Source organism: Dermacentor albipictus, chromosome 6 (genome assembly GCF_038994185.2).
Source record: "Dermacentor albipictus isolate Rhodes 1998 colony chromosome 6, USDA_Dalb.pri_finalv2, whole genome shotgun sequence".
Taxonomy (NCBI): Eukaryota; Metazoa; Arthropoda; class Arachnida; order Ixodida; family Ixodidae; genus Dermacentor; species Dermacentor albipictus.
Window position 1 is genome coordinate 92432809 of NC_091826.1, and position 132618 is coordinate 92565426.

The 132618-nt window shown below is 47.4% G+C and overlaps 2 protein-coding genes and 2 non-coding genes across 5 annotated transcripts in view; all 4 read right to left on the bottom strand.

The window, feature by feature from the left end:
• The window catches only part of LOC139046976 (uncharacterized), a 40504-nt gene extending 28185 nt beyond the window's left edge, over nucleotides 1–12319 (bottom strand). Inside the window, exon 1 of the mRNA XM_070520893.1 lies at nucleotides 12048–12319. Within this exon, the coding sequence (XP_070376994.1) occupies nucleotides 12048–12117 (70 nt within the window). The 5' untranslated portion in view covers nucleotides 12118–12319. The remainder of the gene's footprint in view (nucleotides 1–12047) is intronic.
• Nucleotides 12320–24923: 12604 nt separating this feature from the next.
• Nucleotides 24924–82720, bottom strand: LOC139061292 (uncharacterized). 2 transcript variants are annotated; one of them, XM_070541059.1, is made up of 9 exons: nucleotides 82470–82720; nucleotides 78533–78662; nucleotides 76406–76551; nucleotides 47896–48004; nucleotides 43638–43831; nucleotides 34555–34690; nucleotides 31521–31666; nucleotides 28980–29088; nucleotides 24924–25226 (listed from the first exon to the last, which is right to left on the bottom strand). In XM_070541059.1, exons 1-9 carry the CDS (start codon nucleotides 82537–82539, stop codon nucleotides 25010–25012), a joined length of 1257 nt encoding a protein of 418 aa, XP_070397160.1. In that variant the 5' UTR covers nucleotides 82540–82720; the 3' UTR covers nucleotides 24924–25009. The 2 variants fall into 2 exon arrangements, with proteins under 2 accessions (XP_070397160.1, XP_070397159.1); XM_070541058.1 differs by lacking the exons at nucleotides 76406–76551; nucleotides 78533–78662; nucleotides 82470–82720 and adding exons at nucleotides 49644–49789; nucleotides 51752–51887; nucleotides 55687–55899.
• TRNAC-GCA (transfer RNA cysteine (anticodon GCA)) lies at nucleotides 46115–46189 on the bottom strand. The gene has a single exon. It is a non-coding gene; the product is annotated as a tRNA-Cys (tRNA).
• Nucleotides 71447–71521, bottom strand: TRNAS-GGA (transfer RNA serine (anticodon GGA)). The gene has a single exon. It is a non-coding gene; the product is annotated as a tRNA-Ser (tRNA).
• Nucleotides 82721–132618: the final 49898 nt, after the last annotated feature.

Sequence of the window (132618 nt, forward strand, 5' to 3'; positions counted from 1 at the left end):
AGCTTCTACACATGTGGAAAGCCAAACAGTCTCTTCTCAAACGGTGGAAGAGGCAATGGTTCAACCGAAAACTATGACTCAGAATTGCAAAATTAGACCTCCAGATCCAGGAGTACGCCCCACAACTGGCCTGCCAGCAGTGGGGCCAGGTATGGGAAAGCACGCATGACAAGCTCGACAACAGACGTTCATGACAACTCTTGCCACACTTATTAGACCCTACCACATCGCGCACACACCACAACCATAGCATAAATAAACTGCTACATGCGCAGAAAAACAATCTCAACGGATTCTTCGACGACCTCCACCATAAACATCTGCCTCCCGCTCAGAAGTATGACTTGCCAAAGTATACTGGCGAACCCAACGAGCTACTTAGCGCCGCAAGCACGGAAGCAGAAGTTCGCCATGCCCTCGCCACCCTGCGCACAATGTCAGTACCAGGCCCCGACCTTATTAATAATAAAATACTCCGCAGTCTAGACGACAACTCTGTTACAGCCTCAGGGCGTACTTCAATCACTGCTTTGACACTGGCACCCTCCCTAGTTCGTAGAAAGATACCAGGGCAATTTTTTTACCACTCGAACACGTCATCCTCAACCGACTCAGTAAATACATGGAGGACAACAATCTTTATCCATCAGAAATGGTAGGTTTTCGAAAATCTCTCTCATACCAAGATATCATGCTTCGAAGGAAGCATGACATCATTACACCCAATAGCAGTCTGGATACGCAAGCAATTCTCAGTCTGGACCTCCACGGAGCCTTCAATAACGTTTCGCATTCCACCATCCTCGGATAGCTTAATCTCATTGGGGTTTGCGGAAAGACATATGGCTACATATGTACCATCTTATCCAACCGTACCGCAACGATACGCATAGGCACAGAGGCACAATCTCTTTCACATAGGCACAATCTCTTTCATACGCTTTTGGTATCCGCAGCATGCCCCAAGACTCAGTGCTGTCCACTTTTCTTTTTAATCTTTCTATGATGTCGATGGCGCAAGCATTGCGGTCTATTCCCGATCTCAAGTTTTCACTCTACGCCAATGACATCACTCTTTGGACGACTGGCGGTTCCGATGGAGAGATTCAAGACACTCTACAGGCCGCAGCAGACGCCGTCGTGGCTCAAGCCGGGGCTATGAATCTCACATGCTCCCCTCAAAAATCTCAGCTTCTTCTTCTGCCATCCCACCGTGGGGCCGGAAAACACATGTCTAGTATAGAGGTCATCCTCAACCACATCCCCCTTACTAGAGTGGACAGGCTCCGGGTGCTCGGTTTACACATTGAAAGCAACCGGCTCGACACATATACCCTACATAGACTCCACACCACCGTCGATCACACCCTGCGCCTTCTAGGGCGAGTCTCCAATAAACATGGCGGACTAAAGGCCGCCGAACTTCTCCGCTTGAGTCAGGCCTTCGTTTTCAGTAAGATTACATTCGCAACACCATATCTACTTTTTCTTAAGTGAGAATCAGATAAGATAGACACTCTTCTAACGCAAAATATATAAATTCGCTCTGGGGGTTCCCATACGTACCTTCACTGAAAGGCTAATGCTTACTGGAACTTTCAACACACTTACTGAACTCAAAGGAGCCCACCTCACATCCCAATATAGCAGACTTTTCAACACCGCAACAGGTCGGCACATTCTACAAACTCTTTCTATCACTCCGGCACCCATCATCAAGACTAAATACACCATTCCACATCACATATACGAGAACCTCTGCATCCCCCCACTTCCTAAAAACATGCACCCTGTGCATCAGAAACAGCGCAGGAGGCAGCGAGCAAAGGCTCTCCAAAAACAATTCTCCACCTCTGAAGACGTGCTCTATGTTGATGCCACCGAATATGGGAGCAGAATTCATTACGCAATATCAGTCATTAACTCTCACGGCCAGGTCGCTGTGGCCGCCTCCATTCCTGGCTCTTCCACGTAGAAGGCGGAGGAAGCGGTCATAGCCCTGGCCCCCATAATTCCAAATTCATCAGTGATCGTTAGCGACTCCAAAGCAGCCATACATAACTTCGGAGCGGGTAGGATCTCTAAGCCAGCCCTTTCTCTCCTCTTGGCCCATCCTTTGCATCAAACTGTGGCATTAATCTGGACTCCCGCGCATGCGGGCCTTGCCGGAAACGAGGCGGCTCATGCCAGTGCCCGATGATTTACAGTCCGGGCTCAGGGATCAGATGTGTCGGACCTCGCCACGGAGGAGGCGCCGTTTACAGCGCGGGATCGACTTATTGCTTACCACGACATCTGCACACACTACCGATTAGACTGCTTAACCTTTCCGCCACTCATGGGCAAATCACCGCGTAGGTGAGAAGTTCTGCGGCGACAGCTGCAGACTCGCACCTTTCCGTCCCCTTACCTCCTCCACCACATTCATCCAGCCATTTACCTTTCTCCCTCTTGTAAATTCTGTGTCTCTCCCAAAGCAGGCTTAAACCACATCATGTGGGGGTGTTTTAAGCACCCCCTTCACCCTTTTCTCAAGCAATTATTATCTAGTGAGGAGCAGTGGGAGGCTGCCTGCGCAGCTCCAGGCTCGATCTTCAGGAGGCCATCGTGGAGTGGGCTGAGAGGATAAAGGAGGTCTACTTCAAGTAGTTCCTCCCCCCACCCTCTATTCCATTGCCCTCTTCCCTTTAAAGAGGGATAAAAAAGTTTTTAATCGTCACCATCATCATCATCAAGTACCGTACGGCTCTTCTTGTAATGCAGTCATCTGCAAATAACTCTACCGACACTGATGATGAAATGTCCTCTGTTAAGTCATTAATATAAATTTAAAACAGCAAAGGCGCCCGTACACTGCCTTGTGATACACCAGATTTAAGAGGATTCATTAGAGAAGGGCAACCATTAATATCAACTAACTGGTCTATGTTTTTCAAGGCAAATGCAATTCAATGAATGAGGAAATCTGGAAGTATTATTAGTTCAAATTTATGCAAAAGTTTGCAATGTGACAGTTTATCTCATCATCATCATCATCAGCCTGGTTACGCCCACTGCAGGGCAAAGGCCTCTCCCATACTTCTCCAACAACCCCGGTCATGTACTAATTGTGGCCATGTCGTCCCTGCAAACTTAACCTCATCCGCCCACCTAACTTTCTGCAGCCCCCTGCTACGCTTCCCTTCTCTTAGAATCCACTCCGTAACCCTTAATGACCATCGATTATCTTCCATCGTCATTACATGTCCTGCCCATGCCCATTTCTTTTTCTTGATTTCAACTAAGATGTCATTAATCGCGTTTGTTCCCTCACCCAATCTGCCCTTTTCTTATCCCTTAACGTTACACCCATTATTCTTCTTTCCATAGCTCGTTGCGTCGTCCTCAATTTGAGTAGAACCCCTTTCGTAAGCCTCCAGGTTTCTGCCCCGTAGGTGAGTACTGGTAAGACACAGCTATTACACACTTTTCTCTTGAGGGATAACGGTAACCTGCTGTTCATGATCTGAGAATGCCGGCCAAACGCACCCCAGCCCATTCTTATTCTTCTGATTATTTCCGTCTCATGATCCGGATCTGCCTTCACTACCTGCCCTAAGTAGATGTATTCCCTTACCACTTCCGGTGCCTCGCTACCTATTGTAAATTGCTGTTCTCTTCCGAGATTGTTAAACATTACTTTAGTTTTCTGCAGTTTAATTTTTAGACCCACTCTTCTGCTTTGCCTCTCCAGGTCAGTGAGCATGCATAACAATTGGTCCCCTGAGTTACTAAGCAAGGCAATGTCATCAGCGAATCGCAAGTTACTAAGGTATTCTCCATTAACTATTATACCCAATTCTTCCCAATCCAGGTCTCTGAATACCTCCTGTAAACACGCTGTGAATAGCATTGGAGAGATCGTATCTCCCTGCCTGACGCCTTTCTTTATTGGGATTTTGTTGCTTTCTTTATGGAGGACTACGGTGGCTGTGGAGCCGCTATAGATATCTTTCAGTATTTTTACATACGGCTCGTAAACACCCTGATTACGTAATGCCTCCATGATTGATGCGGTTTCGACAGAATCAAACGCTTCCTCGTAATCAATGAAAGCTATATATAAGGGTTGGTTATATTCCGCACATTTCTCTATCACCTGATTAATATTGTGAATATGGTCTATTGTTGAGCACCCTTTACGGAATCCCGCCTGGTCCTTTGCTTGACAGAAGACTAAGGTGTTCATGATTCTATTTGCGATTACCTTAGTAAATAGTTTGTAGGCAACTGACAGTAAGCTGATCCATCTATAATTTTTCAAGTCTTTGGCGTCCCCTTTCTTATGGATTAGCATTATGTTAGCGTTATCTAAAGCCTTACAAAAGTCAAGAACTAGCATATCAACCTGCCCACTCGAATCAAGAATCTATAAAATTTCGTGCAGGGTTGTTACTAATTGGGTTACTGTAGACATGCCTTCGTGGAACCCATGCTGGTAAGTTGGCCTAACGTTCTAAGTTATGTTCTAATTTCTCTCGCGTCCATATGCTCCAACAATTTACAAGGTGAAGTAATAGAAGCAGGCCTCTAATTTGAAACTACTAGCTTATTCCCCTTTTTTTTGTAAACTGGGACAACTCTCGCTTGATTCCAAGCGGTTGGCACTTCTTCGGAATTAAACAAAAAAAGACTTGAAATTATGGCTCCAGAAACACACCCAGCTGAACAGCAAAACGCTTTAGAACGGCATTCGGTAGTCCGTCGGGGCCAGGGCTTTTTTCTATCGCTGCTTTCGTAGCATCGACAAAACACCATCCGCAACAACCAGGGACACATTACCATTAACTATAACACGTTTGGGTCCCGCATGCGTGGAATTAATATTAAAAACACTTTAAAAAAGTCGTTGAAACTATTTGCGATTTTTGGGGGCTCCGTAACACTATTGTTATCTACCATGATTTCTTCTATGTTATCTGTAGTTTTATCAAGATATCTACAAAATATATGAGTGTCGTTTTTAATGAATTCTGTCAAAGTGACATTATGATAATATGTGTTAGCTTAATAAGTTTCCCCGCTAAACGCTTTTTTAAGTCATTCTATGGTTGCCGGGACATGTGTCTATGTTTGCGTAGACGTTTTAGTCTACGCTTTAAATGCATAACCGGTCTAGTAACCCACGGATTTTAGCGAAAATTCTCGCTTTGTGTGTGTTTGTTAAAGAAAAAAAACATAATACTGCCAAATGTTATCTATTGACCAATAAGGCACACCTACGATCTGGCTGCGAATTAAGTCCGAAATCAGAGGAGTCCTACGCGTGAAAACTTCAGCGCAGCTTCCTTGTGAGACCGTTCTATAGCTTTTCTTTACCATGGCTGCTGGTTTAGGCAGTCTTGCTGGAAAGCTCATACACTGAAAAGAAGGAATTGCGTGTCAGAAATCGGGAACGAGCCTGACTTGCCCAGCAACTAGGTGCTCAATTATTTTGTTTTCACGAATTTCATTTTTTCACTGTGTTCTTTTATTTTATGCGTTATCATTCTTAGGGTGCTTCTCACATTTCCCGGCGGCTATCCATCTATATATATATGTTTCTATATATGTATCTATGTCTGTTTGCAGCTAACCGTTTTCCCACCTCCATGCGTCACTGAGTAGTCAGTGGTTCATGCAGTTCTACTGAGCAAATAGGGTTCGGAACCACGAACCTCTTTCACGCGGACATGGATCACTGTAGACGTGGCGCAGGGTAGGTACCGCTATTCGTAAAAACTATTCGACGCCACCTTGGAGTAGTAGGTAAGTGCTACTACGTGTGTGCTTGTATCAAATGGATCTCTTCGATGCCAACTTCGGTTACTGGGTGGGTGATAGCACGTGTGTGCCGCTTTTTAATGAACGTCTTCGATGCCAACTTGGGTAACTGGGCACTTGCCACTCTACAATGACCAATCAGATTCTTTACGTTTATCCGATGCTCAGCGGAATCGAAGCAACGTCACGAGAGTTCCTCAAAGACAGCGACCAGACAACTTAGCAGGCTTCGCGGCAGAAATGGACAAGGTGTGCGCCACTTTGTAATGGACTCCTTTCCTGCCAACGCTTTAGCAAGTTGCACTTTGAATGCACGAGTTATGAGCAGTTCTTCAATGAACCTCTCGCCAAATTGGGTTACCGAGTATGTGTACGGAGTGTGCGGCAAGTGAAGGAACAATTCTTAGTGTTTGCGCGTAGGCCATGCGCGGACTTCGCGGTAGTGCCACTAGATGGCGCAACGTGTCCAGACAGGAAAGCGAGAGAGGAGCCTAATAGCCACGGGACGCGTTTCTCAGGTTCTATGCATTGCGGAGGCCACGCACATGATGGATGGATGGATGGATGGATGGATGGATGGATGGATGGATGGATGGATGGATGGATGGATGGATGGATGGATGGATGGATGGATGGATGGATGCTATGAGCGTCCCCTTTGGAACGGGGTGGTGAGTTGCGCCACCAGGCTCTTGCTATTAAGAATAAAATTCAAACAGGACCAGAATGAGGAGGAGACAAACACGGCGCTGAACTTACAACTGATTTATTTGAAGTAAGAAGTCAACATTTATACGTACAAAACTGGGCACGCATGCGCCTGGTCATACATCGATGATCAGATACAAACTCCGGACAGCCAACATTCGCACGCGTTGTACCTGCCTTGCAATCTACCCTTTATGCAGCAATGCCATTTCTTTCGCCGACAAGATTAAAGATGTTTTGCTAACGCAACTATTAGATTTTCTGATGATATTGTCACAGTCGGTAATGGGGAAAGAAGACGACGCTGATGGTGGTCTTAGAGACGACGAAGAAGTGTTTATCAGTATCGATGCTCTGCGCTGGCTGGCTCCGCCATTAAAAGCCACTTGTAAATAGACGAACGCTTCTTCCTTCCCGTAACATCATTGGTGGACGTGCGGGGTAATCACTTTAGCAAGACATTGGCGCTGAACAACGACGCGATAGTCGTTACACCCAATTATCGAACGCCTGCTCTCTGATCCAGCTGACCCATCCCTTCACATGTTCGTGCTACAAAATGGCATCCTGTATCGCCGCAACATGCACCCCGACGGGCCCGAACTCCTGACCGTCATTCCGTCTCATCTGCGACAGACTGTACTGCAGCAGCTGCACGATGTTCCCACCGCTGGACACCTTGGCGTTACGCGGACTTGTGACCGAATTCGGCGACGGTTCTTTTGTCCCCGTCTCAACCGCTCCGTTCGCCGCTATGTTGCCGCGTGTGAGTCGTGTCAACGCCGGAAAAGACCAGCTGTGCCTCCTGCCGGACTGCTGCAGCCTTTGGATATACCGGCCGACCCTTTTTTTCGCATTGGCGTTGATCTTCTCGGACCATTCCCTATGTCGAATGACGGAAATAGGTGGATTGCCGTCGCTACGGACTATACAACTCGCTATGCCATTACTAGAGCCCTACCGACCAGCTGCGCTACAGACGCCGCTGATTTCTTGCTTCACGGCGTTATCTTGCACCACGGTGCCCCTCGTCAACTTCTCACCGATCGCAGCAGATACTTTCTTTCCAAAGTCATAGACGAGCTACTTCGATCATGTGCTACTAAACACAAACTTACTACCGCTTACCATCCTCAAACTAACGGTCTTACCGAACGCCTGAACCGCACATTAACTGACATGCTCGCAATGTATGTTTCCTCCGATCATCGCGACTGGGACATTGCTCTACCATTTGTCAAGTTCGCCTACATTTCCTCGCGCCACGACCCAGCTGGCTATTCCCCCTTCTGTCTCCTCTTCGGCCGTGAGCCAACTTTGCCTTTCGAGACACTCCTCTCGACCACGTTCGCTTCGCCGACAGAGTACACTCGGGATGTCATAACCACAGCGACCCAAGCACGCCAGATTGCCCGCATTCGTCTTTCTGCTTCACAGACACGCCAGAAGTGCCGTTACGACCAGTGCCATCATGATGTGCATTATGAACCAGGTTCTCTTGTGCTAGTCTGGTATCCAACTCGGCATGTTGGTCTTTCGGAGAAATTCCTCTCGCGATACTATGGCCCTTACCGCATCCTTCGCCAGGTGACCCCTGTCACGTATGAAGTGTCTCCGCTAGATGCCACGGTGCCTTCACCTCTCTCTGATGTCATCCACGTCAGCCGTCTCAAACCTTACCTTTCTCGGACAGATGAGCCGCACCAATCAGGTGCTTTTTCCGACGGGGGTGATGTCACAGTCGGTAATGTGGAAAGAAGACGACGCTGATGGGGGTCTTAGAGACGACGAAGAAGTGTTTAAGAGTATCGATGCTCTACGCTGGTTGGCGCAGCCATTAAAAGCCACTTGTAAATAGACGAACGCTTCTTCCTTCCCGTAACAATATGAAATGCTTCAGCGACTTCTCTGGTAGTCTTGTCACTATGAAAAAATAACAATTTTGTATCGTCAAAGAAATGTACGCATTTACAAATACTGCAATGCTTTGCGAGGTTAGTGTCTTTTTTGTCTAATGACTTGGCATGCTCCATTAATCTAATATTGATGCAACGGCCTGTCTGGCCTATGTAAGTTTGGCCGCAAGATAAAGGAATTTGGTAGACAGCACCCTTCTTGCAACTGATGTACTTATTGACATGATTTACCTTGCAAGCAGCATTCCGTTTAACGCCTTCCTGATTCCTCTGAACTGCTGCCCCTAACTTACCCAGCTTCATCGGAGCAGAAAAAACGGCCCTAACACCACACTTGGCCGCTACTCTCTTAAAACGATTGCCGATTGCCGTAACTGATTGCCGCCAATATCGAAGTAAACGTGCTAAAGGACGAAGGTCCCGACACGCGGCGGTCAGAGTGAAGAACCCCAATATTTCGGCGCTGCGTCGGTGGTGCGCTATCTTGGTTCCTGAATGTAAGGAGCGAGAATGTAGCCGCAACACACTCGAAGCCTTAACTGATATGAAATACAGGGGGCTGACCCTTCAGATCGTAAGAGAGGAGAAAACAACTCAAGCTTCTAGATTTTATTAGCGAGTTGGCAGAATGCTTGCCAGGAGCCTTGTGTAGTGAGTTATCATAATTAGAGAGTAATTAAATATTTATTTATTGTTTCATCAGTCATGCTGCAATTGAATCGGGGGCTGTAAGTTTAACGTGTAACGCCACTTATTTATTGGGTACATGGATTCCGAGAGAAGAAAAGCTATCATTCAACATCGCTACCTGAACGTGACCGTAGGGAAGTCCCGTAACACATACCGTAGTGCCTTCAGCAATGTGATCGTCTGTCGCAGCACGCAACACGTTGAAATTAAAGGGAGACGCACTTAGAATGCAAGCGGTTTAATTCACCCGAAACTCGATTTTCGTTCCCTTTTCTTTGCGACCACTCAATAGAACCGGTCAACGCGTGTCGCGTTCGCAAATGTGGACACTGTGCCTCAATGTGGGAATTGTTATGGCTTTGGCTAAATGTGCATCCGGCGTCCCACGCCAACTTTTGTGAAAGTGTCACATGATTCATTGAGCAAAAAGTCGGCGGTGTCTGTAGCAGCGAAACAGCACCTAGATTCCCATTGGCTGCGACGCCAGGCCTCGAGCGGACACACTGGCTCACACCGGCTGCCTCAGGTAGCACGTACTGCTATATAGAATCGGAACCATCTACATCGTTAGCTGCCGCAACCTCGACCACAGCGAAGCGTGGCCGTCCGCGCTAGTACACGGCAGATAAAGTGAGGGAGCGGAAGAATGCAACAAAAACGAGCGATGACGCAGGCAACGAAATCCCCCATCGTCTTCAACTCTCCCTATACACGGTCGGACGGAACGAGCATTAACGCAAACATTACTCGCAACGCAAAACTCGAAGGACCGCTCAGGGGCGTTCGACTGAATATTGGTGCTTTCGCATTCATAACGCGCAAGAAGTGCTTAGGTGTCCTCATATATTTTTTTAGAGGTACGTTAGACGGATGCGCAAGTGTTTTTGTGAAAGCACGGTGCGACGTTTCTCGTTAGTTTTTCACTGTTTCGTCAGCATAAGCACGCTGAGAAGCCAAATGGCCGCTTCCATCGCGTAGGCGCTCATTCTCTGTGGGTTGTGAAGCGTGCCTCTTTCGGCACAGCACGCGCAGATTGCCCTGATCGTTAGTGCGGTAACAACTACCCCATCTGGTTCCACAGCGTTAATACGGGCTTTCGCAGCAAGAGAAACGCCTTCCACTCGGTGACCCTGAACGCGATACACGCACAGTGCGTGCGACCCTTGTGTAGAGCGCAGTAATGCCGGCAGCCAAGGCTCTCCGGGGCCAACAAGCGACATGTAATAGTAGTCGCTAGGCTCGAGATGCGTCTGTACCGAGGAGGTTAAAGGAACGTTTTCTTTAGATTCCTTAGTCTGGACACGTTTGGCCACACTTGCAGACAAGCTTTGCTCTTTCATCGCCCCGCGGAAGTGGACGATTAGCTAAGCGTAAGATAAAAACTTTTTTTTTAGCTAACCACGGTCTCGACTCGCGTTGCCGCTCTCAGTGCGAAGGCGACACTGCCGCAGAAGCAAGTATAGCAGTTTTAAAACGAAGGCGCTGTGTAAGCGTCTGCTCGCGCGGGCGGTCAAAGAGCGAGGCTTGTCTGTACGCGTGGAGAAACGTGTCTAGACACATCTTATCCCTGACGGCTACGGTTACGCGTCGCTCGCTGTTTTGGTAGAGCACCGGCGACTGCCGGCGACGTTCGCGCGCTTTACGCAAGTGTGACGCGCGCTCTACACACACGGTAACTACGACGGTAATCGATGACAACGCGGCTGAGGGCTCCCTTTTTTAACGAAACGTGCAGTGGCTGTTTGTGCTCAATACTTTATAGGTAGCGAACGTAAAGCGCACAATAATTGGTTTTTTGAAACGCCGATAAGTGGCAGAAATGTAGAGTTTCCAGCCAGTGGTTAATATTGCAGGTACAAAAGCTATTGAAAGTAGGCTGTCAGCGTTGAAGAAAAATTTCCTATGGCTAAGCTGAAATACCCGATTTGGATACAAATTCACAGAATTTATTGTTTTTTTTTACTTTTTTTCCTGCTGCAGTGTGCCTCACGTGGAGAAAAGGCTTTCGCCACTTACATCTCGCAAGGCAAGACGGCACAAACAGTGCGTCATCGTAGCTGCCGGACTGCCACATGCATAGGATCATCGGGACAGTTGTTTACGTAAGCTCCTCGCGCGGTCTTACAGAGCACGTATAAAAACAGCGGAATAAACGGTACATTAGATCTGGATGTCGAGCGGCCGTAAAGACTTGTTGCTTGCTGTCATATGCCATTTTACAAATCTAAGTGGTGAAAGGGGTTTAGCCACATCTCAGCCACTGCTCGAAAAGAAGTAAAGAAAGAAAATAAGAACAAAAGGAAGCCATGTAAGAAGTAATTTCCGAAGGAGAGTCGAACAATCGACAGCAGTAGCGCAGGCAGAGACGTTACCGCATCGCCACCGCTGAAGCTTACTAAGTGGATTTTTCAGTTGTTATAATAACCACTGCCCAGAAATTGTTAAAGTCATTGTCGCATTATTTTTGTTCAGTTCCGCTTTTCGACGGCCGCCATTCTTCTGCGTTTCACGTACGTTCTACTCTAACCACTTACCCTATGACGCATGTAACGCCTAGAGCAGCTTATCAACGCAGCTTTTGTTAGGATAGTCAGAATTTAGCCGCGCTAGCATGAATCGCCGTCGAAACGCTCTACGGCCCGCACTCGTTCTTCTCATTTGCGCAGGTATGTAGATCTTGTAGGGACAACGAGAAGCTAAGCATGTATGAAAAGCATCACTGTACGTAATTTAACCACTGTATTGTGAGGGTAGAGCGAAGCTCCGCGGAATGCGAAGCTGCCTTTATCCCGCGTCCATCCAACATAGCTTTAAGCACTATCAATTATGATAAGTAAATAAATGAATCAATTAAAACAACTTATCACACTGGCAAAGTGCACTTGATAAAATGAAAAGAACGGCAGTACGTTCCGGGAAAGGCAGTCTCACCTTGGCCTACGACGAGCGGCGCGAAAAGCACAAGGGCCCCTGCGAGCATCGACAACAATTTCGTAGCCATTTTCTGAAGGAACCGCTGTTTCAAAATGTCCACAGATCGGGCGAGGGGTGAGACCTGAAATACTTCGCCTCACAGTAATACTGAACGAGTGACACTGTTCCTCTGTTAGTTGGCGAAGCGTTCCACGAGACACGCCTGCCGTTATCAACTTTTCGCAAAACGTCCCGTCGCACACGAGTTTCTCCTCTCTATCAGGGGACGTGGAGGAGTCACAGATTAAACCGTTGGGCGCAGTTTGCATCCTGACGCGGGCAACGCTACGACGTGGAAACTTGCCTTTATCGGTTGGTGCAGCGCGCCCGAGTGCTCGGCAGGCGTGTCATCCCCTTCCGCCCCTCCATATGTGCTCTGGCTCGCGCAATCTCAACCTCCGTGATGAGGGAGCATACGTCGATGTGAGTTGCGAAGGGCAGCTCTGTGAGCTCTATGACAACAGCAGCATAAATATCAGACCGGTGTTTCGATTTGTGACATCACCCCAGATATCAAAGGTCTCTCTAAGGACCACGCACAGTAATGCATTCTAACTGTGGCCGTGCCCTTGTAACAATTGCTCTGCTAAAATGCATGTGTTTATTGCGATATCGAAACAACTCATCGCGCTAAACCACTACTCGAGCTAAGGGTTGGCGGTGGGAACGTTCATGCCGACACGGACGTGTGGCCATGCCATCGTGTAAGCTTTGCGCTTGCTGCGAGATGCTTCAGCGCGCAATATCGGAGTGTTCCCCCTTACATCCCTCAGCAGAATTCGCTAGTGCGGGATTATCACCTTCCTGGCCTGCAATGCACGACACTCGATCAGTGTTTATACCCCAGTGGTTGTGCGTCTCGACGCAATCAGACGCATAGCACTCTCCTTACTCTTCTAAAAGAAACTTACCTAGATTCACGTTTGTAACCTATCTCTGTTTACGGGTGACGGGACCTATAACAACATTTCTTCTATTTCGACATTCTTTATGGGCGTGACCTGCAATCACCGGGCCTACTGTGTGTTACCTGTACTCGCTGCGTTCTGCTCACTTCTTCGAGATGTGCCTTCGTGTTATTTCTTTCCTCTTTCTTCCCCTCCTTCTTAGCTTCTATTTCTATGTTTGTGCCACCTCCTTTCTGAAGAGTAGACCGGCGCTGTGCCCCTTCCGGTGGCACCAGTTGCCAGCCTACTCATCTCTTTCCATTTCCTGTCTAGTGTATACATGTTTTCGAAGCAAATACTACTACTACTACTACTACTACTACTACTACTACTACTACTACTACTACTACTACTACTACTACTACTAATAATAATAATAATAATAATATTGTAATGACTATCAGACAGGCTGGAAGATGATTATAAGATCTTACCTTTGTTCACGTGTGTCTGGTGAAACAAATAATGTTTTTAAAGCATGATGTTCGCACTAAACTTTTATTTTCTCTGTTTTTGTCTGTATATCTGAGGACACCAATATTTTGTAGTGGTGCAACATTCCGCGGCTTCACAAATGTTTACTTAATCCTCGGATAAACGTCTTACTCTCGCAACGAAACAAGTAGTTGTTTAAAAGCGTCTTCGCTTTTTCATCTCAACGCCGGGAGCAACGAAAAAGAAGCGCTGCTCAGCAATCCACATTGGCTGAGCTTCCTACTGGGCCCGTTGGTGCGGTTCTCAGGTTTGTTTGCGGGTTCCTCAGGCACATAGTAGGGGGTTGCAGAGCGGCACCATTAAATCTTGCGAACCCTTACCCCACTAACGAGCTTTGGGAGAGAGCCTTGGCCAGCTCCGACATCGAGGATCAGCAACGGCTGATTGCGAGGGCCCAGGACGCGGCCCGAGCTGAAGGCATTCTGGAATGAGGACGCCTCTCCAAAGCTGCATTCACCCAATAAAAATGTTTGTTCTCTCTCTGTTCCTACTGCCCGCGTGCTACACTTCCTCGTTGTATCCCCGTTACCGGGACAGGCGATATTTGTCTCCCATGAACTTTGCTACCGAGTCTGTATCTCATTCTCCTGATCAGTGCCATCGAGTTCGTGAGATCAGAGAGAGAGAGATAGAGACTAAAACTTTATTGAATATAAATGAAATACGGCACGATGGTTGGAGCCCCTGTTCCGGGGCCCCGATGGCACGAGCGGCTCGCTGGGCTTGGTCCAGAAGAGCGAACTGGCTCTCCCGACCCTCGTCCGCAAGCAATGCCTCCCACTGCCTATTCCTCATTAGTGGATGGTGGTGTAATATGGGACTGTCTATGTGCGGAGGCCTCCTGGGGCACTCCCATGTGATGTGTTTTAGTGTGGGTGTGTCTGTGCATCACGGGCACTCGTCAGTGAACCTCGTGGGGTGTATTCTGTGTAGGTTGGTGCACGTTGCGGTATGTATTCGTCTGAATCCGGCGCCAGTCTCACTCCTGTTGGCTGCTTAAATGGGAGTGAGGATGTCCAAAACGTCTCCGCTCCTGCCTTTGCTGTGGGAGGATGTCAAGAAAATTTGGTGAAAGGTCGTCGCTAGGCCATGCCGTTGCTCGGACGTTTAATCCTCGAGCAATACAGTCTGCCCTCACGTTTCTTACCAGCCGCTCGTGTGCCGGACACCATACGATAGTGTGATGCCCCTCTAGTTGAGTGCCTAAAATTGTGATTCTTGATTTGGGTGCCGTTCCATGTAGAAACAGGCGGCAAGCAGCTTTTGAGTCGGATAATAGTGACACGTGTACTTATCTTTATCGGGCGACATGTTTTGCCGTCTAGCAAATGTTATCGCACAGCGCGGGACGCGCCTGCATTTATCCGAAGTTTCTGGAAAGTTGTCGATGCTTCTATCCGCTGTCTGTTGTCACCGAACCTTGTGTTATCTGATATCATCGCTTGACGCGAATGATGTAGAACTTTGTAGAAGGCATGCGGATCCCAACGATTAGTCTGGAACATTCGACGACTGCTGTATAAAAGCAGACGCGCTTGACCCGCTGATCAGATTTACGACGATCGCCGACTGTGTTCGCCGCTCTCGTTGTGCTTTAAGTGTAGCGTGTTTTGTGGGCACAGGTTCGCCCAATAAAAGCTAGTTTTTGTCTTTCACAGTATTGCTACTGTGTTTTTTGACGTCACGACCACGTGACATCTGGTGGAGGTGCTTTTCGTTCATGTACCGGACGGCCCCGCCAAGCCGTTATCCAAGCCCGGACCGCAAAGAGAACACCAACGTAGTCCCGGAGCATCGAGCAAGCCGCCGTCTTCAACAGCTGCCCCCGGAGCACGGACTTTTACCTGAGAAGACCAAGAAGATTGTGGCCAAGGCAACCCCAATGGCAGCCCCAGCGTCCTCCATCGTGCTGCAGCAGCCCAGGGAACCTCCGACGTTCCGCGGATCAACAATCGAGGACCCGGAAACCTGGCTTGAGACGTATGAGAGGGTCGCTACGTTTAACAGTTGGGACAGCGACGACAAGCTGCGGCATGTCTATTTCGCACTGGAAGACGCCGCCAGGACCTGGTTCGAGAATCGGGAAGCCACCTTAACGACGTGGGACCTGTTCCGAAGCGGCTTCTTGCAAACGTTTACAAGCGTCGTACGAAAAGAGCGAGCCCAAGCACTACTAGAAACCAGAGTGCAGCTGCCAAACGAGACGATCGGGATCTTCACGGAGGAGATGGCCCGTCTTTTCCGGCACGCCGACCCAGAAATGCCAGAGGAGAAAAACGTCCGCTTCCTGATGCGGGGTGTCAAGCAAGAACTTTTCGCAGGACTTATCCGTAACCCGCCGAAGACCGTAGCTGAGTTTTCTGCAGAGGCATCGACGATCGAGAAAACTCTGGAGATGCGCACCCGGCAATATAACCGCCAGAGGCTCACGCCGCAGTACGCCATCCAAGGACTGGATTCCGACAACCTTCAGGAGACCATCAGGGCCATTGTGCGCGAAGAACTGCGTAAGGTCCTGCCTTCGTCGCAGCCCCAAGTGGCTTCGATCGCCGACATCGTGAAAGAAGAGGTGCACCGATCACTTGGAGTTCCCGAGCTGCAACCACAATTACCGCATCCCCAGTCAGAAGCGATGACATACGCCGCCGTCGCACGCCGCCGTCGGCACGCCGTCGATGACGTCGCACGCCGTCGGGATCCGACAGCGCGCCCACCCGTCGCCCATCGGAGCTACCCGAGGAAGACGGACATGTGGCGAGCCCCCGACCACCTCCCGCCCTGCTATCACTGCGGAGAAGCCGGCCATGTGTACCGCCGATGCCCATAGCGCGACTTGGGACTGCGAGGTTTCGCCGTCAACGCTCCGCGCCCGCAGCAAGGTGAACGCCCTCGTGATATCGCTGACTACCTCGCGGCTACTCAGTGGAGCTCTCGACGACCGTCGCGTTCACCATCACCAGGCCGCTACCTGTCGCCGCAGCGCCGACCATACACTGGCCCAGCTCGGGGCCGGTCGGCGAGCCCATATCCGGAAAACTAAAAGCAGCAACCGATGGAGGTGCGGTTGCTGTTCGTCGAACTGACGAAGATCCTCCGCCGCCCACGAAGACGCCGAAGAAAGTACCCCGACGACATAACGACAAGCCGCCGTCCCGACGAAGTCTGGAAGGAAAGAATGCGACGACGAAAGACGACCTGAAGACGTCACATACCAGCCACAGGTCAACGCGACGCAGTCGTGATCCGACGCCAAGACCGAACTGTAATGCAAGACAAAGAGCCACCGACCTCGACGTGCTTCTCGACGGCCACGCAGTCACCGCCTTAGTCGACACAGGGGCTGATTACTCCGTCATGAGTGGACACATCGCCGCCCAGTTGAAGAAAGTTAAGACTACGTGGGAAGGCCCTCAAATTCGTACCGCCGGAGGACACCTCATAACGCCGACTGGAATGTGCACGGCAAGAATTACCATTCACGACCGGACTTACCCTGTCACCTTCGTTATCCTCCAGCAGTGTTCACGAGACGTCATTCTCGGCATGGACTTCCTCAACCAACACGGCGCAGTCATCGACCTGAAGTCGAAGTCAATAACTCTGTCGGAAGACCATGCGATACCGTCGGAAAACCCTCGTAGTTACCACGCCTTGAGTGTGCTCGAAGATCAAGTGAGCATCCCGCCTCGCTCCAGCATTGTTATTTCGGTCTGCACCGAAACACCCGCTGACGTAGAAGGTGTCATCGAAGGCGGCCAACGTCTACTGCTAGACCGTGAAATTTGCGTCGCAAGAGGGATCGATCGACTGCACGGAGGCAACACGCAAGTGTTGCTGACAAACTTCAGCCAGGAGTTCAAGCATATCAACAAGGGCACGACGATCGCATACATCGAGGAAATTCTGGACAACAGCAATGCACTTGTCCTCTCGGTTTCCGCCGCATCTACCCTGACGACCATGGTCGCCGAACTAGACTACGACATTAATCGAAGTCTCCCCGTGATTAAGCAACAGCAGCTCAGAAGTCTGCTCCGGCGATACAAAAGCTGCTTTTCGACGTCATCGAGAATTCGACAAACACCAGTCGCCAAGCATCGCATAATCACCGAGGAGTACGCTCGACCACTTCGCCAGAGCCCTTACCGGGTTTCGCCGCGAGAACGTGAAGCTATAAGAGAGCAAGTCGACGAAATGCTGCGCGACGACATCATCCAGCCGTCGAAAAGCCCGTGGGCATCCCCTGTTGTCCTGGTGAAGAAAAAGGACGGAACCCTTTGTTTCTGCGTCGATTATCGTCGTCTGAACAGGATCACGAAGAAGGACGTATACCCTCTCCCACGGATAGACGACGCATTGGATCGGCTCTGCAACGCTAAATACTTCTCCTCGATGGACCTCAAGTCTGGCTATTGGCAAATAGAAGTCGACGAAAGAGATCGTGAAAAGACCGCCTTCATCACCCCAGACGGCCTCTACGAGTTCAAGGTTATGCCATTTGGAATGTGCTCGGCGCCTGCAACGTTCCAGCGCGTGATGGACACGGTTTTAGCAGGCTTGAAGTGGCAGACCTGTCTCGTTTACTTGGATGACGTCGTTGTATTCGCCGAAAGTTTTGACGATCACCTTAGGCGGCTTGCCACAGTACTAGAGGCCATCAAGTCATCAGGGCTCACTCTGAAGCCAGAAAAGTGCCGCTTCGCTTACGATGAGCTTCTATTCCTAGGCCACGTCATCAGCAAATCCGGAGTACGCCCCGACCCGCAGAAAACAGCTGCCATCGCAAAGTTCCCGCAGCCCACCGACAAGAAGGCAGTGCGTAGATTTCTTGGCATGTGTGCCTACTACAGGCGATTTGTCAAGGACTTTTCACGCATCGCTGAGCCGCTGACACAGCTAACTAAATGTAACGTCGAGTTCAAGTGGGGAAACGCCACAGGCCGACGCATTTCAAGAACTCAAACGACGCATGCAGTCGCCGCCCGTACTTGCGCACTTCGACGAGCACGCCGATACCGAAATACACACTGACGCCAGTAGCCTAGGCCTCGGTGCCGTCCTAATCCAGAGAAAACATGGACATGAACACGTGATAGTTTACGATAGCCGCTCATTGTCAAAAGCAGAAGGCAATTATTCTACAACCGAAAAGGAATGCCTCGGCATCGTTTGGGCCACAGCGAAATTTCGCCCTTACCTATATGGCAGGCCATTCAAGGTGGTCAGCGATCATCACGCGTTGTGTTGGCTAGCTAACCTAAAAGACACGGCACGGTGGAGCCTCAGGCTACAAGAATACGACATCACTGTAACCTACAAGTCCGGACGAAAACACTCAGATGCCGATTGCCTATCCCGCGCCCCCATTGACCCGCCGCAGCAAGATGACGAGGATGACGACGCCTTCCGTGGAATAATGAGCGCGGAAGACTTTGCCGAACAGCAACGAGGAGACTCGGAGCTAAAAGCCCTAGTCGAGTATTTGGAAGGGCACACCGACGTTGTCCCAAGGGCATTTAAGCGTGGATCATCTTCGTTCACGCTTGAAAACAACCTACTCGTGAAGAAGAACTTCTCACCAGTCCGCGCCAACTACCTTCTTGTAGTTCCGTCGGCGCTACGTCCAGAAGTGCTGCACACCCTACATGACGATCCAACCGCTGGGCACCTCGGTTTCTCCCGAACGCTATCGAGGATACAAGAAAGGTATTACTGGCCGCACCTAACCACCGATGTCGACCGTTACGTCAAGACATGCCGCGACTGTCAGCGACGCAAGACACCGCCGACAAGACCAGCGGTATTACTACAGCCGATCCAGCCTCCTTACCGACCTTTTCAGCAGATCGGGATAGACTTGTTGGGACCGTTTCCGACATCAGCTTCCGGAAATAAGTGGATTGTCGTGGCGACGGACTATCTCACGCGCTTCGCTAAAACTAAAGCTCTACCAAAAGGCAGCGCAGCCGAAGTGGCTAAATTTTTCGTCGAGAACATCCTGTTGCGACATGGTGCTCCAGAAGTCCTCATCACCGACAGAGGAACGGCTTTTACAGCAGAGCTCACCCAAGCCATTCTGCAATACAGCCAGACAAGCCACAGGAGGACAACTGCCTACCACCCGCAGACGAATGGTCTCACAGAGCGCCTCAACAAGACCCTCGCCGACATGCTAGCAATGTACTTCGACGTCGAGCACAAGACGTGGGACGCGGTCCTGCCGTACGTGACCTTTGCATACAACACGGTTTTGCAAAAAACAACACAGATAACGCCATTTAAGCTGGTTTACGGCAGGAACCCGACGACGACGCTCGACGCCATGCTGCCGCACGTAACTGACGAAGACAATGTTGACGTCGCTAGCTATCTCCAGCGTGCCGAAGAAGCCCGACAGCTCGCCCGCCTGCGGATCAAGAGCCAGCAGAGGACCGACAGCCGACACTACAACCTCCGACGACGCTTCGTCGAGTACCAGCCTGGCGACCGTGTTTGGGTATGGACCCCGATACGCCGACGAGGACTCAGTGAGAAACTACTCCGACGCTATTTCGGACCCTACAAGGTCATCCGACGTATTGGTGCTCTGGACTATGAGGTCGTGCCAGACGGCATTTCGCATTCACAGCGGCGCCGCGCACGATCTGAAGTGGTCCACGTGGTGCGCCTTAAACCGTTTTACGGACGCTGACGAACTTCGTCATTTTTGTTCTTTTCTTTGCTACGAGTGCTTTTGTTTATTACTTTTGTTTGTTTGCAGCATCGGGTCGATGCTTTTAAGAGGGGGGTAATGACACCTGTACTTATCTTTATCGGGCGACACGTTTTGCCGCCTAGCAAATGTTATAGCACAGCGCGGGACGCGCCTGCATTTATCCGAAGTTTCTGGAAAGTTGTCGATGCTTCTATCCGCTGTCTGTTGTCACCGAACTTTGTGTTATCTGATATCATCGCTTGACGCGAATGATGTAGAACTTTGTAGAAGGCATGCGGATCCCAACGATTAGTCTGGAACATTCGACGACTGCTGTATAAAAGCAGACGCGCTTGACCCGCTGATAAGATTTACGATGATCGCTGACTGTGTTCGCCGCTCTCGTTGTGCTTTAAGTGTAGCGTGTTTTGTGGGCACAGGTTCGCCCAATAAAAGCTAGTTTTTGTCTTTCAAAGTATTGCCAAGGTAAATATACCTGGTAGCGAAGCTTCCATAGGAGCCCATACGTTCAAAACATGGCGGTCGATCGCCGGTTCATGGGGCTTAGCGCCATCTGTATGTGGTGGGAACACTTCCGGCGGAAGAAAAAATAACGTGACGCCATGTCCGTTAAAAGCAGAAGTGACGTCATTTTGTTTTCGAAAGCGCGAAATTTGTTTTGTTGTTCTTCCTTTGGAGCTATATATTCAAATGCCCCGCCATTCGACTTGATGGGCGTTTCGAGCTTTCAGCGTGGAAAGCGATGCAGGAAAAGGTCAGCCGTACGGTTGTAGAAATCGCATCCCTGCACAGAACGTACTTTCTTTGGAGGTCGACGAAAGCTTTAGGTATAGAGTGCTGATCCTATTGTCGGATGCCAAGCTCGTCGGCCAGCGCAGTCGCACGAAAACAACCACACAATTATCTGGCGGTCGTAACTCACTACTTTTGACTGAATAGATGAAGAAGCATCGAAGCTACCCGCGTCACCAAATTCAGACAAACTTCGACAAGCAAGAAAGCACAAATTGTGAGGGGGGGCGTATTTCAACAGGTGATATGAGTGCGCCTTTCTGCCCATTTCAAGACGTGCATTGCACTGCGAGTGATAGGGGCGTCAACGCCCCCTGCAGCGATGGGCGCTGAAAAGAAATGCATTTATTAATAAGAATAAAATAAACGTATTTTCTTAAGTCATCACGAGTATATAAAATTGACTAGGAATTTGATTTTCGTTGAATGAATCTAACTGTGTCTCGTTTGAATTAAAAAACGCGTTTTTCTTTCCCAATGTTTGTTCCCTCCAAACATAGTCGCGTTTCAATCGCTGCTCCCATAACCCCCCATGCTGATGTCGGTGACTATCTGTACTGAACCGCTTTTCGCCCGAAGCTGCGCGACCTATTTGAATCGACCTTGGTATTGCTACTGTGTTCTTTGACGTCACGACCACGTGACAATAGGAAAGCCGAATTAGTTTGGCGCTCGGCGCCCTGAATTGCCAAGGCGATGGCTGCAGCCTCTGCCACGCATGCCGAGGTGGTTTCGAAGGATGCCGTTGTTATGTTGTTGTTGCATGTAGAGACTATGGTGAAAGTGTCTGAGCTGCCTCGACTGGCATCCCTATAATACACCCCTGGTCCCATGCCAAAACGTATGTGAAGTGTCTTTGCCTTTGCTCTGTGTTGTCCGGGATGGTACTTGGGGTGCATGCTTTTGGGTGCGATGTGCGATTGAACGTTGCGGTCTATCTGTGCCATTGCCGGAAAGCCTATCCTCGCCAATACTTCCCTGCCCTGAGTTGAAGAACAAAGTCGTTCTTTCTGAGCATATAACATCGCGACTGCGTACTCGTCAAAAGTGATGTGCAGGCCCAGTCCTTCGAATCTCTCTGTGCTAGCGCATTCGGGAAGACAAGGGCGGCTTTGAAGGCTTTTCTTATTATAGTGTTTGCCTGTATAATATCTTGGCTTGCCAAGGCCTGATATTGAGGAGCGTATGTGATTCCGCTAATTACGAATGCGTGAACCAGGCTTATGGTCTCTCCCTCAGTTAGTCTGCTTCTTTCAACTCGCCGTATTATTCTGGCCACGTTTCCTGTGACCTCTTTCAGTTTTTGGAGCGTGTGGGATGTTCCAGCGTTCTGCTGTATCCACATCCCCAATATTCTCAATGTCTCCACTTCACGAATTGGCGCCCCGTCGAGAGTAAGAGTGAGTGGCACCCACTCCTTCTTGCGCATTTCGCACGCACCCGAATGAATTACAATTCTGCAGGTGCGCATGCCATGTCCGCCGCCCTCGCGTATTCCACCACTGCTTCTATGGCCTCTTGAATAGTTTCTTGCTTGTCCCCATAGGACCCCTGGTGAGCCCAGAACATGATGTCATCGGCATATATCGCACAGCCGAGTTTCGGGTGTTTATCTAGCTCCAGGGCTAGCTTTCTCATCCCTACATTAAATAGCAGTGGAGTATAGCTCCCTCATGGGTATTTCTGTCGGGAGAGTTGAAGGTGTCGGACCTCGTGGAGCCTAATCCAATTGTGGCCTTGCGGTCACTGAGGAACGAGTGCACGTAGTGGTAAATTTGCGTTCCGCAGTTCACCGCTTCCAGTCCCTCCAGAATAGTGTGGTGGGAGACGCTGTCGAAGGCCTTTTTGATGTCCAATGCCAGTACAAATTTAGCGTCCGACCCTCTGTTGAGGCGCAGCACTTCGTGCTTTAGTAGTAGAAGAACGTCCTGTGCCGACACGTGGGGTCGGAAACCGAACATGTTGGAGGGGAACATATTGTTTAGCTCTATGTGGTTCGAGAGCCGCACGTGCACAACCTTTTCAAAGAGCTTCCCCACGCACGACGTTACGACGCACGATGTTACGGAGATGGGTCGAAGGTTGTTGATGTTACGAGGCTTACCTGGTTTAGGAATGAGAATAATTTTTGCTTCCTTCCAGTCTTTTGGAAGGACGCTGTCCTCTGTCCAGACCGTGTCGTTAAATGATTTGGTCAAACGCTTTATCGTGTCGTCACTTAGATTCCGAATCACTGCGTTCCTGACCTGAGAGAGCCTTTCTATAATTCCTCCATGTAACCATACGCGTTGTTTGCCAGAATGGTGCTTTTTTCCACCGGGGTACAATTTTAATGATGAAGAAGCTGCGCTCAGCCAGGTCGAAGGTTGTTGATGTTACGAGGCTTACCTGGTTTAGGAACGAGAATAATTTTTGCTTCCTTCCATTCTTTTGGAAGGACGCTGTCCTCTGTCCAGACCGTGTCGTTAAATAATTTGGTCAAACGCTTTAGCTTGTCGTCACTTAGATTGCGAATCACTGCGTTCCTGACCTGAGAGAGCCTTTCTATAATTCCTCCATGTACCCATACGCGTTGTTTGCCAGGATGGTACTTTTTTCCACCGGGGTACAATTTTAATGAAGAAGATGCAGCGCTCAGCCAGGTCAATCAACCGCGTTTCGAGTTGGGCCTGTTTACACTGCTCGCAGGGTTGATCATGAGGATGAAAAACTTTATTTATCCCTCATTAAAGGGAAGGGGGCAACGGAATAGAGTGTGGGGGGAGGAACCACTTGAAGTAGGCCTTCTCTATCCTCTAAGCCCACTCCAGGATGGCGTCCTGAAGGTCGGGTAAACTACCAAGACACGCACCAGCTCTCCCGCCTCTACTTATAACTTAAATAAAGACATTACAATTGAAAGCTTTCTCTTTAAGCACCAGTGTTAAGTTAGCTTTGGCAGGCCTTTGAGTGTGCAGTCGAAGGTACTTGTTTTGCAAATTGAACCGGGGGCCTTTAACAGAGTTCACTTCGACGTCACACTCAGGTGTGGCCAGTTCAATGCTTTTCAAAAAATGGATTATTGAAAGCCACGCAAAAAGCGAAAGGAAAATATAAATAACACTAGGAAATGAAACTGCCTCACAATAAACCTTACAGCACACGCAGAGGCACACGTGCGCCTCTAAAAAAGAAAGACAGATTATAAGCTGATCCCGCATGGGTTTCTTGTTAGCCCGCCCCATAAACAAATAGCAAACCCTATGCATTAGCAAAAGAAAGTATAGGGCTTGTCAACACTATGAACAAGATATGTTACTACAAATTTAAGGCCATTGTTGTCTTATGATTGGCGTACTTGCACCAACACGTTTCAAATTTTTGCCGTAGAAGACTATTGAGGCGGACTGCGCATCTACATGATTTTTCTGTATAGGAGCTTCACACTGATTTCCTGGCCTTTGGATATTAGTTCATCCAACGTTGCTAAACAGGCTTCATACATCCCAACGTCGCTTCTTCCGATAGCCTTACACGAAGAAAAAGTAGATCCCTCTAACTTTTTATTACGACGCGCCATCTGTCATCGACATCTTTTTCACAAAATTTGGCGCAGTGTTACAAGTATAAAAATAACCGGTATATTACGCTTAGTTATATATTGCCTATGCTCGACGACGAGATATGTACAGAGCGAGACATTACAAAACACACAAGACAGATATACGAACACGTTTCGAATACACGTTTCGCGCTGTTACTATTTTCAGTATCGATTACCGCCGTACCCAACGTGCCGCCCTTTGGAGCCGTCTTTTCGAGTGGAGTAAAAACCTAAAATATGGTTTTTAGCTAACAGGAGTGCCACTTGAGTTGACGAATATCGCAAGTATGGACACGAACACGTTTGTCATGTAGAAAGTTTAATGGCTGAGAACAATAAACAGGGCACGTGGTCGATGACTGTGGGATGGCGTCGCTCACGAGAGCTGTTAATAGAAGTTGCGAACTATCCAGCTCAGCAGGGATACTGCAACGACTGCCGCAGCGGCCTTAGTTGTGTGAGCACCGTTTGGTTTATCAAATGTCGAGGTGAAATCCACAATGGCGTCAGCAATCTTTTGTAAATGCGCTATAGCAGCTGAGTTATTCTTGGCATCGCAGGGTTCAATCGCCTTCTCGATGCAGACCTTCAAACTTCGTGCCCCCCTGCAGGAACAGACATAAAAAAAAACATCAGACACAATTTCCTATTAGAAGCCAAAATAATCTTATGCATAAAGTATATTTTAAGCTCAATAAATGTTGAATATCTCCTGCCTCAGGTAGGGAATCTGAGTAACATTGTTTATTCGATAGATCCTAAGGGGTATTTGTGATAGTATCAAAATGAAACAATCTAGGTATGTGGCGCCACGGCGGAAAGAAAACGCGCAAATGCAAAAAGCATGGCTAATTAGCAGTAACCCATGTCCATGAAATTCATGCTTTCATATATTTCACCTGGCTTAAATTTTGCCGTCAAACTGACACAGTTCGGTCACACAGTGTGCAAGGAAAGCCTCCAGGCAATGTAAACGACGAAAAGCCGATGTTTTGGCACCAAAGTATTGAGTGTGACGAAGCGATATCAGCTCAAGCAATACATCGGCGTACACACGTTCAGATTAAGGCTCAGTATATATATTGTTATAGGGAGTATAAACAGCTGGCGCTTGGCTAGTCAAGACTCCACAGGGCACACAGGTTTTAGCAGGTCTTTTAGTCAGACAGGAGGCACTCTGACCCTGCACCACTACAACGTCTGTGTCTTCGACACTGTTCGTGACATTATCCCCGGCCGGTGAAGCAGCGTACCGGGGCTGGTTGTGGTTCAAATGGGTTATCTCATTTGTAACGTTTGAGGGGGGAAACATGAACGATGTAACTTCGTGGTGTGGCCGCTGGTGATGAGGATGCAATGGGGGTTACCTCATTGGTGACAGGAGTAACCTGGCGCTGCACGTGGCAGAATGACTGAAACGACGTTTATTCCACATAATAATGTCCCGAGAGCACTGCCGTGGAAAGGGTATTATGGAAAGGTATTATTGCAAAAAGGGAAGGGTGATGCTGTCTCCGTTTCTTTAACGAAGGTCCAGGAGGCAGCTAAGTGACGCCCGCATGACCCTTGTGGCTGTCGCGGAGCCGATCACCGACCGACGGTGCCGCAGGGTCCTGGTACGCGGTAGAGCCCGACCTACCGCGACATTAACTTTTCACAGAGGCCAACGCGACGAGATGGAAGCCTGAGAAGGACGAGAGAGCCCGGTGAAAAAGCAATATCCTCGTGTCGACGATCGTAGATGCATTTTTGTGCGGCCTGCGATGGCGAGAGCCGAGGGCGGGCTACTGTGCGTGCAACGAGCGCATAGGAAGTCGTGGACGTGGTCGCCGTATCAGAAGGGAGCAAGGTGTTAAGCGTAATATGGGACGGCGGCCAAAACGAAGGTAGAAGGGTAAGTAGCTGGCAGTGTCAAGACGCGATGAGTTGTATGCAAATGTGGCGGACGGGAGGGCAACCTCCCAATCGTGGTGATAATCAGAAACGTACATGGAAAGTATGTCGCTAAGTGTACAGTTGAGGTATTCGGCGAGTGTACTCGTTTGAAGGTGATATGAGGTGGTAAAGTTGTGGTTAGTAGCACATGATGGAAGTAAATCGTCAACCACACGAGACAGGAAGCAGCGACCGCGATCTCTGAGTAGGTGACGTGGAGCACCACGTTGGAGGATGACATCGTACAATAGGAAGTCGGCTACGTCCGTTGCCGAGCTGGCTGGCAACACTCGAGTAAGTGCATATCTCGTGGTATAATCTGTAGCCACTGCAAACTATTTGTTGCCTTTCGTAGAAATTGGAAAGAGGCCGAGCAAGTGCGGGCCCACTCGATAAAACGGCTGGGTTGGAACGTCAGTTGGCTGAAGGAGACCAACAGGTTGAGTGGCAGGTTTCTTGCGCCAGTGATACAGGTCAGAAGGTGTTACGGAGCGAAGAACGGAACAAAAAAGGCCCTTTCAGAAGAAAACTGTGTGCCCTGTGCAATCTTGATTATTGAAGCACTAGACGTTTGCTGTTGAGTAAATACTCCCCGTAACATCTTTTTGTGGAGGTTGCGGGCTCTATTCGTCCCGGCCCTGGATCTTCGGAACGGACGCCGCGTTTCTCCTGCCTCCATGGGCGAAGACAGTACGCCGTCATTGCAGCCCGCACCCCCAGCTCCGGCAAAGGTGGTCCTTTCGCATCCCTTCAACCGGAGCACATTTTGGGCTACGGACAACGAAGACGTGGACGATTTGCTCCTATTGTACGAGCGCGTGAGCATGCACCACACGCGGAATGAGACGCTTATGCTAGCCGAGATAGTTTTCTGCCTACAAGGCGGACAGGTTTTAGAAGGTTTTTTAGTCCAACACAGACTCTGACCCAGCCTCACTACAACGTCTTTGTCTTAGCCAGTGCTCGTGACAATACGTATATATATATATATATATATATATATATATATATATATATATATATATATATATATATATATATATATATATATATATATATGCACGAAGAAGGTATTTCCCCCAAGAACAGATATTTTTGGAGGATACCTGCTGTTGTTACGCTCTACGCTCCCTGTTTCTAGCGCTATGACATGAAGACATTGAGGCAGGTGCAAACCTCCAAAAATATATTTTCTTGAGTGAAATACTTTCTTTGAAAGTGCCAATAAGCCTTGGCAAGTAGCCTCGTGATGCCCTCAGGCTTCGTAACACTTTCAGGACATTCCATCGCGTTTTTTTTATTTCGCGTCTTGTGCCTCGCCGAAGGTCCCTTTGTACAAATTAAGCTTCTGGGTACCTTAGAAATGACACGCAATACACGAAACACGGTAAATAGGAATGATTTATCGGGTTTACCATCCTAAACACAACACGTGTTACGAACGACGCCTTAAGTGCTCCGCCAAGTTTTTTTTTCTGCGCGAAGATGAAGGCAATATTAAGGATGACAACCGCGCATTCGCGTTTGTGTACCGGAATATGAGCGTACAGAATGTGCTGTTTCCTTTCATCCACCCTATCACGCTGCTTCCGAAGTGAGGGATCGAACCTGCCCCTTGCTCAGCAGTGCTCAAAATGTCATCCAACAATCCTGAGCATCTGGCGTCTGTGCTTAATATAACGCGTTCGAAACCAAATGTCACACAAACTTGGGTAAGTGGACATGTGACCCTTGGGTATTTTCCACTCTTCAGCGGACCTCGTTCAGCCATCTTGATTCACTAGGTATGTACCGCTTCAATGACAAAGCAATCATTCAAAGTTTTCGTGTTCGGCAGAACCAAACGCGCATCATACACATGCAGGCAATCTTATGTTAATGCATACTCGTACACGAGCAGCGCAGTGGAATACGCGGTGGCGCCCCTAGCTGGCGCAGCCAGTCCAGAGATCAGCGCGAGAGAGGAACCAGGCATTGGCTGTACATGGCTCATACATGGAAAACACGGGCGATGCTGGAGATAGAAATTGAAGACGATGAGCGAAACTGCGAACAAAGAAAAGCAGGAGCCAACGTTTCGACAAGTCCACTTGTCGAAATGTTGGCTCCTGCTTTCACGTCATTCTCGTTTTGCTTATGCTTCACGCATGACGCTTTTTTGTGGCGGCAATGTGGTGTGCCGCTTAAATGCTGGTCGCATTAAATTTTACAGTCACCCTGAGATAATTTGAGCTGGATTTTTTTTTCAGTTTCAGCTACATGAGATCCCTATGGTTATCCTCACTCGCCTCGCCAACGTGGGAACACCACCAACGCCTTGCATATTTCAGGAATCTCGGGGCTGACGCTGACATGACGTGTCACCTAAATTGAATATTAGTGCGTCATTGGCTTCTCGCAAATACCTTAGTTTTGTCGCTTACCTCTCTTTTGCTTCCGCCTGAGCCTCGAAGGTTCCACCTTCAGAATTTGGAATGGTATCACAGGAGCTTATGGCAGTCAGGTTCATGCATTCACGAAGTTGCTGAACAGCTGAGTGACAAAGGCGCAAAAGGAAACCGTTATTCATGTGAGAAAAAAAAACAATTTGGTCAATTAATAACTGTCTGACTGACACGCTAAGATGCTTGCGGAAAATGCAATTGTGCGTGTGTGTGTGTGCGTGCGTGTGTGCGTGCGTATGTGCGTGCGTGTGTGTGTGCGTGCATGTGTGTGTGTGCATGTGTGCGTGTGTGTGTGTGTTTTGCTAATCGAGGTTCCACTTGAAGTGCGAAGCGTTGACACCAACAGGCGTACTATTCGCCGTTCTGGGGAAGCACTGAGGCGCAGTTTCTGTAATCAACTCTTCTTTTAGTTCTTAATGACGAGCTAACTCGAGGCATGATAAGCGCTGGCTCCACTTATTATGTATGTATGTATGTATGTATGTATGTATGTATGTATGTATGTATGTATGTATGTATGTATGTATGTATGGATGTATGGATGTATGTATGTATGTATGTATGTATGTATGTATGTATGTATGTATGTATGTATGTATGTATGTATGTATGTATGTATGTATGTATGTATGTATGTATGTATGTATGTATGTATGTATGTATGTATGGTGAGTGTACGGGGAGTATTTTCTATTTGACGATTTTTATTCCGAGTCATCGGCACAGGTTAAATTTATTTTTTCCCGTTACAAAGCTGATCCTTTCCTTTCCTGAAATTCCCGACAACTATTCTTTTTGACTGGCTAGCTAGGGCAGCCTGCAAGTGCAATTTTCGGTGGAAGAACGAATCTTATAGAAATTCGCGCTTCCCTTGCCATATTTGTCGTTCACGCTAACACTGATAAAACAATCTGTGTTCTCACATTAGGCAACACAAATTGTTGGTCGTAGAATCGCCTGGTTGTTGTAAAATGAGGGCGACGTAGTTACGTCGTTGTACGGCAAATACCTCGTTAACCCCAACAGAGTGATCGGGTTTCCTAGATGTCTAGCCGTGCCCTAACCAATGTGACCTATCTGCTTCTTCGAGTGCTGGCGAGTGCAGGCAGCTTACGATGTGGGAAAAGGACGGTGGCAGCGCTGGTTGCGCAATGCCTGCAGCCCTGTATGTGGCCCTTAATTTTATTTCCAAATGTAGCCAGGCTTCCACTATCTTTGCTGGGCAAAACTGGGTGTGCTGTCAAGACCACTTGCCGAAAATTTTCGTGTATTTTATTCAGGCTGTGGAGATGCTTATAAGTGCATCGTGATGTGACTGTGTCATCGTCAGATTACGAAGGGTTTTAAAACATAACTATAAAAGAGTAAGTTCTTGAATGTTTCATTCTTCTGACAAGGCGCACACAAAAGCAAATGTCACTAATGAGTCGGCTGACGTAGGCTAATACCCCTGTCATACGGACGCGGCTAAAGTCCTATTAACTCCCTTCAACCAAGGACGTCTTTATCTCGAGGGAGATGCGCGCCGTGTCGCACGGCAGTCCTTTAGCAAAGGAAGTTTAAGGAAGTTCCTAGCCAAAGGAGATGGAAGATCTCCCTTGCAGACTGAAGGGAGTACTCTTGTTCCCAGCGTGCTTGAATTTCGAGTCAAGAAATCGCCCTCACTTTTATTAATTTCACTTTTATAGTAATTATAACTGCAATTATAACTGTTTTTATTGCATATAATACAGTATTTGAGCATTGACAAAGATATTTGAGTTGAGCAGCTACACTCGACTTTCGAACCGGAATGGCTGCTGCGTTTGCTCTGACTGCGCCATTTTGTTTTCTTTTGGTCAATGCGATCGCACGTCTCGCGCATGCGGAATGAGTGATTCACGTCTTTCCCAAGACTTTTTAGCAATATATAACGTGTTTTTTTCATGACTGCGTACGAGGTGAGCAGCGCCTAATGGGCCTCCAGTGGCAGCTTTCAAAAGCTCCCTTATAGGCCGTGTGACAAGGAGCTAACTCCTTTGAGGTGAAACTCCCTTGCGGTCCTTTAAGGGAAGGAAGTTTGAAGGAGATCCGAGTTGCCCGTGTGACACGGGTATAAGACCGACCCGTGAGTCTGAGTCCGAGTGAGCCCGGCTGAGTAGAATTCTTTCAAGCTTGAGTAGGAGTGAGCGCAGCTATCTAGAATTTTGGTTAGTCTAAGTACGGGCTAGGCCCTAAACAGAAAATACAATTTTTGAGTTAGTCTACATGAGGACCATTTAAATAAGCTGTGCAAAGTCAGAGCTTTTTTTTTAATACTTTCTCACATAGCGTTTAAAACTCACTCGTGCTCATTGCTATCTGCGCAGTGTCTTAAGTGAGCTTGTACTGGTATATTGTCGTTCATTCTTATCTGGTAAGTTCTGGTGATAACTTCCGATTCCCCAGCACATCGTTAAAGCTTTTATCTCCTTTTCTCTCTCAGTTCTGATATCACTACTCCGTGTCTGGAGGAAAAACAAGTGTGTGGTGGAAACTTACACTGGCAGCTTCCTGCAGACGTGATTTCTCCACGAAGGACAGCGTAGCCGCGCTCCATGCTAGCGAACTTCTTTTTTTCGGCGTCTGTGCAGCTGGCGTAAAAACGTTGCTTGCAAGGTATGATCTCGGGAAAATCGAGCGGATCGCTGTCGGTGGAGAAATAACAAGACTTTTACGTTAAGTTTCTTAAAATGGTAATTTTCTAGCCTCATTTTGGACCCTAAACATAACATATTCCAATATGTTTTTACTCCAATCTTCTGACGTCAAATTTGCGTAACCACCGATGCAAGCACAGCGTGGTGACTCGCAAGGTCTTCTAAACTGTCCAATGTAACGCTCTCCTCTTTTATAGGAGGACACTTTTGTTTACTTTAAAAACCGAATTGTTTACACTGAGCAGCTTCTCCTATCTAATTGGCTGATGAGAGGCGAGGAGAGCGCTTAATTGTAGAAGGATTTGTTCGGGCCGAGCCAGTGCACTAAAATCGACAACCTGATGTAGAGGGTGGTGGTGCCGGCGTCTGCGACTGGTCCGTTTTCCCTTATTTAGATTGCGGTGACTGGTCGAAAATAGCGGCGCCTTGGAACGGAAGCTTAATAGCGCCGCTAAAAAAGATCCTCAGCAAAGAAAAGTTGGCTGAGCGACGTCATAAACGTGCCAAAAGTGCTCGAAAACCTAACGCAGCCACGCAAAGTTTTATAGTACGGAAATAAACCTATGCTCTCTGGCAGGTGCGAGTAGACAGTGCCTGAGCGATCGGTGGCAGCCATCTTTTATTACTTTTGGAATGGGGCAGCCTGCGGCTACTTACAGAAAAATTCAGTTTTGTTCGGCATAATATATTATCTTTAACGCGTGCAAGTGCTCATGTCGCAAGAAACAAAGTTGATCGGAATAAGCATACTATCTTAGAAATTGGCCGCATTAATGCACTTCAGAGACGTGTTCCCAAAGCGGGAGTCAGAAGGTGTGTGTTCGTCTCCCTCTGCGGAGATTTTCACAAGGGGCATTCCACAGGTGGTGAGTGAGATGTCCCGAAGTCAGCTGTGGCCATGTGTACAGGGGCTTCGACTTCGTTTCGTAATTTAGGAAAACCAAACTACGATCGAATTAACCGACTTTTGCTCACCGAGCGGAGTTTATTGTCAGGAAGCCTTCGAAGTCGGTTTTGCTTCTCAGAATAGAAGAAATTAGGTGGTACTACTCAACACATATGTATGCCTAACGCCAGATGGCATTGCTGTAAGTATACGTGATGTTTACCTTCAAAGAGGGGAGAAAAACTGTACTTTGATTGTTTGTGCAGCACAGCTGTTTTCATCTTTATACCTGCTCACCGGTTGAGAGCACGCAAGCTTTGTCTGTTTTCCGAGTGAACGTGAAACTTCTGAACACCTCTCCAAGCAAAATGGACAGGTGCCTTTCTAACGTGCAACTCACGGCACTCTCGCCAGTCACAGACTGTTCCGCATCATTGTCGTAGAGCCGCGAAAATACCCTGACACACGGCTAGCATTACGCACTTTACTGATCTCTCCACGTTGTATGAAACTTCGCATTTTTTATACACTTAACTTAGGATGAAGAACATGTCACAGCACAGAGAAGCTCACATGAAAACACCAAGACACCCGCCACGGTGGCTCAGTGGCTATGCGGTTGCGCTGCTAATGACGAGGTCGCGGGATCAAAACCAGGCCGGGGCGGTTGCATTTTGGTGGGGGTGAAATGCAAAAACGACCACTGGGAGGGAGTTAAAGATCCCCTTGTGGTCAAAATTAATTTGGAGTCCCCCGCTAAGGCGTGCCTCATAAGCAAATGGTGGTTTTGTCACGTAAATCCGGGGGATTCAATTATAATATGCCAATAGCAACGCCGACTACGAACACCGTGGCCCTTGCATCAGCGAAATGAGATCCAGCAGCAACTGAACAGCAGCAATGATTGCGCGATCGAGTTCAGTCCGTGGCGGTATGAGCGAATTATTCAACGAAGAGAACAAAGGCCATTGCAGCAATGCCTTGTTTTTTACACTCTCGTTTTAAGCGAATGCTTTTTAACTTGACCGCTCCTTGGCCAACACTCTCTGACGACATAGCATGCGGCAATTATCAAAGCCTGTGAATGTGACAAACAAGCAAACATTTGTTGAGTGATTAAATATATTTAGAGGCATCGTGCTGGTGCTGCTACTTATTTGTACAGCAATTAAAGAAGGTTTGAAAACTATGTCTTAGGCATCCGTCTGAACTCGGACAGGCTGCAACAAATGGGCACGGTGAAGGTGTTCAAGTTTATAGCGCCTGTTGAGGTCTTTCTGAATGTAAAATTTGTAACACGCAGCTTCGCACTAAAGCTATATTAATTATTCTGTTTCGTTCTTGCATAAGGCAACTACGGCCAACGATTGCTTTTCCGAATGACCACAAACTAAGCTTTCTTTACCTAGAACATCATTTATCTAACGGGAGTGTGTGCCGGCATTACGCCCCCGTTCAGAGAAGAACCTCTTACCCTGCAGCTCAGTGAATTCATACTTGATAAAGTTATGCTGAGGAACGGCTATGTCGCGGTCTTGCCTTCACACTGTGCGCAGCAGCTTGGATTCACCGGCGCCCATTTTGTGAATGCCAGGTTCGGCAGACACTTTGCTATATAACAATGCTCGATGGACTTATGCATACTTGCAACAAAGAAAATTTGACAAGAGCAATCAAAACAGCTTTTGCAGTAATGTGTCACTGTCGTTCCTTGTTTGTGACTGGAAGTGAATGAAAGTGAATGGAAGTGACAGTGGGACTATGCAAGTGTCGGTAAGAAACATAACAAAATAACTATTGGCTGCCACAATGCATGCGAAATCCCTTTTCGTCGTTTCTACATCGGCCAACTGCCTCAGTGGTGTGTCAGAGACTACCTCAGAGAACATGACTTTCCTCGACAGGCACAAAAATCAATAAACGGATCAACACTGCAATGAATCAATTTCTGGTTGTTGCAGCTAGGCGAAAGAAACAACATATGTCTCACCCGCTGCATAACTTTTCCAGATATTTATCTTTTTGTTCAGCACTTCTTACAAGTGGAGCCATCCCATAGTCCTCGGCAAATCTCCAATAGCACGCTGATATGCCGTGCTTGTCGCAATGTTGTTGACCACCGCCACCTTCAAAGCAAGCAGAAGTAAAGGTTAAGGTGCAGGTTGCAGATAATAGCCATGGAGATTGAAAAATACACTAATTTGTGTTTTTATTTTAACATGGAAAAAATATCCGATGGCACCTAAGCACTTATGAATAATAAATGCGAAAGCAATATTTTCTGACTGGGCGCCGCTGAGATATGCATCGAGTTATGAGGGCCTCGCGGAGAAGCGAGCGCGTTGAGACTATTCGCGCGTTTTGATGATGATGATGATGATGATGGTGATGATGATGATAGTGATCTAAAGAAAGGAAAGAGGTTTTGATTAGGCCTTACCGAGGCGCAGTTTAGACCACGGGAGAGAGCTTACGCCGAGAAGGAACGCGCGTATAGGCCTCGTGCACCGCCTATAGAGGCGCCACTGATAGCCACCTAGCGGGCGCTTCCAACAATACGCGCGGGAGCAGTAGCAGACGACAACGCTTTGCAGCAAGGGTGACTGAAGTACGCGGCTGCGATTTGTCCTTTGTTCGGGCGCCAGACTGCTTCTTCTGCGGTGACAGCTGTAGGGAAGACGCAGACCTCTGTAGGAGCGGGTATGAACAGGATGTTACCGGTGTTTGGGCCAACATGGTCCACATACGCGCCAGGTCCGTCCCGCAGACAAACGCCATGAAGACCATTTACATGAAGTGGAGCTCATGTAAACTAGCCGACAAATTTTTTTGACTAATGCGATGCCTCGACCGTGTTTTTTTTTAAATTCTACCCTTGCCGTAATGCTGCTTCTGTACCTCAATAATAAGCACCCGTCGTTAGTGCAGACTTAGATAACAAATCCGCACGGTGCGATGTCTGCATATGCCGTTGTGATTTTTCTGCCGATGAATACATTTGACGCCGCCGAATAAGTGTAGTGAAAGTCGCCTGAAGAAGAATAATTGCGAATTTATTGATAGAAACGCGTACACTATGGTCAACGAAGCCACCAAACGTACGGGTTAACAAAAGCGCGCGTTAGCGCTGTACCGCCGATGAACTGCCGTTCGCGCTGCAGTTTTTGCAATTTTAGATTCCCTAAGGGAGCTGCTTGGAAACGTACAAAGCTATAGTCTGACTTACTTTGCAGTACTTTTTTAAATGTTACTAGAGAGAAGTGCCACATGATATATTTATAGGCAGTGCAGCGCCAGTCAAATTAGATCCAGCGCTGGCGGCAAGGCCGGGTTTAGTCCTATGCGGCATAAGCATAATAAGAAATAATTCAGTTGAGTACAAAATTCACTTGCAAGCACTTGCAAGAAGCGACTGCGTTGTGAAACAAACAAATCACTCGGCGTGTTAAGTTTGCTCAGACAGCATCAAGGTGTGATAACTTACCAAACGTGACGCGAACAATTCCCGAAAAATGGAACAAAAATACCATATGCAGCAACTATTAGCAATTCTCGCCCTGAGCTACCTATTTTCAAAACACATTTCCCCAAAAAAACACAATATCTAAGATGCCCTTGGGCGAAATGAATAAAGCTGTTAAAGAAGCACATGCTTGGTGTCATTCTGATAAGACACAGCATGCTTTATACCCTTTACAAACGAGGCAGGGTGAAAACCTCGCAGCTCAAAAGAATCAAGAGATATGCATGAAGCCACTAGCAACAGTTAAACATGTGCGAAACCACACATAAAATAGATGTAAAAACATGAAGTGCACGACAGCTGGTGCGAGGATTTACCGGGCCACATAAAACTAACAATTTCAGTTCTTGCAAACTTCTTTAGCTTTAGCATACAACACAATGCGCTCATGCAGTCGTGCAGCCTAGCTAGCCCAACGCGATAAAGAAGCGGAAAACAATATAAGCGGCAAACGGCATTCTGAACTTTAGCGAAGTGCCATTGAACCGCATGTTGCACTGCAGACGAAATTCGTCGCTTACGCGTCTAACTACGATCGATGAAAAAAAAACACTGAAGCGACAAAGGAAAGGATGAGAACAAGAAATTTCGCGCCGAAGCGACGATCCATCACCACCGTTGCTCCCGCTGATGAGGCTTTGCGGGGAATAATTAGAACCATAACGCCGGCACGTTCTCGCCGGTATTTGAGCCCCCCACCCTGAACAATTCTTCTTCGACATTCCTTGAAGCTTTGGCCATCCCACACATGCGAATGGTGTTGCCTATTTTGCTCTGAAAACACAAATAAGACGGAGAAGCACTATCAGCTACGCAACAAACTACGGCGTGCTACGGCGCGCGGCTCGCTCCTCTCCCGTGCGTTCTTCGCAAGGCCGCCACCAGTGGCGCGGCCATCGGCGTGCACGCCGCGTATAGACAAGATCATTGAGGGTTCCGCCGTGTTGCGATTGCAGCGCCGTCTATCGTGCGGTGCCATGCTGGCATGTGCGATCTCGCTGGACTATGCACGGTTGACGGGCTTTTCACGATGAGCGGCAAGTCTTCTCTCTTTCCAGAGGTTTCAAGAAGCTGTTTGGATTGGAGAACTTCTTAGCGTGTCGTCACTAAGCTCTTGATAAACTTTATTAAAGATTCAGCCGTATCTTAAGCTATTCTTGTGTTGGCCCTTGGTCTCGTGAAGTGGCCAGCAGTCGGTGAAGTCCGACGACTTCCCAAGCCCAGCCCACAAGCTGCTTTTGGACAGCTGGGTCGGAGCTGGACACCGCGACCTCCCACCGCTCGAGGTCAGTGAGTTGCCATTCTGATGGCGGCTGGAACTCATAGCATATGTACAATGTTGAATATTATGCTCCGAAAAAGAAGAGAAGAAGACGAAGTGAGAAACGAGCGTGGAGCCGAGTGCGCGCCTGCATTTTTGGAGTTGTTTTTGCAAGCGTCCAATGAAGAAGACGTTCTCTACTTCGGCTCCGCTTCCTGGTTTTCAACATATGGTGCCGTGACCAGGATATCAGACCTACAGTTGAAGACCAATAACGATGAAGCGAGCTACCTGAAGAGGACGACCGACCGACGCGATCAACGCGACGACGCTGCGACAGAATCGAAGAACGATCCACGTCATCACGAGGCCTACCATTCCCGACGTGACGACATGGAAAGACTACGACGGAAGCGTGCTACCGTTCGAACGGCGGTCACCAGGATCATCAACGAGATGACAACTCTTATGCAGACGGAACCAACGCCATATGGTGAGCTGACCGACCATCTTAACCTATTGAAGATAAAGGAAACTATGCTTACGGACCTTGATAACCAAGTAGAAGAGCATGTTACGGATGATAACCTTGAGGATAACCTTGAAGCGTCGGACAGTATCAAGAATCGTCCTCGCGAAATCCCGCGCTGAACGCATTTTATCCGATCAGCAAACAACGACAACGCACGAATCTCACGATGACTTTCGTCAAGCACGCGCACTCGTTAAGCTACCGAAGCTCGATGTGCCGAAGTTTCATGGTGACCCCATTAAATGGCCGGAATTTTGGGATCAATTTGAGTCTACTATTCACCAGAACCGATATATTACCGACGTAGACAAATTGAAATATCTTCGGAGCTACTTGATGGGTAAAGCGGAAGGTGTCATCAGCGGCCTGTCGACAACTAACGAGAGCTATAGTACAGCTATTGAACTTCTCAAGGAAAGATTCGGTCAGAAGTCACTGATTGTTAACGACCACATGCGTCGCCTTCTAAACCTACGTAAAGTTCGTTCTTGCGAAGATTTCGAAGGGCTTCAAAGGTTGCATGAAGAAGTGCAGACTCGCGTGAGATCCCTGCATAACCTTGGCGTCGAAGCAAAAGAATATGGAGTGCTTCTGAAAACTGCTATAATACAAAATCTTCCGCAAGAACTGGTGCTCCGTTATAATCAGCTCATCTTGTCTTCGACAAATACAGGCGTTACTAGTGACAGGGTAACTGAAATGTCTGTTCTTCGAGACTTCTTGAGCCTTGAAGTAAGAAGCCGGGAACAGACTATGATGATGACTTCTGACAAGAGAGAACAAGCCTCAACCGCAAAACGACAATCTAATGAGCATTTCCAAGATTCTGCATCTATGCTAACCGTGAAACTGATTCCAGAGAATTGTATATTATGCGGAGACAAAGATCACTCGGTGGATGTCTGCTCAACGGAACTAACAATAGTCGAGAAAACAGAGAAACTACGCAAATTAGGACGTTGTTTCGGCTGCACTAGACAATTTCACGAAGCTAAAGAATGCCGAAACTGGAAGAGACTAAGCTGTGCGAAATGCAAGGGGCGACATATCACTACGATGTGTGATCCAAAATGGAAACAGAAGAATACGGAAACGCGGACAACTGTTTCCAGCTCGTCAACAGATTCGCCAAAGTGCACAGTTCTTCTGCAGACCGCCCAAGTTTGGGCACTGGGTAATGGAAGCAAATGCTTTGTAAGAATGTTGATTGATGGGGGTAGTCAACGCAGCTTCATCACGGAAGAATTGTCTAGGAAGTTGAAAGCTACTGTGTTAGCCGAAGAGCAGCTCACCATCTCGGGATTTGGAAACGTTCCAGCACCGCGGAAACATTATCGGAGAGTACGAGTCACGCTGCATAGCCAGTACAACTCAAACTCACTTGAAGTAGAAGCTATAGAAGTTCCCGAAATATCCAATGACTTGTCAGCATTAACAGAGACAAATGTACTTGGAAAGTTGAAAAGCAAGAACTTACGTTTGGCTGACGTCAACGCAGTTCAAGTCCCGCCTGAGCCTGGCATAAGCGTCCTTATAGGTGCAGACTATTACTGGCAGCTCGTCAGCGGAAGAATTCATCGACTGGATGACTCCTTGACCGCCATCGAAACTATCATAGGATGGACAGTTCATGGAGATACGAGAAGTCCCCCTAAGTTCTACAAGCGGGAAACTATAAGGAACTTCAATATATGCCTAACGGAAGCCAACGTTTCCCAGCAACTGAGGTCTTCCTGGGAAGTAGAACATCTGGGACTGACTAACGAAGACAGACTTTCGAAAGATGACGAGCACGTCCTGGAGAACTTCGTGGAAACAACTGTGAGAAACAATGGTCGCAATCAAGTTGAACTGCCATGGCGCAGCAATTGTTCCCAGCTTAAAAATAACCGGGATGTCGCCTTAAAGAGGCTGGAGTCCTTGCTGAGAACACTACATCGAGAACCAGAGTTTCAGAAGGAATATTACACTGCCATTAGGAGCTACTATAACAAAGACTACGCTGAGAAGGTCCCAATGGACAGTACGAGTGAACATATCACGTACTATATGCCACACCGAGCAGTAGTGCGATGCGACAGAACTACGACAGAAGTACGGGTGGTATCCGACGCCTCTTCTCATGCTCCGGAGTCACCTTCACTCAACGATGTCTTGTGGACAGGACCGAATTTGAACCCCAATATCATCGACTTACGGCTGAAGTTTCACAGCTTCAAGATTATAATTTCCGCCGATATCGAAAAAGCGTTTCTTCAAATATCGCTGGCTGAACAAGACCGAGACGCGTTTCGTTACTTCTGGTTTGAAGAAGGATCTTCCAATATTAACGAACTGCGCATCACAAGGGTTTCTTTTGGTGCCTGCAGCAGTCCCTTTCTCCTTGCTGCAACTCTGCGACACCGCTTCCAACTAGTAAAAGACAAATACCCTTCTACAGCCAAACTATTGAAAGATCTTCACAGACTGGAGGCCACCAATAGTGTGCCGGCTACTCAAGGACAGTCATGGAATTCTTGGACCGAAACTATCTGCCTCAAGAGTCCAGAAAACGAAGAAGCCGATACAGAGGCAGAGACAGCGAAAAGAGAAAGCGATGCCATGAAATTAAGAAAAGTGGATACGGCACTTTTCGGATTTTGTCTAGCGTGGGATGATTTCTATTTAGTTGTGTGTGAAATATGTAACCAAGTCACAAAACCACACGCTCTGCGAAATCACTTGGAGCGGCGGCATGGGAGCACCAACACCTTTGGTAGGGGTGACAACACTGCTGAGACGTCCGTGCTCCAACCGGTGGGTGGAGGGAAGTCGTTGGGGCACAGCTCCTTGTCATCGTCGTCCTCATCGTCGTCTTCAACGTTATCGTCTTCCGCCCTGCGACACTCGAGCGGGCCTACCGGGCGCCCGTCGTCAACAGCAAAGGCTTCATCTTGGTCCGCACTGTCAGGGAGGCACAGCAGTGGGGTGAAAAGACTAAAACGCAGCAACCACACGCTGGCCCCCGTTGTCCAGGTGGAGCGAATGCCACTTCCACGACAGCCTCAAGCCATGGCCGCCCGCAACAGCTCGCCAGGCCTTGAAAAGGAATTACCTTCACCCCAACAGCCACCACCTTTAACCCCTAGAGGGCTAGGAATGCTGTCTGGGCCGGGGCCAGGGCAGGCCAGTTACATAACACCCGACGCATGCACCAGCAGCACGTCAGCAATGGTGGCTGCGACGACTTCCACTGCGGCACCTACGCCCATCAGGAAGACATGCCAGCAATGGTTCCACCACGAACACAAAGTGCTCATGGTGCCGACGGCTTTGCCGACGGCAAAGTTCGCTCATGCAAAGTGCGCACTTCTAGTGGCAACACGTTGCGGAGACCGGCACAGATGCGGTACCACCTAGAATCTGCTGGACAAGCTCCGTCTTGAAAAGAAACAAGCATACGCAAATTGTTCGGCCGGGAGCTGTTGAATATTATGCTCCGAAAAAGAAGAGAAGAAGACGAAGTGAAAAACGAGCGTGGAGCCGAGCGCGCGCCTGCATTTTTGGAGTTGTTTTTGCAAGCGTCCAATAAAGAAGACGTTCTCTACTTCGGCTCCGCTTCCTGGTTTTCAACATACAGTATGTGATGGAAAGCAGCTCTTAGGGCTCTACATAAGGTACACTCTGGAGAGAACAGCCCAGGGGGCATTAGTGCTAGAAGGGCGGGGGAGAGAAAAGTGCGAGATTGTAGCTGGCGCCACGTCACCTGCTCTAATTTAGTGAGTGATTTGTGAGGCGGAGGATAGTGGAGTCGTTGCTGTCTGTAGTGGAGTGAAATTTCGTGGTATGTGACCATTCGGTCACGGGCGCTTCCTGGCTCGGCGGCTTGCCCTGCTCGGTTGGCGTACGCTCGAGTAGTGTCATGGGCAGCTTCGTGCGCCGCCCGCGTGCGCAGGGACCCATATGAGTTGAATGGGCCTAGTGGGGGGCTGAGAGGAGTTCAGAATTTTATGGGCGACGGCATGTGTCCGTCCTTTCGCAAAGTTTCTGATCGCGGTTCTTGAGTCACTGAATACGAGTATGGCAGTGGTTGAGCAGATCACAAGGGCAATTGCAGCTTCTTCGGCTTCTAGTGAGGTTGGCGTTAGGACCGATACAGCTGCTAGAGGAGAAAGATTCTTACCGATTGCGCCAATGGCAAAGGCTGGCTGAGTGGTGTATGCCGCGGCAACTACGTAGACAGCCTCCGTGTGCTGGTTGTAACGTTTGTGTAGTGCCTGGGCTCTTGCTGCGCGTCGAGCTTGGTGGTGGACTGGGTGCATGTTTTTTGAGAGTGGATGCACAGTTAGAAGCTACTGGGTGGCCCCGGGGGTAGGGTATGTAGGTCGGAGAGTGTTGGTTGGGTTAAGACCTAGGTTCTTAATAATGCTGCGGCCTGTAGGGGTGGAGGAGAGACGTTCAAGTTGTGCTGTCCGGTGAGCTTTGGTAAGCTCGGCTAGTGTGTTATGTATGCCCATGAGTAAAAGTCGTTCGTTGGAGGTGTGTCGAGGGAGGTTGAGGGCGGTCTTGTATGCCTGGCGAATCAGGGCGTTGATTTTCTCTTCTTCTGCTCTCGTGAGGAAGAGATATAGGAGAAAGTATACTATGCGGCTGACGACGAATGCTTGAACTAGGCGACGGAGGTCATGTTCTCTCATGCCCCTGTGTCGGTTGGCAATTCGTCATATGAGCCGCATTGTCTGATGGACGGTGTTTGTGAGTTTGGTTATCGTGGCGGTGTTCTTGCCGTTGCTCTGGAGTAGGATGCCTAGGGTTCGGACCTTTTCCACTTCTGGGATGGGGGTGCCGTCCAACGTGAGACCATGAACAACGGAGGCATAAAAACTGTTTATTTTTATTTATTTATTTAATCAATTTAACATACTGCTAGCCAACGTGGCCCAAGCAAGATGGGCAGATAAGTAATGATAAAGACTATGATAGATATGTACATACAATCGTACAATTATCAAGTATTAGACGACATTGCGCTTTAAATACAATACATTATGGATTGAACAAAAGCTACAGTGAATGCGTAATAGTTAATAAGGTGCTATCATATATTTAGTCAAACAGAACATCAGCCGGAAAAGAAAGCCTAAATTCTAACATACGATGTGTTCTTCCCGAGAATTAACGCAATTTGTCGACATTATTGCTAAATATAGAAGTCTATTCCAGTCCACTATAGTTGTTGGGAAAAATATGCTTTAGTTTTCGGACAATAGGTTGCAAAAAACGAGCTCTTATGCGTCTTTTTTGTCTTGTTGCTAGAGGGCGACGGTAGGAAGATCAGTTATCTTCGTGTAGCCAGACAATATATTATGAAAAAATTGTATTATATTGATTTCCATCTAGAATGCAAGGAAAAAGTGCTTTCATGAGTTCACATGAGAAATGCAATCTTTTGTATTTATTAAATATATATCTGGTGGCGTTACGTTGAATCCTTTCGAGCTGATTAACATCACTTATTGTACGTGGGTCCCAAATTTTGGACGCGTATTCTAATTTAGACCGTACACAGCGAACAAGCGCACATGAGAAGGAGCATGACAAAGCGTTCTGCGTGAGAAGCACAACTTCTTAAATGCCTTCAAATGTATGCCAGATGTACGTTTAGCCCAGATTAATTTGCTAGTAAAATTAACTCCACGATACTCATAACTGTGAACGGTCTGGATGGAAATGTTGCAGGAGCAGACTTAATACTCTCGGGGTCTTGTTTCTACTTACCCTTAGCAAAACTGTTTTCTGATACGGCCGTAGCGGCCTCCGTTGTGTGAGCACCGTTTGGTTTATCAGATGTCGAGGTGAGATCCACAATGGCGTTAACAATCTTTTGCAAATGCGCTATGGCGGCTGCGCTCTTCGTGGCATTGCAGAGTTTAATCGCCTTCTCGATGCAGGCCTTCAAAATTTGTGCCCCCCTGCCGGAACAGACATAAAACAAAACATCAGACACAATGTCTTATTAGAATCCAAACTAATCTTATGCATTCAGTACAGTTTAAAGCTGAATAAATATTGAATATCACCTGCCTCAGGTAGGGAATCTGGGTAACATGATTTATTCGATAGATCGTAAGGGATATTTGTGTGCATATCAAAATTCAGGAATCTAGGTATGTGGCCCCATGGCTGAAAGAAAGCGGGCAAATACGGGAAGCATGGCTAATTAGCAGTAACCATGATCATGAAATTAATGTTTTCAGATATTTTACCTGGCTTAAATTTTGCCGTCAAACTTACACAGTTCGGTCACACAATGTGCAAGGAAAACCTCGAGGAAATGTAAACGACGAAAAGCCGATGTTTTGGCACCAAGGTGTTTAGTGAGACGAAGCGATATTAGCTCAAGCGGTACATCAGCGTATACACGTTCATGTTAAGGCTCGGTAGATATACTGTTAAACGGAGAGAGAGAGAGAAAGAAGTTTAATGACACGAAATGCCGAGAGGTCGGCCTGAGGTATATTCCTCTAGCCAGCTACTCGGCATTGGGGGAAGGGGAAGAGGGAAAGAAAGAGGGAAGGAAGAGGTGCATGATGGGTGACGATGACGATAGAAGGAAGATGTAGAACATATGGCAAGCAGTTTGGCATGCTCAAAGTCTGAGGCCCGTAATTTTTAAAAAGTTCAAGAATGCCTTGATGGCCTTGAAACTAGACTGAGCGTCTGGCCAAGAGCCTAAAATAACATCCTCCGACAACGGTGCGCTGTCGCGACCCGTAAGGTCCTTGACCAACCTATCATGCTCTTCCACAAACTTAGGGCAGTCACAAAGCACATGACCTATATTTACTCTATAGTAAACAGCTGGCACTTGGCTAGTCAAGACTGCACAGGGCGCACAGGTTTCATCAGATCTTTCAGCCCCATTAAAACGTCTTTGTCTTCAACGCAGTGCGTGGCATTATCCCCGGCCGGTGAAGCAGCGTACCGGTGCTGGTTGTGGCCAAATGGATTATCTCATTTGTAACGTTTGAGGCGGGAAACATGAACGACGTCACTTCGTGGTGTGGCCGTTGAAGTAGATGCAATGGGAGTTATCTCATAGGTGACAGGAGTAAGCTGATGCTGCACGTGGTAGAATGATTAAAACGACGTTTATTCCACATGACAATGTGCCGAGAGCGCTGCAGTGGAAAGGGTATTATGGAAAGGTATTATTGCAAAAAGGGAAGGGTGAGGCTGCCTCCGATTTGGTAACGAAGGTCCTGGAGGCCCGCATTACTGTTGTGGCAGTCGCGGAGCCGATCGCGGACCGGTGGTGCCGCAGGGTCCAGGCACGTGGTAGAGCCCGACGTACCGCTACATTAACTTTTCACAGAGGCCCACACGACAAGATGGGCGCCAAAGAAGGATGAGAGAGCCCGGTGAAAAAGCAATATCCTCGTGTCGACGACCGTAGATGCACTTTTGTGCGGTCTGCGATGGCGAGAGCCGAGGGCGGGCTGCTGTGCGCGCGACGAGTGCGTACGTGATGGAATCTTACGCATAGGAAGTCGTGGGCGTCGACGCAGGATCAGAAGGGAGCAAGGTGTCAAACGGTAATATGGGACGGCGGCCAAAACAAGATAGAAGGGTAAGTAGCTGGCAGTTTGAAGACGCGATGAGCTGTATGCAAATGTGACGGTCGGGAGGGCAACGTCCTAATCGTGGTGATCATCAGAAACGTACATGGAAAGTATGTCGGTCAGTGTACAGTTGAGGTATTCGGCGAGTCTATTGGCTTGAGGGTGATATGAGGTGGTATAGTTGTGGTTAGTGGCACATGATCAAAGTAAATCGTCAACCACACGAGACAAAAAGTAGCGACCGCGATCTCTGAGTAGGTGACGTGGAGCACCACGTTGGAGGATGACATCGTACTGTCATCCACTGCAAACCATTTGTTGCCTTTCATGGAAATTGGAAAGAGGACGAGCTAGTCCAGGCCCACTCTATAAAAACGCTGAGTTGGAACGTCAACTGGCTGAAGGAGACCAACAGATTGAGTCGCAGGTTTCAGGTGGATCGCAGAACGGGTGGATGTCTGATTTTCCCTTCATTCACTATATATATATATATATATATATATATATATATATGTATATATATATATATAGTGAATGAAAGGAAAATCACACATCCACCCGTTCGTAGCAATTGCTACAAAGGAAACCCATACGGGTTCCTCGAAAGAAAAGCCTCATAGTTGAAGAAAAATTCGTCCTGGTCCGGGACTCGAACCCGGGACCACCGCCTTTGCGGGGCAGCCGCTCTACCATCTGAGCTAACCAGGCGGCTAGCAGATGGCAGGGCGAAGTCGAATTTGTCGACAACACGAAGCGGAGGCAAGAGTTTGGCGTAGTAGTTCTGCGGAAACCCACAAGGTGGAGAGAAGTAATGAATGAAGGGAAAATTGCTACAATTGCTACAAAGGAACCCGTATGGGTTTCCTTTGTAGCAATTGCTACGAACGGGAGGATGTCTGATTTCCCCCTATATATGTAGTATAAGAAAAGATATTTGTGGAGGATTGTACCTTACCTGTGTCAATCTCTTCACCTCATAGCCCTAGAAACAGGGAGCGCTGGGAGAAGCAGTAGCATGTATCTCACTTTCGATATATATATATATATATATGCATATATATATATATATACATATATATATATATATATATATATATATATATATATATATATATATATATATATATATATATATATATATATATATATATATATATATATATCGAGAGTGAGATGAGATCCTCCAACAAATATCTCTTCTTGCGTGAAATACCCTCTTTGAAAGTGGCAATAAACTTTGGCAAGTAGCCTCGTGATACCTTCAGGCTTGGTGACACTTTCAGGACATTGAACAACGTTTGTTCATTTCGTTTCTTATGCATCGTTGAAGGACACCTAGTAAAAATTAAGCTTCTGGGTACCTTAAAAATAACACGCGATACACGAAACATAGTAAATGGGAATGATTGATCGGGTTTACTATCCTAAACACCACACGTGTTATGAACGACGGTTTAAGTGCTAGTCAAATTTTTTTTCTGGGCAAAGATGAACAAAATATTAAGGATAACAACCGCGCATTCGGGTTCGTGTATCGGAATCTGAGCGTACAGAATGTACTGTTTCCTTTCATCCACGATATCACGCTGCTTCCGAAGTGAGGAATCAAACCTACCCCTTGCTCAGCAGTCCTCAAAATCTTGTCCAACAATCCTGAGCATCTGGCGTCTGTGCTTAGGACATCGGGTCAAACAGCCTTGGGTCAGTGGTCATGTGACCCTTGCTATTTTCCACTCTTCAGTGGACCTCGTTCACCCATCTTGAGTTACTAAGTATGTGGCGCTTCAATGACAAAGCAATCGTTTATAGTTTCCGTGCTCAGCAGAATCAAACGCGCATCATACACATCCAGGCAATCTTATGTTAATGCATACTCGCACACGAGCAGCGCAGTGGAATTCGCGGTGGCGCCCCTAGCTGGCGCTGCCTGTCCAGAGATAAGCGCAAGAGAGGAACCAGGCAGTGGCTGTACATGACTCATACATGGAAAACACGGGGAATGCGGGAGATGGAAATTGAAGACGATGAGCGAAACTACGAACAAAGAAAAGCAGGAGCCAACGTTTCGACAAGTCTACTTGTCGAAATGTTGGCGCCTGCTTTCACGTTGTTCTCGTTTTGCTTATGCTTCACACATGACGCTCTTTTGCGGCGGCAATGCGTTGTGCCGCCTAAATGCTGATCGCATGAAATTGTGCAGTCATCCAGAGACAAGTTTAGCTGGATTTTTTTTTGTTCTGTTTAGCCACATGAGATCCCAATGGTTATCCTCACTCGTCTCGCCCACGTGGGAAGACCACCAACGCCTTGCATATTTCAGGAATCTCGAGGCTGACGCTGACATGACGTGTCACTTTAGATTGAACATTAGTGTGTCGCTGGCGTCTCGCAAATACTTTACTTTTGTCGCTTACCTCTCTTTTGCTTCCGCCTGAGCCTCGAAGGTTCCACCCTGAAAATCTGGATTGGCATCACAGGAGCTTATGGCACTCAGGTCCATGCATTCATGAAGTTGCTGGACAGCTGAGCGACCAAGGTGCAAAACGAAACAGTTATTCATGAGAGAAAAAGAACCAGATTGGTCAATCATTAACTTGCTGACTGACACGCTAAGATTCTTGCGAAAAATACAATAGTGTGTGTGTGTGTGTGTGTGCTTTTTTTTTTGCTAATGGAGGTTCCGCTTGAAGTGCGAAGCGTTGACAAGAACAGGCGTACTATGCGCCGTCTTGGGGAAGCACTGAGGCGCAGTTTCTGTAATCACCTCTTTTAGTTCTTAATGACGAGCTAACTCGAGGCATGATAAGCGCTGGATCCACTTAGTATGTATGTATGTATGTATGTATGTATGTATGTATGTATGTATGTATGTATGTATGTATGTATGTATGTATGTATGTATGTATGTATGTATGTATGTATGTATGTATGTATGTTTGTTTGCTTGTTTGTATGTATGTATGTATGTATGTATGTATGTATAGTTAGTGTACGTGGCATATTTTCTATCTGAAGCTTTTTATTCCGAGTCATCGGCGCAGGTTAAATTTATTTTTTCCTGTTTCGAAGCTGATCCTTTTCTTTCATGAAATTCCCGACCACTACTCTTTTTGACTGGCTAGCTAGAACAGTCTGCAATGGAATGTTCTGTAGAAGAACAAATCTTATAGAAATTCGCGTGCCCCTTGCCATATTTGTCACTCACGCTAACACTGACAAAACAATAAGTGTTGTCGTATTAGACAACACAGATTGTTGGTCGTAGAATCGCGTGGTTGTTGTAAAATGAGGGCGACGTAGTTACATTGTTGTTCGGAAAATTCCGCGTTAAACCCAACAGAGTGATCGGGTTTCCTAGATGTCTAGCCGTGCCCTAACCAATGTGACCTATCTCCTTCTTCCAGTGCTGGCGAATGCAGGCAGCTTACCATGTGAGAGAAGGAGGGTGGCAACGCTGGTTGCGCAATGCCTGCATCCCTGTATGTCTCGCTTTATTTTATTTCCAAATGTAGCCAGGCTTCCACTATATTGGCTGGGCAAAACTGGATGTGTTCTCAACACCAGTATTTCCCGAAAATTTTCATGTATTTTATTCTATCTGTGGAGATGCTTGTAAGTGCATCGTGATGTGACTGTGTCGTCGTCAAATTACGAAGGGTTTTAGAACATAACTAGAAAATGGTAAGTTTTTGAATGTGTAATTATTCTGACAATCCGCACACAGCAGCAAAGGTAACTCAAGGACCAACCCGTGACTCTGAGTCCGAGTGAGCCTGGCTGAGTAGAATTCTTTCAAGCTTTAGTAGGACTGAGCGCAGCTATCTAGAATATTGGCTAGTCTCAGTCCGGGTTAGGCCTTAAACAGAAAATAACATTTTTGAGTTAGTCTACAAGAGGACCAATTAAATGAGCTGTGCAAATACAGAGCTTTTTTTATTAGTTTCTCACACAGCCTTTAAAACTCACTCGTGCTCATTGCTATCTACTCACTGCCGTAACTGAACTAGTACTAGTACATTGTCATTCATTCTTATCGGGTAAGTTCTGCTGATAACTTCCGATTCCCCAGCACATCGGTAAAACTTGTATCTCTTTCTCTCTCTCAATTTTGATATCACTACTTCATGTCTGGAGTAAAAACAAGTGTATGGTGAAAACTTACACTGGCAGCTTTCTTGAGACGTGATTTCTCCACGAAGCACAGTGTAGCCGCGCTCCATGCGTGCGAACTTCTTTTTTTCGTCTTCTGTACAGCTGCCGTAAAAATTTTGCTTGCAACGGTTGTTTTCGGGTAAACCGTGTGGATTGCTGTAGGTGGAGAAATAAAGAAACGTTTACGCTAAGCTTCTTCATATTGTCATTTTCGAGCCTCATTTGGGACCCTAAACATAAAATATTGGAATATGTTTTTATTCCAATTCTCTGACGTCAACATTGCGTAACCACCGACGCAAGCATAAGGCGAGGACTAGCAGGGTCGCCTAACAGACCAGTGTAACACTCTCCTCCTTTATAGGAGGACACTTTTGTTTCCTTTAAAAACGAATTGCTTACACTGAGCAGCTTGTCTTATATAATTGACTGATAAGAGGCGAGGAGAGCGCCATGAAGTGTAGAGGTATTTGTTGGGGCTGAGCCAGGGAACAAAAATCGACAACCGGATCTAGAGTGTGGTGCCGGCGTCTGCCAGTCACAGACTGTTCCGCATCATTGTCGTAGAGCCTTATAAATAACCTGACACACGGCTACCATTACGCACTTAACTGATCTCTCCATGTTGTATGAAACTTCGCATTTCTTAGACATTTAACTTTAGGATGAAGAACATGTCACCGCACAGAGAAGCTCACATGAAAACACCAAGACACCCGCCACGGCGGCTTAGTGGCTATGCGGTTGCGCTGCTAATGACGAGGTCAGGGGATCAAAACCAGGCCGGGGCAGCCGCATTTAGGTGAAGGTAAAATGCAAAAACGACTATTTGGAGGGAGTTAAAGATCCCCTTGAGGTCAAAATTATTCTGGAGTCCCCCGCTAAGGCGTGCGTCATAATCAAATGGTGGTTTTGTCACGTAAATCCCGAGAATTCAGTTATAATATGCCAATAGCAACGCCGACTACGAATACCATGGACCTTGCATCAGCGAAAGGAGATCCACCAACAACTGAACAGCAGCAATGATTGTGCGCTCGAGTTCAGTCCATGGCGGTATGAGCGAATTATTCACCGAAGAGAAGAAAGGCCATTGCAGCAATGCCTTATTTTTTTCACTCTCGCTTTAAGCGAATGCTTTTAACCTTAACCGCCCCTTTGCCAACAGTCTGCTACGACATTGCGTGCGGCAATTATCAAAGCCTGTGAATGTGACAAACAAGCAAACATTTGTTGAGTGCTTAAATATATTTAAAGGCATCGTGCTGTTACTGCTACATATTTGTACAGCAATACAAAAAGGTTTCAAAACTATGTCTGAGGCATCTGTCTGAACTTGGACAGGCTGCAACGAAGGGGCACTGTAAAGGTGTTCAGGTTGATAGTGCCTTTTGAGGTTTTTCTAAATGTAAGATTTGTAACAGGCAGCTTTGCACTAAACATATATTAATAAATCTGTTTCGTTCTTGCATAAGGAAACTACGGCTAGCGATTGCTTTTCCGAATGACAACAAACTAAGCTTTCTTTACCTAGAACATCATTTATCTAACGGCCGTGTGTGCCGGCATTAAGCCCCCGTTCAGAGAAGAGCCTCTTACCCTACAGCTCAGTGCATTCATACTTAATAAAGTTATGTTGAGGAACGGCTATGTCGCGATCTTGCCTTCACACTGTGCGCAGCAGATTGGACTCACCGGCGCCCATTTTGCGAATGCCAGGTTCGGCAGACACTTTGCTATGTAACAATGCTCGATGGATTTTAGCATACTTTCAACAAAGAAAATTTGGCAAGAGCAATCAAAACAGCTTTTGCAGTAATGTGTCACTGTCGTTCCTTGTTTGTGACTGGAAGTGAATGAAAGTGAATGCAACTGACAGTGGGACTATGCAAGTGTCGGTAAGAAACATAACAAAATAACTATTGGCGGCTGCCACAATACATGCGAAATCCCCTTTCGTCCTTGCTACATCGGCAAACTGAGTCAGTGGTGTGTCAAGGACTAGCTCAGAGAACATGACTTGCCTCGCGTGGCGCGAAAATCAATAAACGGATCAACACTGCAATGAATCGATTTCTGGGTGTTGGAGCGAGGCGAAAGAAACAACACATATCTTACCCGTTGCATAACCTTTCCAGATAACTATCTTTTTGGTCAGCACTTCTTAAAAGTGGTTCCTTCCCATATTCGTCGGCAATACCCCAATGGCAAGCTGTGATGCCCTGCTTGTCGCACGATTGTTGACCACCGCCACCTTCAAAGCAAGCACATGTAAAGGTTAAGGTGCAGGATGCAGATAAGAGACATGGACATTGACAAGTACACTAATTTGCGTTTTTATTTTAACATAGAAAAAATATCTGAGGGCATGCACTTAAGCACTTATTAATTTTGAATGCGAAAGCAATATTTTCCGACTGGACGCCGCTGAGATATGTATCGAGTTATGAGCGTCTCGCGGGGAAGCGAGCGCGTTGAGACGATTGGCGCGCTTTGATGATGATGATGTTGATGATGTTGTTGTTGTTGATGATGATGATGATAGTGATCAAAAGAAAGGAAAGATGCTTTGATTTGGCTTTACCGAGGCGCAGTTTAGAGCCCGGGAGAGAGCTTACGCTGACAAGGAGCGCGCGTATAGAGAGTTTTATTGAGGGTGCCGCCATATTGCGATTGCTGCGCCGTCCATCGTGCGGCGCCATGCTGGTATGTGGGATCTCGCTGGAGTATGCACGGTTGACGTACTTCTGACAATAAGTGGCAAGCTTTCTCTCTTTCCAGAGGCTTTAACAAGCTGTTTGGATTGCAGAACTTCTTAGCGTGTCGTCACTAAGCTCTTGCCATCGATATAGCCGGAAGATCGAAGCGCGATCGGCCTAGAGGCGCTCCCGCAGCTTTCCCCAAGACCGAAATGTCGTAGCCGCGTTCGTAGCTCTACGGTTTGCTTCTTCAGCAGCGGTTCGTACTTTAATTGCGAGGAGGTGCCATAACGTGTACCGATCAGTGAACACAGTTATCCAGACTACGCGGCGCACATGTCACATCCCTTGGCCTGTGGCACCATACGACGTTGTTGATGATGACGCTGATCATTTATTTGCATCCCCTTTGAAAGAACCTCTTCTCGGTGACAAATAGTCACCTTGCCTGCCTGAGTTAACCAGGTCCAGCTACACGTTCCATGCAATTGCTACATCCAACTGCTACATGTCCGGACACCTGGTGGAATACAACACAACTGCCCTGCAAAGTTCGCAGCTATCGACGCTATGCGGCGCGCATGTCACATCGCGTGACGCAATGTTAATAATGATGATGCTGATTTATTGGCATTCCCTTTGAAACAGGACGCGGACAAGCGGTCCCTTAGACTGCCTGATTTGTTCACGAATGCTATGCATGTTTCTCATTCTCAAATTTTTTGTAGACCTCCTTAATCTTACGTTTTTTCCTCAAGCCTTCTCTATTTACCTTTTACCACTACCTGTGCAACTGCTACCTGGCGTGCCACCTGGTATAAAAATATGCAACAGCAATACAATGTGTGCGCGTATCGACTCTACGGGGTGCACCTCTCACATCATGTGATAACTGGCACGATGTCACGGAAAAAGCAAAAACGTTAGGAGGGAGCGTCTCGCAAGGCGATTAAAGCAATATGCATCGACTGGCTGATATCTGTGGACAAGAAGTGGAAAATTTAGGAATGAGATTTAGTTTTAAAGAATCAGAATTTATGGTATTCAATGAAAAAAGTAATTACACAGTGTTAATGCAGGGCCAGGAAATACCTCCAATAATAGAACACGTCCGTCCTACTGTGTATGTGTGTGTTTGCAAAAACAAGCAAATCATACTGCCGAGTTTTATATATTGACCAATAGGGACCATCTTCGATCTTGCTGTGAAATAAGTCCGATGGCAGAACAGCCCTAAGTGCGAAAACTTAAGTGCAGTTTTTTTACCAGACCGTTCTGTAGCCTTTGCTGACCATCGCTGCCGGATGAGGCGGCCTTGCTGCAAAGCTCACACACAGGAAAGAAAAGAAGGAATTGCGCGTCCGAAATGGGGAATGAGACTCAGTTGCCCAGCAACGCAGCCCTACACTCTAAATATTAGGTCACAATTTTCTTTTCATGGATTCGGTTCATTGTTTGCCTTTTATTTGATGCCCCCCGTTAGCATTCTTAGGCTGCGTCTCGTACTTTCCGGGTGCTATCTATAGATCTATTTATGTTTCTATCTATGTATCTAACCGTTTTTCCGCCTACTTGGGTCACTGAGTAGTCAGAGATGGAATGGGTATCAGATCGTGCAGCTGTGCTGAGGTCAGTGCATGGCAGCATCGAACAAACGTGTACCTTACATACTATCTTAAATATTCTTTCGGTATCTTGTATCTGTATCACGATACCTCTGGCAGGACGTGTATCAGTATCGGTATTTCCGATGCATAAAATAATGTATCATGTATGTTGAGATACAAGATATTGCTATCGCAACTTCACCATGCGAAATTATAAACTTTGGCTGAACTTTGGCTCACGGTGGCTGGCTCAGGCAGCCCGCGACGCTATGGAGCCTGAACAATCTACACCGTTGACGACCGCAACTTCGGCAGTAGCGAAACGTGGCCGTTTGCGCTAGTACAGGTACCGCAGATTTTGTAAGGGAGCGCAAGGACGCAGGAAAACGAGCGAAGAAGCACGCAGCCAAATCCACCATCGTACCCTCTGCAAACACAGGGCGCGTGGAGCGACCATTAACGCAAACATTACTCGCAGTGCAAAAGTCGAAGAACCACTCAGCGGCTTCCAAAGTGGACATTACTGCTTTCGTATTCTCAGCTCACAAGAAGTGTTTAGGTGTCCTCGGATTTTTTAAGAGGTACATTGGATGGATGCGGCAGTTTTTATGGAAGCACATCCGATTTTGTACACCCCAACCTTTATATAACCCCAAAAGGGGTCTTCAAGGAAAAGACAGTGATGGGATGTGATGTTTCAGTTGGTTTTTCCCTGTATTTTGTTAGGATTGTCGGCATAAGCACGCTGAACAGCTAAACACATGCTTCCTTCGCGTAAGCGCTCCTTCTATGTCTGTCGCATTCCTTTTTCGGCACAGCCTGCGGAGATTGGCCCGCTAATCAATCCCGTAAGAACTGCCTCGTCTGCTTCCATAGCGCTGATGCGGGCTTTCACAGCAAGAGAAACGCATTCTATTGGGTGCCCTCAAACGCGATACACGTAGAATGCGCGTCACCCGTGTGTAGAAAGTCCGCACCGCACACGCAGGGGCGCGCCATAGCTAGCCAGCGACGTGTAACGGTACTCACTGGGCCCGAAATAAACGAGGCTTGTCTGTCACTGAGACCAAGCATGTCCAGACTAGACGACGCAGGCTGGCTGCGTACCGCTGCTCGGCATTTACTCATAGTCACCTCATCACCACTACTGAAGGTTAGAAGTCGCTTTTTCAGTTGCTGTAGTAACTACTGCCTAAAAATCATTAGACAAATGGCCGCATTACTTTTGTTGAGTTGGGCTTTTCGACGGCACCCATTTTCCTACGCTTCACGTACATTCAACTCTAAACCCTTATTCTCTGAGGCGTGTAATGCATAGAGCCGCTTCCACACACCGATTTCACCACGATGACCGGCTTTGAGCCGGGCTAGTACGGATACTGTCGAAACGCGCTACGGCACGTATGCGTCCTTTCCATTTGCCCAGGTTCCCAGCTCTTGCAGTGGACGACAAGAAGGTACGCCTTTATGAAAAGCATCGCTGTATCTATTTTAACCACTGTATTGTGAGGGTAGTGTGAAGCTTCACGGAACGCCGTTGCGAAAGGGCGTTGTCCTAGCGGATTCGCTTTCCCGACACGTGTTTAGGGCGACAAGCTGAATCCTTCCCGCGTGCGCCCAACGTAGCTTTAGACATTCCGAATTATTTTAAGCAAATAAACAAATCGACCAAAACGTGTCCCACGGGTAAAGTGCACTTCAGAAAATGAAAAAAATGCAACTATTTTCGGGGAAAGGCGTGTCTTACCTAGGGCGACAACGAGCGGCGCGAAAAGCACAAGGGCCCCTGGGAGCATCGACAACAGTTTCGCCGTCATTCTCTGAAGCGAACCGCTGCGTCAAAACGTCCAGAGGGATGTGGTCGCGCGGTGAGACCTCAAGTACTACGCCACACGGTATTGCTAAACGAGTGATACCGTTCCTCCGCTAGCTGCGGAAGCATTGTACGAGACAGGCCCGCCGTTATCAACTTGTGAATTGCGTGACCTTTTCGCAAAACGTTTCGTCGCACACGAATGCCTCCTCTCTATCAGGGGACGTGGAGGACTCACAGATTAGACCGTAGGGCGCCGCTTGCACCCTGACGTGGGCAACGCTACGACATGCAAACTTACCTTTATCGGTAGGCGCAGCGCACGCGAGGGCTCGGCAGGCGTGTTCCCCTCCTCGCCTTCCGCCCCTCCATATGTGCTCTGGGCCACGCACTCTCAAGCTCCGTGATAAGGGGGCATGCGTGGATGCGCGTCGCGAGAGGCAGCTTTGAGAGCTCTATGACCACGGCGGCATAAATATCAGACCGCCGTTTCGATTTGTGGCATCACCCCAAATATCAAAGGTCTCTCCTAGGGGCACGTACAGTAATGCACTCGAACTGTCACAGTGCCCTTCCATAATAACGATTGCTCTGCTTAAATGCACGTGTTGATTGCGATATCGAAACAACTCATCGCACTAAACCACGACTACTCAAGCTGAGAGTTGGCTGTGGGAACGTTCATACCGACAAGGACGTGTTGGCAGGCCATCGTGTACGCTTTGCGGTTGCTGCGAGATGCTTCAGCGCGCAATATGGGAGTGTTCCCCCTTACAACCCTCAGCAGAATTCGCTAGTGCGGGATTATCACCTTCCTGGCCTGCAGTGCACGACACTTGATCAATGTTTATACCCCAGTGGTTGTGCGTCTCGGCGCAATCAGGCGCATAGCACCCTCCTTACTCTTCTAAAAGAAACCATCCTAGGTTCACGTATGTAACGTATTTCTATTTACGGGTGACGGGACCTCCAACAATATTTCTTGTATTTCGACATTCTTTAGTGGCATGACCAGCAGTCACCGGCCCTACTGGGTGTTTCCTGTACTCACTGCGTTCTTCTTAATTCTTCGAGTTTCGCCATCTTGTTCTTGCTTTCCTCTTTCTTCTCCTCCTTCCTAGCTTCCATTTGTATGTTTCTATCTCCTTCTTTTTGAAGAGTAGGCAGGCTTTGTGCCCCTTCCGGTGGCAGCATTTGCCAGCCTGCTCCTCGCTTTCCCTGTCCTGTCTCGTGCATTGATGTTCTCAAAGCAAATACTACTACTACTACAACAACAACGACTACTGCTAGTACTACTACTACTACTACTACTACTAATAATAATGATAATAATAGTAATAATAAAAATGATAATGTTACTAATAATAATATTGTTGTGCGGATGTTGGGAGTATATATTGTCACGTGGTAGTGACGGTGAAGAAAGAACACAGTAGCAGTACTGTGAAAGACAAAACTAGCTTTTATTGGGCGAACCAGTGCCAACTAAACAGGATACACTTAAAGCACAACGATAGCGGCGAACACAGTCGGCTATCGTCGAAAATCTGATCAGCGGGTCAAGTGCGTCGGCTTTTATAGAGCAGTCGTGGAATGTTCCAGACTAATCGTTCGGACCCGTGTGCCTTCCACAAAGTTCTACACCATTCGCGTAACGCGATGAAATCAGATAACACAAGGTTCGGCGACAACAGACAGCCAGGTAGAAGCATCGATAACTTTCCAGAAACATCGGATACATTCAGGCGCGTCCCTCGCTGTGCGATTACAGTTGTTAAGCGGCGAAACGTGGTCGCCCGATAAAGATAAGTACACGTGTCAATACTCCCCTCTTAAAAAGCATCGACCCGATGCTACATACAAGCGAAATAAAAACACCCGTAGCAAAGAAAACAACAACAAAAAATAAGGAATTTCGTCAGCGTCCGTAAAAGAGTTTAAGGCACACCACGTGGACCACTTCAGATCGCGCGCGGCGCCGCTGTGAATGCGAAATGCCGTCTGGCACGACCTCATAGTCCAGAGCGCCAATACGTCGGATGACCTTGTAGGGTCCGAAATAGCGTCGGAGTAGTTTCTCACTGAGTCCTCGTCGGCGTATCGGTGTCCAAACCCAAACACGGTCGCCGGGCTGGTACTCAACAAAGCGTCGTCGGAGGTTGTAGTGTCGGCTGTCGGTCCTCTGTTGGTTCTTGATCCGTAGGCGGGCGAGCTGTCGGGCTTCTTCGGCGCGCTGGAGATAGCTAGCGACGTCAACATTCTCTTCGTCAGTGACGTGGGGCAGCATGGCGTCGAGCGTCGTCGTCGGGTTCCTGCCGTAAACCAGCTTAAACGGCGTGATCTGTGTTGTTTCTTGCACCGCCGTGTTGTAAGCAAATGTTACGTACGGCAGGACGGCATCCCAGGTCTTGTGTTCGACGTCGACGTACATCGCTAGCATGTCGGCGAGGGTCTTATTCAGCCGCTCCGTAAGGCCATTCGTCTGCAGGTGGTAGGCCGTGGTCCTCCTGTGCCTTGTCTGACTGTCTTTCAGAATGGCTTGGGTGAGCTCCGCTGTAAAGGCCGTTCCTCTGTCGGTGATGAGGACTTCTGGGGCGCCATGTCTAAGCAGGATGTTTTCGACAAAAAATTTCGCCACTTCGGCTGCGCTACCTTTCGGCAGTGCTTTAGTTTCAGCGAAGCGGGTGAGGTAGTCTGTCGCCACGAATTTCCACTTATTTCCGGTTGTTGACGTCGGAAAGGGTCCCAGCAAGTCCATCCCGATCTGCTGGAATGGTCGGCAAGGAGGCTCGATTGGCTGTAGTAATCCGGCTGGCCTTGTCGGCGGTGTCTTACGTCGCTGACAGTCTCGGCATGTTCTGACATAATGGGCGACGTCGGCGGTCAGGCGCGGCCAATAATACTTTTGTTGTATCCTCGAGAGTGTCCGGGAAAAACCGAGGTGTCTAGCGGTCGGATCGTCATGTAGGGCGTGCAATACTTCTGGACTAAGTCCTGACGGGACAACAAGAAGGTAGTTGGCGCGGACTGGTGAAAAGTTCTTCTTCACGAGGAGATTGTTTTGAAGCGTGAAGGAAGATAGTCCGCGCTTAAATGCCCTGGGGACAACGTCGGTGTGCCCTTCCAAATATTGCACCAGGCCTTTTAGCTCCGGGTCTGCCCGTTGCTGCTCAGCGAAGTCTTCTGCGCTTATCATGCCAAGCAAGGCGTCGTCATCTTCGTCATCTTGCGGCGGCGGGTCAATGGGGGCACGTGATAGGCAATCGGCATCGGAGTGTTTTCGTCCGGACTTGTAGGTTACAGTGATGTCGTATTCTTGTAGTTTGAGGCTCCACCGCACCAGTCGTCCTGAAGGATCCTTTATACTCGCTAGCCAACACAAAGCGTGATGGTCACTGACGACTTTGAATGGCCTGCCATAAAGATCAGGGCGAAATTTAGCTGTAGCCCAAACGATGGCGAGGCATTCCTTTTTGGTCGTAGAATAGTTGCCTTCCGCTTTTGACAGCGACCGGCTAGCGTAAGATATCACCTGTTCGACTCCGTTTTTCCTCTGGAGTAGAACGGCACCGAGGCCTAGGCTACTGGCGTCAGTATGGATTTCTGTATCGGCGTACTCGTGGAAGTGCGCAAGTACCGGTGGCGACTGCATGCGTCGTTTGAGTTCTTGAAATGCGTCGGGCTGCGGCGTTTCCCACTTGAACTCAACATCACATTTAGTTAGACGTGTCAACGGCTCGGCGATGCGTGAAAAGTCCTTGACAAAGCGCCTGTAGTAGGCACACATGCCAAGGAATCTACGCACTGCCTTCTTGTCGGTAGGCTGCGGGAACTTTGCGATGGCAGCTGTTTTCTGGGGGTCGGGGCGTACTCCAGATTTACTGATGACGTGGCCTAGCAACAGAAGCTCGTCGTAAGCGAAGCGGCATTTTTCTGGCTTCAGAGTGAGCCCTGATGACTTGATGGCCTCTAGTACTGTGTCAAGCCGCCTAAGGTGATCGTCGAAATTTCCGGCGAATACAACGATGTCATCCAAGTAAACGAGACAGGTCTGCCAATTCAATCCCACTAAAACCGTGTCCATCACGCGCTGGAACGTTGCAGGCGCCGAGCACAGTCCAAATGGCATAACCTTGAACTCGTAGAGGCAGTCTGGGGTGATGAAGGCGGTCTTTTCGCGATCTTTTTCGTCGACTTCTATTCGCCGATAGCTAGACTTGAGGTCCATCGAGGAGAAGTACTTAGCGTTGCAAAGCCGATCCAATGCGTCGTCTATCCGTGGAAGGGGGTATACGTCCTTCTTCGTGATCTTGTTCAGACGACGATAATCGACGCAGAAACGTAGGGTTCCGTCCTTTTTCTTCACCAGGACAACAGGGGATGCCCACGGGCTTTTCGACGGCTGGATGATGTCGTCGCGCAGCATTTCGTCGACTTGTTCTCTTATAGCTTCGCGTTCTCGCGGCGAAACTCGGTAAGGGCTTTGGCGGAGTGGTCGAGCGCACTCTTCGGTTATTATGCGATGCTTTGCGACTGCGGTTTGTCGAATCCTCGATGACGTCGAAAAGCAGTCTTTGTATCGTCGAAGGAGACTTCTGAGCTGTTGCTTCTTAATCACGGGGAGACTTGGATTTATGTCGAAGTCTGGCTCGGGAACTACGGTCGTCGGGGTAGATGCAACAGAATCCGAGAGGACAAACGCATCGCTGGTTTCCTGAAATTCCTCGATGTATGCGATCGTCGTGCCCTTGTTGATGTGCTTGAACTCCGGGCTGAAGTTTGTCAGCAACACTTCAGTTTTCCCTCCATGCAGTCGAGCGATCCCTCTTGCGACGCAAATTTCACGGTCTAGCAGGAGGCGTTGGTCGCCTTCGATGACACCTTCTACGTCAGCGGGTATTTCGGTGCCGACCGAAATAACAATACTGGAGTGGGGCGGGATGCTCACTTGGTCTTCGAGCACACTCAAGGCGTGGTGACTACGAGGGCTCTCCGGCGGTATCGCTTTATCTTCCGACAGCGTTATTGACTTCGACTTCAGGTCGATGACTGCGCCGTGTTGGTTCAGGAAGTCCATACCGAGAATGACGTCTCGAGAACACTGTTGGAGGATAACGAAGGTGGCAGGGTAAGTCCGGTCATGAATGGTTATCCTTGCCGTGCAGATTCCAGTCGGCGTAATCAGACGTCCTCCAGCGGTGCGAATTTGAGGGCCTTCCCATGCAGTCTTAACCTTCTTCAACTGGGCGGCGATGTGTCCACTCATGACGGAGTAATCAGCACCGGTGTCCACTAAGGCAGTAACTGCGTGGCCGTCGAGAAGCACGTCGAGGTCGGTGGTTCTTTGTCTGGCGTTGCAGTTAGGTCTTGGCGTCGGATCACGGCTGCGTCGTGTTGAAGTGAAACTGGAACGTCGCGTCGTCAAGTCGTCTTTCGTCGGTGTAGTCTTGGCTTGCTGACTTCGTCGGGACGGCGGCGTGTCGTCATTAGGTCGTCGAGATGGTTTCTTCATCGACTTCGTCGGCGGCGGAGGATCTTCGTCAGTTCGACGAACAGCAACCGCACCTCCATCGGTTGCTGCTTTTAGTTTTCCGGATATGGGCTCGCAGAGCGGCCCCGAGCTGGACCAGTGTACGGTCGGCGCTGCGGTGACAGGTAGCGGCCTGGTGACGGTGAACGGGATGGTCGTCGAGAGTTCCGCTGAGTGGCGGCTAGGTAATCGGCGATTTCACGTGGGCGCTCGCCAAGCTGTGGACGCGGCGCGTTGACGGCGAACCCTCTCAGTCCCAGGTCACGGTATGGGCATCGGCGGTGCACATGGCCGGCTTCTCCGCAGTGAGAGCAGAGCGGGCGGTGGTCGGGGGCTCGCCAAATGTCCGTCTTCCTCGCGTAGGTGCGCTGGGCGACGTATTGGCGTGCTGGCTGCGGCGGTGGCGGCGGACGACGGAATTGCGGCGTTGCAGGACCCTGGCGCGGTCGCGCAGGGGGGCCTTGACGGCGGGCGACGGCGGCGGCGTAGGTCATTGCCTCCGGCTGCGGTGATTCTGGTTCCACCTCAGGAACTCCATGTGATCGGTGCACCTCTTCTTTCACGATGTCGGCGATCGAGGCCACTTGAGGCTGCGACGAAGGCAAGACCTTGCGCAGTTCTTCGCGCACAATGGCCCTGATGGTCTCGCGCAGATCGTCAGTGGCCAGTGATTGAATTCCTGCGTATTGGGTAGAGCTCGTACGGTGGTTGAATTGCCGGTTCCGCATTTCGAGTGTCTTCTCAATGCTGGTTGCCTCGCGAAGGAACTCTTCTACGGTCTTTGGTGGGCTTCGTACCATTGCGCCGAAAAGTTCTTCCTTCACACCACGCATGAGAAGGCGCACTTTCTTCTCTTCGGGCATATCCGGGTCGGCGTGGCGGAAGAGACGTTTCATTTCTTCCGTGAATGTAGCAACGTTCTCGTTCGGTAGCTGCACTCGGGCGTCCAGCATGGCTTCGGCCCTTTCCTTGCGCACGACGCTCGTAAAGGTGCGCAGGAAGCCGCTACGGAAGAGGTCCCATGTCGTTAAGGTCGACTCCCGGTTCTCAAATCACGGTCTGGCGGCGTCTTCTAAGGAGAAGTAGACATGCCGCAGCTTGTCGACGGAGTCCCAGTAGTTGAATGTCGCGATTCGCTCGTAGGTCTCCAGCCAGGATTCCGGGTCTTCAGTTGCTGCTCCATGGAAGATCGGTGAGTCCCGGGGTTGTTGTAAAATAACGGGGGATGCTGGGGCAGCCATTGAGGTTGTCTTGACCACGATCTTCTTTGTCGCCTCAGGTAGAAGTCCGTGCTCTGGGGGCAGTCCTTGCAGTCTGCGGCTAGCACGCTGGTCTTGGGCGGTGTCGGTTTTGTCCTCGTGCTTCGGGCTTGGATCGTGGCCTTGCGGGGGCGTTCGGTACATGAACGCACTAGCACCTCCACCAGATGTCACGTGGTAGTGACGGTGAAGAAAGAACACAGTAGCAGTACTGTGAAAGACAAAACTAGCTTTTATTGGGCGAACCTGTGCCCACAAAACAGGATACACTTAAAGCACAACGATAGCGGCGAACACAGTCGGCGATCGTCGAAAATCGGATCAGCGGGTCAAGTGCGTCGGCTTTTATAGAGCAGTCGTCGAATGTTCCAGACTAATCGTTCGGACCCGTGTGCCTTCCACAAAGTTCTACACCATTAGCGTTACGCGATGAAATCAGATAACACAAGGTTCGGCGACAACAGATAGCCAGGTAGAAGCATCGATAACTTTCCAGAAACATCGGATATAATTCAGGCGCGTCCCTCGCTGTGCGATTGCAGTTGTTAAGCGGCGAAACGTGGTCGCCCGATAAATATAAGTACACGTGTCAATATAGATGATTATATTTACAATATATATGCAAAATGAGTTTGGGTAATGATGGCTGACCACCAACAACACGGAGCAGCCAGCGACTCGCGATCTTGGTCGTTCATTCTTCCGTGATAATAATAATAATAATAATAATAATAATAATAATAATAATAATAATAATAATAATAATAATAATAATAATAATAATAATAATAATAATAACATAACTATCAGACAGAGCAGAAGATCATACTATCTTACATTTGTTCATGTTTATCTGGCTAAACAAACAAGGTTTTTAAAGCGCAAAGTTGTGCACTAAACTTTTATTTTCTGTTTTTTTCCTGTACGTCTTGAGAGCCCAAGCTTCTATAGTGATGCGTCATTCCGCGGCGTCGCAAATGTTTACTTAATCCTGTGATAAACATCTTACTCTTGCAAAAACTAATGTAGTTGTTGTAAAAGCTACTTCGCTTTTAACTCTTAACGCCTGGTGTAACAAAAAAGATGCGTCGCTGAGCTAGCCTCATTGCCTGGGCTATGTACTGGGCCAGTTCGCACTATTGTCAGGTTTGTGCCCCAACTGGTCGCTTGGAATATTTTCTTCGTGCATCTCCCTTACAGACTCAGGAGATATTTTTCTCATGTGAACTCTGCTACCGAGCATGTGCCTCAGCCTTCTAATCGCTGCCACTGTGGTCGTGAGATTGTGCACGTACATCGGCTCCAGCCTTTCGATGATCCCGCCATTTAGCCATGCGCGTAGTTTGTCAGGATGGCGTCTTTCCCGTCAGGGTTCAATTTTAATGAAGAAGAAGCTGCGGAAAGCAAGGGCCAGCATACCGTAAAGCTATTTTGTTCTGTTCCTGTTCCAAAATTGCCGACACCGCTCGCTCATCTGTCGAATTTTTTGAGGCCGCGCCCATTTTTCCTCCCCGTCAAGCGACGTCAGGAGTGCTCAAAAACCGCCAAGGCAAAGTGACGTTTACGCACTCATTATGCTAACTTATGCCGAACGAACCCGTCGAATTCGTGGAATAACCGGTGAGTGCCCCGTTCCGTTTGGAATAGAAAATGGCGGCCTTCTTGATTGCGTTGGCGGCTGCGGCGGCTCGTCAGCCTGGGCGCGGGAGGAGGGAGCCCGAGGATGCGTTTGACATGCCAGGGCATCTGTTTCGGCGGCACTTTCGCCTGAAGAAACAAACTGTGCGGTGGCTGTGCGATGAAGTAGCGGAGGAACTCGGAGGCGTGAGAACTTCAGCGCTGTCGGTGAAGCGACAAGTGTTGTGCGCGCTGCAGTTCTTCGCAACGGGCAGCTTTCAAGCCTCGGTAGGGAGTGAGGAGACGATCGGCGTGACCCAGCCTGCGGTCAGCAAGTGTGTGCGACGCGTGGCGAAGGCAATCGTCCAAGCCGGGGCCCGCAACAAGTGGATCCATTTCCCGAGGACGTCGGAGGAGAAGGCGGCTGTGAAGGAAGCGTTCCTTCGACACGGCTCCATGCCCGGCGTCATCGGATGCGTGGAAGGCAGCCTTATAGCCATCATCGCACCGAAGGGAGAGCAGAAGTCGGCATTCATGTGCCGCAAAGGCTACTACGTCCTCAACACAATGTTCGTAAGTACCTTAATTTTTGTCTGATTTGCCCATCATGGCGACGCGTGGCTTATGCTGTGCGCGCTCTCGTCAGATCTGGGACGCAGGCATGCAGATCCTCGCCGTCGACTCTCTGCGACCGGGGTCACACAACGACGCCAACGTCTGGAGAACTACGTGGTTGCGTCGTCGTTTCCAGGAGGGGCATATTGCCAAGGCCGGCGAACACCTCCTCGGTGAGCAGCGGTGAAATTTTGTAGAATTCTGGCCGCATGCAGCAAAGCGGGCTCGCGCCTCAAGAGAATATTGAAGCCCGAATGGTATCTGCACGAAACAAAGTGACAGCACACGTGCGCTGTAATTTAAACTAATTTTTAATATGAGTGTACAGTGCACGTGTTGTCACATTCTTTTTTACACTGATAGTCATTTATGAATGAAGACTACACAAAGAGCTGCCTTGCGGCAAATAGGGATGCTACTATGTCCCAGCTAGTGTTATCTGTAATCACATCTGCGTCAGGTGCTCAGCCTGTATATTTCTTTATTGCAGCCTTTCTGTAGTAGGTGCATTTTGCATGACCCATGCTTCACCTGCTAAACTTTGTGCAGATTTTGTTCCGTCCTGCATAGATTATGCAGGACGGAACAAAATTTTTTTATCCTCTTTACTGGTTTTATGTTTAAGGACCATCAGCTCGGCAGCAGCCCCGCAGGCCACCCCGCCAACAGCCACTGAAGGATGCGGCCTGCAAGGCAGCCGCCGAGTATGCGCGGCAGGGGCAGCTGGCTGAGGAAGTGAATGCGGAGGCCGCTAGTTTCAACCAGCTGCGCCTGCAGCAAAATAGGCAGGTGCATACAACTTGGCAAGGTCATTTTTTATAGAGGTGATTAGTGCGCATGGTAATGTACATTACAACCATATTACACATGAGAGGCATTTGAAGTCATTCGGCTCATTGACTCATGCACGTTTACATATCTCCTTTGAGGTGTTCTTTAACACATACCAACCTACAAAACATTTCCGTGGTTCCACGTGTCACCACACCATGATCACTGGTTCACTATCAGGTGGAAGCCCAGAAAATTAATTCCAGCAGCAGACCGTTCACATATTGAACAGTAAATTTGCATGAACAAAAAGGCACTACACTATTACAAGATACTTCACTGATAGTACTTTCAGCTTGTACGCTACACAAGCTGCGTTACAAATGGTGGTAACAGTCAAAGAGAATATTGTTCCATTTTGCAGTGACATTTAGGCCGGGACTTTTTCTTTGCCATGTAAATAATATAAATACACAGTTTCTGTTTAAAAGGTCTTAACAGATACTGCTTTGCTGCTTTGAGTAATGTGTTCGTATTGCAATAGCTGCTGAAGTGCTTCACGTGCAGTGCCACTTGTGCCCGGCTGGGTTCCGATGGACACGTGGGCAGCTGCTGGTAGGGCAGGGGGCACTGGAACATGCTCCTCCTCACTGGAGGTGTCCTGCTGGAACAATAAAATACAGGTGATAATGTGATTAGGTTACATCAACTGGTTGCAATGTCTATACCACTTAGTTTTTAACTAAAAAAATTCTTAATCCAGCTTGTGACATACTAGGGACTTAGAGCTACTCGTTCCTAATGCTTTACGGATTAACCAGCCATGAAATTTACCACAAGGTGTTTCTTAACAGCATTGCTTTAGCAGCAGTGGGGCAGCATTTCCATTCTTGCAAAGTACGTATGTCATGTGCTGGCATGTGTGCTGAATTGTAAGAAAACACACACAAGCCCACAACGGCAAAATATTCACCCCGGCGTAACTGCCCGACATCGGTACACATAGCAACGAACATTGCTACGCACCTCGGTGTCGTCGGCGATGAAGTCCACCGGAGCGGACGCTGGGCCGGTTCGGCCAAGCACGTGGAGCATGCGGCCCTCCAGGCCGCCCAGCTTCCCGCCTCCCGTATTCCTGAGAATGCGTGAACATTGTGAGCTTATACGTTCCGAAGATGTTGCTAGCCGCGGGCTCACCTCTTCTCGGCGCCCACCTGCGCCGCGATCCTCCGGCAGTCATAGCATAGCTGGGCCCAATGCCGGCGCCAACGCCGGGCTGCTTTGACTGCCGGACCGATCGCGTTCAGCGCCGCGGCAACCTCGTCCCACAGCGCTTTTTTCTGAGCAGCACTCATACTTGGCGAGAGGCTTGTGGCGCCTCTCGTTTAGTATGGATGCTGCTCAATGAACTCAATTAACATGGTGGCCTGCGCTGCCGAAACCCGCGCGCTTTTTGGAGCATCCGCCATTTCTCCTCCTTGCTCTCAATTTTCGCCGGACCGCAGCGAATTAATACCAGCAAATAGTGCCGTTTCGGATATCCCTATGCCGGTAAAAGATAACGGTTACGTGCATGTAATGTGTTGTTATTTTATCAGGGCATAGGTGTTACGTTAAATTTAACACAATTGAATAACAAAAAAAATCTTTTCTCGTGCAAGTTATATCCAGCAGAAGTATCTGTACCGCCCGCACGGGGGAATGTATTATTGCACAGCAGTGTGTGGCAGCGAAAAAAAAATGAGCCTCTCTTCCAGACCACCTTCGATTTAAATCAGGACCTACCTTCCGAGATAGTTGCGATCGGTTATAGAAAACGTTTACTTACCAGCTATCTGTTGAGATGCCTTCCAACCTTCGTCGATTCTTCCGCATTCTATGCCAATAAAAGCAAAAGTGAACACCATGCGATCACCGCAGATGTTCAGATGCCACTGCTCAGTCATTAAGCACAAGAAAGAATGATGTGTTTACTCACCGAGCACTACGCTTTCACAGTCTTCAAGATGTTCACAGCTTCCAAAATTCTTCTCGGGCGAAAGTACATCTCGTACGCCGCGATTTAATCTAATGAGGCAGCGTTACGGGTAAAAATACACCAACTGTGGCCCACAAAACCGATCAGCTGTTTTCACGTAGCCGCCATCTTACGTGTGCGTATCGAAATGGATTGGATATGGAATTGACACATGTGTGGCTATGACTCAAAAAATTAAAATATTTGTGTTTACATTCAAGCGCACTTCAACTTATCTTGCGTCGAAAGATCACAAAACAATTTTACTTTCAGCGACATACAATTGTTCTCTTATTAGGCATTAATATCTAAATGTTAGTTGCTATAGGGTCCCTTTGCAAGTAAGAAACAAGCAAAACATGCTTCCGGCAACGATGGAAGCAGATGATTGGACAGATTGAAAAACGTCGCAGCTTCCCGCCCCCGTACGCAGAAACAGTCACGTCATTTTGACGTCCGGAGTTTGGAACACTTTTCGTTTGGAATAGAGTTACTTTATCGCACCCCACGCCAATAGTCCGCGCTTCGTATTGGGCCTGCTTACACCGCTCGCGGGGTTAAATTACCAATTCACGTGTGATCTCCCCCACCTTCGCTTACAGCGTAAATAGAGACATTAACAATGAAAGCGTATTCTTTAAGGATCAGCATTAGGGTAGTTTCGGAAGGTACTTGAGAGTGCCGTCGAAGGTACTTGTTTTGTAAATTGAAGCGGAGACGTTTAACAGAGTTCACTCTCATGTCACGCTATGGTGTGACTCGTATGACGCTTTTCAAAAAAGAAATAATAGTCGCCCAAAAAGCGAAAGGAAAATGAAAATAGCACAAGGAAAATGAAACTGCACGAGGATAACCCTTTCAGTACATGCGCAGACACACATGCGCCTCAAAAGAAAGAAACAGATTATATATTGGTTTCATGTGCGTTTCTTGCTAGCGTGCCCAACAAATGGCAAACCGTATGTACTAGCAAAAGAAAGTATAGGACTGATCAACAATATAAACAAGGAATCTGCTTACAAAATTGCAATCTGCAAACATGTTGGTGCAAACTTGCAGCAACATGTTTCAAACTTTAGTCGTAGAAGACTATTGAGGTGGACTGCGCATCTACATGATTCTTCTGTATAGGAGGTTGACAGTGATTTCCTGGCCTTTCGAAATTAGTTCATCCAAAGTTGCTAAACAGGCGTCATGCATCCCAACGTCGCTTCTTCCGATAGCCTAACACGAAGAAAAATTAGATCCCTCTAACTTTTTATTACGACGCGCCCTCTGTCATCGATATCTTTTCCACAAAATTTCGCGCAGTGTTACAAGTATAAAAATTAACCGGTATATTACGCTTAGTTATATATTGCCTAGGCTCGACGACCCTTTCAAGTGAAGATATGTACAGAGCGAGACATTACAAACCACATAAGAAAGATACACGACCACGTTTCGAATACATGTTTCGCGATGTTACTAGTTTCAGTATGGATTACCAACGTACCCAACGTGCCGCCCTTTGGAGCCGTCTTTTTGAGTGGAGTAAAAACCTAAAATACGGTTTTTAGCTAACAGGAGTGCCACTTGAGTTGACGAATATCGCAAGTACGGGTACGAACACGCATGTCATGTATAAAGTTTAATGGCTGATAATAATAAACAAGGCACGCGGTTGATGACAGTGGGATGGCGTCGCTCACGAGAGCTGTTAATAGAAGTTGCGAACTATCCAGCTCAGCAGGGATACTGCAACGACTGCCGTAGCGGCCTTCGTTGTGTGAGCACCGTTTGGTTTATCAGATGTCGAGGTGAGATCCACAATGGCGTCAGCAATCTTTTGCAGATGCGCTATGGCGGCTGCGTTCTCCTTGGCATCGCAGGTTTTAATCGCCTTCTCGATGCAGGCCTTCAAATTCTGTGCCCCCCTGCAGCAACAGACATAAAAAAAAACATCATACACAATGTCTTATTAGAAGCCAAAATAATCTTGTGCACTCAGTACAGTTTAAAGCTCAATAGATATTCAATATCACCTGCCTCAGGTAGGGAATCTGGGTAACATGATTTATTCGATAGATCGTAAGCGGTATTTGTCTGAATATAAAAATTCAAGAATCTAGGTATGTGCCCCATGGCTGAAAGAAAACGGGCAAATACGGGAAGCATGGCTAATTAGCAGCAACCCATGATGATGAAATTAGTGTTTTCAGATATTTTACCTGGCCCAAATTTTGCCGTCAAACTGACACAGTTCGGTCACACAATGTGCAATGAAAGCCTCGAGGAAATGTAAACGACGAAATGCCGATGTTTTGGCACCAAGGTATCTAGTGAGACGATGCGATATTAGCTAAAGCGGTACATCAGCGTATACACGTTCATATTAAGGCTCGGTATATATATATTGTTAAAGGGAGTATTTACTCTACTGTCAACAGCTGGCACTTGGCTAGTCAAGACTGCACAGGGCACACAGGTTTCAGCAGATCTTTCAGCCCCATTACAACGTCTTTGTCTTCAACACAGTGAATGCCATTGTCCCCGGCCGGTGAAGCAGCGTACCGGTGCTGGTGGTGGTCAAAATGCATTATCTCATTTGTAACGTTTGAGGCGGGAAACATGAACGACGTCACTTCGTGGTGTGGCCGTTGATGAAGTGCATGGAATGGGAGTTATCTCATAGGGGACAGGAGTAAGCTGATGCTGCACGTGGTAGAATGACTAAAACGACGTTTATTCAACATGATAATGTGCCGAGAGCGCTGCAGTGGAAAGGGTATTATGGAAAGGTATTATTGCAAAAAGGGAAGGGTGAGGCTGCCTCCGTTGTGGTAACGAAGGTCCTGGAGGCAGCTGAGTGAGGCCAGCATTAATGTTGTGGCTGTCGCGGAGCCGATCGCCGAGCGGTGGTGCGGCAGGGTCCAGGTACGTGGTAGAGCCCGACGTACCGCGACATTAACTTTTCACAGAGGCCCACACGACAAGATGGCACCCAAAGAAGGACGAGAGAACCCGGTGAAAAAGCAATATCCTCGTGTCGACGACCGTAGATGCACTTTTGTGCGATCTGCGATGGCGAGAGCCGAGGGCGGGCTACTGTGCGCGCGACGAGCGCATATGTGATGGAATCTTACGCATAGGAAGCCGTGGACGTCGACGCAGGATAAGAAGGGAGCAAGGTGTCAAACGGTAATATGGGACTGCGGCCAAAAAGAAGATAGAAGGGTAAGTAGCCGGAAGTTTCAAGACGCGATGAGCTGTATGCAAATGTGACGGTCGGGAGGGCAACCTCCCAATCGTGGTGATCATCAGAAACGTACATGGAAAGTATGTCGGTCAGTGTACAGTTGAGGTATTCGGCGAGTCTATCGGTTTGAGGGTGATATGAGGTGGTATATTTGTGGTTAGTGGCACATGATCAAAGTAAATCGTCAACCACACGAGACAGGAAGTAGCGACCGCGATCTCTGAGTAGGTGATGTGGAACACCACGTTGGAGGATGACATCGTACAGTCATCCACTGCAAACCATTTGTTGCCTTTCATGGAAATTGGAAAGAGGCCGAGCAAGTCCAGGCCCACCCTATAAAACGGCTGAGTTCGAACGTCAACTGGCTGAAGGAGACCAACAGATTGAGTCGCAGGTTTCGGGTGGATGTCTGATTTTCCCTTCATTCACTATATATATATATATATATATATATATATATATATATATATATATATATATATATATATATATATATATATATATATATATATATATATATATATATATATATATATATACAGTGAATGAAAGGAAAATCACACATCCACCCGTTCGTAGCAATTGCTGCAAAGGAAACCCATACGGGTTCCTCGAAAGAAAAGCCGCATAGTTGAAGAAAAATTCGTCCTGGTCCGGGACTCGAACCCGGGACCAACGCCTTTCCGGGGCAGCCGCTCTACCATCTGAGCTAACCAGGCGGCTAGCAAATGGCAGGGCGAAGTCGAATTTGTCGACAACACGAAGCAAAGGCAAGAGTTTGGCGTAGTAGTTCTGCGGAAACCCACAAGGTGGAGAGATGTAATGAATGAAGAGAAAATTGCTACAATTGCTACAAAGGAACCCGTATGGGTTTCCTTTGTAGCAATTGCTACGAACGGGTGGATGTCTGATTTCCCCCTTTATATATAGTAAAAGAAAAGATATTTGTGGAGGATTGCACCTTACCTGTGTCAATCTCTTCATCTCATAATCCTAGAAACAGGGAGCGCAGGGAGAGGTAGGGAGAAAGACTAGCATATATCTCACTCTCGATATATATATATATATATATATATATATAATCTCGAGAGTGAGATTAGATCCTCCAAAAATATCTCTTCTTGCGTGACATACTTTCTTTGAAAGTGGCAATAAACTTTGGCAAGTAGCCTCATGATGCCTTCAGGCTTCCTGACACTTTCAGGACATTGCACCACGTTTGTTCATTGCGCTTCTTGTGCATCGTTGAAGGACACCTTGTAAAAATTAAGCTTCTGGGTACCTTAAAAATAACACGCAATATACGAAACATAGTAAATGGGAATGATTGATCGGGTTTACTGTCCTAAACACCACACGTGTTACGAACGACAGTTTAAGTGCTAGTCAAATTTTTTTCTGGGCAAAGATGAACAAAATATTAAGGATAACAACCGCGCATTCGGGTTCGTGTATCGGGATCTGAGCGTACAGAATGTACTGTTTCCTTTCATCCACGATATCACGCTGCTTCCGAAGTGAGGAATCAAACCTATCCCTTGCTCAGCAGTGCTCAAAATGTCGTCCAACAATCCTGAGCATCTGGCGTCTGTGCTTAGGACATCGGGTCAAAGAGCCTTGGGTCAGTGGGCATGTGACCCTTGCTATTTTCCAATCTTCAGTGGACCTCGTTCACTCATCTTGAGTTACTAAGTATGTGGTGCTTCAATGACAAAGCAATCGTTAATAGTTTTCGTGCTCAGCAGAATCAAACGCGCATCATACACATCCAGGCAATATTATGGGAATGCATACTCGTACACGAGCAGCGCAGTGGAATACGCGGTGGCGCCCCTAGCTGGCGCTGCCTGTCCAGAGATAAGCGCGAGAGAGGAACCAGGCAGTAGCTGTACATGGCTCATACATGGAAAACACGGGGAATGCGGGAGCTGGAAATTGAAGACGATGAGCGAAACTGCGAACAAAGAAAAGCAGTAGGCAACGTTTCGACAAGTCCACTTGTCGAAATGTTGGCTCCTGCTTTCGCGTTGTTCTCGTTTTGCTTATGCTTCAAACATGACGCTTTTTTTGCGGCGGCAATGCGGTGTGCCGCCTGAATGCTGATATCATTAAATTTTAAAGCCATCCTGTGACAATTTTAGCTAGATTTCTTTTTGTTCAGTTGCAGCTACATGAGATCGCTATGGTTATCCTTACTCGTCTCGACCATGTGGGAAGGTCACCAATGCCTTGCATGTTTCAGGAATGTCGAGGCTGCCGCTGACATGACGTGTCACTTTAGATTGAATATTAGTGTGTCGCTATCTTCTAGCAAATACTTTACTTTGGTCGCTTACCTCTCTGTTGCTTCCGCCTGAGCCTCGAAGGTTCCACCTTGAAAATCTGGATTGGCATCACAGGAGCTTATGGCACTCAAGTCCATGCATTCACGAAGTTGCTGAACAGCTGAGTGACCAAGGCGCAAAACGAAACCATTATTCATGAGAGAAAAAAAAAACAGACTGGTCAATCATTAACTTGCTGACTTACATGCTAAGATTCTTGCGGAAAATGCAATTGTGTGTGTGTGTGTGTGTGTGTGTGTGTGTGTGTGTGTGTGTGCTTTTTTTGCTAATCGAGGTTCCGCTTGAAGTGCGAAGCGTTGACAAGAACAGGCGTACTATGCGACGTCTTGGGAAAGCACTGAGGCGCAGTTTCTGTAATCACCTCTTTTAGTTCTTAATGACGAGCTAACTCGAGGCATGATAAGCGCTGGACCTACTTAGTATGTATGTATGTATGTATGTATGTATGCATGTATGTATGTATGTATGTATGTATGTATGTATGTATGTATGTATGTATGTATGTATGTATGTATGTATGTCTAGTGAGTGTACGTGGCATATTTTCTATCTGAAGATTTTTGCTGCGAGTCATCGGCGCAGCTTAAATTTATTTTTTCCTGTTTCGAAGCTGATCCTTTTTTTCCTGAAATTCCCGACCACTACTCTTTTTGACGGGCTAGCTGGGATAGCCTGCAAGTGGAAGAACGAATTTTATAGAAATTCGCGCTTCCCTTTCAATATTTGTCGTTCACGCTAACACTGACAAAACATCATCATCATCAGTCTGGTTGCTGCCACTGCAGGGCAAAGGCCTTTCCCATACTTCTCCAACAACCCCGGTCTTGTACTAATTGTGGCCATGTCGTCCCTGCAAAATTCTTAATCTCATCTGCCCACCTAACTTTCTGCCGCCCCCTGCTAGCTTCCCTTCCCTTGGAATCCAGTCTGTAACCCTCAATGACCATCGGTTATCTTCCCTCCTCATTACATGTCCTGCCCATGCCCATTTCTTTTTCTTGATTTCAACTAAGATTTCATTAACGCACGTTTGTTCCCTCACGCAATCTGCTCTTTTCTTATCCCTTAGCGTTACACCCATCATTCTTCTTTCTATAGCTCGCTGCGTCGTCCTCAATTTAAGTAGAACCCTTTTCGTAAGCCTCCAGGTTTCTGCCCCGTAGGTGAGTACTGGTAAGACACAGCTGTTATACACTTTTCTCATGAGGGATAGTGGCAACCTGCTGTTCATGATTTGAGAATGCCTGCCAAACGCACCCCAGCCCATTCTTATTCTTCTGATTATTTCCGCCTCATGATCCGGATCCGCCGTAACTACCTGCCCTAAGTAGATGTATTCCCTTACCACATCCAGTGCCTCACAACCTATTGTAAATTGCTGTTCTCTTTCGAGACTGTTAAACATTACTTTAGTTTTCTGCAGATCAATTTTTAGACCCACTCTTCTGCTTTGCCTCCCCAGGTCAGTGAGCATGCATTGCAATTGGCCCCTTGAGTTACTAAGCAAGGCAATATCATCAGCGGATCGCTAAGGTATTCCCCATTAACATTTATCCCCAATTCAACCCAATCCAGGTCTCTGAATACTTACTGTACACACGCTGTGAATTGCATTGAAGAGATCGTCTCTCCCTGCCCGACGCCTTTCTTTATCGGGATTTTGTTGCTTTCTTTATGGAGGACTACGGTGGCTGTGGAGCCGCTATAGATATATGTCAGTATTTTTACATTCGGCTCGTCTACACCCTGATTCCGTAATGCCTCCATGACTGCTGAGGTTTCGACAGAATCAAACGCGTTCTCGTATTCAATGAAGGCTATATATAATGGTTGGTTATTTTCCGCACATTGCTCTATCACCTGATTGATAGTGTGAATATGGTCTATTGTTGAGTAGCCTTTACGGAATCCTGCCTGGTCCATTGCTTGACAGAAGTCTAAGGTGTTCCTGATTCTATTTGCGATTACCTTAGTAAATAGTTTGTAGGCAACTGACAGTAAGCTGATCGGTCTATAATTTTTCAAGTCTTTGGCATCCCCTTTCTTATGAATTAGGATTATATTAGTGTTCTTCCAAGACTGCGGTACGCTCGAGGTCATGAGGCATTGCGTATACAGGGTGGCCAGTTTCTCTAGAACAATCTGCCTTCCACCCTTCAACAAATCTGCTGTTACCTGATCCTCCCCAGCTGCCTTCCCCCTTTGCATAGCTCCCAATGCTTTATTTACATCTTCCGGCGTTACCTGTGGGATTTCGAATTCCTATAGACTATTCTCGCTTCCATTATCGTCGTGGGTGCCACTCATGCCACAAAACAATTTGTGTTCTAACATTAGACAACACGGATTGTTGGTCGCAGAATCACGTGGTTGTTGTAAAATGAGGGCGACGTAGTTACACCGTTGTTCGGCTAATTCCGCTTTAAACCCTACAGAGTGATTGAGTTTCCTAGATGTCTAGCGTTGCCCTAACCCATGTGACCTATCTCTTTCAAGTGCTGGCGAATGCAGGCAGCTTACGATGTGAGAAAAGGAGGGTGGCAGCGCTGGTTGCGCCATGGCTGCATGCTGTATGTCGCGCTTTATTTTATTTCCAAATGTAGCCTGGCTTCCACTATCTTGGCTGGGCAAAGCCGGATGTGTTGTCAAGACCCATACTTTCCGAAAATTTTCACGTATTTATTCAATCTGTGGAGATGCTTGTAAGTGCATTGTGATGTGACTGTGCATGTCGTCGTCAGAATACGAAGGGTTTTAAAACATAACTAGAAAAGGGTAAGTTCTTGAATGTTTAATTCTTCTGACAATCCGCACACAGCAGCAAAGGTCACTCAAGGACCGACCCGTGAGTCTGAGTCCGAGTGAGCCTGGCTGAGTAGAATTCTTTCAAGCTTGAGTAGGACTGAGCGCAGCTATCTAGAATATTGGTGAGTCTCAGTCCGGGTTAGGCCCTAAACAGAAAATAACATTTTTGAGTTAATTTACAAGAAGACCATTTAAATAAGCTGTGCAAATACAGAGCTTTTTCTTTATTAGTTTCTCACACAGCCTTTAAAACTCACTCGTGCTCATTGCTATCTACTCACTGTCGTAACTAAACTAGTACTAGTACATTCTCATTCATTCTTATTGGGTAAGTTCTGGTGATAACTTCCGATTCCCCAGCACATCGTTAAAGGTTGTATCTCTTTCTCTCTCTCAGTTTTGATATCACTACTCCATGTCTGGAGGAAAAACAAGTGTATGGTGAAAACTTACACTGGCAGCTTTCTTGAGACGTGATTTCTCCACGAAGCACAGTGTAGCCGCGCTCCATGCGAGCGAACTTCTTTTTTTCGGCATCTGTGCAGCTGCCGTAAAAATCTTGCTTGCAATGGTTGTTTTCGGGTAAACCTTGTGGATTGCTGTAGGTGGAGAAATAAAGAGACGTTTACGCTAAGCTTCTTCATATTGTCATTTTCAAGCCTCATTTGGTACCCTAAACATAAGATATTGCAATATGTTTTTATTCCAATCTTCTGACGTCAACTCTGCATAACCACCGACGCAAGCATATGGCGGTGACTCGCAGGGTCGTCTAACAGACCAGTGTAACGCTCTCCTCTTTTATAGGAGGACACTTTTGTTTCCTTTAAAAACGAATTGCTTACACTGAGCAGCTTGTCTTATCTAATTGGCTGATAAGAGGCGAGGAGAGCGCTGAAGTGTAAAGGGATTTGTTGGGGCTGAGCCAGGGCAAAAAATTGATAACCGGATCTAGAGTGTGGTGCCTGCCTCTGCCAGTCACAGAATGTTCCGCATCATTGTCGTAGCTACCATTACGCACTTTACTGATCTCTCCACGTTGTATGAAACGTCGCATTTTTTAGACATTTAACTTTAGGATGAAGAACTTGTCACAGCACAGAGAAGCTCACATGAAAACACCAAGACACCCGCCACGGCGGCTTAGTGGCTATGCGGTTGCGCTGCTAATGATGAAGTCACGGGATCAAAACCAGGCCGGGGCAGCCGCATTTAGGTGGGGGTGAAATGCAAAAACGACTATTCAGAGAGAGTTAAAGATCCCCTTGTGGTCAAAATTAATCTGGAGTCCCCCGCTAAGGCGTGCCTCATAATAAAATGTTGGTTTTGTCACGTAAATCCCGAGAATTCAGTTATAATATGCCAATAGCAACGCCGATTACGAATACAATGGCCCTTGCATCAGCGAAATGAGATCCACCCGCAACTGAACAGCAGCTATAATTGTGCGCTCGAGTTCAGTCCATGGTGGTATGAGCGAATTATTCAACGAAGAGAACAAAGGCCATTGGAACAATGCCTTGTTTTTTGCACTCTCATTTTAAGCAAATGCTTTTTAACTTAACCGCCTCTTTTCCAAAAGTCTACTACGACATTGCGTGCGGCAATTATCAAAGCCTGTGAATATGACAAACAAGCAAACATTTGTTGAGTGCTTAAATACACTTAAAGGCATCCTGTTGTTACTGCTAGATATTTGTACAACAATGCAAAAAGGTTTCAAAACTATGTCTGAGGCGTCTGTCTGAACTTGGACAGGCTGCAACGAAGGGGCACTGTAAAGGTGTTCAGGTTGATAGTGCCTGTTGAGTGTTTTCTAAATGTGACATTTGTAACACGCAGCTTTGCACTAAAGATATATTAATTATTCTGTTTCGTTCTTGCATAAGGAAACTACGGCTAACGATTGCTTTTCCGAATGACAACAAACTAAGCTTTCTTTTCATAGAGCATCATTTATCTAACGGCCGTGTGTGCCGGCATCACGCCCCCGTTCAGAGAAGAGCCTCTTACCCTACAGCTCAGTGCATTCATACTTAATAAAGTTATGTTGAGGAACGGCTATGTCGCGGTCTTGCCTTCACACTGCGCGCAGCAGCTTGGACTCACCGGCGCCCATTTTGCGAATGCCGGGTTCGGCAGACACTTTGCTACGTAACAATGCTCGATGGACTTTAGCATACTTTGAACATACAAAACTTGACAAGAGCAAGCAAAACAGCTTTCGCAGTAACGCGTAACTGTCGTTCCTTGTTTGCACCGTATGGCTCATAGCGTCGAAGGGGAGCGAGAAAGGACAAAGAAATTTTACACTATGAGGCAGAAAGTGAATGAAAGTGACAGTGGGACTATGCAAGTGTCGGTAAGAAACATAAAAATAAATATTGGCGGCTGCCACAATACATGCGAAATCCCCTTTCGTCCTTGTTACATCAGCAAACTGCGTCAGTGGTGTGTCAAGGACTACCTCAGAGAACATGACTTGCCTCGAGAGGCACGAAAATCAATAAACGGATCAACACTGCAATGAATCGATTTCTGGTTATTGGAGCGAGGCGAAAGAAACAACACATATCTTACCCGTTGCATAAGCTTGCCAGATAGCTATCTTTTTGGTCAGCACTTGTTAGAAGTGTCCTATATTCGGCGGCAATACCCCAATGGCAAGCTGTGATGCCCTGCTTGTCGCAAGATTGTTGACCACCGCCACCTTCAAAGCAAGCACATGTAAAGGTTAAGGTGCAGGATGCAGATAAGAGCCATGGACATTGACAAATACACTAATTTGCGTTTTTATTTTATCATAGAAAAAATATCTGAGGGAACCTAAGCACTTATTAATTTTGAATGCGAAAGCAATATTTTCCGACTGGACGCCGCTGAGATATGCATCGAGTTATGAGCGTCTCGCGGGGAAGCGAGCGCGTTGAGACGATTGGCGCGCTTTGATGATGATGATGTTGATGATGTTGTTGTTGATTATGATTATGATAGTGATCTAACGAAAGGAGAGAAGCTTTGATTTGGCCTTACCGAGGCGCAGTTTAGAGCGCGGGAGAGAGCTTACGCCGACAAGGAGCGCGCGTATAGACAGTTTTATCGAGGGTGCCGCCATATTGCGATTGCAGCGCCGTCTATCGTGCGGCGCCATGCTGGTATGTGGGATCTCGCTGGAGTATGCACGGTTGACGGGCTTCTGACGATAAGTGGCAAGTTTTCTCTCTCTTTCCAGAGGTTTGAACAAGCTGTTTGGATTGCAGAACTTCTTAGCGTGTCGTCACTAAGCTCTTGCCATCGATATAGCCGGAAGATCGAACGGCGATCGGCGTAGAGGCGCTCCCGCAGCTTTCCCCAAGACCGAAATGTCGTAGCCGCGTTCGTAGCGCTACGATTTGCTTCTTCAGCAGCGGTTCGTACTTTAATTGCGAGGAGGTGCCATAACGTGTACCGATCAGTGAACACAGTTATCCAGACTACGCGGCGCACATGCCACATCCCTTGGCCTGTGGCACGATACGATGTTGTTGATGATGACGCTGATCATTTATTGGCATCCCCTTTGAAGCAGCCTCTTCTCGGTGACAAATAGTCACCTTGCCTGCCCGTGTTAACCAGGTCCAGCTACACGTTCCATGCAACTGCTACATCCAACTGCTACATGTCCGGACACCTGGTGGAATACAACACAACTGCCCTGCAAAGTTCGCAGCTACCGACGCTATGCGGCGCGCATGTCACATCGCGTGACGCAGTGTTAATAATGATGATGCTGATTTATTGGCATTCCCCTTGAAACGGGACGCGGACAAGCAGTCACCTAGACTGCCTGATTTGTTCACGAATGCTATGCATGTTTCTCATTCTAAAATGTTTTGTAGACCTTCTTAATCGTACGTTTTTTCCTCAAGCCTTCTCTATTTACCTTTCACCACTACCTTTGCAACTGCTACCTGGCGTGCCACCTGGTATAAAAATATGCAACAGCAATACAATGTGTGCGCGTATCGACTCTACGGGGTGCACCTCTCACATCATGTGACAACTGGCACGATGTCATGGAAAAAGGAAAATAGTTAGGAGGGAGCGTCTCGCAAGGCGATTAAAGCGATATGCATCAACTGCCTGATATCTGTGGACAAGAAGCTGAAAATGTAGGACTAAGATTTAGTTTTAAAGAATCAGAATTTATGGTATTCCATGAAAAAAGTAAATACACAGTGTTAATGCAGGGCCAGGAAATACCTCCAATAATAGAATACGTCCGTCCTGTTGTGTATGTGTGTGCTTGCAAAAGCAAGCAAATAATACTGCCGAGTTTTATATGTTGACCAATAGGGACCATCTTTGATCTTGCTGTGAAATAAGTCCGAAGGCAGAACAGCCCTAAGTGCGAAAACATAAGTGCATTTTTTTTTACCAGACCGTTCTTTAGCCTTTGCTGACCATCGCTGCTGGATGAGGCGGTCTTGCTGCAAAGCTCACACACAGGAAAGAAAAGAAGGAATCGCGCGTCCGAAATGGGGAATGAGACTCAGTTGCCCAGCAACGCAGCCATACACTCTAAATATTAGGTCACAATTTTCTTTTCATGGATTTGTTTCATTGTTTGCCTTTTATTTGATGCCCCCCGTTAGCAGTCTTAGGCTGCGTCACGTACTTTCCGGGGGCTATCTATCGATCTATTTATGTTTCTATCTATGTATCTAACCGTTTTTCTGCCTACTTGGGTCACTGAGTGGTCAGAGATGGAACGGGTATCAGATCGTGCAGCTGTGCTGAGGTCAGTGCATGGCAGCTTCGAACAAACGTGTACCTTAGATACTATCTTAAATATTCTTTGGGTATCTTGTATCTGTATCACGATACCTCTGGCAGGACGTGTATCAGTATCGGTATTTCCGATGCATAAAAGAATGTGTCATGTAGTTTAAGATACAAGATATTGCTATTGCAACTTCACCATGTGAAATTATAAACTTTGGCTGAACTTTGCGCATGCCGGCTCACGCTGGCTGGCTCAGGCAGCCCGCGACGCTGTGGAGTCTGAACAATCTACATCGCCGGCGACCGTAATTTCTGCAGTAGCGGAACGTGGCCGTTTACGCTAGTACACGTACCGCAGATTTTGTAAGGGAGCGGAAGGACGCAGGAAAACGAGCGAAGAACGCAGCCAAATCCACCATCGTACACTCTGCAGATACAGGGCCTGTGGAGGGGCCATTAACGCAAACATTACTCGCAGTGCAAAACTCGAAGAACCACTCAGCGGCTTCCAAAGTGGACATTACTGCTTTCGTATTCTCAACTCAAAAGAAGTGTTTAGATGTCCTCGGATATTTTTAGAGGTACGTTGGATGGATGCGGCAGTTTTTATGGAAGCACGTCCGATTTTGTACACCCCAACCTTTATGTACCCCGAAAGGGGTCTTCAAGGGAAATACAGTAATGGGATGTGATGTTTCAGTTGGTTTTTCCCTGTTTTTCGTTAGGATTGTCGGCATAAGCACGCTGAACAGCTTAATACATGCTTCCTTCGCGTAAGCGCCCCTTCTATGTCTGTCGCATTCCTTTTTCGGCGCAGCCTGCGGAGATTGGCCTGCTAATCAATCCCGTAAGAACAGCCTCGTCTGCTTCCATAGCGTTGATGCGGACTTTCACAGCAAGAGAAAGGCATTCTATTCGCTGCCCTCAAACTCGATACACGTAGAGTGCGCGTCACCCGTGTAGAAAGCCCGAACCGCGCACGCAGGGAGGCGCCATAGCTAGCCAGCGACGTGTAATGGTAGTAGCTGGGCGCGAAATAAACGAAGCTTGTCTGTAACTGAGGGCAAGCATGTCCAGATTAGGCGACGCAGGCTGGCTGCGTACCGCTGCTTGGCATTTACTCATAGTCACCTCATCACCACTACTGAAGCTTAGCAAGTGGCTTTTTCAGTTGCTGTAATAACGACTGCCTAAAAATCATTAGACAAGTGGCCGCATTACTTTTGTGGAGTTGTGCTTTGCGACGGCACCCATTTTCCTACGCTTCACGTACATTCAACTCTAAACCCTTATTTTCTGAGGCGTGTAATGCATAGAGCCGCTTATACACACCGATTTCACTACGATGACGGGCTTTGAGCCGGGCTAACACGGATTGCTGTCGAAACGCGCTACCGCACGTATGCGTCCTTTCCATTTGACCAGGTTCCTAGCTCTTGCAGTGGACGACGAGAAGGTACGCGTTTATGAAAAGCATCAGTGTATCTATTTTAACTACTGTATTGTGAGGGTAGTATGAAGCTTCGCGGAACGCGGTTGCGAAAGGGCGTTGTCCTAGCGGATTCGCTTTCCCGACACGTGTTTAGGGCGACAAGCTGAATCCTTCCCGCGTGCGCCCACCGTAGCTTTAGGCACTCCGAATTATTTTAAGCAAATGAACAAATCGACCAAAACGTGTCCCACGGGTAAAGACACTATTTGTCACCCGTGTCCCACGGGTAATGCCCCTATTTTCGGGAAAGGCGTGTCTTACCTTGGGCGACAACGAGTGGCGCGAAAAGCACAAGGGCCCCTGCGAGCATTGACAGCAGTTTCGTCGTCATTCTCTGAAGCGAGCCGCTGCGTCAAAATGTCCAGAGGGATGTGGTCGAGCGGTGAGACCTTAAGTACTACGCCACAGGGTATTGCTAAACGGGTGATATAATTCCTCCGTTAGCTGCGGAAGCATTGCACTGGGCACGCCTGCCGTTATCAACTTGTGTATTGCGTGACCTTTTCGCAAAACGTGCCGTCACACACGAATTCCTCCTCTCTATCAGGGGACGTGGAGGAGTCACAGATTAGACCGTAGGGCGCCGCTTGCACCCTGACGGGGCCAACGCTACGACATGCAAACTTGCCTTTATCGGTAGGCGCAGCGCGCGCGAGTGCTCGGCAGGCGCGTTCCCCTCCTCGCCTTCCGCCCCTCCATATGTGCTCTGGGCCACGCACTCTCAAGCTCCGTGATAAGGGGGCATGCGTGGATGCGCGTCGCGAGAGGCAGCTTTGAGAGCTCTATGACGACGGCGGCATAAATATCAGACCGCCGTTTCGATTTGTGGCATCACCCCAAATATCAAAGGTCTCTCCTAGGGGCACGTACAGTAATGCACTCGAACTGTCACAGTGCCCTTCCATAATAACGATTGCTCTGCTTAAATGCACGTGTTGATTGCGATATCGAAACAACTCATCGCACTAAACCACGACTACTCAAGCTGAGGGTTGGCTGTGGGAACGTTCATACCGACAAGGACGTGTTGCCAGGCCATCGTGTACGCTTTGCGGTTGCTGCGAGATGCTTCAGCGCGCAATATCGGAGTGTTCCCCCTAACATCCCTCAGCAGAATTCGCTAGTGCGGGATTATCACCTTCCTGGCCTGCAGTGCACGACACTCGATCAATGTTTATACCCCAGTGGTTGTGCGTCTCGACGCAATCAGGCGCATAGCACTCTCCTTACTCTTCTAAAAGAAACCGTCCAAGGTTCACGTATGTAACATATTTCTATTTACGGGTGACGGTACCTCCAACAATATTTCTTATATTTCGACATCTTTAGTGGCATGACCAGCTGTCACCGGCCCTACTCGGTGTTTCCTGTACTCACTGCGTTCTTCTTATTTCTTCGAGTTTAGCCATCTTGTTCTTGCTTTCCTCTTTTTTCTCCTCCTTCTTAGCTTCTATTTGTATGTTTCTATCTCCTCCTTTCTGAATAGTAGGCCCGCGTTGTGCCCCTTCCGGTGGCAGCAGTTGCCAGCCTGCTCCTCGCTTTCCCTGTCTTGTCTAATGCATTGATGTTCTCAAAGCAAATACTACTACTACTACAACAACTACTACTGCTACTACTACTACTACTACTACTACCACTACTACTACTACTACTACTACTACTACTACTACTACTACTACTACTACTACTACTACTACTAATAATAATAATAATAATAATAATAATAATAGTAATAATAATAATGTTACGCGGATGTTGGGAGTATAGAAGATTCTATTTACAATATATATATACAAAATGAGTTTGAGTGAGGATGGCTAACCACCATCAACACGAAGCGGCCAGCGACTCGCGATCTTGTTGCTCTCTTCGTTCATTCTTCCATAATAATAATAATAATAATAATAATAATAATAATAATAATAATAATAATAATAATAATAATAATAATAATAATAATAATAATAATAATAATAACATAACTATCAGACAGAGCAGAAGATCATACTATCTTACATTTGTTCACGTTTATCTGGCTAAACAAACAAGGTTTTTAAAGCGCAAAGTTGTGCACTAAACTTTTATTTTCTGTTTTTTTCCTGTACGTCTTGAGAGCCCAAGGTTCTATAGTGATGCGTCATTCCGCGGCGTCGCAAATGTTTACTTAATCCTGTGATAAACATCTTACTCTTGCAAAAACTAATGTAGTTGTTGTAAAAGCTACTTCGCTTTTAACTCTTAACGCCTGGTGTAACAAAAAAGATGCGTCGCTGAGCTAGCCTCATTGCCTGGGCTATGTACTGGGCCAGTTCGCACTATTGTCAGGTTTGTGCCCCAACTGGTCGCTTGGAATATTTTCTTCGTGCTTCTCCCTTACAGACTCAGGAGATATTTTTCTCATGTGAACTCTGCTACCGAGCATGTGCCTCAGCCTTCTGATCGCTGCCACTGTGGTCGTGAGATTGTGCACGTACATCGGCTCCAGCCGTTCGATGATCCCGCCATTTAGCCATGCGCGTAGTTTGTCAGGATGGCGTCTTTCCCGTCAGGGTTCAATTTTAATGAAGAAGAAGCTGCGGAAAGCAAGGGCCAGCATACCGTAAAGCTATTTTGTTCTGTTCCTGTTCCAAAATTGCCGACACCGCTCGCTCATCTGTCGAATTTTTTGAGGCCGCGCCCATTTTTCCTCCCCGTCAAGCGACGTCAGGAGTGCTCAAAAACCGCCAAGGCAAAGTGACGTTTACGCACTCATTATGCTAACTTATGCCGAACGAACCCGTCGAATTCGTGGAATAACCGGTGAGTGCCCCGTTCCGTTTGGAATAGAAAATGGCGGCCTTCTTGATTGCGTTGGCGGCTGCGGCGGCTCGTCAGCCTGGGCGCGGGAGGCGGGAGCCCGAGGATGCGTTTGACATGCCAGGGCATGTGTTTCGGCGGCACTTTCGCCTGAAGAAACAAACTGTGCGGTGGCTGTGCGATGAAGTAGCGGAGGAACTCGGAGGCGTGAGAACTTCAGCGCTGTCGGTGAAGCGACAAGTGTTGTGCGCGCTGCGGTTCTTCGCAACGGGCAGCTTTCAAGCCTCGGTAGGGAGTGAGGAGACGATCGGCGTGACCCAGCCTGCGGTCAGCAAGTGTGTGCGACGCGTGGCGAAGGCAATCGTCCAAGCCGGGGCCCGCAACAAGTGGATCCATTTCCCGAGGACGTCGGAGGAGAAGGCGGCTGTGAAGGAAGCGTTCCTTCGACACGGCTCCATGCCCGGCGTCATCGGATGCGTGGAAGGCAGCCTTATAGCCATCATCGCACCGAAGGGAGAGCAGAAGTCGGCATTCATGTGCCGCAAAGGCTACTACGTCCTCAACACAATGTTCGTAAGTACCTTAATTTTTGTCTGATTTGCCCATCATGGCGACGCGTGGCTTATGCTGTGCGCGCTCTCGTCAGATCTGGGACGCAGGCATGCAGATCCTCGCCGTCGACGCTCTGCGACCGGGGTCAGACCACGACGCCAACGTCTGGAGAACTACGTGGTTGCGTCGTCTTTTCCAGGAGGGGCATATTGCCAAGGCCGGCGAACACCTCCTCGGTGAGCAGCGGTGAAATTTTGTAGAATTCTGGCCGCATGCAGCAAAGCGGGCTCGCGCCTCAAGAGAATATTGAAGCCCGAATGGTATCTGCACGAAACAAAGTGACAGCACACGTGCGCTGTAATTTAAACTAATTTTTAATATGAGTGTACAGTGCACGTGTTGTCACATTCTTTTTTACACTGATAGTCATTTATGAATGAAGACTACACAAAGAGCTGCCTTGCGGCAAATAGGGATGCTACTATGTCCCAGCTAGTGTTATCTGTAATCACATCTGCGTCAGGTGCTCAGCCTGTATATTTCTTTATTGCAGCCTTTCTGTAGTAGGTGCATTTTGCATGACCCATGCTTCACCTACTAAACTTTGTGGAGATTACATACCATTTTTGACGATCCTATAGGTGATGGCGGCTATCGCCTAGAACCACGGCTCCTGACCCCAATCACAGGCCACCCTCCCATCCACACTGCAGATGCTGTCATGCGGTCCGTAGTGGAGTGGTGCATTGGGCTTCTGAAGAGCCGCTTTCGCTGCCTTCAGCGATACCGCGCCCTCCACTAGGAACCAGACTGTGCTGCCAACGTCGTTGCAGCATGTGTAGTGTTGCACAACTTGTGTCTTGATGAAGGTGACGTGTTGGATGATGTCAGTGATGACAGCCGCAGCAGCAGCATTGACGATGAAAATGGCACCCTCTCTCCACAGAGAGTTCCCCGAGTGAGGGCAGTGCGCATGATGTACTTGAAAGGCTGTGCTGCCCGGGATAATGTTATTAGCTCATTCGGCACCACTCGGCAGCAGCACCAGCACTACCTGCAAAGGGTGCGAAGGTGGCTGCGTCGACAGCAGCACCGATAGCAACAATTTACACGTTCCTGACACTGCAGGCAGGTGTTTATTACTGCTCTCTACACACCTAATAGAGAGCAGGAACGAATGTGAAGAAATGTGTGCAATTAGTGGATAGCGTGCTGGTTTTTTTTTCAAATCTGCTCAATCCTAACCAGCGTTTTCACGTGTCCTCTGCCAGTGAGCTGTCACTACTGCAGATGATTGCATCATTCCACTGTGACACTACATGAGGGCCTTTTATTTAGTACCTGTGGATGGAACACTTTGTGCTCATCAGCAGAATTTTGTAGCCACTTCCGATTTGGTGCTGCTGCAAATAATTTGCTGCTGCTGCCGTTGCTTCTGTCATCACCGACACTGTCACCGCCATCTGCACTGCATGGGAGGATATCGGTCTTCGTCTCCTCGCTTCTTATTTGGGCTGACGCCAAGCACAACCCCTGTCGCTCCACCATGTGTACTGTTCTCACGCACCTTGTAGGCCCTGCGCTGTTTTGCCACACAGCCACCGCACAGTTCATTGAAATAAGGCCAAGTTATGCCGAGAACGATCGCCTGGCATGTCAAGCGCGCTATTCTCCCTTGGGAGAGTCTACATATGCAAATAGTACTGAAATTGAAGGAACACGAATTGTAAATATTCATTTCAAGTGCCACTTGTATTGTTTAAAATCGTTTACTTATATCTGCATTGTAAATAAAACCATGTGATCCATCTTCACTGCCATCTTTCTTCAAAGCAAATGACAGACAAGTACACAGAGCATGACTTCATGGCGCCAAAACAGCCGTGTGATGTTCACTGCATGAAACCCAGTACACTACCAATGGGCCGTTGACAGATGTTAAATTGCACAAATGTGACACGAGCAGAATGACGTTTTTTTTAACTCGCGCACAACCCTTTATCTTCATTCAGTACTGAACAGCAAGCAAAATGTCTTGTCTATTATGGCGTCAGCATGTTTGCAGCACGAAATAGTTTCTTTTCAATGACTAGTACCGTAATAAGATCACAATATAAAACAGCCATCATATCCTTCTAAGGAACGACAAGGGAGAAAATGCTTGGCACTTCAACGGTATTTCATATAACGGCTGCAAGAGCAGCCTGGCAGCGAATGTGAAAATTGTGCCCACATCGATGACTCCATTATGTATGTGACAAACTGTGCTCAACTACAATGGGCACTAGGCTGTATTGCTATCATAGGTAAGGACACCTGAAACATCACAATAACTATCACAAGTAACAAGCGCTTGGTGTTAAAAAAATTCAAATTCGGCCACTTTGCATTGCGTAGGCACGAAAGGTTTGGCATTGCAAACATGACATACATAGAGCATGAAAATTCATTTCCAGTTATGACAGCATTGTAGTTAAGTGCACTTGTATGTGTGCGAGACAATGTCGAAGTTGTCGTAAAAGTGATTGCACATTGTATGTCTTCCTTGGAAAAACGGTGTAAATTGAAACATATCATCATCATCATCATCATCATCATCAGCCTGGTTACGCCCACTGCAGAGCAAAAACCTCTCCCATACTTCTCCAACTACCCCGGTCACGTACTAATTGTGGCCATGTTGTCCCTGCAAACTTCTTAATCTCATCCGCCCACCTGTCTTTCTGCCGCCCTCTGCTACGTTTCCCTTCCCTTGGAATCCATTCCGTAACTCTTAATGACCATCGGTTATCTTTCCTTCTCATTAGGTGTCCTGCCCATGCCCATTTCTTTTTCTTGATTTCAACTAAGATATCATAAACTCGCGTTTGTTCCCTCACCCAATCTGCTCTTTTCTTATCCCTTAATGTTACACCTATCATTCTTCTTTCCATAGCTCATTCTGTCGTCCTCAATTTAAGTAGGACCCTTCTCGTAAGCCTCTAGGTTTCTGCCCCGTACGTGAGTACTGGTAAGACACAGCTGTTATACATTTTTCTCTTGAGTGATAATGGCAACCTGCTGTTTATGATCTGAGAATTTCAATCTGAGAATCTGAGATCTCAGATTCTCAGATCAATCTGAGATCTGAGAATTTCAATCTCATGATCCGGATCCGCAGTCACTACCTGTCCTAAGTAGATGTATTCCCTTACCACTTCCATTGCCTCACTACCTATCGTAAACTGCTGTTCTCTTCCGAGACTGTTAAACGTTACTTTAGTTTTCTGCAGATTAATTTTTAGACCCACACTTCGTCTTTGCCTCTCCAGGTCAGTGAGCATGCATTGCAGTTGGTCCCCTGAGTTACAAAGCAAGGCAATATCATCAGCGAATCGCAAGTTATTAAGGTATACTCCATTAGCTCTTATCCCCAATTCTTCCCAATCCAGGTCTCTGAATATCTCCTGTAAACACGCTGTGAATAGCGTTAGAGAGATCGTATCTCCCTGCCTGACGCCTTTCTTTATTGGGATTTTGTTACTTTCTTTATGGAGGACTACGGTGTCGGTGGAGCCGCTGTAGATATCTTTCAGTATTTTTACATATGGCTCGTTTACACCCTGATTCCGTAATGTCTCCATGACTGCTGAGGTTTCGACAGAATCAAACGCTTTTTCGTAATCAATGAAAGCTATATATGAAGGTTGGTTATATTCCGCAAATTTTTCTGTCACCTGATTGATAGTGTGAATATGGTCTATTGTTGAGTCGCCTTTACGGAATCCTGCCTGGTCCTTTGGTTGACGGAAGTCTAAGGTGTTCCTTACTCTATTTGCAATTACCTTAGTAAATACTTTGTAGGCAACGGACAGTAAGCTGATCGGTCTATAATTTTTCAAGTCTTTGGCGTCCCCTTTCTTATGGATTAGGATTATGTTAGCGTTTTTCCAAGATTCTGGTACGCTCGAAGTCATGAGGCATTGCGTATACAGGGGGGCCAGTTTCTCTAGAACAATCTGCTCACCACCCTTCAACAAATCTGCTGTTACCTGATCCTCCACAGCTACCTTCCCCCTTTGCATAGATCTCAAGGCTTTCCTTACTTCTTCCGGTGTTACCTGTGGGATTTCGAATTCCTCTAGATTATTCTCTCTTCCATTATCGTCATGGACGCCACTGGTACTGTATAAATCTCTATAGAACTCCTCAACCACTTCAAATATCTCATCCATATTAGTAATGATATTGCCGGCTTTGTCTCTTAACGCATACATCTGATTCTTGCCAATTCCTAGTTTCTTCTTCACTGCTTTTAGACTTCCTCCGTTTCAGTTTCAGCATTTTCAGTTCTATCCATATTACACTTCCTTATGTCAGCTGTCTTAGGCTTGTTAAATAACTTCGAAAGTTCTGCCAGTTCTATTCTAGCTGTAGGGTTAGAGGCTTTCATACAATGACGTTTCTTGATCAGATCTTTCGTCTCCTGCGATAGCTTACTGGTATCCTGTCTAACGGAGTTACCACCGACTTCTCTTGCACACTCCATAATGATGCCCGCAAGATTGTCGTTCATTGCTTCAACACTAAGGTCCTCTTCCTGAGTTAAAGCTGAACACCTGCTCTGTAGCTTGATCTGGTATGCCCGTATTTTCCCTCTTACCGCTAATTCATTGATCGGCTTCTTATGTAACAGCTTCTTCCGTTCCCTCCTCAGGTCTAGGGTAATTCGAGTTCTTATCATCCTATGGTCACTGCAGCGTACCTTGCTTAGCACGTCCACATCTTGTATGATGCCAGGGTTAGCGCAGAGTATGAAGTCTATTTCATTTCTAGTCTTGCCATTCGGGATCCTCCACGTCCACTTTCGTCTATCCCGCTTTCGGAAGAATGTATTCATTATCCGCATATTATTCTGTTCCTCAAACTCTACTAAATACTCTCCCCTGCTATTCCTAGTGCCTATGCCATATTCCTCGACTGCCTTATCTCCACCCTGCTTCTTGCCTACCTTAGCATTGAAGTCGCCCACCAGTATAGTGTATTTTGTTTTCACTCTACCCATCGCCGTTTCGACGTCTTCATAGAAGCTTTCGACTTCCTGGTCGTCATGACTGAATGTAGGGGCGTAGACCTGTACAACATTCATTTTGTACCTCCTGTTATGTTTCCCAACAAGAGCTGAAACATATCAGTAACAGCAAAACTAATGTGAGCAACACCTAATGAAAATATGGCGAAAATTCTACATATAAATTATAACGTCTCAGTTGCACAAATTAAAATACACACTAAAAGAAATGAACTTGCGGAAAAAATACGATTAGGAACAGGAATGCGAAAATATGCAAACTTGCAACTTGCACTGGAAACTTGCACTGCAAGTGATAATAAACATGTAAAGAAATTACCTTGCAAAAAAAATATGACTAGGGAGAGAAGTGTATGGAATACAGTCATATCATCCTTTAGTGCTACATACCGAAAAAAAGATGCATTCCTGTTTCAAGTGACATCACAGCACTAGAAATTTTCGCTGCCATGATCGCACATGACCTGCACATCAGTTCGCAAGGTTGGCTGCAACTCGTCACAACAGCTTGCGAGGACATATGGGCACCACCACCAAATGCTGCAGCGGTGATTTGAATGGAAAGATAGGCAACACTTGCATCTACTAGCACTAAAGGATGATAGGATGATATCGGGGGGCGGGGGGGAGGAAAAAAAGATGGCTGTGGCTTAGGTAAGGTTAAGCCCAGGATGCGAAGCATACTAGCCTTTATTTTAGTTGTTGAACCACTGTTTAGCCTGGTGAACTGCTGTTGCTTGGCTATATTTGGTTCGGCTAGACGAAGAAACAACTCATGCATTACTGCTTCGCCTTCAAGAGTGGAACGCGACAGCGTTCCCGTCGACCCACCAAGGGGTGTAAGACAATGGGCTACAGGGCAGCGACTACGCGCCCCGCATTGGACGCGGTGAGCGTCGAGTTCATTAAAACTTCTTTCTGGGCGAGTTGGTGCATACTTGACATAAAACTGTTTACAGCGCAAACACATGCAACCACAAAGTAAGGGACAGGACAGAAGCGCTGACTGTCAACTAACATTTATTAACGGAAGACGGGTGCCTTATATAAGGGGAAAGGCAGAAGCGGAAGGGGAAGGGAATGATACAATCGGGGAAAATGATGATGCGCATCGATAAACGAACATGCCAGCAGTCGAGCAAAGCAGCGTTCGGCGCGGCAACGAAATGTGCGCCTGAGCAAGAGACGCACGCCTTAGAAACAGCTCGTTTCTAAGGCAACACCGCATTCACTAGAGGCGCTTTTGTACCGCTTTGAAGCATCGTACTCGTGGCTCAGTGGTAGCGTCTCCGTCCCACACTCCGGAGACCCTGGTTCGATTCCCACCCAGCCCGTCTTGCAAGAGTTGAGCCAAAGCCACTTCTCCTCTGTCGTGACGTCACGGTGTCACGTGGTTTCATGGCGACACTGGCGACACCGCCGCGCCTGAGGAGCTGGGTTGAGCTCTCGTAATATGCTTCGCATAAAAAAACTGTCCCTCATGGCTGATGCGGCTCGCGGAGGCGAGCCAGAGCAGCCAGGAGCCGGCGCAGCGTGGTCGCGATGAGGCCAGTGGCCTCTCTCAGACCATGTATCTGTGCTGCCTGCTGCAGCTGGACCTGCCTGGTCGCCCTCAGCTCCTCCGCCAGCTGCTGATGATGCTGCAAAACAAATTCACTTAATTCAGCAGCAGGTTATGCAGTGTAAATGTTTGATTCGCACTATTTGGAAGTCTTGCAGCTTCAGCAAGGTTACTCTTGAGGGCAGCGGGATCATTTACATATGCCATGAGAAATGGCTGTGCAAACGTATATGGTCTGTTATGTTAAAAAACATGTGAAATGTAGCAAATCCTACGAAGCTGCTTCTGCCTGTCAGAAGACAGTATTGGTGACTAGTTGAATTGTTAAACAAAAGATGATCATGCTGTGGTGATACATGCAACACTGGAAATGTTTTATAGGTTGCTATGTGTTAAAGAACACCTCAAAGGAGATATATAAACGTGCATGAGCCAATGAGCCAAATGACCACAGATGCCTCTCATGTGTAGTATGGTTGTAATGCACATTACCATGCGCACTAATCACCTTTTAAAAAATGACCTCGCCAAGTTGTACGTGCCTGCCTATTTTGCTGCAGCAGCAGCTGGTGGTAACTGGCGGACTCCGCCTTCGCTGTCTCAGCCAGTTGACCCTGCCGCGCATACTCGGCGGCTGCCCTGCAGGCCGCATCCTCCAGCGGCTGTTGGCGGGATGGCCTGCGGGGCTGCTGCCGAGCTGATGGTCCTTAAAGATAAACTCAGTGAACAGGATAAACAAAAATTTGCTCCGTCCTGCATAGAGATTTTACTGGTTCATTATCAGGTGGAAGCCCGGAAAATTAATTCCAGCAACACGCCGTTCACAAAATGAACAGTAAATTTGCATAAACAAAAAGGTACTACATCATTATAAAATATTACACTGACAGTACTTTCAGCTTGTACGCTACACAAACTGCGTTACAAATGGTGGTAATAGCAAAAGAGATCGGTGTTCCGTTTTGCAGTGACATTTAGGCCAGCACTTTTTCTTTGCCATGTAAATAATATAACTGCACAATTTCTGTTTAAAAGGTCTTACCAGATACTACTTTGTTGCTTTGAGTGATGTGTTCGTATTGCAATAGCAGCTGAAGTGCCTTGCGTGCAGTGCCACTTGTGCCCGGCTCGGTTCCGATGGCCAAGTGGGCAGCGGCTGGTGCGGTAGGGGGCACGGGAACATGCTCCTCCTCACTGGAGGTGTCCTGCTGGACCAATAAAATACAGGAGATAATGTGATTAAGTTCCATCAACTGATTGCTATGTCTATTTCACTTAGTTTTTAAATAAGAAAATTCTTAATCGAGCATGTGACATACTAGTGACTTAGAGCTTTGACAGCTCGTTGCTAATGCTTTACGGAATAACGCGCCATGAAATCCATCACAAGGTGCTTCTTAACAGCATTGCTTTAACAGCACTGGGGCAGCATTTCCATCCTTGCAAAGTACGGATATCATCTGCTGGCATCTGTGCTCAATTGTAAGAAAACACACGCAAGCACACAACGGCAAAATATTCACCACCGTGTAACTGCGCAGAGACACACTCATAATGATTTACCGCATGTATATCCGACCTATACTAGAGTACGGCTGTGCGTTATTCTCCGGCGCCGCGACTTACAAGCTACGTCCACTAGTTTTGCTGGAACGGAAAACGCTTCGCTTATATCTAGGGCTACCAAAATTTGTAGCCAACGCTGTGCTATACAAGGATACCTTCCCTTGAAATGAGATTTAAAATACGTACCGTTCAAACATTTATAAGGCTCTATGAATCCCAACTAAGACGATCCCAGTCCATCTTCATCAAACAACGAGTCCAATTTTTCGGTGTCAGATGGCCATGGTTTCACACGCCACAAGTCATTGTATCGCTATCATTATTGAATCCGTTAGACGTAAATATAAATGATATAATCACGGAAAACAGCATCTAAAATTCTCTAGTTGTTACTTATGATGAGCTATACCCAAATAATGCAAAGCAGCTTCCCTCGCATATTCTTAACGGCTTACTCCAGGATCACTTGAATCAAGTCCACACTAACGTAATTATAGCAACGGATACTTCGCAGAGTGAAGAAAAGGCAGGAGATGGAATTTTTTCATCATCATTGGACTGGTCTTTTTCTATTCGGCTTCCCGACTTCACTGCAATATACCTAGCGGAATTCCTAGCTGTTGTCCTAGCTTTACGAAAGCTACAATCTTCCAAGACAAACGCGGTAATAATTACAAATTATTGTCCGTTGTGCACCTCACGTACTGCTCCCGGTGAGTCACACATATTGAAAACTTTGTACTCTCTGGCTCCAAGTAATTTGAGAAGTCTGCGATTAATATGGGTACCTGGGCGCAAAGGCATATTTATGAATGAGGTGGCAGACAGCTTGGCCAAGGCTTCTGTCTATCAGTGGCCCAGTGCTTCCCCTTCTTCCAACAATTGGTTTTATCACGGCCGCCAGGTTCAGAAGATGCATCCTTTTAACATCACAATCAAACCTTAAATCATCCTTGGAACTACACCACTTACAATTCCCTTGGAGCATGAAGTTTTGCAAAACAAGACAAACGGAAGTTACAATAACAAGACTACGTTGTCGAGTCCCACCTCTAAATTTTTACATGCACCGATCTGGTCTGGCAATATCCCCATTGTGCCATTTTTGCAATGCATTAGAGACGATTGAGCACTACTTAATGCAATGCCGGCGTTTCTCCTCCATGAGGAAAATGACATTAGAAATTACAGTGCGACAGCTTGGCCTGCCATTGAACACTCCAGTACTACTACTGTCTTTCGGAGCGTCTGTGCTTGGGCACTCACACAGGAATGTGTGCTTCGTCTGAGAAAATTTTTTTATTGAATGAAACCGATTTCATTGATGACCGTATTATTCTTTTCATTCCTGCTCTATTACCTCAGTTATATATTATAGATAATTATTTTTTTCCTCCTCATAGCATGACAGCCTACTGAACCCTTTCAATTTTTCCTGGCCTAAATTCATGTAACAAAATTATAAATTTTGACCTTCATTTTCTGAACACATAAGCAAAGTCTGCCCGACTCTTGGCCGATCCCCACGAGTGGGTAAGCGCCAAACTCATCATCATCATCATCATCATCAAAATGTCGGCCTGGCGCTCTAGCTCCAGTCCAGCGTAAATACATTCTAAATAGCCTCTTCCGTCTGTATCTTTCTTCACGTAACATTCTGGCGGAGGTGAACGATCCCCGTCCTCGCCACGGAGCTCCAGAGTGGTCGGTACATCGAGCTTGTCACCATGCCTCCCGGTGACGAGACCACCTCTGCAACGGCTTCGGCTTGTCTGACCGCTCCCGTCGTCACGGTGGCCCAACATCGCGACCCTGGTGTGTTCTCTGGCCTGGAGGAACAGGACCTTGACGAATGGAGCAAGCTATATGAACATGCCAGCGCTAATAACAGATGGGACCCAACGATCATGCTCGCCAATGTCATCTTTTATCTCGGCGGCACCCCATGCGTGTGGCATCAGACGCATGACGACGAGATAACCAGTTGGGACAATTTCAAAGAAAAGCTCAGAGAACTGTTCGGCGACCCCATAAGCCGCAAGGCTGCCGCGAGAAAGGCTCTTGCGTCTCGTGTTCAGACATCTACAGAGCCGTACGTTTCATACATCTTCGACGTCTTGGCTCTATGCCGAAAATCTGACGACGCTATGTCTGAAGCTTATAAAGTGTCACACGTCCTAAAAGGCATCGCCGACGACGCTTTCAATTTACTTGTTTTCGGCAACGCCTCGACAATCAACACCATCATTAAAGAATGCCGTCGCCTTGAACAGGCTAAGAGCCGCCTTATCTCACACCACATTACGCGGCTACCCAACACTGCTGCTACGTCGGCATATGAGGGTCGACCGAGTCAGGCCACCACCTGTGACGACGTCACCCTTACTGTTCGCCGCGAGCTCGAGGCATCCTGTCCGCCAGCTTTCGCCGCGACGCCTCCCGATCCGCCAGCAACCACGATTGCGATGATTCAGGCCGTAGTCAGACAGGAATTTGAGAACATGGGTCTGAACTCCGTGTGTACAACGTCTCCAACCCAACGCTCCCCAGTTCTCTACCAGCCCTCCTCGTCCCCGACAGTTCTTTTCTGCCATACCTCGCCGCAACCCGTCCGAATGGCGTACCCCTGATGACAGGCCGGTCTGTTTCCACTACTGTCGCATCGGCCACGTCGCCCGTCACTGCCGCAACCGATGGCCACCAGCTCCTCGGACATACGCCGCCACTTATTCCCGCACTTTTGGACCTTCTGTTCCCTATGCAACCCGCCATGAACCCACTGTTGCTGATTCCCCTGCTCCGAACCTTCGCTACAGCAGCTCGCCCTCACCTCGACGCCATCAGTCTCGTTCGCCCCAACCCCGCCGCTTCTCTTCGCCACCTATCACCTCCCGGACCCAGCCGGAAAACTAGGCACTGCAGCTTCTGGAGGTAAAGCTGCGTTGTCGACCCTGCCCTCAAATCCTCTGCTCACGTTGCCAATGAACCAAAACCTTCTTGACGTTGACGTTGACGGCTATCCTGTCACTGCACTCATCGATACAGGTGCACATCTTTCTGTTATGAGTGCTGCCTTCCGACGACGACTAAAAAAGCTCCTCACCCCAGCGTCGGCACGCGTCGTCCGCTTTGCGGATGGCGGTACTGTGCCTATTATCCGCATGTGTACTGCACGAGTCAGCATTGCCGGCCGCCACACCCCTGTCCTCTTTACCGTGATTGCTCATTGCCCCCACGACCCAATTCTCGGCCTCCACTTTCTCTCTGCGCATTCTGCCCTTATTGACTGCTCTGCCAGTACCCTTCGCCTTGAGTTGCCGATTCTCGCAGAACCTTCTGACGCACCCCTGTGCCGCCTACGCCCCACCGGCTTTATTCGCCTGCCGCCAAAATGAATAGCCTATATTGAACTCTTGTCTTCCCCACCAGTCCCTGATGGCGAGTACCTCGTCACTCCTCTGCCCGACATTCCACTACAGTATGACGTTAGCATGCCTCACAGTATACTTACTATTACTGCGAACGGCACTCGCATAGCTATGTTTAACTTTGGATTGGGAAAGCAAATTCTACCGCAAGGTATTTGCCTTACCAACGTTGATTGCCTCGGCGACCATCATGTGGCAGCGTTATCGACCGATGCTTCTTGCGAGCTTAGCAGGCCCATCGGGCCAGCCTCGGCCGCCAATCCCAAGAGACAGAAAATGGTTGCGACGGACCTGTCTTCTGCGCAGGCTGAAGATCTTTACGAAGTACTATCGTCCTACAGAGATATTTTCGACTTCGACGATCGCCCTTTAGCCCAGACGCTCGCGGTCAAGCACCGGATTCTTACTGGCGATGCTACTCCTATTCACCGATGACCGTATCGAGTTTCTGCGTCGGAACGCCGAGTAATTCGTCGGAATGCCGAGTATTTTATGTTTAATCAGGACCATTCGCGAGGTTCCTTCAAAATACGACCAAAAGCAAAGCAACTGTAAGCTAATTTTTGGGGGGTAAAGCTGTCTTACCGAAGCCGCTATATAATTTGCTGACCATTGCTGCTGGATGATGCGATCTTGCCGACAAGCTCACCCAGAGAAACGAAAAGAAGGGATTGCGTGTCCGAAACGGAGAACGAACCTTGATCTTCCAGCAACACAGCCCTACGCTCTAACCATTAGGTCACAATATTGTTTTCATTATACGGTAGAGCACAACTACATGAGCCTAACATCAAGTAACGAGCATACAAACTACCGAAGGAGTCTCTTCCACTTGAACCGCAGAGCAGATAGGTTAAATATTCATACCAACGCAAATACACCTTTTCAGTACAATGTCGAGCGCGTCACGTCACGTAGCATTGCAGCACGAAAGTACGTGCACACTGTGCCTGAATAGAGTAAGTATTGTGGGTAAATAAACGAGTCAAGAAAAACGATCCACCAAACAGCCGACGTGCACGGGACAAAGAAAAACAAAATGTACTGTTTTCTAGAAGAGGTGTGTCTTACCTTGGCCCACAATCACGGTCGCCAAAAGGGCAAGCGCCCCCGCAAGCTTCGGAAAACACTTGGTTGCCATTCCCTGAAGCACATCGCTGCGTCTAGTTTCCACAGTGAAGCGGCTGAGTGGTGAGGTCTGGAATGGTGCTCGGACGGTTTGCCACGGGGTAAGATGACAGGAGCGCTGACTCCACCTCCCCCCCCCCTTCCCCCGCGCAACGCATTCGCTCGGGACAAATCGTGAAACGCAAACCCTGGTCGCGACTATCGTTCACTTCTGCGGTCTCTCCCTCTGCTCGACGTCCTAGCGTTCACACATGCTGTCTCCCCATCTCCTTCAGAGCACGGCCAACTACGACCCCTGCGTAACGTCGTCCGTTGTGACGCGACGAGACGAGAGCCGTGTCGCGTGGCAAGCGTCCTACAGGTGACTTGCATTTGCGCATGCGCTGGAGGGGCCGGCGGCAGCGCGAAGCCGATGGGGCGCTGCGCTTCTAACCTGTCCTCTGCTATAAACTCCGACCCTCGACCATCTCAATTCGATAGCAATAAAAAAAAGATTGTTTGCGCAAAAACAAAAAAAAACAAATGAATACATGCATCTACTTTTTCTACAAGCATGCAAGTTATCTGTACACCCTAGAGAAATTAGACGAAAAACAAAGTTGGACGAAAAGGCAAAGCCAAACTACACGTTCTTTACATCCAAAAAACGCCTGCGCGATTGTGAAGGTTATGTGCCATGTACTTTTCGCGCACGGCGCTTTGTTTAAAACACGTTTAAAACACACGTTTAAAACGTGTGTCGTATGTTTAATCATGCCTGATGTAACAAGGTGTGTTGGTACTCCTGCATTATAAGGCGGAGCAACGGAATGGTAACCGATGAAAGATTTGTGCCTCACTCTGAATCCTGGTTTGGCAATGGACGGGAGAAGCTTTCTATTCGCAGCACCATCTGATGCGCAGCTACTGCAGCAGGGGCGACAGAAAAGTGCTGAAAGTCTGCGACCGCCTAAAGCAAAAGGCAAAGCACGTGCGCCACACTTCGAGTAGCATCTGATTATTGATAAGTGCTGCAGTGATTATAAAGGCAATGACCTACTAGACCGAACGAAAATCTTTTGATCGTCGTTCGGTCTAGTAGTTAGTAGTCTAGTCTAGTAGTCTAGTAGTCTAGTGATTATAAAGGCAATGACCTACTAGACCGAACGAAAATCTTTTGATCGAGGTTCTGAGCAGCATTGGAGGAAGACGACGAAGTGTCTTCAGGCAGAACGCCGGCTCTTCCAGCTCTGCTCATTTTGTGAATTTCCTAGACTTTGCCAGTGGACTGCTATTTCCTCCTTAACTGCGATGGAGATGGAGTCTCACGCGCGTCCACCGGACTCGGCAGTGCCCGCGGCGGCTGCCTCCAGGAAGCGCAACGGCACCGAGAGCGACACGGACAGCGACGACACCATGCACTACTATATCAGCGGTGAAGATTCTTGTGACGACACCTTCGAGCTGGTGCGGAGTCGTAAAGCAAAGCGCAGATTTCTCAGCGCATCATCGAGTTCTAGTGAGTCCACCGTGAGATCTTCGCGGGATACCGAGGAGCTCACCATCCTGTTTTCGCCTGTTCTCGCCACTGACAACCTGAGACGCCTCAACAGGCAAGCCGTGTGTTCTCATCTAGAGGCGCTGGTTCCAAACGAAATCAAAGACATCAGAGTGAACACCCGTAAGAACGTGCTAGCGATTGACGTAGAACACGCGGCTGCGTTGGATTCCTTGCGCAAGATCACGGAACTTGGCGGGATGAAAGTCCGCCCTTATATTCCGCTGGGCAAACAAGTCCGTACTGGCGTAATTTACGATGTTGACGAGACCATTGTCGACTCCGACCTGTCAATCTTAATCAAGCCAGCTACAGAGAACACCATCATCACAAACGCGTTTCGTCTCGGCACATCACGGTGTGTGAAGATCATATTTAAGGGCGAATCCCTCCCATCGCATGTAAAAGTGGGCCACTTCCGACACGCAGTCCGCCCTTTTATACCAAAACCACTGCAGTGCTGGAAGTGCATGAAGCTTGGCCATGTGAGTAGTGTGTGCAATAACACTACCGTCTGTTCTCGCTGCACTGGGCCCCACACCACAAACACATGCGAGGCCAGTGTGCTGAAGTGCACAAACTGCAGCGGCCCTCACGATGCATCTTCGAAGGAATGCCCTTTGATTCGAAAGGAAATGCAAATATTGAAGAAAATGGTTAGAGACCACTCGTCTCACCGAGAAGCAGCAGCATCTATTAAGCGACGACGATCACGTCGCCGGCGTCGATCAAGACCCTCCAAAGCCTCTGCAGAACGCCACACACGTATATCACCACCCACTCTTCCGCCCAGGCCAAACGCAGTCAGCTCAAAGGACACCGGTACATCGAACAGCACGGCTGCTGACGCGTGGCCTGCACTCCCGAAGCTACGTGCCCCTACTGAGCGAAGTGATACTTCTACAGCAGGGGACACTTCGTCTGTTCCTGATAAATTGGCGGACCAAGATCAACAAATTGTTGTTATGATCAGCTCTCTGGTGAGTGCTATTCGTGTTCTTCTGGACAAGCTACAGACACCAACAGCTCGAAGTGCATTGCAAGTGCTGGATGCCATCAGTCCGGTTCTGGCGAGCCTTCAGAAGTCCAGTGCTTGAGAACTTCTACAGCAGAACCATGGCTCATCGACACCACCAACGATCGTTCCGGGATGATGTGAGAAATGCCTCCATATTCCAATGGAATGCGAGAGGCCTGAGGTCCCGTATTTCGGATTTTCGACAGTTCGTATTTGCAAACCATTTTCCTATACTAGTCATCTGTGAACCGAACTTATCAGCTTCCATAAGACTGTCGGGATATGAATCTTTTGTTTCCAACACGTGTGTCCGTAGCAGTAAGGTTCTGGTCTACATTCGCAAGGACCTTACGTATTTTTCCCAACAAGTAGCGCCACACGACGGTAACCAATACGTCTCTGTTACTGTGAAAAGGAAGAAGCTGTCTTTTACTCTTATCGGCGTCTACCTTTCCCCAACAAGTCAGTTTGATAGAAAAAGACTGGAATATATTATGGCTGCTACTCCCGGTCCTTGGATAATAACAGGGGACTTCAACGCTCACCACCATATATGGGGAAGCTCCAGGATAAATTCGAGGGGCAGGTCACTAGTATCCTTTGCATCAGGCCACAACCTGTGTCTTCTAAATGACGGAAGCCCGACATTTCTGCGAGGAACTAAGTACAGTAGCTGCCTTGACTTGACTTTGGTGTCACGTTGCCTGACTTTGAGCGTGCAGTGGTTCACTGATATTGAAACCCATGGAAGTGATCATATACCGACCTATGTGAGAATTGATGGACTAGACGCCACATTACCGGTTGTTTCTCGCCAAATCGACTGGTCAGTCTTTCAAGATCGCGTAGAAGACACATGCAAGACACATATTGCACGCAGATTGGAAGACATAATTGCGGACGCTATGCAAGATTGTACACGCTGCTTCACACATCCATCAAAGCGTACAGAGAATGACATTGAATTGGAAAGGCTTCGTGCACTACGTCGCCGAGCTGAAAGGAGGTACAGGCGCACGAAGTCAATTCTTGACCTCAGAGAAGCTCGGCGCATGCAAAAGAAGATCAAACGCCGTATGGATAAGCTAGCGAATCAAAGATGGAAGTGTTTTTGCGACTCACTAGACCCCCGCAAGCCATTGTCCTGTGTATGGCGTACCCTACGGGGTCTTGGCTCAAGTCCCCAGCAACGACACCCATTCAACGCCCTTGCTCTCTATCAAAACCGCTGTGAGATAGACGTCGCAGAGGAATTTTGTGCGAACGTCGCCGGCGGCGCAGTTTTAGTCCCTGACATGGCTCTAGGCAACATCCCCGGCCCACGAGATGCAAGTATGGACGCTCCATTCTCTATGGAAGAGCTAGAAGCTGCTATGGCGCTCTGTAAGTGTTCGTCTTCACCAGGGCCCGATGGCATAACGTATACTGCTTTGCGCCACCTAGGCAGAGAAGCACGAAGAGAACTTCTCAGCATTTTTAATAGTTCATGGCAAGATGGTGTCGTCCCACAGGAATGGAAACGCAGCCGCCTGGTACCGCTTCTAAAAGCAGGAAAGTCACCGCTCGAACTGGCATCCTATCGGCCTATAGCTCTTGCCAGCTGCGTCGGGAAGCTCATGGAACGTATGATCCTCATGCGTCTCGAATGGTACCTTGAACACCACAAGATTTACCCTGACTCTATGGCGGGATTTCGACGGGGTCGTTCATCGATTGACAATGTCATCGATCTAGTAACATCTGTGGAACAACAAAAATATCGGAAGCGATTATCAGTAGCACTCTTTCTTGACGTGAAAGGCGCTTACGACAACGTTTTCCATCAAACCATTCTAGACGCACTTTTGACAATTGAACTAGGAGGACGAGTATATCGTTGGGTCAGTAACTACTTGACACAAAGGTCCTTGTTCGTACGAACGGAAGATGGTCCGACTACCGACCACTACACATGCCGAGGCGTTCCCCAAGGTGGTGTTCTAAGCCCTATTCTTTTCAACCTCGCGCTTCTTGGGCTGGCCAAATCCCTACCAGAAACAGTGAGTGTTTCAATCTACGCCGACGACATCTGCATCTGGACATCAGCGGTCACTCGCCTGCAGGTTCGCGCACGGCTACAGAAAGCAGCAACGCAGGCATCTGACTACCTTCACGCACAAGGCCTTACCATCTCAACAGAAAAATGTGCGATAGTCGCTTTTACGCGAAAAGCGATGAGTCCTTATCCGGTATGCATCAATGGTCAACCTATCTCCTACAAGAGAAATCACCGGTTTTTGGGCGTCATTGTAGACCGAGACCTCACTTGGAGCCCTCATGTTGCCCACTTAAAGAAGAAGCTCACATCTATTGTTCACGTTTTCAAGTTTATCGCCGGCAAAACATGGGGATCGTCAGTGGGCTCCATGCTACAGTTATATAGAGCACTGTTCATCGGATTCCTACGCTACAGTTCTCCCGTGCTTGCTAAAACATGCAAGTCAAATCTTCGAGAACTTCAGAGCGTGCAGGCGCAGGCACTACGTGTTTGCCTAGGCCTTCCGCGCAGCGCCTCAACAGCTGGAACCATTGTAATGGCTCAAGACCATCCCATCACGACTTATATTAGTACCGAGACGCTTAGAGCCCATGTTCGTCATGTTTCACGGATGCAGTCAAGCTCTCTTGCGTGCCTGACGGAACGACGACCACAGGCGTCCTTCTCCAACAAGGTCAACATCCATCGTGCCTCCTTACCATCGGGTTTCACACCCTCTTCACGTTCAACCTCAGCTTTGTGGTGTTTAAAACAACCTCAAGTGCGTCTTACGGTTCCAGGAATAAGAAAGAAGACCGACCTGCCTACCTTGGCTTTGAAGCAAGCAGCTCTGGATTGTTTGCACACTTTCTACTTTGATCGAATACACATATATACGGATGGCTCTTCCACTCAGACCAGCTCCACCAGCGCAGTGGTTATACCATCACGATCACTAAGCATCCAATACAAGATTTCTCATTTGACAACATCGACTGGTTCGGAGCTTGTTGCCCTCCGAGGTGCCGTTGATTATATTAATAACCAACCGGCTAATCGGTGGGCTATATTCTGTGATTCCAAGGCAGCCTTACAATGTCTTCTGGCATCTCTTCGTCGCGGGTCATGTGAACAACTCGTGTCGGAGATACGAGAAATGCACCATCTCATGATCGCGAAAGGACACGACGTCGTGTTTCAGTGGCTGCCTGGTCATTGCGGTATCTCCGGCAACGACCTCGCTGACGAAGCTGCTAGAAAAGCACACGAAGGAGCAACCCTTGTTTCAATACCTTTATCGCGGACCGACGCAGCCCAACACTTAGGCAAGCTAGCGCACTCTTTGACATTGGAGAAGTGGCACACATCTGAATTCACTCACCATCGCTTGCATTCCCTCGATCCCTCTATGCAACTGCGGCTGTTACCAGGTCTTCCGCGAAATGAGGAAACAGTGCTGTGCCGCTTACGTTTGGGAGTCGCATTCACAAATGCTTATGCATTTCTGATTGGAATGGCTGATAGCGCCGAGTGCAATGCCTGCGGTGTCGAGGAAACCATAGAACACCTACTGTGCTACTGCCCATCTTATGAAAACGAAAGGCAAGACCTCTGCACAGCTCTCAATCAGCTGGATGGGAAGCCGTTCACCTTGAAGAAGATCTTGGGACCATGGCCTCGCATATCGCAGCTACAAAAGGCCACAAAAGCGCTGCTGCGGTATTTGAAAGCGACCGGATTGAGTGAGCGCCTGTGATTCGGACTGAGTGACCGACTGATATCTCCAGTGGACTTTCTCTTCTTTTCATCTTTCCGTCCCCCTTTCCCTTTCCCCAGTGTAGGGTAGCCAACCGGGCTCAGTCCTGGTTAACCTCCCTACCTTCCTTTTATCATTTTCTCTCTCTCTCTCTCTCTCTTTTGATCGACCTTGAAATAAAGGAGTTCGTACGAATTGCGAGGGAAGCAAGGCGCAGCTCACTTATGCGGAATGCCAAAAGCAACCAAAAGACATCGATGCGCAAAGGCGGAAGAAGTACTCTGCAACTGCACACACTCTAGGTGTGTCCCCTTATTCAGGCACGTTCTGTAATGGTAATTATCAACCTTCCATTATAGAATGTAACGATTCCCACAATTATCGGCCCGGAGTCTTACAGGGATTCGTTGAGCGAACAGCGTGGCTTGAATGTGCCTTGGAACCACGACTTAGCCGAAAAAAGCGGCTCGAGCAGCTCCCCTGCACAAAATGACGACAGCACAAACTCCCCGAACCTGTGCTTATCAAGATTATATGTAGCCTCTCTTAATAAAGGCACGGCATGGGGCGTGCAAAGTATAATTAGAATAACTGAGGTCACCTGCAATGAAGACGTGTTTCGTCTGCTAACGCCTCTCTGCGTATCGCAATACATATGCGCGCTACTGGCGTCTGGGCATAGGTCGAGCAGACACAACGAATGTGCGAGGAGGCGCAGAAGCATGAACAAGCACGTTCGAGCATGCTGCAGCCACGCGCCGACACTTTACCCACCCCGTCAGTTGATTGGAGTAGCCACCCCCCACTTTCATGTCTGGCGCACGCGTTGTCCACCGGCAACCGGTGTTCCAGAATGTGCCCCTTACAGATGAGCGGAGTCGGTGCTAATGTATATCTTACCCCGTGGGTATTGCTGAACATGGAATACCGTGTCTGTGTCAGTTTAGAAGCATTCCGCGATGCACACCTACCACAATCAACTTTCGTATTGCATGGCCTTCTTACAAAACGCTTCACCGCACATGAGTTCGCTCTATCAACGGACCTGGAGGAGACACAGATTAAAATGTTGGGCCCCGCTTGCATTCTCACGTGGGCAACGATATGGGGAAATTTACCTTTACGAGTAGGCGTCACACGCACAAGTGCTCGGCAGGCGTGCGCTCTGAATCCCCGTCCACCCCTCCATATCTGCTCTGGGACACGCAGTTTGAAGCTCCGCGATAAAAGAGCACACGTTGTGCGAAGCGAACGTCCGCTTTGTGAGCTCTGTAACCATGGCTGCATAAATAACGTACTTAAGCTTCGATTTAGACCACCACACTACATAGCAACGGTTTGTCCAAGGGCCATATAAAGTAATCCGCACTAACCGTTCTAGGCCTCTCGGTAGTAAACAATGGTACCTGCAAATTTCTGCGTTCATTGCGACATCGACATCACTAATTGACAGGCTAAACGACCCCAACACTAGTTGGTGAAACATTTAAAGCTTTTAAAGCAGGAAGCCATAAAATAAATTGTAATTCTCTCTTATCTATTATAAATATCTGGGGAGCTCAAACTCCTGCAGTGGTGCATTATTCCACGGTGTTATAAACTATTGCTCTCCCGCAGATCTCCTGCAACGAAGGACAGAGCTGTTATAAAATACATTTCACTTTTACATCTTACTGCATGGAGGTAAAATAGAGAAGCGTCGGTCAGCTAGGCTCATACGCAGCGTTACGTGCGGGGCTGGTTCGAGCTGCTTGCAGGGTTTCGTGCCATCGTCACGAGTAGGACATTTCCCCTTGCATACCCCAGTTGCACGGGACATCTTTGCCTCGGGTGAGCTAGGATCAATAGCTTGTGTCTTCATTCTGCGAGAATGGCGGCTCCAGCCCTTCTATGATCCCTGTGGGTTGCCAGGTGCGTTGTCTGCCAGGAAGGCTTTTTTTTATCCGGAGAACAAATGTGCTGAAGAAGAAAGTGTGATATGCCAGACTATCCGACAGCGCTTCGTATGGTACCGGTTCGCGCTGCTCGCAGGGTCAGACTAGCAAGACGCGTGATATTTCCCCAGCCTTGCGTTAATCTTCAAGGAGCAGTGTTAAGGCAGCATCGGCAAGCCCTTGCTTGCGCGCTCAAGATACTGATTGTGCAAATTTAAGAGGGCGCCTTCAGCGGCGTCCTACATTCACGTCGTCCTTGTGGTGTGGCGTGTTTGTTTTTTTTTAAAAAAGATGGAGTAGTCAAGTCAGACAAAAAATCATTTCATAAAAAGAAATTGCAAGAACTCAACACGCTGAGTAACACAGGCGCACGCAAATGAAAATAAAGACATTAACCTACTTTCTGTTTTTCTCCTTCTCCACCCAATGCGGAAATGGCAAGCGGTGTGCATCACCAAAAGAAAGTCTGGAGCTTATCAACAACCAGAAATTTGATTACAAACTCATTTCCAATAATAATTTCAATATTGCCGTATTTACACGGAAATGATTAATATATCTGTTGAAGACTCTGGCCCGTCCTAAGCTTGAACAAGTTTTATGTGTGTAAAAGATCCAGACTGATTGCTTTTTGACTGATCCACTGGCCTAAGGTGTAGAGTTAGTTCGGAATTGCCCCACAGGCCTCATCCACTGGAACATCGCCCTTTATGGTAGAATTTCAGGAATGGAGAAACATTATATACTATTGACTTCTCACTACGACTTCACACATGTCGTCGATGTCATTTTTAAAAATGCGGAGGAGTATTGAAGGTATAAAACTATTTAAAGTTCCTCAGATACATTTTGACTAGGCACGACCACGTCTTAAATGTTGCCTTTGAACGTTTGGTTTGGTGACCGCTTGGCGCTAGGCTGTCTGATGCTTGAACTTTGCACCGTATACGTACTCCGGTTTGCACTGACTGCTGGGTGCACTGTGGCTGCTTGGCTAAATCAACGATATTTCTTCGAGGGAGAAAGCACGGGTAAGGCTTTGGCCAGTACGCGGTTTCGCTATAAACTATCACAGAGGAGGTCTTGACGGTCTGCGGTGTATGTAGGTACGAGAGTGGGGATATCCCCAGTTCACCTTTTTTTTTAGATCGTAAGCTTCTGCGGGTTTAATCAGTGCGTATATAGACTTCAAACACTCTGTAGAAATCGGCAGATCAAACATAGATCGCACTATTCATACAGATATCTTGCAATGCTGAGTGCGGTTGGATATCCCCAAATAAGGCAACGCTATATTTTGTCCCTGTGTTTGGAAATGTCACGGCTACCTCGAGAATATGACTGTACATATGCTTCGAGAACCACCTGCCTTCTATGCCACAAATGAAATATGTTTTCTCGGTAACTTAAGAAGTAATTAGGAAGTTGCTTGAGAAGTTCAATGCGAATATCGCATTATTTGTGAGTTCTGTCAATTAAATTCGGGCCAGAAAAAACAATCGCTTTCCCTGGAGTTTCGCTTCTCACTTTTAAAAATATTTCTGGACATTTCCTTTTGAAACATTCATGAGCTGTTGTCAGCGAACACATTTAAACGCCCACTTAACTGTAGGCCCCATGTCAGGGTAGAACGTACCATAGTGATTTTGCATGCTTTTATTATTCGCATAGCTTCATTTGTTCTCGCCACACTGACAAATTTGCGAGGGAAGAAATCAATTTCCTTGCAGTTTTTATTAGATTAGAAACACTTCGCAGACATGGCCACGAAATCTACTCTCTATCCCTGCATGTTTAACTACGTTGTTCACCTATTAAAACAAGCGTTCTATCCTTGGACTAACTTCCCAATACGGAATACTAAATGTATGTAGTCTTCCCTGCAATTAAAACTTTTTGTTTACCAAACGTGGCTACTGCTCAGCTTTGCATCTTTCTTTTTTTTGAAAGAACACCATAATAGAGAGTGTTGGATCGCATGCGCAAATACAGGTGCCGCTCTGGCTAGTGAACCACCTCACATTTCACAAAAACAGGGGAGTGCGTTTAAAGAGGGAGTTTATCGCTGGGAGGGTATTAGATTAAACATCGCATATGGTGATATCGTCCCACGCAGTGCAAGATAAAAGAACGGCTTTTTGATAGCTCTTTATTGCAGAAACTGAGTCAACCCTGTTCTGAATTGCGTTTCTCAGAGTGATTTATGTAGCATTTATTGTTACAGCAATCTCAGCTCCACAATCAGTAGCGAGGTCGTGAGAGGTTTGGGTCATATGTGCAGGGATGTTTCCGTTACTAAAACAATGCCAAGGGTCGGGTGGTGGGGCAGGCGTCGCGTCTCATTCAAGCTTATCTTCTCGAATAATGATGTCATGCTTAATATCTTCCCGATTCGAAGCATGCGTGCTTTTGGTTCTGCTGTGTAGTGAGAGTCATTAGGGGATAAAGATGAAAGCCGGCTTTGTGTCATAAGCTGAAGGCTTTCAGATCAGCGCATTCAAACAGCCTAAGCGTACCACAAAAAGAAAATCATCAGTCGGCAGCGATTACTTTGGTGCTGAACAATCGTTCAATGCGACAGCATATATCTGGTTATGTAGCGGTCTTAGTGCTTATTTTTTACAGCGAAGCTGTATACCCCTACCGTCCAAGGAAATTTTCGTGTCGTTGGCGTGGTAAGAAAAAAACTCCTCATACGTGGGCCGATCCCAGAGATAGTGCCATGCCGTACCGACCCTCGGCGGAAGTGAAGCAGGTGTTAAGCACTCCCCATACATGCGCCGATCCCGGAGATAGTGAAACGCCGGACCAAACCGCGGTGGTTGCGCAGTTGACCATTAAGAGGCCCACATACACAGCTTCGCTGGTCATCCCTCTTCACAGCGTGGAAGGACACTGAGTTTTCTTTAACTTTTCGCGCTGTGTATATTGTCTAAGCGGAAGGTCGTTATCACCACTATCGAACAATAGGGACAGGCGGATGATAACTAAGTCATGGAGTCAAGCGAAACAAGTTGCTACGTTATAGAGGCCCACAAAGCTGTTGCCTCAGACACCATTCTCAAGGGCGTTCTCAGTGCACTGTGGATATTTATCCGCCACAGTATTTTCTGTTGTAGTCTCCGAAATGGTGCGACCTCCACTCTGACTTTCTACGGAACCATGTTTATCGTGCCGAAATTTCCGTGTCTGAGGCCTCATATTTCTATATCTCTGGAATTATTAGCATGACCCAGGTTTCTTTATTAGAAATAATTGCGCAAGAAAGCTTTTCGCCATTGCCATTTCATGGAACGTTAACCATGTTAGAACATTAGCCATGTTGTCGCAAGTAACCATTGCTTGCGACAACCTTGAATGACCTGGCTTCGTCGCTCCGTTTCCGTGGGACGTGATAATACCGTTGTCAGAAAGCCACCGTCAGTGGTTGTTCAATGCAGTGTTTCCTTATCATATTGACGTCTTTTAGGTTCAACAAAATGTCATCTGCGTACAGCTAGGACACTTATTTCTGTTTATTTTTTATCGGACAAAGAGATTCGACAATGGCAGTGTAGACGACATTCGATAAACATTGCAGCCGCGAGCGCGCGAAGCGTACTTAAGGTATTCGCGGTTTAGTTACGACTGGCTTACTTATGAATGGGACTGGAGCATTGCTGTAGGTCAAACCCAATAATTACGCTCCTTTAGAAGGAACCACTTCTCTCAGTCGTAATTTCTTGTATCGACAAAAAAGCAGCATGCGTTCGTCAAACAAGCGCCGCACTTTTCTATCTCATCTCAAGAAGATATGATCCAAAGTTTTAGAGCAATTAGGCCTTTCTACTCACGAGAAAATTGATGAAATACTAGCTCTCATATTTTGTTAAGCCTTATACATTGTGCAAGTACAATCTGTGCAGGGAACTGCATTGCACCAAGACCCAGTGAAAGCGTAGGAAATGACACATCGGCACTGCAAACATAACCGCAGGGAACGCCACGATCCTCATTAGACGTTCTCGTAGCTTAGTCGAGAAGTTTCTCAAATTGTTCTATCCAAAGGGGTCTTGCATATCGTTCGCGTAGCGAACAAGTCGCTCGGTTGCCACCCGGGAACGACTAAGTTAACGATCTTAACCATATCTTACAGCTCAAGCTGTTATGGGATCATTCCAATAGCCCTTTCGACTGGCAATAATGTCCGCCGACGCCGCCACCGCCGGTGCCCACTGTCCGTAAACGCCATTGCCAGGAATGAGAAAAAAAAAAACAGTTGCCGCCGGGATGTAACCCGAACGCGCTGAGTGCGAATCAGCTATTAGCCCCGAGAAAGAGGAATGGCGCCCTCTCGCGAGTGACGTCACGGCCAGGACGCCGCTCGCTCCGGCTCGCTCGGCTGCCGCGCGCGCTCTTTCCCTTCGTGTATGCTTGGGGTATAGGTGGCTCGAGCCGTACGTATTGAAGAATAAGTCGGCTTCTTTCAGCTGCAATACCTTAACCACAGTTTCTTCTTCAAAAGCGTGTGAGTCGAGAAACTTTACGACTTGGATATCGCTAGCTAAGTAGCGTTAAAGGGGTCTACAAGTTTTTGCAATGCATATATGCGCCGTGTCTATCGGTAAATTTTGACTAAAAAAAATATCTGCAAATTCAACGAGCGAAGTTGTGTATGATGCTTCGCTAAACACTTAACATTCCTTTAGTATTTAGCTATGAGAGGTATTGCATTTTACGTGGAAGAAAAATTTGGTACTTGGCGTCAACATGTTATCCGATGTTAGAAAGACACTGCCCAGCGAAGCTGTCATCATGATTCCTATTACTCTGGTACTCTATTCAAATATGGCCATTCATTAATGCGTAAAAAAATAGTTAGGCGCGCATTTCTTATGAAAATGTTTGCTGCTACTTTCATCCCCCTCTGAAACAGGCCTCCAAAAAAACGAATTGCTCATGGCTGCTAACACGACGGCGTGTCATGTAGAGTATTTACATAGTTAATTCACAAACACCATAGTAGCAATCACCTGAGAGAAAATTTTCGTTGTTTAGATCAACAGCCACTCAATTAAAAGTGATGAAATGTATCATAGTGGCCCTCAGTAGCCTTTATCGACAATATGTGGCGCTGTAGAGACTATAGAACATGTGCTCGTGGTGTGCCCTGAGTATGCGCGAGAAAGTCTGACATTGGCAGATACATTGAGACATTTACACAATGGACCACTGTCGGAGGACCTCTTGCTAGGCGCGTGGCCACAGAGTTGGCAGACGACAGAGACAATGCGTGCACTTTCACGTTACCTAGGTGACACGGGCCTGGACTCACGCCTATGATACCAGTTGTGTAATGTGTCATTCACCTCGTTCCTCCCATTATCATTTGTGACCCTTTTTCTTCCCCTCTTCCCCTTCCCTTACGTAGAGTAGCAGGCCAGATGCTCCATTATCCGGCCGACCTCTCTACATTTTCCATTCATTAAAATACTTCTTCTTTATCGACAATATGGCACACCCCTGATCACGTAACGGTAGCAATCGACTGTCCGTATGGCGAGGCACGCTATGTTCGCGAAACCTATCAGTTCACTTCAACTTCGAATTAAAACCATAAAGCATTTTTTTACAGTGCCAACTGGAATGGCTAAAGTATTCTCGAGCTACTACTACGCAGCTTAGATTGCTTACAAAAGGAAAATTCAAGCACCTTTTGTCTCACCATGTCTCGATCCAGCAGGCTAATTGAACCTTGCAGGCTAATTTAAGTTTGCTCCAATCCAATCGCAAACATTCATAAAGAATGCACCACAAGCCTTGCATATACTTTCACTTGATTTCTGACCCTCCACAGGGGGAATTTCGATATCTTCAATATGTCCCATACTACTAGTCATTGACGCTTCGACTGCTTTCTGGCTGCAGCTATGCGGTCCAGCAGGCATACTTCACTAAAAAAATTGGGCCGAGCAGCCTGTGTCAGTTTGCCAGACAGATTCGTCATGTATATTCCTCAAGCTACAAGCACCAGTAAATTTCTCAAGTGAGTTTGATTTGATTTATTAATTTCCACTTACACACACACATGTACAGAGGACTTGAAGCTAAACATTTCGACAGAATTGCCTGTCTGGTTGGGAAATTGATTAGAACTTGAGACTGACTCCAACCAAATAACTGAATTTTATTAGCCCGACGTTTCGGAGCCCATTCGGCTCCTTCTTCAGGGGGTTGTTCTTCGGGGGGTGGCGGTGTGCCGCTTTTAAAGCGTCTTTTTTGAAGAAAGGAGGGGGGGGGAACACGGGAGGTGGGGAGACTCTCCACAGACGGAAAGGTGGGGGGGGGGAACAAAAGGAAAGGGGGGTTTGTGTTGTTGACCGCTTCCAAGGTGCTGCGATGACCGGTGCTGGGTGGAGTGCTTACGAGGGTGCCCTTGAAGGGCCGCGGGGGGGGAGGTTACAGGGTCGCGCCGACGTTCTGTGTTGGTGAAACGAGCGGGAGTCTATCTGGCTGTGCGTCCTTTTCTTCTTTTCGTCATGTCGCCAAGGCCATGGACATAGACCGAGGGTAGGTTGCCCTTCACACGGTTTATGTTATTCTCCGTATTCTGAATGTGCCATGACTCCAGTAGTAGTCTCTTTCGCCAGTTCGTTTCTGTTTGAAGGATTTCAGTTTCCTTGAAAGCAATTTTGTGGTCGGCGACTTCAGAGTGTTCAGCGACGGCGCTGCGAATACGGTTGAATGTCCTGACGTCGTTCTCGTGTTGTCTGATCCTTTCTTTTAGATTTTTGGTTTCCCCGATGTACGACGCCGGACAGTCAGCACAACTGATTTTGTAGACGACGCCTTGAGCTTTTTCTTTTGGTGGACGATCTTTTGGTTTAGGGAGGAGGATATTGAAAGTGTTTGTTGGTTTGTGCGCCACTTTGAGGAACTCCTATGGGGGCCTCAATTTCCGTTGCCATGGCTAACTTGACTATGGAGAGCATCGAGGAGAGAGCTTTAAATACTTTTTTCCCGAAACCAAAAGTCTTCCTCAGGTACGTGGATGATTGTTTTTGCATCGTGAAGACGAGCCAAGTCGAAAACTTCCAGAAACACTTAAACTCCATAGACCCGGATATACAGTTCACATATGAGCGCGAACAGAACGGATCACTCCCATTCTTAGATGTAGAAGTTACACGAAAAGACGGCATTCTAAAATTTTCAGTCTACCGAAAACCAACCCACACAGGCCGCTATCTTCATTTCCAATCCGACCATCCGGCAAACCACAAGGCGTCTGTTGTAAATTCTTTATTCAAACGAGCCGAAACTCATTCCTCATCGGAATCGGATCTAAAGAAAGAAAAGAGAACGGTTCTCAACGAACTTAAGAGGAATGGCTACACAGATGACTTCATTCGAAAGACAACCAGACAACAAAAAAGAAGAAGCAAAATGCGGGACCTTCAGCCGTTTACTTCTCCCCAACCCCAGAAGCGAGTGTCCATCCCGTACATCAGAGGTACCAGCGAAGCGCTCAGCCGAATATTAAAAAAAAGAAGGCCTCAAAGTGGCGCACAAACCAACAAACACTTTCAATATCCTCCTCCCTAAACCAAAAGATCGTCCACCAAATGAAAAAGCTCAAGGCGTCGTCTACAAAATCAGTTGTGCTGACTGTCCGGCGTCGTACATCGGGGAAACCAAAAATCTAAAAGAAAGGATCAGACAACACGAGAACGACGTCAGGACATTCAACCGTATTCGCAGCGCCGTCGCTGAACACTCTGAAGTCGCCGACCACAAAATTGCTTTCAAGGAAACTGAAATCCTTCAAACAGAAACGAACTGGCGAAAGAGACTACTACTGGAGTCATGGCACATTCAGAATACGGAGAATAACATAAACCGTGTGAAGGGCAACCTACCCTCGGTCTATGTCCATGGCCTTGGCGACATGACGAAAAGAAGAAAAGGACGCACAGCCAGATAGACTCCCGCTCGTTTCACCAACACAGAACGTCGGCGCGACCCTGTAACCTCCACCCCCCCCCCCCCCGCGGCCCTTCAAGAGCACCCTCGTAAGCACTCCACCCAGCACCGGTCATCGCAGCACCTTGGAAGCGGTCAACAACACAAACCCCCCTTTCCTTTTGTTCCCCCCCCCCCACCTTTCCGTCTGTGGAGTGTCTCCCCACCTCCTTTCTTCAAAAAAGACGCTTTAAAAGCGGCACACCGCCACCCCCCGAAGAACAACCCCCTGAAGAAGGAGCCGAATGGGCTCCGAAACGTCGGGCTAATAAAATTCAGTTATTTGGTTGGAGTCAGTCTCAAGTTCTAATGTACAGAGGAGTGGTAAATGGAGGTGGATGAGGGAAAAAAGCCGCACAGACGCGGCTTGAGGTAATCTCACCCTCTTAGGTACAATATGGCTGCATGGGGTAACACATCAAGCGCCATATAAATTACATTTAGATGGTGGCCATAAAACATTGCAGTTATACAATATATGAAAGCACAGTGAAATATTTCCACGATAACAATGCAAAACACACTGCGGCATTGAAATAAATAAATGATATACACTTGGTAACATAGACAAAAAAAGAGGAACATAACATGCATTATTAATCATTAACAAACGCCCTCTAAAGAGGTGAGTTGAACGTGTAGCACGGAAAAGGGAATATATATTGGTACATTCCTATTTGTACTCTGTAAATAGCTGTAAGCCATCATTAACTTTACTTCAAATTTCCGCCGCTTAAAAAAAATAAACACGTGAAGAACCGCCTAATGTTGACAAGCAGTTAAAGAAGCAAGTGAGGCGGGTAGAATCTAAGCTCCAGTATTAGTTAAGTCACCGTGCTACTGCCGAGCGTTTCTGTGAGGAAATGCAAAAATTCGATATTATACCATGAACTACTCGTCGTGAGCAAACCTGTTTTAGCGGAATAAAATCAACGTACCTGTTGTAGAAGTCATATATAGCCAGCTTTGTGACATACTTGTTGCACCGCGGCAGGTATGGTATCATAACTGGATTCCTATAGGCTATGCTTTTGCGATTGTCTATCCGCGTATGAAAAACCCGCAATGGGCTGGTCTGCGTCGCTTCGGCTGGCACTGTAGCGTTGCCTTCGAGAGCTGCATTGTTGTCTAAGAAATTAGCTCTTTGAATAAATGTTCGCAAAGGAAGACGTCATAAAAATATATTTGAGACGACCACCATAAGTATACAAGCAGAGAGAACGAGGGTGAACAAACAAAAACACCGCAGAAAGCGCCCGTACAACGCACGAACTGTAGCAGACGACAGGCGCGAGTCCGTGCCCTGACGTCACGCGAGCGGCGCTCGCAGCGCCGCTCGGGTTCGTTCTCGGGGCTAATACTCCACTACTGAACGACGCCGGCGCTTGTTGCACGAAGGCCGAAAATGTCTAGGGTGTTTGCTTGGGCTAGTTCATAACTCATGATAAAAAATGACGTTTAATACGAAGGACAAGGACCGCGAGTCCTTGTCCGCAGTCCTTGCCCTTCGCGCTGTATGTGATTTTTTATTCGAAAATGCCCTATAAACGCGCTAGAAACACGCAAGAAAGACGCAATGTGCCATGTACGCTGCGTAGCGTCGATAAGTGCAGATTTTGCATTGCAGTTGCACATTACTACGCCAGGTAGAACGCCGTGTAGAAGACACAAAGACGGCGATACAAGGCAGTTAAAGGTTTGAGGAAGAAAAAAGAAGCTGAAGGATATTTATACAAGAATGGTAGAAAAAAGATGTGTACTGTGTACCTGATGAAATTGAACGGGATAGGTACTACGTCACCGCTGCGTTTCAAAGGGGGTGCTAATAAGTCATCATCATCACTATCATTAGTATCGTATCGCGCTACTTGTGAAATCAATGTGGACATGTGACAATGATTTCACCGCGTTTCAAAGAGGATGTCAATAAGTCATCGTCATTATCGTCATTAGCATCGTGTCGTGCCACTTGCCTTCCTATATCAGATGTGGGTCGCGTATCGTCTAATACATACGCCTTTTGTATTGTAGTTGCATATTATTACACCAAGTGGCACGCCATATATAAGTTGGAGCTTCAAGCATGCGAAAAGTGTAACCGGTTATACTAGAGATGGAAGGAGCTGGCGAGTGAGCCAGTGTAGACTATCTCGCTTCCCGGAAAACCAACTAGGAAAGTGATAGCGAAAACCAAGGAACAAGACATGTGGAACAAAGTGGAGGGGAGGCACCTAGAGAGGAAAATGGCTGGAGTGATTGATGTACTGCAAGGACTAGGAGCAGGGATCGCGAAGAACGTAGTCAAAGAGGTCAGCGAACTGCGGAATGTTTTAAAGTAGGGGTGTGCGAATATTGAAATTTTCGAATACGAATCGAATACGAATAAGGCAAAAAACTGTCTTCGAATATCGAATCGAATATCGAATATGTACGTATGTAGTATTAAAAAGTTGCAAAATGTGGTAACAATAGCTTTATAACGCTTGTTAAAAAAATTACCGACGATTACGTTACTTCCTAATGCGAAATTTGAGCGCAGCAAATGCAAGCCTTTGTTTGCGTTTGGCCTCGGCCTCGGCCGCGCGAACGGTAGAGTCTTCTCTTCGACGGCGATGAGCTTCTTCTTCAGCCTCGCTTACTGCTGGTTGCTCTCGACGGCGGCGATGAGCCTCCGCTTCGGCGGTGTGAACGGCAGGGTCTTCTCGGCGGCGGCGATGAGCTTCTGCTTCAGCCTCGCTTACTGCTGGTTGCTCTCGACGGCGGCGATGAGCCTCCGCTTCGGCGGCGCGAACTGCAGGGTCTTCTCGGCGGCGGCGATGAGCTTCTGCTTCAGCCTCGCTTACTGCTGGTTGCTCTCGACGGCGGCGATTAGCCTCCGCTTCGGCGGCGGCGCTTAGCCTCTGCTTCGGCGACGCGTACTCCTGGATCATCTCGACGGCGGCGACGGTAAGCTTCTGCTTCGGCGGCACGCACCTCTGGATTCTGACGGCGACGGCGCTGGGCCTCTGCTCTGGCAGCTCGTTTAGCAGCAGCAGCAGCAGCAGCAGCAGACGGAGGACTTCCATCGTTCCTCTCGCTCATGGCTCAGAAAGAACTGGCAGATAATTTCGCAGTGGCGAACGGCAGCGGCAATTTCGGCTCGGGCGGTGCACATATACAGATCCGCCGCCACCGATCTGGCTCTCTGATTGCCACCGCACAGGGCGAACGGCAGCGGCAATTTCGGTTCGGGCGGTGCACATATACAGATCCGCCGCCACCGATCTGGCTCTCTGATTGCCACCGCACAGTGGTTGCATTGGAGGAGGAGCGAAGAAAGGAATTAAGTTCGAGCCGGCGCTTTGACAACCGGAGACTCGCAGGAAGAGGGGGGGGAGGGGGGCGGCGTGTACACCCAGCGGCAAACGATGGGGGCAGAAGCGCGCGCAACAAGCGGACAACGCGATAAAGGGAGGAGGGAAGAGATAGCAGCGACTGACTGATGCCGCTGACGCCGATAGTGAGTCAACCCCAGCTGCGGAGTTGGTTTCAGGGACAACGCCGCCGATGCCGACACAAACAATATGATACCCTCGCTTCCGCAGCGCTAAGAACCAGGTCTAGCCGTGGGAAGGTGGTCACGTATTCGTCGACGTGCCGGGGCCTACGTGAAATAACCCGCGCGTCGGCAACTGAAGAGCATCCTATCCACCACACAAGAACAGGGGGGGGGGGGGACCCTTTCCTCCTCTTTCTGCATGGCGGCGACGGTGTTCTATGCAGTCACGTTATCTTGACTCTCTAGCGGCGTCAGCGGCATCCAGCGGTATCAGTCGGTCGCTGCTAGCGCTGGGGGGATGAAAGGGGGGCGGAGCTGGTTACGAGGCCGACGACAACGCCGACGACGACGCGAAACCCAGGAACGGACGCCAAAGAGCTGCGCTCTAAAATATTACATTTTGCAACACTGCTGCAGGTTAAAAAGACACTCATTACAGATAATGCGCTCAGGTAATGACAGGTAATGCTCTCAGTCAAGTTATCCACTTTTAGTGATAATCATGAAGGAAAACTAACTGCTCAACATGTTCAGAAAGTAAACGCTCTGTATGCACTGTGGCAACAATTCAAATGGTAGAAAAGACTTTCACTTTATTTATTTATTTATTTATTTATTTATTTCGGATACTTTCCTGGCCCGAAGGCATTAAAGAAAGGAGTGGTAAGTGAACAAAAAAAGTACATCATTATACAATAATAGGTATTACAAAACGGCAGAAAATACAGCAGTTTTGAAGTTGCCAACGTCAGAAATGGCAGCGATGGAGGGAGGAAGGTCGTTCCAGTCGGCGCTGGTTTTAGGAATAAAAGAACCATGACACATCTTTGTTCTAAAATATGGAACACCAACTTTAAACATGTGATCGAAACGGGATGAAATGTATGAAGGGCGAGTAATAAGATGGTCCTTTAATAGTGGGTTGTGGTGATACAGCCTGTGGAAAAGACACAGTCTAAAACATTTACGGCGCAATGAAAGCTCCGGTAATGTAAGTGTGTTTTTCATGGAAGTAATGCTGGCGTAACGGGAATAGTTAGATAAGATAAAACGTGCTGCGCGATTCTGGATGGATTCTAGAGTGTTTATCAGTGTGATTTGATGGGGATCCCATACGGTGGATGCATATTCTAGCTTTGGTCGCACTAATGTTTTGTAGAGGGTAAGCTTTAACGGCATAGGCGCAGCAGAGAAATTTCGACGCAAGTATCCAAGAACCCGGTTAGCGTTATTAGTGACGTGTTTGATGTGCGTATGCCATGATAAGTTACGTGAAATATGGACACCTAGGTATTTGTACGAGTTGACGGATTCAAGAGAAGTATCGTGAAGTAAGTAAACACGCGTATTGTCAGTGTTAGTGCGGCTTGATACATGCATTGTTTTACATTTATTAACGTTTAGTCGCATGAGCCATTTATCGCACCAGTTGCATATGCTTCTAAGATCGTCTTGAAGCCTATCAGTATCGGTGTGGTTAGTTATTTTGCGATAAATGACGCAGTCATCTGCGAACAGCCTGATAGATGAATGGGAAATGCATTTAGGAAGGTCGTTTATGTAAATGAGGAAAAGGAGGGGTCCCAGTACCGATCCCTGTGGTACACCCGATGTTACGGAAGTGCGAGAGGATGAACATTCATTAGCTGAAACGTACTGAGTTCGATTAGACAGAAAGCTTTTAATCCAGTTTAGTACATTAGGGTCAATGTTAAGCATGCTAAGTTTAAGAATGAGAAGATCATGTGAAACAGTGTCGAAAGCTTTTGCATAGTCCAAAAACACGCAGTCTACATCGAAGCCCATATCAGTATGGGTAAATAGGTCATTAGTAAAACATATGAGTTGTGTTTCACATGAAAATGTTTTCCGGAAACCGTGTTGTTCAGTCGAAAAGAAGGAATTGGAACTGAGGTGGCAGCGATGGTGAAGTACTTGTGGGTGAGTGTACTTAAAAGCGGGTACGTGAAGCGGCCAATGGACTGCCACCCCTCACAAGGATCCTTGCCCCTTTCGAGAACATGCTTTTCCGTATAGTCTGTAACTTCCCTCTGAGAGGCAGATACCAAATGTGCGTTCTCCTTGTTCATCACTAGACCGTCAAAACCTTTCCATACAGTGGTCACCAGCGGACACGAATTCGACGCTGGCATGGCAGTGTCCTCACTGGGTTCTACGCCAGCTGCGCGGAGCTCCCTTGTTACAATGTCTTTCAGCCAGATAATCTGACCAGACGCCTGATGAACTGTGTCCTTAAAGCTTAGATCAAGAAACAAGGCCAGGTTGACCACTTCGTCAAATTCGCACTCAGCGAAACGAGTCTTGACAGATTTTGCGAGATTGTTAGCAAACGCTGAGTTGCTTTTGCAATCTTCGAGGCAATGCAGCATTCCAAAAATAATTGGAATTTGACAGGACAATGAGGGGTACTTTCCAGCACTTAAGATCACAGTTGCGTCAAATAAGGTCTTCGATGCCTCCAATAATTCTACTGCATCTCTTCACTTTGCAGAGTTAAAGGTATCTAAGCTCGTGTCCGAAAAGGTGAGTTCAAGTCTGATGGACTCCTAGAGTTCAAGGAGCCTTGAGAGGATGAGGTACTGACTGTTCCATCTTGTGTCAACATCCTACACAACATAGATCACGTTTTTGTTCAGCTACGTCTGCAGATCGATCAGACTTTTGTGTGCACTAGGGCTATGCTCGTAGTTCCCTACAATCGCTTTAGCCTTCTTGCAGAGTGTGTTGATTATCGGAGTACACGACATTTCATTGCTGATCACTAGGTGCAGAGTGTGCGCAAAGCAGCCTCGCTGGAGCCAAGGCAGTCTCCTGGCAGCCGCTCGGATATTGCAGCGGCTCGGATATTGCGGCCGCTTGGATATTGCGGCCGCTGTTCGTCACGATATACTTCCCGCAGTCGATTGGTATCTCCCAGTCGGTGCATAGCTGCTCCAATGACACAGCTATGTTCACAGCCGTGTGACTCTCCGGCATATGTCGCGTGTTCAAAGTCAACTTTTTCATGTCGAACTTCACCGCAGGAAAATGACACGTGAGGCTTACAAACCCCTCGTTGCCACGCGACGTCCAGATATCGCTCGTAATAGCGAGAGTGCTTGTTCCGTGTTCAAGTATTTTTCGCAGCTTTTGTCGTACCTTTGCTGTTGTGTCGTTGTACATGCGCGGGACGAGCACACGAGACAATTTTGTTCGAGGTGGCTGACTGTAGCACGACTCTACAGCTGCTTCGACCAGTGCTTTGAACTGATGTGGCAGAAATGGTCAAGAAATGAATGGCTGCCACATTCTGGTGAAGTGCGTTTTCTTTCTTCTGAGACAATGACTGCTGTCTCTGCTGAAGTATATCATCCAGTGTCGGTTGATTCTTCAACGGAGGATTTGCAGTGGCCTCTTTTTTGTACTTTTCCACCAGCAAAGGGTGCTGCTTCATCTGATTTTGAATAGTAGTGGTCATTCCCGTTGGTATTTCAAGAGTATGTTCGCACGACATGCACCGAGCTGTCGACGGCGAGAGCTTTGTGAAGTGCCGCCAAAGGAGACTTCTTCCGGCTTTCTTTTCTTCCTTGCTCGGTGGCTCATCGTCTGCAGTTGTTGCCATTCTTGGAGAACACGCGTGATCGAGGGCTGTATCAGCACTGAGATAGTTGCAAATAGCGCAGTGGCGAAGTTAGCGTGTTTTGCGTTTGTCTCAAGAAGAAGCAGCGCAGCAGGTAGCAGAGAGCCGGCGATTGCATGAGAAAAGCCGGAACACAAGGCGGAAGTCGTCGATGGCGATGCAACGCTCTCCTCAGACATATTTATTTTTCTTTTTAATTTCCAAACATCTAAAGATTGTGCAGGTAACACTTTGGGGATACATATTTCATCGTATATATTTACAGAGCCCTACAGGACATCATATATGGTTAAGAAAGAGCCATAGAATAAAGCTTGGTAAAAATAAAGTGAAACTGATCGTGTCTCACGGGTGTAATGCAGATAGACTGAAACAGAGCATACAAATAATGAGCGGTTCATGTGAAGTTCTCAATGAATAAACATGTTCGGAGGAGAATGCGGAGCAAGCATATACTTCGTTACTTGTTCAATTATTCCGCCTGTCAGAATATTCGCCGTTTCTACCGTTATTGGGCCATCTTCGAATATTCGGGAATTTCCGAATATGCATTTCTCGAATCGAATACGCTTCGAATAAGGAAAATATTCGATTCGTATTCGAAATTTCGAATATTCGCACACCCCTATTTTAAAGAAAGTGCAAAGTGCCGTGTTCACTGTGCCAGAGGTTCAAACGCAGGGGTATGTGCTTGAAAGCACAATGCTTGCAGTAAACAATGAAATTTGGATGCTAGCTAACGCAAGTAATTTTATGGTAGTTGACATCAGCCGAGAACTGCACCGAGGAGGCCGCGAAAGTGCTTTGATACAAGAGAGGATACATTTTAGCGAAAGTGAAGTAGTGCCGCTTGGACGTCGATTAGCGGCGTGGGCTGTAGCTTTTTAGGCGGTGCCCAGGCAATCAGACAGGAATATCAAGTCTTCAATACAGTTACGCGCCAGAAAAAGGCAGAATCGAATCTTGATATTGAAAAGGCGAGCGCAGAGGTGTTGCGGAAAAACGTCCCTGGAAAGGAAAGACGCTCACATGAAACTAAGTTAATTTTCAGAGAAAGACCACGAGGAAAATTATTCGCATGCGCTGACATTGAGAATTGCGAAAAAAAATACACATATAAAAGGTTGCCTACCAAGGGGTATGAATAACTACATTAATAATTAGAACTTGTGTGGGAGACGGCAAGAACGGCACGTTCAAGCGACCTGACAGAACTCATTCCAACAGAACCATCGGGAGAGGGGGGCGAACCGAGGAGGGGGGCATAGAAACTTCAACCCAGAGAGAAGAGCGTAAATTACTTTCCTATCAGATGCACTGACGATGCACTAATAGAAGGGTATGCGCAAACGTGAACCTCACCAACCTCGACAATTCCCCTTTCGAGTCTGCCTTTGGATCCACTTGTAATCTCGATTTTATCAAAAACTGGTTTAAAGCGACAATCCCTGCAGTGCGCAGGAAGGTGCGCGGTGTTGCTCAGTGCCTTTAAAGATGGAGAACGCTCTCTTAGCCTGTCATTTAGACAGTGCCCCGTATGCCAAGTGTCAACTGTCAAACAGTCGAGTGGTATCTTGTATATGACTTCGGCGGCACAGGAGGCATGGGATTTTGTGCGTTTTTTTCTTTCACAGGCTTTCTTCTTTTGGCTGTTTTCAAGGGCGCACAACCGAGAAAGCCTGAGAAGGAATGTGAAGACGAAGTCAACGCCGTGTTGTTGCCCAATCCTTTTTAGGCGGTATGAAATCGTGGGAATATATGGCATCACGACAAATTTATTTGGCCTCTGGCGTGGCATAGCATTGGGTGAAGCCTGAAGCTTATTTAAAAGAGTTCATCCCACTGAGCATCTTTCCCGATCGACATTCATGTCCAGGTGCCTCTTCTGCAAAAATTATGTGCTTCCCTTTGCAAAACCACGTAAGACAACTATCCCAACGACTTACTATTCTAAAGAATCGGTTCACAAGGAATTAGGAAAAAACGCACAACGAATTAGAATAGACAAGGTAAAATTTGTTACATAAACATCCTGATTGGCAGCAGGCAGGAGAAATGACTAGTATTGAAACGCAGCTGAATGACGAAGTGATTAGCATGGGGGCCTTGACTGAAACACATGATCGAGATATGGAGTAGCCGCCTGTTATTGACAATTTTGTATGGGAAGGGTGCAACAGAATGACTGGATCAAAGAAAGGTGGAGTTGTAGGCATACTAAGTAGGCAATTTATGAAGTCGCAAAGGTGATGAGACATGTAAGCAGCATATATGGAATAGCGGCAGATGGAAAGGCAAAAAGACGTGGCTGAGAGTAGCTTACCTATGAAGAGGTAGTGATAGCAGACATAAAAAATATGGCAGTGATTGACTGCATTAGAAGCGACATTAGTGAGTCCAAGAAATTGGGCCATGTGACAGTAGTGGGAGATATGAACACGCAAGTGGACGATTTAGATGGATATACTGAATACAACGGCTCCCTACATCTGTGTGATGAACAGAACGTTATAGTAGTTATCAGTGAGAATAAGTGTCATGGATAGGTAACGTGGTAGTGGAAAAATAGGCAGTCATGTATCGATAAAGCCTTAGTATCAGGTACGGTCTGGGAATGTCTAGACCAAATGATGTTGAATGAACACGGAAAAGATAGCCTGGGTAACGATCAAAAACGTTCAACTCCAAAACACGGGAGATACAAACGCAAAACCAGAATGAAAAGAATCAGAATTTTTATAAGTGAATGAAAAGCAAGTAACAGACATTTCAAAAGACAGAGAAAAGAATGGAGGCGTTTTCTACAACAGAGTGGGAATATATGGAACTGCAACACGTTAAGCAGAATGACATAAGACAGACAAGGGAAGAAACTGTAGGTATGGAAAGAAAAAATCACGTAAGTGGTGGAACAATGAAATAAAGCAAGCCATAGAAGAGAGTAAACAGGCGTCTAGAAATAATTGAGAACAAAAAAGTTGGGATTACACGAAAAGGGGATCCTTACATGAGACAAATAGCGAGAAAAGACAAGGGTGTGAGATCGTGCACGAGAAAATGAAACAAGTGAGCGTTGGGTGCATAACACTTGCACAACAGACGAAGGTTCACCAAAAATATTCCGCAACCATGTAATAGCTCTCCGAGCTGCAACTCATTATTTGCAGACGACTACAATGAATGATTGTTGTGTTCATATAGGTGGTTGTGGCCAAGTACTGCACCAGGGTGGCCAATCCTGCTCTGGTGAGGGAGTGCGTTACCGGTTCTGGTCACCGGGATCAGGCCACACTCCAGCCCTGTGTGTGCAATTTTATCAACACGCGGATTTTTTTTTCTTTTTTTTTAATCCGGTGGAAAATTGCCGGCACCGGGATTCGAACCACGGACCTCTTGCACGCGAGGCGGGTGTTTTACCTCTACGCCACCGCTGCACACTGCCTGTCCGAAGGCTGTCCGAAGAATCACTGGCTCCGGACAGGCCGCCATTGGAATATGAACCTGGCAACGTTTAACGTTAGAACGTTATCTAGTGAGGCGAGTCTAGCAGTGCTATTGGAGGAATTAGAGGGCAGTAAATGGGATATAATAGGGCTCAGTGAAGTTAGGAGGCCAAAAGAAGCATATACAGTGCTAAAAAGCGGGCACGTCCTGTGCTACCTGGGCTTAGCGGAGAAAAGAGAGCTAGGAGTCGGATTCCTGATTAATAAGAATATAGCTGGTAACATACAGGAATTCTATAGCATTAACGAGAGGGTGGCAGGTCTTGTTGTGAAACTTAATAAGAGGTACAAAATGAAGCTTGTACAGGTCTACGCCCCTACATCCAGTCATGATGACCAGGAAGTCGAAAGCTTCTATGAAGACGTGGAATCAACGATGGGTAGAGTGAAAACTAAATACACCATACTAATGGGCGACTTTAATGCCAAGGTAGGCAAGAAGCAGGCTGGAGACAAGGCAGTGGGGGAATATGGCGTAGGCACTAGGAATAGCAGGGGCGAGTTATTAGTAGAGTTTGCGGAACAGAATAATATGAGGATAATGAATACCTTCTTCCGAAAGTGGACGTGGAGGAGCCCGAACGGCGAGACTAGAAATGAAATAGACTTCATACTCTGCGCTAACCCTGGCATCATACAAGATGTGGACGTGCTCGGCAAGGTGCGCTGCAGTGACCACAGGATGGTAAGAACTCGAATTAGCCTAGACCTGAGGAGGGAACGGAAGAAACTGGTATATAAGAAGCCGATCAATGAGTTAGCGGTAAGAGGGAAATTAGAGGAATTCCAGATCAAGCTACAGCACAGGTATTCGGCTTTAACTCAGGAAGAGGAACTTAGTGTTGAAGCAATGAACGACAATCTTGTGGGCATCATTAAGGAGTGTGCAATGGAAGTCGGTGGTAGCTCCGTTAGGCAGGATACCAGTAAACTATCGCAGGAGACGAAAAATCTTATCAAGAAACGCCAATGTATGAAAGCCTCTAACCTCACAGCTAGAATAGAACTGGCAGAACTTTCGAAGTTATTCAACAAGCGTAAGACAGCTGACATAAGGAAGTATAATATGGATAGAATTGAACATGCTCTCAGGAACGGAGGAAGCCTAAAAACAGTGAAGAAGAAACTAGGAATTGGCAACAATCAGATGTATGCGTTAAGAGACAAAGCCGGCAATATCATTACTAATATGGATGAGATAGATCGAGTAGCTGAGGAGTTCTATAGAGATTTATACAGTACCAGTCGCACCCACGACGATAATGGAAGAGAAAATAGTCTAGAGGAATTCGAAATCCCAAAGGTAACGCCGGAAGAAGTAAAGAAAGCATTGGGAGATATGCAAAGGGGGAAGGCAGCTGGGGAGGATCAGGTAACAGCAGATTTGTTGAAGGATGGTGGGCAGATTGTTATAGAGAAACTGGCCACCCTGTATACGCAATGCCTCATGACCTTGAGCGTACCGGAATCTTGGAAGAACGCTAACATAATCCTAATCCATAAGAAAGGGGACGCCAAAGACTTGAAAAATTATAGACCCATCAGCTTACTGTCAGTTGCCTACAAACTATTTACTGAGGTAATCGCAAATAGAATAAGGAACACCTTAGACTTCTGTCAAGCAAAGGACCAAGCAGGATTCCGTAAAGGCTACTCAACAATAGATCATATTCACACTATCAATCAAGTGATAGAGAAATGTGCGGAATATAACCAACCCCTATATATAGCTTTCATTGATTACGAGAAAGCGTTTGATTCTGTCGAAATCTCAGCAGTCATGGAGGCATTACGGAATCAGGGTGTAGACGAGCCGTATGTAAAGATACTGAATGATGTCTATAGCGGCTCCACAGCCACCATAGTCCTCCATAAAGGAAGCAACAAAATCCCAATAAAGAAAGGCGTCAGACAGGGAGATACGATCTCTCCAATGCTATTCACAGCGTGTTTACAGGAGGTATTCAGAGACCTGGATTGGGAAGAATTGGGGATAAAAGTTGATGGAGAATACCTTAGCAATTTGCGATTCGCTGATGATATTGCCTTGCTTAGTAACACAGGAGACCAATTGCAAAGCATGCTCACTGACCTGGAGAGGCAAAGCAGAAGGGTGGGTCTGAAAATTAATCTGCAGGAAACTAAAGTAATGTTTAACAGTCTCGGAAGAGAACAGCAGTTTACGATAGGTAGCGAGGCACTGGAAGTGGTAAGGGAATACATCTACTTAGGGCAGGTAGTGACGGCGGATCCGAATCATGAGACGGAAATAATCAGAAGAATAAGAATGGGCTGGGGTGCGTTTGGAAAGCATTCTCAGATCATGAACAGCAGGTTGCCATTATCCCTCAAGAGAAATGTGTATAATAGCTGTATCTTACCAGTACTCACCTATGGGGCAGAAACCTGGAGGCTTACGAAAAGGGTTTTACTCAAATTGAGGACGACGCAACAAGCTATGGAAAGGAGAATGATAGGTGTAACGTTAAGGGATAAGAAAAGAGCAGATTGGGTGAGGGAACAAACGCGAGTTAATGACATCTTAGTTGATATCAAGAAAAAGAAATGGGAATACAGTGGGCTGACATTGAAATGGGCAGACAGTGGCGTAAACCGTGGCAACTGATATGCTAGTTGAGACTAAGAAAAAAAAAAGGAATCGGCAGGCAGGCCATGCACGTATTCGATCACTTGTTGCCAATTCATAACAGGTGATTACATAGGCGTGTCAGAATGGATGTCAAGGAGAGAACTACACTTGAGGATGGTAGAAAATTGCGTAATGGGCCAAAAATATGATGTTTGTAGGCATAGGATGCAATGAACTGGTATAAGGCGGGATTGTAGGGTGAGGCATTTGTTTTGCAGCGAACAAAAATAGGTTTGTGGTGCTGAGAGTAGAGACTCGTGAAGGTGCGGGGCCACCTCAGCTGCTGGCACACTAATCAACATGACAACTGGCTCTGAAAAAGAAAATCCCGGTTATGAAAAATAAAGCAACGTTGTCCCAACACGTTGTTTTATTATGCATACTACACTAAAGGCTTCCACAGGTAAGGGCACTTAGTACTAATAGTGCAACGAGCCTTTTTCTTTGTAAATAATGGTTTGTATGTGGCTGATTCATTCCAATACACTTTTTTGCAGGAAAACATTCTGCTGCTGGAGGCACTCAACCGCCTGGTGGCTGTAGGAGAGCGCCAGGCACGTGCTCTTGAGAGTGTGGCACAGGTCCAGAGAGCTGCTCTGCAACAGTAGTATCAGTGCCCTCACTGCTCTCCTGTCGAGCCCACAGAAGGCACTTTATAAATGAGCTATCAGTTTAATATTTAGTTTATTATTCAAGAACATGAATAACATTATTGCAGTAAACATTGTGCTGTGCATATTAGGAGACTTGTAACATGCACTGTAAATAAGACAACCTGTGCCACTCTTGGGCCATGTAAATAAAAAATACACTAACGCAGCATACACGTCATTGTGCTGTTTGTTCTTTTTATGTGCAAGAATACAGTGCGTGTGGATTAGCCACAAGATGAACAGTGTGTGTAATTCACAATGAAGACAGGAAACAGCAGGAGCTCAATAATGCTATCACCTATAGACTGTGCATATGACTGCAAAACTCCCCGATTCAAATGTGCCATTACATGCATGTTCGATACCACATATTCTTTAACATTGTCTTATAATTGCATGTACTATATTTCACACATCTTAAGCCTTTGCATAGCACACTTCTGATGTATCCATTTCATAGGCCAAATAATTGTACACTTTGTCCTTTTGTGTTGTATGAAAAGCAGCATCCTTTACAGTCGGATAAAACTTCAGAAGACAGGAGAGGCCCCACCAGATGACGAAAGCGCAGCAGCCGATTGCCTCTACGTCTAAAGAAATAGTCCCTCTCCAACGAGCAGGTATTAGTCTGTCCGGCGGCACGATGTCAGTCTACAGTGCGCGCCCATTGGTGCAGGTTTGTGTTCACCTGCCTCAAGGTGCAGATTCTGCAGACTCCTAAAGTTGTATCCGACTATAAAAACACGTAATGCCATGCACCAGTTGCATAGACTTCTGCAACTTGATAGCACACAGTGATCAAGAGCAGAAATCTATAAAGGCATCCAAGCAAAGCTCGCTGGCCACACTTCCATTATGGGTCTCGCCAAATATTCCCATGACGTCCTTGAAATAGAGGTGGTGTTTGGCACTTCTTTAGAATCAAAAACAGATTACAGTGAATGTTGTGTAGTACGTCAAAACAAACTGAGCTTGGTTATCTGCACAGCATGTAATGGGAGGTTGTGTTTCACATAGGAAACAAACTGCTCTGTACAGTACAGTATTGAGGCCGGTATGGCACCTAGTATGTCAACAGTGTAAATGTACAAATTACACTTTTCACAGGCCATTGATTTCACCATTATTTTTGTATGATGGTTGTTTCAATCAGTGCTTGTATTACATGAGCAGGTGGATCTGAAAGCAAAGCTTTGTTTGCAAACCTTCCGACTTCCATAATTGTGTGGCAAGGCACTGGCATGTTGTCGAATAGCTCACACTTCCTCGGTTCTGCACCAAAGAAGCCCAATGCTCTATTCGAAGTTGGATCGCACAATTCAACGGCACCTAAAGAAGAGTAACACACAAAGCAAAGCATTCTGCTGTGTGTATTTCTCTTCTTTGTGTCCTGTCGAATTGTTGTGCAATTAAACTTCAAGCTTCTATACCAATACACCCAGTCTTCAACCTCACCAATGCTCTAGTTATTAGGCCACAGTGGTGCACATCTTTGAAATTTCCCAGAACAATTTAGCTCTCCAAAAAATCACAAATGTTAAATTTTGCAGCACAGGTGTATGTATGCTGGTGCCATATTCTTTACCACTAAACTCGCAGGAGTCAAAGGGGCAAGCAATAACCAGCCTTGCTGCTGCCGTTACCATTGTCATCATGGCACCAACGAAAAGACAGTACCGAGATAGTACCGGAGGGAAAGGTGTGATAGCGAAGGCTTACAATAAATATAACAGTTACGAGACATGTTCAATGCCAATGTATGCTGCATGTCACTCAGCCTACTTTGGCATTGCGGCAAGCGTTTACTCGTTCAGCATATCACGTTTTGCGTAATCAGTGCTCTAAAGCTGTACAAATGGTCCATTTGCTCTGCAATTATTATTTTTATCATGGTGGGTTAAATACCCACTTTTCATTGGCATCTGCAGCACATTTCTCCCCATATGTAATTTTGCCTTGGTGGTTCATGACATCTTCACGTACAGAGAGTTCTGCAGAACATTCGATGTGCATTGTTGTACTGCTTAAGAATTAGAGCCCCATTATGAGATGAAAACATATAATTTATCTATCCAGATTAACGCTGCCCCCCCCCCAAAAAAAAGAAAATACACTGAACCTCTGGCACATGCATCGACAGTGAACAGAGCAAAGAAGCTGAAGTATTTTCTTCATGCAAGCCAACACACTAAGATTCTCAATGCATTTTCATTTCGCCACAAATGCATAGGCACAACCGGCTTGGCGCAACATCCACATCTCGCGCTGCAACAAATTGTGCAATGCCTCGCTGTTTCATAGTGCGGCCAATAGATTACGCATGCCCAAAATTCAGCATTGTGCATACTAAGTAACTTCACCAATGAAGAACCCCAAGTTCCTTATGAGATTAGGATTTATAGGTTACTTCACACAATTTGTGATATCCATTTATGTATTTATGCTTAATTAACCTCTTTCCCAAGAAAGTGAGCCATTTGGAAGGCACCCTGACAGGCAAGTATAACAATCGGCAAAAAGTCATCAACCAGCGAAAAAGTCAGTATCATAAGCAGCCGCATGTGAGATGTCACTAACACAAAATTTAGGTCGGCTACACAGAAGTGACAAACTTGGCAATGTGGCGTGTCTAAACGTTGCTTCAATGTTAATCACAGTAACGCTGACATTGAAGGCACCTTAATTCCTACGTTCCCACACACCCGACTACGTTGGTAATGTTCCCGCGAAGTAGGAAGCATTCTTTTATATATGCCCGCTCAGCCGCAGTATTCTGGAAAGCTAGCCACCGCTCACGCACTGCCGCATCGATAAGCGCGTCAGACACATCTCTGACACAGTGGCTAACAGTAGTTTGATGGCGTCCAATGTAACGCTCGGCGCCGACGTTTCCCTGAAAATTCCCATTCCCGTAGAAACGGAGGGCACAGATGACTTGCTCTATGACGGCGAGCGAATGAAGCCCGCCACACTGTCTCCGCAGACGAGAGTCTTCGCCTAGCTCGTCACACAGCCAGCGCACTGATGTCTTCGACAGGCGAAGATGACGCTGAAACTCCCCGTCGGTCATGTAGGTGAACGGGTCCGGACGGTCATACTGACGCTTGCTGCCTCTGGATGCAATGAAACAGGCTGCTGCTGCCGCCACCATGTTCCCGAGTTGAACTCGGAGGGGGTTTCGCGATGTACGAGTTTAGCACGAGTTCGTCTGTCACTCAAAACCAGAGGTCACGCCCTGCGCGAGGCATATAACTCTTGTGCGCGCACACCACTACAGTCGGGCCACGCCCAACTGTTCTTCCGGCTACAGCGACGCGGTGTCGAGCTGAGAGGCATCAACAATCTTGACCGCCGACGTAAAACACGCACAACGCACTGTCATCAGTGATGTACTGAGCACCACTATCAAAAACAAAGCGTTGACTGTCGCTGGCTTATGCATACATTTTCTCGGGCTGAGATGGCCGCACAACATGGTTTCATTGCCTGCATTGTGGCGCGTAGCCCACAGTAAATAATTATCGGCACGTCACTGTAGCTGCTTGCAAGGCGTCGATGCGACGAGTGGGACGACGATGCTGAGGAGTGCGTATCGCAGCAGTCGTTTGAGATGGCTGCTCTGTCATCGGTGATGAAACGGAGCCACAGCGTCGTTAACACGATCAGCGTCCGAGAATCGCTCGCTCTTCTAGACCCAGTGCAATGGCATTTCCTCATCACATGCACTGCGCACTCAACAGTTCCAACACCTCTCTCCGTTCGAAATCTGATTTCATAACTGCACACAAGAGCCCTCACCTGCAAAAATGCGAGTGCTGCGGTGTCGTTACGATATCCATCTGCGATCGCTGATGGCTCCAGCAGAGGTAATCCGCAAGCACCTTCGACTGCACAACACACTCATATACTGTGTACATGCGCTCAGAGGCACCTTCACTGGGCAAGCGATGACAAGCGATGAATTGTGTCGCTGGGGAAGCACGCACTTTTCGCAATGTATCGCAGAGGCTTCGCGCACAAAGATAAACTGGTACATTTTCACTGAACTGCGTCAGTACGCA

Excerpts from the sequence above, each read along its gene's own strand:
- LOC139061292 (XM_070541058.1), bottom strand. The coding sequence starts at position 55,756 with ATGACGGCGAAACTGTTGTCGATGCTCCCAGGGGCCCTTGTGCTTTTC. Across the intron at positions 51,888-55,686 it reads GCCGCTCGTTGTCGCCCTAG|GTGGCGGTGGTCAACAATCG; the intron begins GTAAGACACGCC and ends CTTGCTTTGAAG. Across the intron at positions 48,005-49,643 it reads GTCTCAAGAAAGCTGCCAGT|CTGTCCAGCAACTTCATGAA; the intron begins GTAAGTTTTCAC and ends TTGGTCGCTCAG.